This window comes from Brassica napus, chromosome C3 (genome assembly GCF_020379485.1).
Source record: "Brassica napus cultivar Da-Ae chromosome C3, Da-Ae, whole genome shotgun sequence".
In the NCBI taxonomy this organism is placed as follows: Eukaryota; Viridiplantae; Streptophyta; class Magnoliopsida; order Brassicales; family Brassicaceae; genus Brassica; species Brassica napus.
The window spans coordinates 67,582,158-67,692,670 of record NC_063446.1 but is presented as its reverse complement, the minus strand read 5'-3'; the positions used below and the strand labels follow the sequence as shown (position 1 = coordinate 67,692,670).

The window sequence follows — 110,513 nt, the reverse complement described above, 5'->3', positions numbered from 1 at the left end:
ACATAAAACGTTGTCTCTATCAATTTACTCATTCTCACCGTTTCACGTTTATTTTTTCAGATCTATAACCGCAATGACGAGTACTCCAACTCCTTCTGCGACTAATCAGGTCCGCTTTGTACTGGAAGACTTGTAAGTAATTTAAGTCGTCTGGAAAGTCTTCCAACTGGACGACTTAGTAGATGACTTAAATATAAGTCGTCCATTTGGAAGACTTTCCAGACGACTTAAATTTAAGTCATCTGGAAAGTCGTCCAGTTGGACGACTTTCCAGACGACTTAATTATAAGTCGTCTACTAAGTCGTCTGGACTTATATTGTTGTCTTTGATTATTTTGCAGACAAAAAGGATGGATATTCCAGAACTCCCCCGTAGGTTATACACATCAGGGGAAGAGCCAGAAGCCCACAATAGCATTTCGTATCATACGGATAACAGCAAGTTGCATACTGCTCTTAGGGAAGCTCTTACTGATGACGAATTTTAAGAGTTGAAGGAGTCGAGTTTGGGAGTTTTCATCAAGTTCAAGGAGCAGGGATTTGGTTGGGCTTCAAGGCTGGTTCACTACATGCTCAGTTTCAAGCTGGACATTAAGAAGAAGTATGAGATGTGGTCTCTCGTTGGTCCAGAACCTTTGAGGTTTTCACTGTTAGAGTTTGAAAACCTCACTGGTCTAAACTGCGAGTACATCGAGGACCTTGAAACACCAAAATGTGACGTTACCCAAGAGATGGTTTCTTTCTGGGGGATGCTGGGAGTTCATCTGGAAGCCGGGCCAACTACTGATCAGATAATAGCAGCACTGAAGAGATGCGGGGATTGGTCCAGGGAAGATCGCAAGCGGCTCGCGTACCTCTCCATCTTCACTGGATTCATTGAAGGGTGAAAGTTTTCAACCGCTACACGATCTACTCTGGCAAGGCTAGTGATGGATTTAGAACGGTTTGAGAATTATCCATGGGGGAGAGTCGCGTTTAAGGTGCTGATGGACGCTTTGGGGAACAAAGAAATTACTGGCTGTTACACCGTGGATGGGTTTATACAAGTTCTTCAGGTCTGGGCGTACACAGCTATGCCGGAATTGGGTGCTAGTATTGGTGGTCCCAGAGCAGACAGTCCGTCTCCACCGATACTGGCTTACGAGGGCAGCAGAGGCCGCAGATCAATGAAAGCTGCTATCTTGAGTCAGGTATTTACTTCAATCCAAAAGACTGCGCAGACGACTTATAATAAGTCGTCTGGATCTGGACGACTTATCTAACTCGATTCTTCTATTTACTGCAGACCCGCGTGATCAACTTTGTTGAGAAGGACATTAGTGAAATGTGGCCAAAATGGGACTCTGATGTTGAGGACCTGCCCGCGGAGAACATCATTAAAGTCATGTATGAGCGGAGGCCGTGGAAGTGGACCATGGATTGCTGGGAAGTCACTGATACTAAGGTCTATACAAAACCTAAGGTTGTGACTCCATCGAAGAAAGCCAAAGAGATGGTTGTGTTGGAGGAGGAGGAGGAGGAGGAGGAAGACAATCCAAGACCTCGGAAGAAAGCTCGTAAAGAGGCTCCTAAAGTGGCTAGTGAAGAGGCTAGAGAAGAGGCTAGAGGGGTGACCAGAGAGGATTTGGAAATTATGTTCAAGGGCGTAGCTGACTGCATGAAAGAAGGGTTTAAGAAGTGCATGAGGGAGATTAGGAAGTTGTCCGATAGATTGGAAGCTGTGGAGAAGAAGGTTGGTGTCACCAATCAGGCTACCCCTCCACCTCTAACCAATCAGGCTACCCCTCAAGATAAACAGCCTACCCCTCTTGCCAAAGAAACCAGGGGTAGTAACAAACAGGCTACCCCTCATGCCAATGAAACCGTGGTTAGTAACCAGCCTCCTCCTCATCAAACCAAACAGCAGCCTCCTCCTCCTCAAAAGAAACAGCCTCCTCCTCCTCCTCAAAAGAAACAGCCTCCTCCTCAAAAGAAACAGCCTCCTCAAATCAAAGAGGTTAGTATCAAATCCAGGGTTAACTAGTTGTCCAGACGACTGTAAAAGTTGTCTGGACGACTAGTTGACCCTGGAGGACTTAAACGTAAGTTGTCTGAACGACTAGTTGACCACGGAAGACTTAATTTTAAGTCGTCCAGGGTCAACTAGTCGTCCAGACGATTTATATTTAAGTCGTCCAGGGTCAACTAGTCGTCCAGACAACTTTTATTTAAGTCGTCCAGGGTTAACTTGTGTGCAACTTTTATTGCAGAGATGGTTGCCGGAGGATACAGCAACCGAGGCGAACTCGGTATATAAGATCTTGCCGGAGGATAAAGTAGATGGTGTCACCTCCAAAGAGATTGTTGCTGTCACTTCCACCGATCACCAACCGAGCCTCGCTTCCACCGATCAACAACCGAGCCTCGCTTCCACCGAGCCAAGCGATCCAGTTTCAGAACCGAGCCTGGCTGTATTGGACAAGCGTGCAAAGAGTAAACGAGCGAAGAAACCTGCTCCCACTGTGAGATCTCCTTATACGGCAGAGAAAAAAAAAGATAAAGTGGCAGCCTATAATCCATTTCCGCCAGTAAACAAAGATAAGTTGAAGGAACTCGCTGATTGGTTGAAAACTGATCCGTAAGTGATTGCTTTACCCATAATAGCTTGATTTAGTCGTCCAAAACTGATTGCTTTTTTGTTTGCAGTCATTATTCAACTAAGACCGAGGACAAACCACGTACATCACCAACAAGGTGGTACCACTTCCTCCGGACAGCCAGAGAATGGCTGGAAGACTGCGTAAGTCTTCTGCACACGATTTAAGTCGTCTACAAAGTCGTCCAAGTAGACTACTTTCCAGACGACTTAAAGATAAATCGTCTGGAAAGTCGTCTACTTGGACGACCACGTAGACGACTTATATTTAAGTCGTCTGGTAACTTCTAACTTGTTATATTTAATATGCAGCATATAGATGCTTGGATTAATGTGCTAAGGCAGAGGTATCAGGAGAACCCACAAGCTTTCAGGAGCGAGCGAATGTGCTTCCTGGATCACAACTTTTCCCAGTCTTGGAGAGAGCAGTATCAGCTCTTCAAAACATCGGAACCTGATCACAAAGGTTTAGGAAGAGTTCTACCTGGTGGGGCGTCAAATTTTTATGACGGATCAATAACTTCATTTTGCCAATCAAACAAGAAGTGGGGGGAGGACATTGATGATATCTATGCACCAGTGAACTTGAACGACAATCATGGGGTTGCTATTTGGATATCGATCCCTAAGAGGCACATAGTCCTCTGGGACAGCATACCTTCATCTAGTGTACCAGACGCATGGGATGCGATAATGGAGCCTTTTCTCCACATGGTCCCTTATCTGCTTGTTGAGTGCGCAGCCACCGACGAAATACGGGTCAAATACGGGTTGGAGCCATACACATATGAGAGACCACTGAAAGGTGTACCCACGGCCAACAATGGTGATTGTGGTGTGTACGCTGTAAAGTACATTGAATGTCATGCTCTTGGGGTCTCCTTTGACCCTAAAGACTTTGCTAGGTGCAACGCGAAGAAAATGAGGGATAATATGGCGGTGGATATATGGAAGGAGCTTGTTGATCAGCATTTGAAAGAAAATGTGGATGGTGATAAGTTCGTGGGCATGCATGATTAGATTTGTGTTTGTATTTGAACTTGTCTTTGTATTTGAACATGATTTTTTAACGAGCGAAGTATTTGTATTTCAGCTTGTCTTTGTATAGATTTGTAAATATATAAGTTGTCTGGAAGAAATAAGTCGTCTGGAAGGTTTTCCAACTGGACGACTTACAAATAAGTCGTCTAGAAGGTTTGGACGACTTATTATAAGTCGTCTGGAAGGTTTTCCAACTGGACGACTTACAAATAAGTCGTCTAGAAGGTTTGGACGACTTATTATAAGTCGTCTGGAAGGTTTTCCAACTGGACGACTTACTTATTATAAGTCGTCTGGAAGGTTTTCCAACTGGACGACTTATTTGTAAGTCGTCTAGAAGGTTTGGACGACTTATTATAAGTCGTCTGGAAGGTTTTCCAACTGGACGACTTACACTGGACTTCTAAAAATAAAATACACTGGACGACTTAGTAGAAGGTCGTCTAAAAATAAAATACACTGGACGACTAAAAATTTAGTCGTCTGGAAGGGTAATCAAGACTGGACGACTTAAATTTAGGTCGTCTGGACAACTAGTCAACTGATTGTGTACATTGTGGTTTCGTATGGCCAGTTTCCTTGCAGTTTGAGCATCTCCGTGCCCTATGTTTCTTCCTGGGTTTGTGTCCTCTCATCCTAGATAGCTCCAACCAAGATTGCCATCTTGATTTCTTCGGTCTCCCCCGACCACGCTTTAGTTCTGGAGGAAAGCATTCTCGTTCCTCAATATGTTGTGACACGATAGGATATATATTCTCTGAGTATCCTGCATACAGATAATTCTTTGAGTACAGTGGACATACAAGTGTGGAGATATGCAAACCAGCATGTATTCCAGCAGCTATAGCATGAGAGCAAGGTATTTTCTCCACTCCATAGACACCACAATCACACTTTGCATGTTCCAAATCAACCACACAGTCCATTTTGCCACCTTTGACAAAGAAATGCCATCCATCAATTGGTTCGACCGTCATCATACCCGCTATCTCTTCTCGAACAGCAAGCAAGTATTCAACAGCCCGGCTATGTTCAGTTGTGAGACTCAAAGCATCTTGTCTCCTTTTCCAATACCATTTTCCTAACTTCTGCCTTATGAACTCCAGCAGGAACGTAATCGGAAATCCTCTTGCTCGCTTCAGTGCGGAATTAATAGATTCAGCAATGTTGCTTGTTTTTATGTTGAACCTGTTCCCCTTACAATAAACCCTTGACCATAGCCTGACGTCGGCTTTCTCCAAATACGTTGCAAGTTCCGGGTTTGCACTCCGTATCTCAGCCATGTACCGGTCAAAATCGTAAACCGTGTGAGCATAAGCAGCCCCTTTCACCAAGTACATGAGATGTTTCCCTTTAAACTTTTTGACAATGTTATCTTGAAGGTGATAATAACATATTCCTCGGGTTGCCCAAGGAAACACCTTATCACACGCACTTTTAATGGCCTTGTGCCGGTCGGAGACTATCACCAGAGGCTTGTCATGAGATATACAACTAGCCAATTTTGTGAAAAACCATTCCCAAGAAGGTACATCTTCCTCATCCACGATCCCAAAAGCCAATGGGAATATCTAAAAATTGCCATCTTGTGCGGCTGCAACTAACATAGTTCCTCCATACTTTCCACTTAGGTGAGTTCCATCCACCACAATGACCCTTCTCTGATACTTAAAACCTTTGATAGAAGCTCCAAAAGAGAGAAATAGATACTTAAATCTTTTCATAAAATCAAGTTCTATCGCCGTGATAGAATAAGGATTTGCAATGGAGATTTGCTCGAGATATGATGCCAGACGCGAATACCCTTCTTCTGCTGATCCTCTCACCAATCTTTGTGCATATAACAGTGCTCTGTATGAAGTGGTGTAATCAAGCGCCATGCCAAACATGTTCCTCATTGCATCAGTGATATGCTGCGGAGTTATCCCATCAATGATTCCAACACGATCAATGAAAAGACTACCTACATACTTCGGAGTACAGTGTCTCCGCTGAGCGATTCGGTCTCCCACTGAGCATAAATGTTTTTCCACATACTTTGTTACCCAAAACGTGTTTGTCCCATGTTTGACACTCGCTCTGACCTTCCATACACAATAGCTAACCCGACATGTTGCCACAACGAGAGTTTTCGTTGATTTGTATAATCTGAAAGAAAACTTACCCCTCACTGCTGCCAACCGCAGCTCTGAAAGCAGTGCACCCTTGCTAACAAAACTCTAGTTGACATAGATACTGGTACCATTCGATTTTCCTCCTTCAATAGCATTTGTCTTAGCATATGTCTTTTGGATTTCTTCAAAACAAATATTATCATCATCTTCCTCGTCCTCATCTGGAACCTTTCCATAAAGACTGTAATCCCCACCATTCTGATCCGTTTCACCAACAATAGAATTATCAGCATCCTCCTCCCCATTTTCCTCCTCCCCATCTTGATTTTCATCTTCAACAAACTCATTATCACATACATCTTCAAAACATTCATCAGCTTCATCATCATCACCAACATCTTCTTCCCATTCACCAGCTTCATCATCATCACCAACATCTTCTTCCCATTCACCAGCTTCATCATTATCACCAACATCTTTTTCCCATTCACCAGCTTCATCAATATCCCTTTTCTCTGAAACCGTTTCGACCTTGCTGCGGCTTGATACACAAAGACATACTCTATGGGTTTTGAGTATCTCCAGCAAGTTTCGAACTTGTCTATCACTTGTAACATGAATGGGAAGACTGCCTGGAGCCATCATCATTTCTGCTGGTAATGAGTAGCTAATCTCCACACTCACTGTTCTCATGTCCAGGTTATAATCTTCTTGAGCCATTGCAACAAGTTCAGCATGTGTTGAATCTTCATTCAATAAAAACAATCTTGCTCCTTTGAGATCATCAACCACAAAATTTCAACGGAAATCTCTCAACAACCATTCTCCATACACTGCATGTAACTGGAAAATCATCTGCAAATATTCAAAATAAAACACATTAGTAAACATAGAGAAAATGAAGAAGTTCAATAAACATTGCCGCAGACGACTTAGCATTAAGTCGTCCAGAAGACTTAAAGGTAAGTCGTCTAAAGAGGTCACTTTTGCAATTGAAAATTAAAAGGGACGATTTAATTCTAAGTCGTCCGGCTTTGTTTGTTAAAAAAAAAACTTCAGACGACTTATATATAAGTCGTCTACGAGAAACGGGCTAGTTTTGCATTTGACCGAATCGTGTCAGATCTTTGACTATTTCTGGACGACTTATAATTCAGTCGTCTCTGGGAAAGTTAAAATTTCAATATTTTATGAAAACTTGACGACTTACGTGTAAGTCGTCCTAGGTTAGTTTTGTAATTGAAAAATAAAACTTGAAATTTAACTTTCTCCAGACGACTTAGATGAAAGTCGTCCAGCTAAACGACTTAATTTAAGGTCGTCCGGGATAAGCAAGGTTTGACCAGAAAATTGGGAAAAATTCTGGACGACTTTGCTTTCCCCGGACGACTTTAAATTAAGTCTTCTGGAGGGACGACTTTATATTAAGTCTCCAACCACCCAGAACCTCAAACGAAAGCAACCGTAAGTCAAAACGAAAGAAATATGGCTCTGTCAACCATAGCCCATATTTTGAATCAAAAGCTTGAGTTTTTTGGATGAATATAGAGAGAAAGTGAAAGAAATGTTGTTTTTAGTTCATAACAATTGAAACAGAGAGAGTGTAAAGAGATTTACGTGCATTAAAGGGCATTAAAAGCTCCAAACAGTTCGTACAAGGTTGTTGCCACTATTCATTGCAGTGGCAATATTGTAAATACTTGAAGAAGATGAGGTTGAGACAGTAAAGAAGCCATTTTCGAAAAGAAAAAAAAAATGTTAATGGCATTTTCGTAGATAAAATGCAGGTGTGGGGTTAAAATCTCAAAAAAAAGGAGTCAAAAGAAAAGGTTAGTTTTCTGTTTGACTCCAAGTTTTGAGTCACTTTTGCAAAAAACCCTAAAAATAAAGACTAGTACAATAATCGAGAATATTTTGAAAGAAACATTTCAAACTCAGTTGTTGTCTTCATCACGTCCAAATTTACTCCACAAATGTTCAACCAAATCAGCTTTGAGCTGTTGATGCATTTGTCTATCACGAATTCTAGTTCGAACACCCATCATATTAGTGATATTTGAAGGTATATCTGTAGAATACGTGAGATCGACCTGTGAAGTTCTGGTGTCTTGTCCTGGTTGGAACTCTGAAGCATTAAAATGATTATATCCATCTCATTCGTCTTCTACTATCATATTATGGAGTATGATACATGCTCTCATAATCCTCCCAATTTTGTCTTTATCCCAAAAAAGTGCTGGATTTTTAACAATGGCAAAACGAGCTTGGAAGACTCCAAAAGCACGCTCGACATCTTTTCGGACAGCTTCTTGATATTGAGAAAATAAAGTCGCTTTCGGACCTTGTGGTATTGAAATAGATTAGATAAAAGTTGCACATTTCGGATAAATACCATCAGTGAGATAGTAAGCCAAATAATACTCTCTTCCATTGACAGAGTAAGTAACTTGCGGAGCTTGACCTTTTATAATGTCATCAAAAACAGGTGAGTGATCAAGAACATTGATATCATTTAAGGTACCTGGAGGTCCAAAAAACGCATGCCATATCTAAAGATCATACGAAGCGACCGCCTCTAAAACGATTGTGGGTTTTCCCGAACCACGTGAATATTGTCCTTTCCAAGCGGTGGGACAATTAGACGTTGAAGATCAGCCGGTGTTGGTCTTCTTAGATACTCATCGCCGAATAAATTTATTACTCCTTCTACAAAATGTTCCACACATGCTCGAGAGGTAGTTTCACCGAGGCGGATGTATTCTTCAACAGCATCAGCCGCAGAACCATAGGCCAAAACACGAATGGCGGCTGTACACTTTTGAAGTGCAGAGAGACTAAGCCTTCCGAGAGCATATTCCTAGAGCCTTCCGAGAATATCAGAAAGTATTCAACTTCATTGGAGAGTCGATGAACAATACGCATGAACAATGAATTGTTCATTCTAAATCGTCGTTGGAAGAGATTTTCAGGATATGTCGGAGTTTCACTGAAATAATCATTCCATAAACGTACATCGCCTTCTTCACGATTCCGTTCGATATGGACTCATTTTTTTCTTTTTTCTTCCGACTTCTCGATCACACTCAATGGATAAATTTTCAAACGTTTGATCGAAATATTGATCAAACGTTTCATCATCAACTCCCTCTCCCTCAAAAGTGTTATGTGATGAAGAAGCCATATTTGTGATGAAGAGATTGAAAGTTTAAAAAAAAAAAAATTAGTTTCAAGGAGAGACTTTGGGAGAAAAGAACTTAGTAAAGAATGAAACTTTGGGTGAGAAGGAGAAGAAGCAACGATTTATTCTTTTGTAGTTGGTGAGAAGAAGAAAAGAAGAATTTGTGATTCAAATGCTTCGTGAATGAACCGTTTATATAACAAAAGACATAACATATTACACTCGTGACTATAGGAAAACAACAAACTAGAAAAAGCAAAGACAATATTTACATAATGAGACACACTCGTGACTTTGAGAAGCCCACATACACAGCTCGTGACACAAACAAACAAACTTCTCTTCATATCTCTGCATGCTCTTGTGACTGAACGTGCATCTTGTGTCCACTTGTGACACAAACAGACACTCTCTTCATTTCTCTACACAAAGAAATAGAAACACATCACACACAATTATTAAAACGTGAAACAGAAAGACATACAACACATAACATGATACAAAGAACAGAAGAAACTTTTTTATAATTATACAAGAACATAGACTCATACATTTTTCAGCTTAAACTAACATACATAATTAGGGCGACTTAAAGACAACATGAAACCTTGATGACAAACAGAACATGAAACCTAGAAAAACAGAACAAGTGGCACTAATTACTGAGCACCTCCGTTAGTAACTTCTGCTTTAGAGCTTCTTCAGCTTCAGAAAGTGAATCTTTTTTGGAAATGAGACTGTCAAGCAAAGACATCTTCGAAACTCTATCCTTAACCGCCAAATCTTTCTCCTTAACCGCCAAATCTTTCTCCTTAATAGAACACATGGTCTGAAAGTGAGTGACAGCCTGGTGATCCGCTATACTTCTCTTACCAGATGCTCCTTTCGCAGCCTTGACACCAGGAGGACGGTTCGTTGGTTGATCTCCGAGATTGGAAGTTGCTTGAGAGCTTTCAGATTGTGCTCCATCGTCATACTTTCTCTTCTTTCCGCTTCCATCAATCTTGGAACTAGCAATTTCACACCATTTCTGGTCATTCATAAGCTCCTCCCAAGCATGGTGAAGATTAAATTTAATCTTGTGATCATTGTAGAAGATTTTGTGTGCAAGTTTAACAGTATCAGCCTCGTTCTGGCCACTTGTTTTCTGCCTTGTTGCAGCCGCATAAGCTCCACAAAACTTGTACACAAGATCATTCATCTTCTGCCACCTTTGCTTGCACTAAATGGCCTCTCGGGTTTCACCTCTTTCCACCTTCGGACTTGCTGCAAAGTACACTGCAATGCGCTGCCAGAATGCACCTGCTTTCTGCTCATTGCCCACCACAGGGTCTTTGCTCGTGTTTAGCCATGCGCTAATGAGCAAGATCATCAGTGACTGTCCATTTCTTTCTCTACGCTCTATCGTTGAGACTTCACAGAAGCTTGAAGTTTGCCTAGGGAGTTGTGATGATCCATGTGAAAAACTTGCATACTGATAGGTTTCAGGAAAGTCAGTATCTTGTTGACTGTTCAACAGATCAACAAAATTGGATGTCTGACTAAATGGATTACTAGAATCCATATCCTAGTATGTGAGAGAAGAGAGGAAGCAGAAGAAATGGGTTTCAAGATGAAAAGAAAGAGAGAAATGAGCGGTTTAAATACATGAAAAGAGGAGAGGAAAAGAGGAGAGGAAGCAGAAGAAATATGTTTCAAGATGAAAAGAAACAGAGAAACAAGCGGTTTAAATACAGGAGAAGAGAAGAAGATCGTCTTAATACAGGAAAATAGAAGAAGACTTGAGAGCTTTCTTTTTAGTTGAGTAGAGATGATTAGACATGTATCTAACAAATTTATTATCTACCACACAGTCATAACACGCTTTCATCAGAGTTAAACTACCTAACAGAAGCATTCATCACACCCATTAATCGAAAGCATTCATCACAACCATAACCTAACTCTAACCAGCATTTATTATCCTAATAACTATGCAGAGGAAAGCAATTAAGAAAAAAGCAAGAAGCAGCACACTTACCTAACCTAAAGTCTCAAGTAGTCAGATCATTATGATCTTTGCGTCCTCACTCTGATCTTTGCCTCCTCACATGATTCATCTACGCAAACCAAGTCAAACCAAGTAACCAATAAACTGTTAGAACGATACTATAGTCAGAAATCAAATTGTTTGACAAATCAGAAAATGATCTAAAGAGATTTCAGACAACATTACACGACACTTAAGTTCCAGTCTGATCTTCAGTACTAGTTTCAAGATTAACTAACAATCTCATTGTATTCTCATGACTTTTTAACTAAACATTTAAAAATCCTACAAATTTCGATCAAAGGCTAAAGCTTTACAACGATACACAAAACTTATAACCGTAATCACCATTCATTAACTTAACTACTATCACATGCATTCATGAATTGAAACGAGAAGGATGTAAATAGTTGGGAAGTTATCTCCACGTTGAAGAGATCGTTAGCGAGAGCTGAAAGACCGAGGGAGGAGACGCCGTCAACACGGACAGAGTCGTCGACCCTCACATGAAGTAGGAGGAATCTCCGTGAGGAGCCAGAGAGACGTCTTTGGTCTTCGGTTTCGATCCTTGATCTGACGGAGAAGACGAGAGAAGTGCGACTGGACTCCGTGAGGACCAACAGAGTCGTCCTCGGTTTCGATCGTCGGTATTGGTGGAGAAGGCGGAGGAATCTCCGTGACGAGCCAGAGAGATGTCGTCGGTCTTCGGTTTCGATCCTTGATCTGACGGAGAAGACGAGAGAAGTGCGACGAGACTCCGTGAGGACCAACAGAGTTGTCCTCGGTTTCGATCGTCGGTTTCGGCGGAGAAGGCGGAGGAATCTCCGTGAGGAGCCAGAGAGACGTCGTTGGTCTTCGGTTTCGATCCTTGATCTGATGGAGAAGACGAGACAAGTGGGACGAGACTCAACGACGGAGTCAGAGACGTCGTCGGTCTTCGGTTTCGGCCGAGAAGGCGGAGTCGGTCTTCGGTTTCGGCCGAGAAGGCGGAGGAGACGTCTTCGATTTGGGTCTCTCCTCTTGACGAAGAAAACAAAGAACACGAGAAATAATGAGAAAGAGAACAAAAGAAAAAAAAAATAAAAATAAAAATAAAATTTGGTCCTCTTATGTGGTGACACGTGGTTTGAAACCCACCAAATAATCGATCACAAAAAACCTAAGTTAAGGATCGGTAATAACCTTTCTAATTAATTTTGATTTAATTAAATCACTCTTTTTATTTATAAACCCCACTAAATTATGCGATATTGATTGTCTAAGTACAAAAATTCTCTCGAATTCAATACACATGTTTCATATATTTAGCCCTGTTCATTTAATATTACTAGCGCATTTTTAATTTAAAATTTTGTAAACTTTTTTGGTCAAAGAACATTTTTTTAATTAGAGACAGAAATCTAGACTCTTTATTTGGAATAATAGTAATAAAGATATATTAGGCAATGAGTTTATGATGTTATGTTTATATAGTTTATTTCATTTTAAATTGAAAAGCATTATTTTTATCGAAATGAATCTAGTATACAATCAATATTTATGTTTTTTCATCAGATACTTTCCTATTTTTTGGCACCTTTCATCGGACTACTGATTTATTTCAATGTGTATGCATGCATGAGCATGAGTATACACATGTCTTTTAAAATGCATGTAAAGCGTAACGGACCACAAAAGAGGATCCATACAAATACATCTCATCGCTTCCTCTACTATTCTCCGACACACACACTGAGCAATGACGTCCATTAACGTAAAGCTCCTTTACCATTACGTCATAACCAACCTTTTCAACCTTTGTTTCTTTCCATTAACGGCGATCGTCGCCGGAAAAGCCTATCGGCTTACCATAGACGATCTTCACCACTTATACTATTCCTATCTCCAACACAACCTCATAACCATTGCTCCACTCTTTGCCTTCACCGTTTTCGGTTCGGTTCTCTACATCGCAACCCGGCCCAAACCGGTTTACCTCGTTGAGTACTCATGCTACCTTCCACCAACGCATTGTAGATCAAGTATCTCCAAGGTCATGGATATCTTTTACCAAGTAAGAAAAGCTGATCCTTCTCGGAACGGCACGTGCGATGACTCGTCCTGGCTTGACTTCTTGAGGAAGATTCAAGAACGTTCAGGTCTAGGCGATGAAACCCACGGGCCCGAGGGGCTGCTTCAGGTCCCTCCCCGGAAGACTTTTGCGGCGGCGCGTGAAGAGACGGAGCAAGTTATCATTGGTGCGCTAGAAAATCTATTCAAGAACACCAATGTTAACCCTAAAGATATAGGTATACTTGTGGTGAACTCAAGCATGTTTAATCCAACTCCTTCGCTCTCCGCGATGGTCGTTAACACTTTCAAGCTCCGAAGCAACGTAAGAAGCTTTAACCTTGGTGGCATGGGTTGTAGTGCCGGCGTTATAGCCATTGATCTAGCAAAGGACTTGTTGCATGTCCATAAAAATACGTATGCTCTTGTGGTGAGCACAGAGAACATCACTTATAACATTTACGCTGGTGATAATAGGTCCATGATGGTTTCAAATTGCTTGTTCCGTGTTGGTGGGGCCGCTATTTTGCTCTCCAACAAGCCTAGAGATCGTAGACGGTCCAAGTACGAGCTAGTTCACACGGTTCGAACGCATACCGGAGCTGACGACAAGTCTTTTCGTTGCGTGCAACAAGGAGACGATGAGAACGGCAAAACCGGAGTGAGTTTGTCCAAGGACATAACCGATGTTGCTGGTCGAACGGTTAAGAAAAACATAGCAACGCTGGGTCCGTTGATTCTTCCGTTAAGCGAGAAACTTCTTTTTTTCGTTACCTTCATGGGCAAGAAACTTTTCAAAGACAAAATCAAACATTATTACGTCCCGGACTTCAAGCTTGCTATCGACCATTTTTGTATACATGCCGGAGGCAAAGCCGTGATTGATGTGCTAGAGAAGAACCTAGGCCTAGCACCGATCGATGTAGAGGCATCAAGATCAACGTTACATAGATTTGGAAACACTTCATCTAGCTCAATATGGTATGAGTTGGCATACATAGAAGCAAAAGGAAGGATGAAGAAAGGTAATAAAGTTTGGCAGATTGCTTTAGGGTCAGGCTTTAAGTGTAACAGTGCAGTTTGGGTGGCTCTAAACAATGTCAAAGCTTCAACAAATAGTCCTTGGGAACACTGCATCGACAGATACCCGGTTAAAATTGATTCTGATTCAGGTAAGTCAGAGACTCGTGTCCAAAACGGTCGGTCCTAATAAATGATGTTTGCTCTCTTTCGTTTCTTTTTATTGGTTATAATAATTTGATGGCTACGATGTTTCTCTTGTTTGTTATGAATAAAGAATGCAACGGTGTTCTAGTATTTGATTGTTTTACATGTATGTATCTCTTAGACCATCTTTAACCCTAAAACCCTTTTTGAGATCCTTAAGAAAATTTTAATAATAAATTAAACCTTAAGTGGGGTTAAGGATCTCTGTTAAGAAACTTCCATTTTTAGCGATCCAATAGCGGTTTCTTAATTCGAGGTTCTTAAAAAAATTAATAATTTTTTTTAATAAAATTTATTTATTAAATAAAATATATTAAAAGATAACATTTAAAACATAGATTTTAAAAAAACATGAAAATATAGATTAGTACAATAATCGAGAATAATTCGAAAACAAACTTCCGAACTCAGTTGATGTCTTCATTATGTCCAAATTTATGTCATATATGTTCAATCAAATTCGCTTTCAGTTGTTGATGCTTATGTTGATCACGAATTCTACTTCGAGCACCCATCATATTGGCGATATTTGAAGGGATATCCGTTTGAAAATCGAGATCGACATGTGAACTTCCGGGGTCGTCTCCGTGTTGGAACTCCGAAAGATTAGACAGAGTATATCCATCTCGTTCATCTTCCACTATCATATTATGGAGTATGATACATGCTCTCATAATATTCTCAATTTTGCCTTTGTCCCAAAAAAGTGCCAGGTTTTTAACAATTGCAAAGCGAGCTTGCAAGACTCCAAAAGCACGCTCGACATCTTTTCGGATAGCTTCTTGGTGTTTAGCAAATAAAACCGCTTTCGGCCCTTGTGGCTCCCGAATTGATTGGATAAAAGTAGCCCATTTCGGATAAATACCGTCGATGAGATAGTAAGCCAAATGATACTCCCTTCCATTGACATAGTAAGTGACTGCCGGAGCGTGACCTTGTATTATATCATCAAAAACAGGTGAGCGGTCAAGAACATTGATATCATTTAAAGTACCTGGCGGTCCAAAAAACGCATGTCATATCCAGAGATCAAAAGAAGCAACCGCTTCTAAAACAATTGTGGGTTTTCCGGAACCACGTGAATATTGCCCTTTCCAAGCGGTGGGACAATTTTTCCACTCCCAATGCATACAATCGATACTTCCTATCATACCGGGAAATCCACGGAACTCACCAACTTCAAGTAGACGTTGAAGATCAACCGGTGTTGGTCTTCTTAGGTACTCTTCACCGAATAAATTTATTATTTCTTCGACAAAATGTTCCAAACATGAACGAGTAGTTGTTTCACCGAGTCGGAGGTATTCGTCAACAGCATCAGCGGCGTTACCGTATGCCAAGACACGAATGGCTGCTGTACACTTTTGAAGTGGAGAGAGACTAAGCCGGCCGAGAGCATCTTCCTTTTGTCGAAAGAATTCAACTTCATTGGAGAGTCGATCAACAATACGCATGAACAATGGTTTGTTCATTCTGAATCGCCGTCGGAATAGATTAGAAGGATATGTTGGGGTTTCACTGAAATAATCTTCCCATAAACGTACATTGCCTTCTTCACGGTTCCTTTCGATGTGAACTCGTTTTTTCTCTCTTTTTTTTGGACTTCTTGATCACCATGATTAATGGCTAAACTATCGAAAGTTTGATCAAAATATTGATCAACATACCGATCAAAATATTGATCAAAACTTTCACCATCTTCTACATCAAACGTATTATGGGATGAAGATGCCATGTGAATAGTTTTGGTGAGGAGAGTGTGATGGTGAAGAGAAAGAGAGTGTTTTGGTGCGAGAAAAAGAGTCGGTGATCAGATGAAACTTGTTGGTGAAAAAAATACTTCATGTCTCAATACTTTATATAGAGAAGGAGAGAAGCATAAAGTTTCGTGACATATAGATTATATATATAAATCTGCATAAGCAACATAAAAATCTCGTGACTTAAAGTTACATACAGACAAACATAAAGTCCACAAACAGACATATCACAACTGTAATCTCGTGACTTCTCTAGTGGCATTGTGTCTTCTCGTGACATGTTTAACCAAACATCTCGGGACTTCTCTCTGCAATCTTGTGACTTCTCTCTGCAATCTTGTCACTTCTCTTGACTCTCTGTATACAATCAGACAGAAGCATCAAACAAAAACATACAAAAAGAGATGCAATCGTAAATGGAAACAAGAAGTGGTCAAGAGAACTGATACATGAAACTGATACATGAAATCGCAAACAGACAGATACATAAACATCAAACAGAAACTGATACATGAAGCACATACAACAGAACATCAAACCGATACATGAAACAGAAACAAGAAATATGAAACATGAAACAAAAGCATCAAACCGAAACATCCCATTAAGAAACATTTAAACATGCGACAGAACCATCATATTATGGAACATCCAGCATCTCTGTAAGAAGCTTACTCTTCAGTGCTTCTTCTTTTTCAGAAAGTGGTTCTTTATTTGTAATGAGACTGTCAAGCAGTCTCATTTTGGAAACTCTCTCTGTCAAGACAAGGTCTTTCTCTTTAATTGAGCACAACTTGCCAAACTTCTCATCAGCCTCCTTATCTACTATTGGTTTCTTTGCAGAAGCTGCTTTCGCAGCCTTAACACCAGCAGGCCGTTTGGTAGGTAGATCATCGACATTGATAGTAGCTTGAGAGCTTTCTGTTTCTGCTCCATCCTCGCATTTTCTCTTCTTAGCGCTTCCACCAAGCTTACTACTAGCATGCTCACACCATTTCTGGTCATAGCGGAGCTCCTCCCAAGCATGGTGAAGGTTGAATTTAATCTTCTGATCATTGAAGAAAATTTCATGTGCGAGTTTCACAACATCACTCTCACTCTGACCACTTGTTTTCTGTCTTGTCGCAGCCGCATAGGAACCACAGAACTTGCAGAGAAGATCGTTGATCTTCTGCCACCTTTGCTTGCATTGAAGAGCTCCTCGCTTATCTCCACTTTCCACCTTCAGACTAGCTGCATAGTAGGCTGCAATGCGGTTCCAGAATGTGCCTGCTTTCTACTCATTGCTCACGACAGGATCCTTACTGGTGTTTAACCAGGCGCTTATGAGCACAAGATCATCAGAAGGAGTCCATTTCTTTCTTTCTTTGCGCTGTGTAGATGACTCTTCACAGAAACTTGAAGTTTCTGTACATTGAGTGCTGAAGACAGGGACTTGTGATGAGCTCTCCCAAGAAAACGATTGAGGAATGACACTATCTTGTTGACTGGTCAGAAGGTCAACAAAATTCGTGTGATCCATATTGTAATACGGAAGAGCAGAGAGAAGGAAGAAAAAAGAATATGAAAAGAAAGAGCAGAAGCTTTTGTTGGAATATGAAAAGAAAGAGCAGAAGCTTTTGTTGGAATATGAAAAGATAGAACAAAAGATTTATAGATGAAAAGAGAAGATGCGGTTAGATACGAGAGAGTAATTGTCTTTACTCTTTCTCAAGAGAAGATTTGAGCTGAGAAGACATGTAACTACCATATTTATTACCTAACCACATCCTATTACAACACTAAAACAAGCATTCATCACAAAGCATTCATTAAACTAACCACTTGTGGCAAGCATTCATCACTCTACATACTAACCACTAACCCAAGCATTCATCCTAACTCTAACAAGCATTCATCAGTCGCAAGCAAGAAATTAAAGTCGATTTTTGCACACATACCTCACCCACAGTTTGCACTGAACTTCAAAAAAGAACTCCTTCCGGTTGTGACTTCAGTCGGAGGACCTCATGTCCAGAGCTCAAACTCTCTGTCATAATTAACAAGACAATCAACTTAAGATCAAACAATATGATAGTCTAAACCAGTTTGCTAGCTAACAATTAAATTGAAAACACAAGAATGAAGTGAGAAAGTTAGTACATACACGGGAAGTCATGGGTTTGAACCATTCTTCACTCGGAGAAGACGAGAACCGACAGAGCAGATGCGGTGGGCTCCGAGAGAGTAGTCGATTGTGGTGGGTTTCGATCCATCTTCTAACGGAGACAAGTCAGAGGAGTCGCGGTTAGGAGACAAGACGGAGGAGTAAGAGGAGTCGCGGTGAGGAGACAAGATGGAGGAGTCAGAGGAGTCACGGTGAGGAGTCTTCGTGAGGAGACAAGACGGAGGAGTCAAAGGAGTCGAGGTGAGGAGACAAGACGGAGGAGTCGCGGTGAGGAACGAGAGAGGCGTCGCTTGTGATGGATTTTAGACCCTTCTTCCGACGGAGAAAACAAGATAAGATGGAGGAGCCGCGCTGAGGACCGAGAGAGTCGTCGTCCGTGGTGGGTTTCGATCCTTCTAATCACGGCAAAGACGGAGGAGCCGTCGAGTGGACCGACAGAATCGTCGTTTCCATCGTCGGTTTCGATCAGTCTCTTCTCGCGGAGAAAACAAGAACAAAACAAGAACGAAAACAAGAAAGAAAGAAATAAAAGAAAAAGAAAAAAAATACAAATAAATGAGCAGCTGACACGTGTTTTAAAAACCCTTGATATTTTTGGTCACCAAATCAACCCACTAAGGATCGATTATCTAGCATTTATTTGTTTTCCATTTAATTAAATCAACATTAATGCTTAAGGATCTTGTTAAGGACCACAAATATGAAGCGTTAAAGATGGTCTTAGTTACATGAAATTTATAAACGCCTAACAGTATGACGTCATATCCTAAATCAAACAACTAAAACCCCAAGTTCTATCATTTATGTAATTTAAAATTCACACAAAGTTCATTTGAAAATAAGCTACTTCCTGTTGATGACTGTGTAATTGTGTCGTGTCTCTCTCCTTAGTGAGAGAATTTTCTCTCTAATCCTTTAAACTTCTTACCAAATTTCATCTTTCAGAAGGTTAAGAGTTGATTTGTGGGAGAGAGAGTCCGTCGTTTTTGTGTACCGGTTTCGGTGTTCCCGACCGGTCTTGGACTCCGGCGTTGCATCAGCTCCTCCGATGAACGTCTGGCTTTGCCTCTGGGAAGTGGTGGCTTCCATAGCACCGTCTTCGCCGGCTTTTGTCTCCGGAAGGTGATGGTTTCTTCACCATCGCTTTCGTCGGCTCTCTTCTGGGGTTCTCCCGATATCACGATCTACGATTCCGGGCTTTTCTGATTTTTCTGTCTCTCGATCTGATACTCCGATGGTTCCTTCATCCCCACTCGTTTGGGTTGTTGCATCTTCAAGTTTAGATTGATCTATAAAGGTGTTTGTACTTCCATGCAAGTAAGTCGGAGCTTTGAAGATCGATTGTAGGCGGTTAATATCTTCGTCGATTCGTAGATCTGCCACATCTGACTTTGCGGCTCGAGCTTTAGCGTTGACCGTTCTGGTTGAACGGTCCGTCTCGGGTTCGTCTTCGCCGTCGACGGTGATCCGTCGTGTCTCCTTGCTGGCTCCGGGAGAAGATAGAAGGCTCTCGTCAAGACGCGTGTTCATTGGTCGCCGGGCGACCAGACACGTGGTGGGGTGAATTGGATTTCTTCTTCAACGGATTTCCCCTTAGGGCTTACGGCCCAAGGATGTATTGTACAGTGGCCCAGCTGTTTTTTTGGGCTTTCGGTTTTATGTTGTATCGGGCTTTGTCCCTTCTAGACTTTCTCCCAATAATAAAATTACAAGTTGACAAAAAAAAAGGAAAAAAAAACTACTTCCATTTGCATATTTAGTTTTTTTTTTTAATGTTTTGAGACATAAAAGAAGGGAAACCCATTTACCTTAATTGATAGAGCATGATTAACCCCGGTCTCTTAGCGAGAGTTCTTAACTCATGATTTGATATTTTTTTTTTTTTTTTTTTTTTTACACTTTTAGGCTCAGAGACGGCTTTTTAAATAATGAGACATTAAAGATACTTGTCAGAGAATTGAGCATTACCCGAGGAGTATACTTCAGCAAAAAAAGTTTAAAACTATTATATTCATGACTTAAATGCATATTCCCACGTACGTCTATATATTTATGTCCAGATGCAATACACACGTAGTATCTCCAATTCCTCACACCAGAAACAAGTGTCAACATATACGTAATACGTGCATACATGTTATTGTTAACTAGTAGAAATATCTATGCATGTATTTATGCGCATATTTATATAACGGAATGCGGAACCCATACATTAGGTGTGTCCGTGTGCGGCACTATACTTTGAAAGTGTATGCATGAATAGTATGATAGAGAAAAAGACTTCACCTTCTATGGACTTAGTCCAAATTCATAAAAGGAACGACCATTTCTTTCTTTCTTTTTTTTGGTCAAAGCAACGACCATTTCTTTATTAACCAACTTTATGCCCTCTTCCCTTTCCTAATCTAAGCTTAATAAAAAAAAGTTGGAATTAAGAAAAAAATATAGATTTTATTTTAAACTAGAGAAGATATCATGTCATATCTCAATCACATCCAATAAATAAATAAAATTGAAGAAATTAGAAATATTTGACAGAATTAACAACAATTGTCATGCTTTGTTTTTGAGAGGTCTTTTTCTTCGAACTGTTTGCTGACCGATTATCGGTGAAAGTGATAATCTAAAGTTAGCTTGTGAATAATTCATGTGATGGGCCTTGTAAGCTACATGCATAGAAAGAGCATGTCCGTCACGTGGCAAGTCTCTCTTTCACCGTCTCAGTATTAGACAATCACAATACAGCAAACCAATAGAGCATGGCGATCAGATGCATGAGCGATCTGAATAACAAAGATTCAGAGAACCTCTTGTCTCGATAAATTCATGTGAACAGTGTACGTTAATACTCGCAATCTTTTGTCACCATCAAAACAAAGCTCAAGGAATTAAAGAGCATATACCTTTCATTGTGTTATACAACGGCATAACCACTCCCATGTGATGTTCATGTGTTTGTTGGTGAAAGAAACTTTGAGACCTTCCAGCTCGAAAAGAATCTTCTTCACACTCAAATTTTTGTGGAATCACTTTTAGCAATTTCTCATTTCTCCAACTAGGAATGACTGTTCAGATACCCGCAGTTCGGTTTGGGTATTTCAGAACGGTTTAAGAGTCTATTGCCTATGCATTTATATATCATATTAGGTTTGGTTCAGCAAGTTTTGGGCTTGAGTTTTTTCGAATATAACTCAAACTAGACTACGACCCGTGCTTAAAAGTGCAAAAGTATTTTTTAACAAAATCTAATTTACATAATCAATAGATCTTAACATTTTTTGATAAGTATTTTTATTTTAGTGTATTTTAAAAATATATAATTATATTATTTTATATTTATATAAAATAAGAAAATTATCTAAAATATTATTTTTAATTATTTCAACATGTTTCAGTACAAAGTTTTAATAAAAAAATTGTAATGTGTTTAATTAATTTTGTGATATATACTTATTTGATAAAATTTAGTTATAAAATTTATTTGATGTTAATTTATTGACTCTAACATTTTATTTGTGTAAAACTATTTGATGTCAACATAAACCAAACATAATCTCGCATATATAATTATATGTTCTTAAGAATAAAAACAGTTTAAGAATAAAAATCTAATTTTATTAAGTTTAAAGGAATGCAATTTTTTGTTTTATGAAAATACAAACAAAATAATCTATTAATTTAATTAATTTTATATTAAATGATTTTTTGTAGCATCTAAACACACAAATAGTTAAACTTATTTTCAACTTTTTATAAAATATTTGAGTGGTTTTAAATCAAATAATAGAAAAAGATAAATAAAAGGTTATTAAAAAAGTATGACATAATATTTTATATTGTTTGGACACAAGATTGGTTAGTGTGTTGTTTGGAAATACATCCCCTATATATTATTTGAGAAGCATTACAACTTTTTTTTGTAGCCACATGTCATCATTAGGATGATTCTTAGAATCATTAGAGAAATATGTTGGTCCATCTAATTATATAATAAGCTTTTTATTAAACTAACAATAAATTCATCATTAATGTATTTTATTATTTCCTTAAATAAAATTTACGGAATTGCCTAATGTGGCTAAAATATATATATGGCAATTAATAATTTTGAATAATAAAGATTTGATAAAAAAATAGTTTATCTTCTATCATATTTGTTTAATTTTAAACTATTAAATAAATTAAACAACCACAATAACCATATAATAAAAATTTAGATTTTTATGCATATGTTATATTTTGAATTTTTACAAACGGCTATAAATTATTAAAACTGTTAAAAGTCTCACATTCAAATTTTATGATCCATGGTTTAAAAATTTTGTTATGACAAAATACAGATGATTACAAAAATTATATAAGTAAAAAGTCTAATTTAATTAATTATTAATATTAATATATATATCGTTTTAAATTAAACGATAAACCATATAAAATATAATATTTTAGTTTCAAAATTTACTTTGAATAATTTTTTTGATAAAAGTTTTGAACGATCATTGACAACTTATTTTTTTTCATTATAAATTACTAAAATTATTAATCTCACAATAAAAATTTTGTTATCAGTAATTTAAATTTTTTTCTATAAAAGATATAAATGATCAAAATACTATATGAATAGAAATTATCATTTAATAGACATTAATATTAAAAATATACTAAAATATATTATCTATGTTAGTATCATTTAAATTTAATTACATATCCTATCAAATAAAAAAAATATTTGTTGGATTAATAAAATTGATTTATAAGTTCGCACTAATTTAATTATATATTTAATAGTTACTGAACTTTAATTATTTAATATATATTAATTATTTCATAATATGTAAAAATATTTAATACATGAAATAATTTATATATATAATGTTGATCTCGCGCAAATCGCGGGTCTTAACCTAGTTTAGTAGTATAATGTTATTTTCATAATCAGAAAAGTGAATTTAACTATATAGTATAAGAGTGTATTTAATTTAAAAATTTACAAAAAAGTTGGATCCATGAAAATGATTTTTTATTTTAATAAAAGGGGTATCTGAACCTTTTAAAATATTAAATAACATATATAATATCAAGGCATCTTCAGCTTTTTCGTCCGAACTTATTTTTATATCTGAAAATAAGAAAATTTCAAACGACCAAGATTCAACAAAAAATACAAAATGTTTAGGCTTAACAAAAGTATATATATTTGAAGATAACCTTCTATATAATATCGGATATCTTCGGATCAGTTTCAGATATAATATTACCCTTTGAGGTTCGAATATCCAATTTCCTAACTCTCTCTCTGTATCGGGTTTGAGTTCGAGTTTTTGGGATCAGATTTCGGTTCGAATTTCAGGTTTGAATATTATGCCAGCCCTATCTCTAAACATCACAATACTACTACTACAATCATCTACAACTTTCAGATAGTACTGGTCCTACTCATCTAATGCGATGAACTTGGATTAAGTACAAAGCAGATGCTTTTATCTTTTCTTGTATTATAAATATCACTTCCTCTTCTACAGTCACATTTACTCTGTTTCTTTATCACTGCAACCCGAAAAAAGAAGAAGAAGATGATGATGATGATGATGATGAATGGAGCTACAGAAGCTGAGCTTTTACTCAACTGTACCGACATGTCGTTCTTACAGCTCCAAAGGGATCACCTAAGATACCACCACCATCCCGGCTTCTTCTCCAACTCTTCGACTATTAACGGCGGCGAGAGTGACGGCTTTCTGGCGACAACCGGTTTGAATCTTCCGGATATTTACAGGGAGAAGACGACGGAGAGTGATGCCATACTCTCAATGTCGCCGGAAAATATAACAACTTCTGCGACGTTTGTGTCTGAAAATTTCAAGAAAAGGAAGCTTGATGACGTCGTTACAGAGACTAAGGTTCGTTTGTAGCTCTGTTCTACAAGTGAAAAAGGTGATCTTACTTTGAGATTCACTTATCTGTTTCTGGGGTTTAGGTTTGTGATGAGAAGAAGATGATGATGAGGAATAAAGCCAAGAAAGAAGAAAACAATTTCTCTAACGATTCATCAAAAGTGAGGAAGGGATCGCAGAAAAGGGATTATATCCATGTTCGTGCACGTAGAGGACAAGCGACTGATAGCCACAGCATTGCAGAACGAGTGAGAGAGACTCGTTAATTCATATCAACTAAGCTCTTTATAATTATTTTTATAACGTTGTTGAGAATAAGGGTTTGATTATAATAATGTGAAGGCTAGAAGAGAAAAGATCAGTGAGAGAATGAAGTATCTTCAAGCTTTAGTTCCTGGATGTGACAAGTTCACAAACAAAGCAGGGATGCTTGATGAGATCATTAACTATGTTCTGTCTCTTCAGACACAAGTCGAGGTCTGAAAAAATTATCTCCAATATCTTTTACAGACTATAAACTTCATTCATTAGATTCTTTATTTTTTACCTTACTATATGATAATTGTTTGAAACAGTTCTTATCGATGAAACTAGCAGCTCTGAGTTCAAGGTTAGATGAAATGGTTAATTCCGTTTATCCTCATGAAATGGTTAGTACCGGTTATCTTCATTTCAATCCAATGCAACAAGTGATTACCAGTTCTGATCCACCACTGCAATGTTTCAACGTAGGTTATGCTTTATATTTTATCTTCCAGTATGAGCAATCATGTAAAGTTTGGTTTACTAACAATATATATGTTTGATGATGTAACAGAATGGTCAAGCACCTTCGATGTGGGAACCTGATGTGCAGAATCTTTATATAGCACTCTAGGATTTTGATTATAAAAAACAACCTTACCGTTAATGATTACATGGCATATTTTGTGGGTTTATGGTTTAGGACAATTACAAATATATATATCCCATTTGATTCAAAATTTACAGATATAAAGACTTCATTTGCAGGTTCTCTGGACAGAGACAACTTATTTTTCAAGTGGGCATTTTTTTATTAGAGAAGAGTATATAAGATTATTGTGTGTATAGATGCAAAACAGTAATATAATTTATCATAAGGTGCAAGCAATCTTTTAATGAAGCATTCGGCTATTTCATGTGTAAGAGAAATTTGCATCCAAGATCCAACATTAGCAATATTAAAAGGAGCTAGGAGATCTCTAATGAAACACTATTTTTTCTTCTATATTGTTCTTTAGAATAGAGCAATTTTATTGTAGATTTGTTCTAGTGGTATGTTTTTATAATAGAACAAAATATAGATGAATATTACCGTTTTATTCTAAAAAATAGAATAAAATTGTAACATCCCTCTATATTCAACACTGCAGTAGAATAGATTTACACCATTGGAACAAATCCTATATAATAGATGTACACTATTTTAAAAGAAAGTAAAAGAAAAATAGTATTTCATTGGAAATATCCTAAAATACACCACACTATCATATATAAAAGATTTAGGCCACTGTACTTACCAGTTACAACCAATTGATTTTAAGTTGGAAGTATAAGAAACTTATAATACTTCAAATTCAAATCAGACTTCAATAATACATAACAGTAAACTCTCAACAATTTTGCTTACAAAAATAAGTATCTCCAGAAAGGATGATAGTCGGTGCCGGCTTTGGCCATGTGCTGGCATTGCTTTTGCACAGGGCCCCACTTGTTTTTGGTAGATTTTCTTTATAGTTTAGGGTCTTTGAGTTTTGATTTTATACAAAAAGGCCCTAAAATTTTGATTTGTACAGCAAAAAAAAAGTCCTAAAAATTTTGATTCTGCACAGAGCCTATATGCTCACAAAAACAGTGGATTTTGACAGGTAAACAACGAACACAATCATATCTATCCCGTGTAGATCATTATCCTAACGGCCTCACCCAACTGATCTGAGCTTGGACAGTTGCGGATCTGATGTTCTGATGGATGATTGACAGAAGGAAACGTCCAATGAATAATCACCACACCCAAATCAAATATATAAATGACAACAAGTATGATTTGGACTAGTGATAAAAACTTAGTTGAGGATGGCAGATATTTATGAGTTTTTATTGAAGTAAACCTCAACTAGACACGCATGATATGATAGAAAGTCTGACAAGACATTAAAATAAACAATGATAGCAAGCAACATATTTTAAAATATAAATTGCGATCGAAAGAGAGCTGTGAATTCAATTTCGGGTTCTTTTTTTCCAAAACTTTAATACAGTTACCAAAGACTTTGAAGTTTTGAACTGAATACATATTTGGGGAAATAATGAAAGAAAAACAGATATATACCAAGAATCATGACATATAGTTCATAAAAACAAGACAAAATTGAAGTCAGTTTAAAAACCTTATATATATTCCGTACGTTTCAAAATAGATGATGTTTTGGAAAGTTTTTGATCTTTCAAAATAAATAATGTTTTGATATTTTTATATTAATTTTAGTTTTATTAAAATATGTATGACCAATAATGTTTTATACTTATCTTTAAGGATTGACTGAATTAATTTTGGTTTATATTTTTAATATTACCTTTTATCAAAGAGTGTACCTTAGTTCTTGTGGATATACTCTAAACTAGGTGTTTTCCTGCACCATGTGCAGTAAAGAATTTTTTTAAATATAATGTATATTTAAAATAAATTTATTAAATATTAAATATTTTACTATTTTCTTACTAATATTTGATATATATAAATTTGATATATATTAAATCAATTTGCATAAAACTAATAAAAATTGTATAATTATAAAACAATTAGCCTAAACAATATTTATAAAATTTGTAGATATATAAGAAACTAATGATTTTACGGTTAGATATTTAATTTTAAAAAAAATTGTAGAAATTTTTGAAAGCTTTAGTAATACAAATTGTACAATTATAAAAAAATAATAACATTTCGAAATTTGAAATGTTATATATAAATATATTTATTTTATAGATGATGTATGAGCTATTACCATATTTAAAAGAAGTTTACCAAAAAGAAATATCAATATTAAATGTAATATATGAATTATTACTATATTCTAATAAGTTTGCCAAAAATATAAATCAACATTAAATGAAATTATCCATGTCATATTTTTCCAGAAGCCATGTCATCAATTTCAGTAACCATGTCATATTTGTTTTGTGAAATTGATTGTAGAAAGGACATGTGGCAAAATCACTTCGCAAATATAGTCTAATTTTGGTTTATATTTTTAATATTACATTTTATCAAAGAGTGTACCTTAGTTGTTGTGCATATACTCTAAACTATGTGTTTTCCTGCACCATGTGCAGTAAGAAATTTTTTAAATCTAATGTATATTTAAAAATAAATTTATTAAATATTAAATATTTTACTTTTTTTTACTAATATTTAATATAGATTTGATATATATTAAATCAATTTGCATAAAACTAATAAAAATTGTATAATTATCAAAAATTTAGCCTATACAATATTTATAAAATTTGTAGATATATAAGAAACTAATAATTTTACGGTTAGATATTTAATTTTTTTTAAAATTGTAGAAATATTTGAAAGTTTTAGTAATACAAATTGTATAATTATACAAAAATAATAACATTTCGAAATTTGAAATGTTATATATGAATATATTTATTTTATAGCTGATGTATGAGCTATTACCATATTTAAAAGAAGTTTACCAAAACAAATATCAATATTCAATGTAATATATGAATTATTACCATATTCTAATAAGTTTGCCAAAAGTATAAATCAACATTAAATGAAATTATTCATGTCATATTTTTCCAGAAGTCATGTCATCAATTTCAGTAGTCATGTCATATTTGTTTTATGAAATTGATTGTAGAAATGACATATGGCAAAATCACTTCGCAAATATAATCCATGGGATTTTGGTTTATATTTTTAATATTACCTTTTATCAAAGAGTGTACCTTAGTTCTTGTGCATATACTCTAAACTAGGTGTTTTCCTGCACCATGTGCAGTAAGAAATTTTTTAAATCTAATGTATATTTAAAAATAAATTTATTAAATATTAAATATTTTACTATTTTCTTACTAATATTTAATATAGATTTGATATATATTAAATCAATTTGCATAAAACTAATAAAAATTGTATAATTATCAAAAATTTAGCCTAAAAAATATTTATAAATTTTAAGAAACTAATGATTTTATGGTTAGATATTTAAGTTTTTTAAAAATTGTAGAAATTTTTGAAAGCTTTAGTAATACAAATTGTATAATTATACAAAAATAATAACATTTCGAAATTTGAAATGTTATATATGAATATATTTATTTTATAGATGATGTATGAGCTATTACCATATTTAAAAGAAGTTTACCAAAAAGAAATATCAATATTAAATGTAATATATGAATTATTACCATATTCTAATAAATTTGCCAAAAATATAAATCAACATTAAATGAAATTATCCATGTCATATTTTTCCAGAAGTCATGTCATCAATTTCAGTAGCCATGTCATATTTGTTTTGTGAAATTGATTGTAGAAAGGACATGTGGCAAAATCACTTCGCAAATATAGTCTAATTTTGGTTTATATTTTTAATATTACCTTTTATCAAAGAGTGTACCTTAGTTCTTGTGCATATACTCTAAACTATGTGTTTTCCTGCACCATGTGCGGTAAGAAATTTTTTAAATCTAATGTATATTTAAAAATAGATTTATTAAGTATTAAATATTTTACTATTTTCTTACTAATATTTAATATAGATTTGATAAAAGAGATGATGTGTAAGTTTATTATTACTCATGACCAGGGGTCTATATTTATACAAGTATTAGACCGTCTTATTTAGACCGTCATAAGAGAAAAGGAAATCATATTCCTAATAGGAATATGAAATAGTACTTATCCTAAATACATATAGAAAAGGATAAACATCAAGTACAGATAAATGTAAACTCTCATTCGCCAAAGTCATTAGCGAATGGGCCGGATGGATAGCTGATGGGCCGGACGGTTTGGGCCTGATATGGGTTGATCACCACTTGGTTTATAACACTCCCCCTTGATCGACACATCCGGTTCATAGTCTAATTTTGGTTTATATTTTTAATATTACCTTTTATCAAAGAGTGTACCTTAGTTCTTGTGCATATACTCTAAACTAGGTGTGTAAGAAATTTTTTAAATCTAATGTATATTTAAAAATAAATTTATTAAATATTAAATATTTTACTATTTTCTTACTAATATTTAATATATATTTGATATATATTAAATCAGTTTGCATAAAACTAATAAAAATTGTATAATTATCAAAAATTTAGCCTAAACAATATTTATAAAATTTGTAGATATATAAGAAACTAATGATTTTACGGTTAGATATTTAATTTTTTTAAAAATTGTAGAAATTTTTGAAAATTTTAGTAATACAAATTGTATAATTATACAAAATAATAACATTTCGAAATTTGAAATGTTATATATGAATATATTTATTTTATAGATGATGTATGAGCTATTACCATATTTAAAAGAAGTTTACCAAAAAAATATCAATATTAAATGTAATTATCCATATCGTATTTTTCCAGAAGTCATGTCATCAATTTCAGTAGCCATGTCATATTTGTTTTGTGAAATTGATTGTTGAAAGGACATGCGACAAAATCATTTCGCAAATATAGTCTAGGGGATATCAAGTATTTTGGAGAAGAAGGAGTATAAAAAGTATATTTTTTTGCTAAGTATAAATAAAGTATTTGTTTAAGTTTAGTAGGTGTCGTATAGGAAGCTCTTCTTGTCTACTCGTGTAAGAGTTTTGTGTTTTTCTCATGCATAGAATTATATAAAAAATATAATTAAGATTGGAGTTTGGATCTCTTTAGCTGTGACTCTTTTCTTTGATCTAATAAAACTTTTAAGGGGAAAAGTTTCTCTCCCAGAAATAGCAGGTAAGAAGCTTGAACTGGATTACAAATTCGTTGTGCATTTTTTTCTTTCGTATTAGTTTTGAGTTGTAGAAAGGTTGGAACTTCATAAGATTTTAGCAAAAAAAAAAAGAACTTCATAAGAGGAGACAAAAAGAACATATATGGCACACAACGGAACACGTCAAAAACGTAATCATATAAATAATTATAGTTAATGATGTGATTCACAGAGCGTATGCAAAAATACGAGGTTAAGAGAATGGAGTGATCCGAGGACTGTTCCTTCCGACAAGACAACCTTTGTTTCTCTGCCTCTTCTTTTGTCTTTTTATTATTATTATTTTTTCTTAAAAAGAAAAAAGAAAAACACAGCACCAGTTTAAGAGCTCTCTTATCGTTCTCTCCAACCTCCCACACAAAAATATTTACTTGGAAGACTATATTGAGCTTCGTTCCATTAGCCACTGATCAATGTAACATTTCTCTTCTTCCTGCCCTTTTTCAGGCATTTCGACACACTGAATATTTGTGATTACTCTCTTTTTTTGCATCAGTTCTTATGCTTAAATAATGATTAATTATTTTTTTGTTTCTTAAACAATGTACAAAATTTCTTGTGGTCTTGTTGTTCCTTTTCTCTTGGGATCCCTGAATGTAACCGGGGCTGATGGAGAGCTTTGTCTGTGGAGAGCAGTAAATGTTTATTTTTCAGATTTTAAAAATTTTTAAGTTTAAAGTAGACTTTTGTTAGGCGGATAAGTTAGCACGTAATACTCAAATCTTCACACAATGATTTATGTTGATTCGATAATATACCGTCGGTTTGACTAATCGAACCGTTGCAAAAAAAAAAGTATTTCCGAATGATACACATTGGTCGCTGAGCATAAATATACATTATATTGTTGTTGGTGTGTCAGATTTATGTCTCTAATCAAGTCCGATGTCTATTTTTTTATTCCAGAAGTTATCTTTAAAGTACAATGTCTGACCATGTTATGGGAAAGAGTTGTGTTGCTGGGTATGAATCTGTTTGGTTGAGTCGTTGGATTCGGAGAGGTAGTGCATACGGGTTAAAGGCTCATAGTAACCGCGATGCCAAGTGTTCTATGAAGACACACTTGCCAGATGATGATGGTCAGCTATGGAAGGAATCAACAGGTTCCATAAAACTTAAGGCAAAAACGTTGAATAGGTCTCTTGATCTATTTCCTAATCTTGATTTCCACTCAAAGGATAAGGAAGCGGATGAAGATTTCACCAAGAACCAATCATCTACTGAGACTGATTCTTTGCAGACAGATAAACTGCCTCTATCTGGTATTTTGAATTCATAAAAGTTACATATCATAAAATCTTTGATATTCTAGTTTTTACTCCTAAGCAAAATCTTCTGCTGCTTGTTCTAAAAATCAGAACAATCGGTTTAGGCGCTTAGGTGGCAAATCTGTAATACTCGAAACGATTTTTTTAAACTCCGATTTTTTACCATTCAATTCGGTTTAAGCCATTTTAAAATTGCTCAAAGGGTCTAAATCAATCATAATTGGTCTAAATCTATTCAATTGATCAATAATATTAGTGCAAATGCACAAATTTATCTACCTTTTCCCAAATTCATCAGAATAATTTTATACTTAAACATAAAAGTTAAAATATCTAATGTAAATGTAAAATATAAAAAGTAAACCAATAATTTATTAACGTCAATGCCCCATATAATTCGCTTAGTCGCTAGTTAGTTCTCTACAAAATATTTAGTTACTGCCTAGCTATTTTTCGAACATTTATCTGATATGTATTCTGGTTTTCATTTTATTGGCAGGCTCCAATTCTTCAAAGGGCTTGAGAATTTTGCAGGGCAAAGAAAGGGTCGAGATAATACCTGACATTAACAAGGAACCTCTTATAGGTGCGGATGAGGAAGGAGAAACAAGCAGTTCAGCTACTCAAAGAATGGATGTTGAACACTTTGTCAACAACACCAAATTACCTAAAGAGTGCAAGCGTTTACGTTTGAGCCCTGACACCAACTGTAGATCACAAGTCAAACGTCTGAAGACAAACGCCTAGAATGAAACCAATAGCATGATGGTTGTAGAAGAAGGACCATCCGTGGAGAAAATGAACTACTTCTTTCGCAGAATCTTTAAACACGGATCAGGAAGAAATCAAGAATCTTCCACATCACATAACAGGAATCTGACTATGGGAGGAGGAAGAGAAAACGTGAAGGCTCTGCACCCATGGATTCAGAGATGGTGCAAGAAAAAATCTACAGACACTCATGAGAGAAGAGGAGGGCAACAAGTTAACCCAAAGAGCTTTGCGCTACAGAAGCAGTTTCCAAGAATTGCAGCAATGGCATTGATGGGGAAGGCTCTGAGAAGGTTTAAACCCGAGTGGTCTTAGAAAGGCCAACTCCCTGTCATACCAATCTAGCTGGTGTCAGAAACACAATACAAAACCTGAATCTACTTCAAATAAACTCAGGAAGTGTGTCTGGAAAAGCAATAAGTCTCAGCTCTCGTTACTTTCTGTAACACGTAATAGTAAACTTCCATAAGCTTGCTTCGATAAAATTATTCTCCAGCATATTAATCTTTTTTCATGATCTGCCATAACTGATATAAAGGAATTATTCACCTACACTACTCAAGCATCAATCACATCACTTGGCACAGTTTTGATTGGTGACATAGTTACACTTGATTAGTTTTGAGTCAAAAGTATAACTCAAAAATGTTATCAATCATGGTTTAGTTTTATTTTCTTGAATTAATGTTTGACTTATAATGTGTTACTAGGATAAAACATGCGCGATGAATTTATATGAAAATTATTTAAGAAATATCGTATGGAAAATAAAATTTATATTCTTGATCGAATAAATATTTTTGGCCCTTAAAAATCTCAGACCTAATATTTAGTTACAATGAAAATATGAGAGCTCGGTTTTATATCATGATTTAACAATTTAAAAGTTAATTATGGTTATGAGAATTTTACGTTCACGTGCCAATCCCAAATATCTTCAATATTTTTCTCATTTTTGTGTTGTTTTTTTATTTTGGTTATTGCTCGATATAAATATTGATTTTGAGTTTATTCTCATTACGTTATTTCGATAAAATTATTAAAGAAATACATACTAAGGTTAAGATCCGCGCCTTGAGCAGAATAAATATTTTATTACTTATTACGATTTTCTGCATAATATGAAATAATAAAATAATAATTATATATTAAATAACTAAGAAATCAGTTACTATTATGTAATAAATTAGCATGCGCCTATAAATCAAACGATCACTCTTGTTTATTCGCAATCATTTTAGGATAAATAAATCAAAACAATAAATCTTATCTATCGTATATGATATATAATTAAATTATATGATATTAACATATATATATAATAAACTTTTAATATGGATATTTATTAAATGAGGTTTCTACTCATATGATTTTATGATTATTTGCATATTTGTGTAACAAAATTTTACACTAACGATTTTTTTTAAATGTGAAATGTTTAGTGGTTTCAATAATTTATAATCATTTAAAAAAACAATGAAGATTTCAAAATTAAAATATTAACTTTTCAATATATGTTCAACGTAGATATCAAAATGTAAGTATATATTTTCATATGATTTATATAGTTTAATTTAAATGATATATATATATATATATATATATTAACATCAACACCTATTAAAAAAATATTTATTCATATGATTTTATAATAATTGTATCTTATTATAGAAAAAAATTTAAATTTTGATCACAAAAAGTTTATTTGAGACTTTTAACAGTTTAACAATTTATACTCATTTTGAAAAATTCAAAATACAACATATACAAGAAAAATCTAAATTTTTATTATATGATTAATGTAATAATGTAATTTATTTTAATAATAAATAATTAAACAAAAATGATAAAAAATATACAGATTGTTAACAATCTTTATTATTTAAAATCATTAATTGTCATATATATTTTAATCACATTAGGTAATTCCATAGGTTTTATTTAAGGAAAGAATTCAATTTGATAAATGAATGGTCCACAATGGACATACGATATAATATAACATTCCATAACAATTTAATCTTGAACCAACAAAATTCTCAATTGATTCTCAAGCCGTCACGTAAGCAAAATTAACATTCTAATTACGTGACAACTCAGCAGAACACTTTTTTAATTAATACAAACTATTTGTTATAACTTTTTTAATGTTTTTCTATTAATATATAGGAGATTTGATTTACAATTTTGAGTTATCTCTTTGAAAAAAATGACAACTCAAGTGTTAACTCAACATCAAACAAAATTCAATGTGTTAGAACTTGATTTATCATTTTTTGGTTTTTGGACTAGTGTCTTACGTTACTTTTTTATGTTTGTTAACAGCTCTATGAATATGCACGTGCTGTCTTGCGTTTAACTTTGATCAGTTCATAAATAATATTTTAAAAATATATAGCTATTTATTTATTACTCAAAAATATTTATAAAACAACTATTTTAACTTTAATTACTTATTTCAATTCTTAATTATATTTGGTAACTAAAATATATATATATATATATATAAAATTATATGTAAATATAAAGGTATTTTGTTAGAATATATACAAAGTATATATTTTTAATTTAATTTAATTATTTTATAGATATTTAATTAAATTAAAAATAAATATTATTATTGATATTTATATTTAAAAATAATAATAATATATACTGGAATTTATACATCAAAAACGTTATCAGTTAATAATCTTTAACTCATATTTTTACAACGAACTCACTTCATAAATCTATAGTTTTTACCACATAAATTTTACTGCGACTTACATCAACTTATATATTCAACTCTAATTAACCATGTCACCAATCGGAGCCTCGTTCAATCATATCAATGTATCTGACAGATTAATATATTGGGCCAAATGGGGCCTAAATCGGAATAGAATTAGGCATGTTTATTGCTAACAACGGGATTATTAATACTACATATTTTTGGGGTAAATGTTAAAATATTATTACTACTTACTCACTACAAGAAAACAGCGGCATACTGAGGGAAAAAATCGTCGGTATGTCGTCGGAATAACGCTATTCCGACGACATACCGACGAAAAAAGTCCTCGGAAATAACTCCTCGGAAATTCATCTTTCCTCGGAAATCCCTCGGAAATTTCCGACGGAATTCCGAAGAAATGAATTTCCTCAGAATATTCCGAGGACTTTTTTCGTCGGAAATTCCTCGGAATATTCCGAGGAATATGTTGTCGGAATATTCCGAGGGATACACTTCCTCGGAATATTTCCAAAATTCAAAAAAAAAATTATAAATCTATTTTTTTTAAATTGAAATTCAAAAATATAAAATTAAAATTGAAATAGAAAACATATTTAAAATACAAAAAATAATAAAATAGTTTTTATAAATAAAAAAATGTTTTATAAATGCAAAATTTGTTTTAATAAATATAAATATTTTTATAAATATGAAATCATCTTTTTATAAATACAAAATAGTTTTTATAAATACAAAAAATAATAAAATAGTGTTTATAAATAAAAAAATGTTTTATAAATACAAAATTAGTTTTAATAAATATAAATATTTTTATAGATATGAAATCATCTTTTTATAAATACAAAATAGTATTTATAAATACAAAAAATAATAAAATAGTGTTTATAAATCAAAAAATGTTTTATAAATACAAAATTAATTTTAAAATATGAAATCATCTTTTATAAATCCAAAAAACGAATTTATATACAAAGAACGTTTTGAATATTTAAAAATAGTTTTTATAAATAAAAAAATAAAACAAATAGTGTTAATAAATCAAAAAAAATGTTTTATAAATACAAAATTAGTTTTAATAAATATAAATATTTTTATAAATATGAAATCATCTTTTATAAATCCAAAAATCGAATTTATATACAAAAACGTTTTGTAAAATCGAATTTATATAAACGTTTTGTAAATACAAAAATAATAAACAATTTATAAAAAAAATTCTAAACCAATTCAACACAACCAAATCACAATTCTAAACCTATTACACAACAAATCACAATCCTACCCAATCACCCTAACAAAAATCTATCAAAAAACTTCTAAAATCATCAAATCTACTTAAAAACCTAACAAATAAGACCTAAGAGAGTGGGATAAGGTCCTTACATGATTTGTAAAGAAATGGAAAGGATTCGCCGGAGAGATCGTCGCGAGAGAAGGTGGAGAACGCCGGAAGGAGAGAGAGATCGCCGGAGAGGAAGAAGAGAGAAATGGGGAAGAAGATGCGGTTCGAGTTTATAAAACCTTGGGTCTGACGGATATTTTCCGTCGGAATTCCCTCAGTATTTTCAATTTCAATTTTCGCGAAATATTTGGCGGCTTGTTTGCCCGGTTAAATGAAAATATTCCGAGGAAATTCCGACGGCCACTTAAATATCCGTTGGAATTTCCTCGGAATATTTTCATTAATTCGAGGAAAAAGAATATCATGTGCATGTATTTCTATTAATTTATATTGTTTCTCGGAATTTCCTCGGAATATTCCGAGGAAATACCGAGGAACTAGTGTTTGGGGTTTCAAAACATCAATTTTTTTTGCCGTATTTCATTTCTTATACAATTGTAATGCATACCATTGAAGATTCTTTGTATAGATGAGCATAAACCATGAAATAACAAATTTCAAAACGAATTGTAAGTATTCCCTTTACCGTTCATTAAAGTGTATAAGTGTTTCTCTTATGTTGTGGGGATTTCGTTCATACAATCGGAAAAGTGTTTATTATAGGGTAATGAACAAATTTTTGACTTCATAATGAACGTAAGACACTTAATAAGGGTTATATAGGTGTTATTCAAACCGCAAAACGTTGTTTTCGGTTTAAAAACCCTATTTCCTTGGAATTTCCTCGGAATATTCCGAGGGAATTCCGAGGAAACCCTTTTCTTCCTCAGAATTTCCTCGGAATATTCCGAGGAAATTCTGAGGAACTAGTGTTTGGGGTTTCAAAATCTCGAATGTTTTTTATAAACGGATCGATCGATGTATTTATGTCCAAAAACGCATCGATCGATCACTAAGATGGACCAAAGTCGATCACTAAGATGGACCAAAGCGTAACAATGTGATCGATCGATGAGATTATCCCATCGATCGATCAAGGATATCAAGTGTTCCTCGGAATTTCCTCGGAATATTCCGAGGAAATTCTGAGGAACTAGTGTTTGGGGTTTCAAAATCTCGAATGTTTTTTTATAAACGGATCGATCGATGTATTTATGTCCAAAAACGCATCGATCGATCACTATGATGGACCAAAGCGTAACAATGTGATCGATCGATGAGATTATCCCATCGATCGATCAAGGATATCAAGTGTTCCTCGGAATTTCCTCGGAATATTCCGAGGAAATTCTGAGGAACTAGTGTTTGGGGTTTCAAAATCTCGAATGTTTTTTTATAAACGGATCGATCGATGTATTTATGTCCAAAAACGCATCGATCGATCACTATGATGGACCAAAGCGTAACAATGTGATCGATTGATGGGTATATGTCCAAAAATGCATCGATCGATCACTAGTTCGTCGGAATTTCCTCGGAATATTCCGACGGATTGATGTTTCCTCGGAATTCCGTCGGTATATTCCGAGGAAATTCCGAGGAAACCCAAATTTTGGGTTTCCTCGGAATTTCCTAGGAAATTCCTCAGGAAATTCCGAGGATTTCATTTTCCGTCGGAATGTCCGTCAGAATACCGATGTTTTCTTGTAGTGACTACAAACTTTGGCTTGTGGTACAATGAGACCAGCTTTCTCTAAACTTATAACTGTGAATGATATATTTGAACAAAGAAACAACTATGCGATCAGCACCGTCACAATGTGATCATGGGGTATATTATTTACAAATATGAAACTATTTGTATGTGTATTTGCCATCATTTCTTTTAAATAAAAAAGATTCTCTTAATTAATCCTTCTTCTTAGAACACAATTTTGTTTGGTGTTGATATTGTTTCATGTAAACCAAATCCAGTGTATATATTTCATTTGATGAATAATCTTACAACGCTAGACCACTACAAAAATAAATAAAGAACTAATAACATGAGATACTTTGGTTGACATCAAGAGTTTTTTACATTGAAACAATGTTCAAGTAGTGGGCTGCACCTCTTCTATTACAAAGACATGCTTGTCTCTCTTATCTACCATATTTAATTAATTTATTTATCTTCATATTTAATTAATTTAATTGGTTTGCTACTCTATGATTATATTTTTTTTAAAGAGTTAGATTTTTTCTTTAAAGTATATAGATATTATTCAAAAAGCCTAGGACCACATCAATATGTAGATTGATAGAATCAGAACCAAAAGAGTTGTCAGCATGTTATGATTATGAAGTAGTTCAAATGAGCCTCTCCATTATCTACAACCTCCCTTACCCCTCCTCAAACACTCTTGTCGAATAAGGTAAAAAATCAACCTCTCTCAATTCATCTCTTTGGGTTTCTCAACTTTTGGATTGTAAAACACTTTTTGGTTTATAACTCATCTTGACTCTTTTAATTCATATAACAATTCTCAAGACAATTTGATCTAAACTTCCTTTTCAATGAAACTGACAACATTTTATTGGTAGGTAATCAATTGCCGTGTGCAACAGAGAGCTTTAAAACTCATCTATCCATGGCTGAGACCAAATCTGGTTAGTCGTTATTTCATGTTATGCCATAATTCCTGTAATTCTTTCTTAAGACTAATGCAAACTGAACTTGGTAATAGTAGAAATAGAGATGTCGGAGGAGGAGAGGAAGATCGTAAAGATGTGTTCACTGAAGAAGAAAGCCATAAGCGCATCGAACAGGTTCAAAAACTCATTCAAGAAAAAGGGTCGAAGAAGCACTAGCAGAGTCATGTCCGTACCAATTGAGGACGACATCGATGCAGAAGATCTTCAAGCTCTTGATGCTTTTCGTCAAGCTCTTGTCCTTGACGAGCTATTGCCTTCCAAACTCGATGATCTCCATATGATGCTTCGGTATATACTTCTTTCTTCTTTTTATTACCATTTGATCTCTTTTAATTTCTAGCCAATTACGACCAAATCATAAAGACTATTATTGCATTCTAGACCTAATTATTAGGTGACAACATTAAGTTCACCTCGTTGATTATATCAACACGATGAGAGTTGGTCCAAAATGCCCCCAGTTACGACTTTAGATGTCTTATAATTTAAGAAAAATAAAATCTTTGATGCATATTACAAACAAACTTCTAAATCAGATAGCATATGAAAAGAATGAGTTAGTAAATCTTCTATTAAAAATTGATTTAGTGGTTCATGATCCATCTTATTTGATCTTTTGTCATAATTTCAGAAACATGAAATTTCATCCAGAATACTAAATTTTTTTATGTTGAACACAAACAGATTCCTGAGGGCAAGAAAGTTTGACATTGAGAAAGCTAAGCAAATGTGGGCTGACATGATTCAATGGAGAAAAGATTTTGGCGCTGACACAATCATTGAGGTGAATCTCTTTGCTAAAATCTAGGAGCATTTTGGACCAACTCTCATCTCATGTTGGTCAACAAACAAGTTCTATAATGTATCGGTTAGCAAAAAAAAAAAACATTCTATAATATATGTTTCTAATTATAATGAAGGATTTTGAGTTCGAAGAGATCGATGATGTCATGAAGCATTACCCTCAAGGCTATCATGGAGTCGACAAAGAAGGCAGGCCGGTTTACATTGAGAGGTTAGGTCAAATCGATGCTAACAAGTTGCTTCAAGTAACAACGATGGACCGTTACGTGAAATATCATGTTAAAGAGTTCGAGAAAACTTTCAAGATCAAGTTCCCTGCTTGTTCTGTCGCTGCCAATAAGCACATTGATCAGAGCACAACAATCCTTGATGTCCAAGGCGTGGTATGTATACTCGGTAAATCTATCCTTCATGTCTTTGAATAAAAAAGGGTAAGTTTCTTGATTGTCTAAATCTACATGTATGCTTTTCCGAGTGATTAGGGTCTTAAGAACTTCAGCAAGTCCGCGAGAGAGCTTCTTCAAAGGCTTTGCAAGATTGACAATGAAAATTATCCTGAGGTATATAATGTATAATTTATACGTATGTGAACATATATACAAAAGAGCTTTCGCAATTTGAAACCTATATTTTTTATTATTTTTTTCAAGTTGTAAATCTTTTTTTATTTTAAATTAATACTAAATGTAAAAACAAAAACAAACGTAAACAAATCAAGGTCTTAATATTTTTGAGTTTTGGATTTCTTTGTAGACGTTGAACCGAATGTTTATCATCAATGCGGGTTCCGGGTTCCGGCTATTGTGGAGCACAGTTAAGTCGTTTCTTGATCCCAAGACTACGGCAAAGATTCATGTTCTTGGGAACAAATATCATAGCAAACTGCTTGAAGTCATCGATGCTAGGTAAGATCACACGTTACTGGAATCATTAAAAGTAAGTGCTGCTTCGCTATCGAAACTTGAATATTCATTAGATATTTTTGGTATTTGCAAAAAAGTGAGTTGCCAGAGTTCTTTGGAGGCGCTTGCACTTGTGAAGACAAAGGAGGTTGCATGCGCTCGGACAAAGGTCCATGGAATGATCCTGAAGTTCTCAAGGTAATTAACAATCTACATACATACTCCTTAGTTAGACACTAAATTAAATTCAGTTAAACTATGTTCTTGAATCTGATATTGTTGTAAACAAATACTATTCAAACTCGAGGATAACAAAAGAATTTGGAGAATGGATTGAGTCAAAAACCTGATTTACGGTTTATATATTGATTGTGTGTATGAATATTTTACAACCTCTTATATCCGAATTTATACCCAAAAAAGTGAAAAACAACTAATATTTCTTTTACCTTTATGAAAATTTCCTTATCTACAAAAGCGGTTTTCCTAATCGTAAAAATTAATCCAACGAACATTTTATTTTACTGCTACACCTTGATTTAAACCACTTCTACAATCAAACTATATGTATAAAAACATTTTTAAAATGGAAGCAGATGGCTATAAACAAGGAAGCAAAATGCTCACCAATTTCAGAAGATGAACACAAGCATGTTGACCAAGGAAGATCAACTTCAGTTCCGGAAGTAAGTTACAGAACAACAATACATTTCAAATAAGATAAAATACTCGAGGGTAAGCTTTCACCGAGATTCTCCATTAACACCGCAGAGTCTTGAGAGAAACAATAAGAAAAGGGATGAAGACAATGCACATGAGAAGCAAATTGCAACCATTGACAAGTCTATGGATACGGCATGGCCTGTAAAGACTCAGAAATCCGAAAGCTTTAAAGTCTCTAAAGGTATATCACCTCTCATATTTAGCTTAATTTGAAGGAAAAAATGTTTCATCTACACGCACTATAATTAAAGTTCCTGTAGGGCTAGAGGGTTACGTGAGGAAGGGGGCACCGAAGAAAAGGGATGGGTTACTTGTGGGAGGGGTCATGGCCTTTGTGATGGGAATTGTTGCAATGGTTAGACTATCAAAAGACGTTCCACGCAAACTCACTGAGGCTGCTTTATATGGAAACTCAGTTTGTTATGAGGAATCTATGTCTAAGCAAAACAAAGCTCAATTTGCAGCACCAGTCTCAAGCTCTGAGTATATGTTGATGGTGAAACGCATGGCTGAGCTGGAAGACAAGTGCATGTTCCTTGATTTGAAACCGGCTAATGTCGATTCTGAAAAGGAGGAGAAACTTCAGGCTGCGCTTAACCGTGTTCAAGTGCTTGAGCAAGAATTGACTGAGACCAAAAAGGTAACACAATCATAATATCCCACAATATAACTAAATCTGACTCTTAAGTCTTAACCTATTAATCAATAATTGAATTTGGGTTCTTTTCGGTTTAGGCTTTGGAGGAGGCCCTTGTGAGCCAGAAGGAGATTTTGGCATACATTGAGAAAAAGAAAAAGAAGAAGAAGCTGGTAAGGACAAAAAAAAATCATAAACATCTATCATTTAACTTCACACAATTGTTTCTATAGCTTTTTTAAAAAACAATTGTTTCTATTCATAATTATAGTGTTACTTTTTTTCAGTTTTTCGGCTTCTGAATGTGCAAAACGAAAGGAGATGAGATCATGAAACAAGAAGCTGAATCAGAGAGAGTTTGTTTGTGATTTTTTTTTTCAGTTGAGGAATGTATTCATGTTAAAGCATCTGACTTGTACAATTATTTGAAGTGGAATACTATTGTACTTTTTGCTTGTCACATTGTTTGTGTGTGTGTTTTTCAGTTTCTCTATAAAGTATTTGTTTTTTTATCCACGAGTTACATGATAACCTACGTTTGATTGTATATGTATTATAGTAACCGTTTGTATTAACATCTGTGAATTGAAATGATGGAGCTTTGGATTGTTACCTGATTTTTTAAAAATATAAAATTACTAGTGGTATTACTAGTGGTATCGCGCTTCACGCGGGATGTAGTATATTTGGTTAAACATAAATTCGGTTTGTATATACTTATTGGTTTAGTTATTTTATAATTTTGTTGTTTATTTTTTTTAACACTTCTACTGTATATACTATTTATCATTAAGTATAATTTTTGTCTTTTTAGATATGAGCTGAATTGGTCCCAAGCAGTTGAAACTATACATGAATTTTCAGTTCTTGTTTAGTTTTCTCGGTTTTTTGTTTTTTTCGGTTCTAGAAATATATGAACCATTGAATTATTTATGAAACTTTCTTTAGTTTTGGTTTGGTTATTTTGACCTTTGGTTTAGTTCGGGTACCAATCGCAAGAACCAACTAATATCCAATAAGCTTTTGGTTCCAATTCGGTTTTGATTTTTGGTTAATTTTGGATAATTCGCGTAAAAATCAGATCTTTTCAGTTTTGGAATTTAATATCGGATAATCCAGATAAATTTTAATATTGAAACAAAAACTATTTGGATAATTCTGTTATTTCGGATAACTTAAATAATTTTAAATATTTTGGATAAATAAATATTAGGGTATTTCATATTTTAGTAATATTATTTTTTGGTAATTTTAAAACTAAATATAATTTATATTTTAAGTACTCATTCGGTTCTCTGTTCGGTTCTAACACGGTTTTAGTTTTCCAGTTTCAGAAATATATGAACCGCTCGGTTGTTTGTGAAGTTTGTTCAGTTTTAGATTCATTTTTTGTCGGCTTCGATTCGGATTTTTCTTCTTAATTAATATGCCGATGCATAGTTGAAACCATAGTGATAGCGTATGTTTTGTTATTTTTTGTGTGCACATTTTTTTATTGTATTTATTTGTTGCACATGTTCAGTGGTGGCACATTTTTTTTTCTTCATATTTTCGGGTATTTGGCTTATAAATAATATTTTATTTTTTGGTAATTTTTATAACTAAATAGAACTACTATTTTAGGTTCTTATTTGGTTCTATGATATGGTTTCGATTTTTCAGCTTCAAAAATATATAAACCGTTCGATTATTTGTGAATTTCTGTTTAGTTTTGGATTGTCTTTTTTTTGTTGGCTTCAATTCGGTTTTCGGTTCTTAATTTATATGCACGCATAGTTGAAACATAAGTGGTGTCACATATTTTATCATTTTTTGTTTGCACATTTTTTTATTATAATTTTTTATTTGTTGTATAATATTGTTATGGAAATAGTGTGTGTTGAGAAGCACGAAACTTACCCCCATTGTAAATATGTTTTAAGCAATTTTATGTGATTGTGTTTTTTGTGTGTTGTACCCTCATTTTGAGAGTGAATGTTATATTGTGATATCTGGGAAATCGTGTTGTGAAAAGAATTTTATGGGGTTGATGTTATTGCATGTGATACTTCATACTTGCCATGGTCCATGATCCGCGAATTACGAGAGAGCCTCGTGAAATTATCAACCATCCATCTCACCTTCTTTGCGTTTACCTTTCGTCTACCAAGAGCATGTCGACACCCATGAATTCACCTTCTTTCTTCGCATTTCAAGCCTCTCCAACAGGAGCAATAGCAACTCGACTGGTTTAAGACAACGTTCGGCTTTCAATTCAGTTAGAAGTAGGTCAATGTGGCCATTGAAGATAGCTGAACTGCAGAGAGAGAATGTGGAATTTTGTTTTCATTGATAAGAAGAGAGAATGTGAAATGATTTGATGAGATTTGTGATTTTTAGTGAATCCAACTATGGTATTTATAGTTATAGGTGTAGTTTTCAGACGTTTCCATGGTAGTGTGAGTGACCTAATGAATGCGAAAGAGTGGAGGTGGTGATGAGAACGATGTTAATGAGATCATTATAGTGGTCGACTGAATTCAGGGGGAAGGCGTTATGTAAACCAACCGTCTTTGTTGGCTAATTTGTTCCAACCATACATGATCGAAGAAGAAAGACTTTCGGGCCGAGATTCTGGAATAATGATAGGCCCAAACAAATAAATCAAATGCAACATGAAGCTTTCGTAAGTAGACAATCCATTTTTCAGAAACAAATAGTGAGGACACAATGCCACGTGTCACATTTTGGAATAGTGTTCGCTGAGGTGCGCATTGTGGAGCCTTTCTAGTCAACTTTATTAGTATAGATTTCAAATCAAAAACGTTTGTACAATGAATGAGACTTTGTTTGGAATGCTCTTAAGTAAGGCCTAATCTTCTTGATACATATATATGAAAATCTTGAAACTTATCTTGAAGAAAACCACATCGCCATGGTATCCGTATAACGATACTTCCCATGGCCTGAATTGATGTGATTTTGTTTCTGACTTGTTTGCCAATGTCCTTGCTTAGCCGAGATGATGCTCACCATGCCTTTATTCTGAAGGGCACTCACCATGCCTTCACCTGATTATTTACAAAAAAAAAATAATGTAGGGTTTGCCGTTTAGTCATGTGATTTCAAAAGATAGAACACAAATTTGATTTTTGTTTTCCTTTTTTGCATTTTTTTTAAAAAACCCTTTTTTGCATTTGCCTTCATTACTTCCTTTGGTCCTCTCTCTTTCATTGTCTCTTTTGGTAGTCCCCACTCAAAGATTGTATGTACCTTCCATGATAACTACGGATCATATTTTCTTCCAACAATATACTTTTTATTACATCAAAGAAAGCTTCAAGGTAATATTTATACGACCAGCCTGTCAGTACGGAACTGTTCCGTTTTTTGGCTTAGGAGCGGAGTTTTTCAAACCGGTGGTGACACATCTATTCAAGGAATGCATCGAAAGATGAGGAGTGTTGTTCATGTGCCCCAATCTTATCATATAGAGATCAATGCTATGGTTCAATATTGGTCCTTGGATAGTGCTTGTCATCTAAGGGGCATAAAGCTCTCGTCTCGTGGGGTCTAATTAGGTGGTTTAAGAACCGGCTTCTTCTGTGTCTTGGAAGGAGTTTGTGTTCACTAGGGGAAATTACAACAAAGAATTGCATTTGGTAGTGTAGAATCCAAGTAGTGATCTTAGATGTTACTAAATCTCTTTGTTTGTAAGTGAGGTTTTAAACACTTGTGTGGTGTAAAAGCTTTGTACCCTTCTTTGGTGAATATAAAGTTGATGTTGAGTTAAAAAAAAAAAGCACCATGACCCGTCGATATAAATATATGAAATTAGATATCTGAAATCTAAGTTTGTTAATTTGTTGCCAAGCGAACTTGATTTTTAGTGAAACACTAAAAGGAGATAGACGACTACACGTGTCGATTAGATTAGCTTTGTAGCTATCACCAGGCTTTATACATGAATTATTGGGGATTCTGGTTGTTAGAGATAACGAAATTCACAAAGGAGTTAGAGAACACACACACAAAGGATCACATGAATGCTTCAGACCATTTGTTACCTTCAAAAGCCAAAAGATCTTCTACTATGGTCAGTAACCAATGTGAAAAATAATAATTGTATTTTGAGACCAAAATATTCAATCAAGTGAACCGTGAACGTCTAATAAATGGACGCACATATACTTCCTTAGATGATTTCTTATGTTTTCTTGACGAATGTCAAAACTGGAGTTACATCATTACCAATGATAAAAGTTTCAGTTTTAGATACCTTATTTCAAAATCTAATCAGAGTTTTTAAGTATCCCTGATTTTTTAAAGATTCCCCTGATTCGATTTATGGTGTAGATAAATATTTTAATTTATTTATATGTTACTGTTGTAAACTAAAAAGCATGTTGAGTGAATCTATTTTGGTGAATTTCATGCATCGTTTTTGGGAAGTGGGCTGGGTCAGTGGATCTCCTCCACAATTTCCCAAGATATTTTTCTAAAGTAAAGTGAGGGTAATGATTTGATCGTAAAACCGATTTTTTTTGTTAGACAACTTTACAAAACTCTACTCACTAATTTTGTGAGGTAGTTCTCATTTATGATTAAGACGGTGGAAATATATACTAATTATCATATACTAAATCACTATTGTACAAGTATGTAATTTTCACTCCTAATGTTATTCTCCAACACAAAGTAGTTTGTTTCACGTTATAAAATATCGGGAACATGCCATCCTTCAAAACACTAAGGCATCTGAAGAACTATATAATACGTATATTTTTCTTAAAACTCGAGAATAAAAGAAAAGAAAATAAACAGCTGTGTTTGATCCTGGAGACTTCTCTTCCAACCTCACATGTCCCTCTCACTTTTTCTTCTTCCGCTGCCTACTTACACATGTTCTTCCCATTTTCACTCAGCATAGATTCCTTTGTGTTTCTAATATTTTTTAAAATCTTTATTTCAGGCTTTTCATTTGTTTATTTTATATTTTTGTTATTTTACTCAGTGTTGGTGGTGGTGTTTGATTTTTTAAATTAATGGTTCATAGATTTCTAAACAGATTCTGGCTTCAATGGGCTTTAAAAAATATAGTACATACTAAGAATATTATCAATTTTCCTTTCTTTTTGTCGTTACATGAATATGTGATTTACTAAAGAAATTTTAACAAATAACTAAGTTATGCTTTTACATCAACTAAAATTTCACTTCAACTGATACAAAAAAGAAAAGAGGAAAGGTATTCAACTGCATTCTTCTTGAAAAAGATTCTGTATTTTTTTAATTTTCTTTCCTTCTAAGAAATCACTGTTAAGAAATAAATTTAGGCAAGTTTAACTTCTTTTTGACATCACTTAGGCAAGTTTTTTCTTCTTTCAATTAGGCAAGTTTAACTATGTATTTTATTTTTGTGTGAACTTTCTGTCTTTAAGGTATCTACATGTTTATAAATTTTGAAAGTTCAATATGTTTAATTTGGTTTTCTAAAAACTCAAATAAAATCAAACTTTATATGGAAAACTTTCATTTATACCGAAATAATGTTTAAAGCACGGGAGTCTAACCACTTTATATAAAGGGATGTCAATTGGGTTAGCACGACCAAAAATTCGCATAGCCTATAAATATTTGAGTCCAATCCAACCTAAAAATATATAGAGATTATATTTTAAATTCCGACTTTAATAGAATTATAAAGTTTTTTCGGGTTTTTTGGGCTTTTCGAATTACTTTATTTTAACATTTTATTTACCAATCTAATTATTTTTTAAATTATCTAATTTTTCATTTAAAAAATGAATTTCAGTTTTTTGTCTTCAAATATAAGGCCATATTAAAAAAAAATATTTAACAAGAATGTCTTTTCATATGTTTTAAAATTATATTATAAGCAAGTCATATTCAATAAAGTTTAAATAAAGAAATGAAAATTAAAACTTATTATATAAGAGAACAAAATTAATTTTAAACACAGTCAAACATTCTACACTTAGTAAGCTTCAGAATGGGGATAAATTGTTTGATTCTTCCGTTAGAGGTCCCATGTCCACCATGTAGACATTACAAAATGTTCTACCATGTCCACCATGTAGACATTACAAAATGTTCTACCATAGTTTTTTGGGGAAAAAAACAGGTTTTACATAAAGAATAATACTTATTTGTCAATTTATAATATGACTTTTGTAGTGATCAAACATTAAAATACATTCACCAATTTCTTAGCTAAGAGAAAGTTAATATGTAATCCACTTGTTTGTATCTTATTTTTCAAAATATTGATTTTCTTGTTCAATTTTTAAGGGTGGATTTCATGTTATTCAATCTAGTGTGTTCTCTCAGACGCTTGGCACATGTTTTTTTTTTGCAAATTCTCAAGTTTGACTTCAACGTTTGGGAATCAACAATGCGGTAGTAGGTTCATGCCTTATGCATCTACAGAAGAGATAGAGTCAAGCACTGATACCCCTAGGAAGTTACAGTATATATATGCCACAAGGATAAATGTCATGAAGAGATTAAGTGGGAAGACTTCCAGCGAGAAGATAAAGGTACACATAACAAAATCCATTTGTCTAAGTTAGATGCTTGTATCTTATTTTCTAGTTCAACTTTTAGATGGAAAACTTCATGCTGGTTAATCTAATGTGTTCTATTATGCTCCCACAAACCCTTTTGGTCTAACATCTACAAATCCAACAAACACCTTTCAAAGAACAATAGCTTCAAACCCAACTCAGAACAATTTCAGTACATTTTCCATTGGATTTCCGAACATTTATACAAGCTTTATATCTTTAAATACAATATTTATATTTTACCCATATTTGGTATAATATTATTGGAATATTCTATTTATATTTATATTTTAAAAATGTTTATGTTTTCCTTTTTTTTGTCACTAAAATGCTTATGTTTTCCAATATTGATATTTCATCAATATGAATAAATCCCATTCTAAGTTGGTTGATCGAAATACCAACTCTTATACCTTCATAGAATATCTAACTATTTTCATAGTAAAAGTTATTTTATGCGGTTTAAAAAGTCATATGGTATCTAATTACGTATAATAACTGATTATGAACTGGTTATTATAAACTGATATCAGTTAGTAAAAGATATAGATTTTATTACATTTTTATAAAATTACATGGTCTCTAATTATGTATACTAACCTATATTAAACCAGTTATTATAAACCTCTATCGGTTAATAGAGTAAATTACATAGTACATGAGTTGATAAAGTTTAATCATATTGTATGTCTATTACATTTATTCAAAGTACATAAGATTAGGATGTGTTATTATTTATTAGATGTGATTTGATATGTTTTAGGAGTAATATAAAAAGATTTAAATGCCATTAGTTAATTTTCTAGGAGATTTGCCGATTTATTTAGATACTCCTTTGCTAAACCTTTATCAAAGGGCAGGGAAAAAATGTCACTGAAAAGAAGTAAGAAAAATAAAATAAAATAAATAAATAATTTATTTTAAAAAGGCTTAATAAAGAATCTTCTTCACCCGAATAGATTCCAAACAAGTGAATCACTTCTCGTCAAGTTGCACAAACCCTCAAAACGCTTTTCTTGAATTTTCTTCTATAAATTCTATTACCTTAAACCATTCAGACCTCCCCTTCTCTCTTCTCCCTCGTTCAGAGATTTCTCCTTCCTTCTTCTTGTTCTTCTCCTTGTTTAGTTCTTCTAAGATCTCATGCTTTTTGTGAGATTAATTTATCAAAACACATTAGAACAAAACCATTGATGCTTAACCAGCAGTTCTTGGTCATTGAGACACATGTCTCCGATCATACTCAGTGAGATCTTCCTCTCTGGGTTTATGCTAAACTCCACAATCAGGCGCAGGACCCACCTCGTTCAATCTTTCTCTGTTGTCTTCCTTTACTGGCTTTACTACGTCTCTTAGTTTCTCATAATAACTAATCTCCAGCTTTATTCTTCCATTATATATTATATTACTCGTAATCAAAACCCTAGTTTTTAAAGTCTTTCTTTTGTTTCTTGTTCATTACGTCATCGATCTGGGTCCTCTCCTGCTTCATCTCTGTTCCCGTAAAGAAGAAGGGTTTTTTTGTTTGTTTGCTTGTTTGTTTGTTTGTTTGTTTGTGTGTTTACCAAATGGATCCGTCGTCGTCGGGATCGGAGGAGAGTCTCATGGAGCAGAGGAAGAGGAAGAGGATGCTCTCGAACCGTGAATCAGCGAGGAGATCGAGGATGAAGAAACAGAAGCTCCTCGACGATCTAACGGCTCAGGTTAACCGGCTTAAAGAACAGAACAACGAGATCTTGACAAGTGTCAGCATCACGACGCAGCACTACTTAACCGTCGAAGCAGAGAACTCTGTTCTCAAAGCTCAGCTTGATGAACTCAGCCACAGGCTCGAATCTCTCAACGGCATCATCGAGTTCCTCGAGAGCACCAACGGGATTTGTCCGAACCCCCTGACTGGTCCAGAGCCTGATGATTTTCTCGTGAACCAGATGAATATGAACATGTTTTGTATGAACCAGCCTCTCATGGCATCTTCGGATGCGTTACTGTATTAGAAATGTGGTCCAGAAAACCTCGAAATTACAAATGGGGCCCGCTTCTTTTGTCTGATTTTAATATACGTCCAAAGAGAGATATATAAAAAAAATCTATTAGTGGGGTTACGTCGTTTGATTGTGCTTTGTTCCGTCTTTGTCTCTATGTATTAAAAGCATCCTCGTTATGAGTGTTTGTAATAAAGGCTCTGTTGGCATGAGTACAAAGTATTTTCTTAATATTTTAGTATGCTTTTGATATCTTGAGTACCCCCTGTTTTATACTATATAGTTTCTTGAGTGTTAATGGTAAACGACTTCAAATGTCATCATTAAAGTAAAAAAAGATTTTAGTACGTATTGATATAGACCAAAACATCACTTGTATTCTAAGGTCCATAGGCAAATGAACGAACCGCTTAGGATATCATAATTTTAAATGATAATTTAAGCTGTATATAAGACACTACAAAAAAAAGATTACATAAATAATGACACAAAATTTTGGAGCGTACAGCACGCAAAAAAACTGAAAATGTCGGACCGTCTCTGATTCTATATACTCTTGTCAAATAGAATAGCGTATACATGTATTTTCATGTATTTTTAGTTTTACCTTCTTGTCTTCTACAAGACTACAAACTATCAGATTTGAGTTCAAGTTATGAAACGGCAGCGACATTATGATGCATCATTATGCTATAAACCTTTGGTCACATGTATTTTATGTTATACATATCATTTGTAACAGAAAACGACATATTGAATACTATTAATTAACATTCTCTTTTTTTATCGGCCATTACATTTATTATGGGAATTTGCACTCCCTACCCAAAACATTATATCATATTTAGGTGTATACCCTATTTCTCCCCATTTTTTACCCCATTTTTATCCCAAAAACAATGGTATCTCACTTCTTTGTGTATATCTACCTAATCAATACTATTAAAAGGGAAAGAGTTTTAATAAATCTACCTATGAAAGTCATTTTGGACCCTTTCTTTTTTTCATTTTTTTGGTCTTACCTTCTATATTATAACAATATGTGACAAGATGTGTCCGCTTTTTTACTCAAACTACCAGACTGGTTACATTATTATAATTCTAAACCGTTTAATGGATTAGTAAACCATCGTACCAAAACAAAATAAATTATAAGAGCCACACTATTTTTAAACCGTGACATATTATAGTTATGAAACTAACAGTAGACCTTTGTACCAAAACTAACTTCGATTATATGACCCACCAACTATTTCTAAACCTGTAACATATTATACTTATTAAATTAATACGAAAATTACACTTCAAACATGATTTGTATTAAAGACCTAAGACACTATAGGTTATACGATGATACCACATTATTCATCACATCTTTATCCTGCCATCGTGCAACTTTTGTTTGTTAAAATGAAAAACCTTCTTGGATGTTTCACACTGTCTTTACATGTCTTCTCTTCCCGAGTGAAAAATAGTATATATGTCAACACATTATTCAATATTACTTATTAAAATATCAATCATGTCTGTATAAAAAAACTTAAAAACACAATAGCTTATACATACCACAATATTCATCAGATAGTATTTACATAATATATACAATTAACTTCAAATACATCACCATCGTACAATATTTTGTTACCAACGTTGCTAATCACATTTTTAAAGATTAACTTCAATTTACAGTTTTAAACGATAAGCTTTGTTGTTAATCACATATTTAAAATTTAAAATTTAAGTTAACAAACTATGTAAGCCTAAAGAAGATATTGTGAATATGTTAAGTGGATATATTTTTAGATTTTTTTTGTTAATAAATATTACTATTATCTAACCCAAAAACACTTAAAATTCTGATGACTTCCTCTGCAAGTTTATTTAGTACGGCCAATTACATAATTTACCTTAATTCTATCAACCAAAATATCTAATCGATCCTATTTATATTTTTTACCAAGATTTTCGATAACCTACATTGATTACAATATATTCTATCATAACTTATCTTAACCTACATCGACTATAAAACTCTCCTATTATAAATACAAACTACCTCGGAACCCACTGTTTTGAAAACCGACTGGACACTGAACCGGACGACTTACCGGGTCATTGGGTCACTAGATCGACCGCGGATTAATAAATGAATTAATTTTATTATATAATAATATATTAACTATGAAAATAAAAATATACAAACTAAAGTCAATATTTTATAAATGTTTTTAAAACATCAAATAATAGTTTGGATATGTATATTTTATGTTTAAAAACATTTAAAAAATAATTAACTAAGTTTTCATATTTTTATTTTCATTTGACATACAAAATATAAAAAAAATAGTTTAGAATATTTAAAATTATGTAACAAGTTAAGAGTAATGACATCTAAAAAAATGAAAACATTAAATTCATAAATATTTATGTAGAATGTGAATAATAAATTAAAATTCAATCCAAAATAAACCAAAAGTAAAACATCATTGTAATAAATTGCTAATAACAAAGAATGTATAATCAAGCTTGCCATGTTCTTCTTCTTCAACTTTTTAATCAGAAATTTAGAATCTAAAAAATAAAAAATAAAAATTAAACATTAGAATGTATAAGTTATCTATTGGTTCAACCAGTGGTTTAACCGGTACCGGGTTTCGGATTTTAGTGGGTTTTTACGGGTTTTGTGGGTTTTTAAATTTTGAGTTTTTCACAAAACTCTAACCGCATTCATATTGGGTCACCAACTTTACATGTTCAACTGCGGGTCCGGATCGGTTTTCAAAACACTGTCAGAAACCTGTATCCATCAACTCTATCGAAACCAAACACACTACAAAAAAACCAGCAAAGAAACGAAACAAAAAACGTGATTCACATACAAAAAACAATTCTTATGCAAGCCAAATATATATTGATATATCAAAATATCTACAAAAAAATCAAATTTATATTCTTTTCATTGCATTAATAACGGTTTTTTGATTTTAATGTATTTTTACCATATTTGTTTTATTATATCCTAACTTGACTCTATACGAATAACTGGATCTATCGGTTCGACCACAAGTCTGAATCGGATATGAAAACTCAGTGAAAACATTGTATCAGACTGAAAAATAATAATAGAACAACTTTTAAATATTATAGATATCTAATAAATAGATATAAATTCATTTAATATTGGCGTAACGATTAACAAAAAAATATCTGCGCTTCTTAATCGCGGATCAAAATCTAGTTACCTCTTTATAAATCAAGTTCCACGATCATTCAGCTAACTAGTAAAGAGTTATTTTGCTCTGGTTTCTTCTTGTCTGATTTTTATAAATTGCTTTTTAATAATTTATTTGTCAGCACTCTTACATAAAATCTACTACCAAAGCAAAATTTCACAAAGGTAAATCTTCAAAAAGTGCGGATGTCTCCATGATACTAATGTCAACTTATAGATTTGGAGATACTTATAGAAGACTTTCAAAATCTACCTATTTTGAGAATCTAGATGAATTGAGGGTTGTTTGGTTTATGTTGCATATTGATTATTTATAATAATTTTTGGTTATTAAAAAATATTATATATTTTTTGGTGTTGAATATAATTGGTGTGAATACTTTTTTTTAATCAATGAAAAAAATAAAAAATATGTGAAATCCTAAAATCCTGTGTTCCTTGCTTTCTTTTAATTAATTTTCTTATCTCGAATTTTTCTTAATTCTTTTTGGTTTTTAATTTCGAAGATTTATCACCAGTACATCACAAAATAATGGTTACAATACATCGTGACTCACAATGGGGAATCCTATTCTACCCTTTCATGGCAGTATTATACTTTAGATGGATGGTGCGTAGTTTGTTTTATATTCATTGATCACGGATGTTTCATTAATGAATACAAACATATTGATGCCTCTTTTGTTTTATTTTCTTACTAGATGACAATCCGCGCATGCGCGGATAAGTTTTTATAATAATATTTATTTATTAAATAGTTTTAATATTTCGCAACTCTACAATTTTTATCGATTATAAAATGAGGAATATAAATGCTGGTATATTAAATATATCATCGTTGCTGAATAGTTAACGTATTACATTTCATTTTAATTATTTTTAAGACTTTTTATGCACAAAAAGAAATTAAGTTTGCGGCTGACACAAATCATCAAATTCAAACAAACAACATTGATTGTATAATGACGAAAGGGGATTAGGTTTTCTGCTCTCGATTTTCTTACCATTGACTTTCCATAAGTGATTTCATTTTCTGTCTCTACAAAATTGTGTTTTCGTTCTCGTCTTTGTTTCATTGATAAGAGTTAAGTTTCTTTTTTAACTTCTTTTATGAATTCAGTGAATTACATAAGTGTCAATTTTTAAAAAAATAGACATTTGTAAAAATTAGTTTCACTCTAGATACATATCTAAGAATCAAATTTTGAAAAACAATCACCGGCAAACTATATTAACAGGTTAGTGTTCAAATCTAATATATCAAGTTGTTATATAATATAAGTGTTGACTCGAATAAATGTATGTTTAGTATATATTCACCAGCTCGGTCTAAAAATCATCTAATTCAAGAACAACAAAACAAATTACTTATTTCACCAGTTCGGGTAATATCTAAATCCGAACGGATAATATCCAAAAATAACCAAACATAAGTATACTTAACCCTATATTTCTAGTTTCCTTCTCTCATTCTATTCAAAATATTTATATTAATGATGCTTATTGCTCAAAATTAGATAATATACATATAATTATGGACAAAATCATTTGCTACTCACTTAAAATACATATCAAGCTCTTGTTTCTTGCATTAACAAAAGTTGCATCTAAAATTTCAAAACAACAACTAAATTTGTGTCTTTCTAACCGATTAATAGTTTATTCTTTTAAAAATTAGAAAACCAGTTAAATTAAAATATATTTTAAATACAAAAAACTTAAAAATGAATAATTTATTTATTTTTTCTTCAAAATTTAAATATCCGAACCCAACCCAAAATATCTGAACCTAAACATAACATACCCGAACCCGACTCGAAATGTAGAAATACCCGAACGGGTTCTATACCTTTATACTGAAATACCCGATACGAACCCGAACGTGTATCTGAACGTCCACTCCTACGATATCATTTGTATCTTGCTTGAACAAAAGAAAGTTAAACCATTGAATCACAAAATTTTCAATGTGAAACTTTTACCATTAAATATAACATATAAGAAAAAATCTAATTTTTTTTATTATATGCTTAATGTGATTGTTTAATTTCTTTTAATAGTATAAAATTAAACAAAAAAAGAGAGGTTAGAAAAATTGTTATCAAATATGTATTATTAATAATCATTAATTGTCATATATATGTTAACCATATTAGGTAATTCCGTAAATTTTATTTAAGGAAAAAAAAAATTATTTTGTACACTACTAATTAATTTGATAGTTAGTTTAATAAAAAATATAGTATCTGTTTATATGGACCAACTTATTTTTCTAACAATTCTAAGAATAATTCTCATGATAACATGTGGCTACAAAAATATTTTATAATGCTCAACGATCAATATACAGAGGATATAAAGGAGTTTCCTGTTTGATAATTGCAATATTTTCTACCTCTATTTCAAGTTTATTATTCCTCTTGAGAGTATCGTGCATGTGTCGAGACATGAGAAATTAAAAAGGCATCTTATGTATTTTGATCTGGGCTATACAGTAGAACCTCTATAAATTAATATTCGATAAATTAATAATTTCTATAAATTAATAAATTTTGCTAGTCTCAACTTGGGTCAGTTCAAAATTTCACACAAATCGATAAAATAATAAGATAATATTTTTTTAGGAAATTTTATGTAAATATATGGTTCCATTAAAATTATAAATTAATAATTTATATGTATATATATTTTATATAAGTAAGTACCTATTATTATATTGTTTGTTTTATATTCATAACGAAATTATCTTTATAATTTCTTAACACTTAGTATATTTTTGATAAGATTTATTAATATTATATCGAAAATCACATTTAATTTCAAAAAATAACAATTAATATCTATACACTAAAATCAAATGTTTTTATTATCTTAGAATAAATAAATATTAAAATAAAAAATTTAAATAAGAAAACTTTTGTAAATTAATATCTCTATAAATTAATAACATTTTAAAATTCTGACATTATTAATTTATAGAGGTTCTGTTGTATCTTGATATCAGTGACCGTGAAGATGTGTAATTACTGCTTAGTTTTTGTAGGTTGCTGAGACCTATAACGTAAGATAACAAAAAGACATAATTGACATAAGGATTTAACTCCTAACATTATACTCTACATGATTACTCTTCAATCTCCATTTCTGTAAGGAAAAAACGTGAATGGGAAAATAAGAATGTGAAAACGTCATTGGAAGTACCTTTTACCTTTAGACTGCAAAGCTAGAATGATGAATGCAAGTGATGAGAATTAATTAAAAAATTTAACATTTTACCCAAAAAAAAAGAATTAATTAAGAAACCGTAATCAATTATGAGAAATTTGCCATGTGCAGGAAACAATAGTTGCCGGTACTTGACCTAAAACACATGATGACTTAACGATTTTAAGAGTATAGATCTCCTAATTAAGTGATTTTATAATTAGCATTCGTTCTCTTAGATCTACCTGAACAAATTTAATTGATTATTAAATCTTAATTGATATAATAATTTGGTTTATTAATATGTATACAGTAACATGCTATACAGATAACAACTTTATAATATCTAAGGTTATTTGGTTAAATAAAGTAATATGTATATTTATAAATTTGTAGTGTTTCCATCTTTTTGTGGATTTGGAGTCGATGGAATTTGTAGCTCGAAGTTTTATCTTATGAACAACATTATAGCTGCGTCTACACATGTTTTATCTCATCCTTTTGAAATGAAAAAGCATAATCTAAGCACACGTGGGTGGTGTAGTGGTAGGCGAATTCTGGTAAGTTAAGTGACTCGAGTTTGACGTAATTTCACGTCACTAAGCATGTGTAGCCACACAAATATGAGGTTATGCTTTAGGTTTTATTAAAAAACTCGGAGTGTGAGTCTATACGTAGACCGCAACACTCATTTGGAGATTATTCTGAGCCTTTGAATGGATTTTGGATACCCGAAAGTTTTTTTTTAAAAAAATTCACCACATCTTCAATTATTTTAAAGTTGTTGCCAATGACCAAAACAAAATTCAACAAACATTACGCTGGAAAAACATTAAAGACTGATAATGACCTAAAATCAAATAAGTAATAAAAGAGGATATAAGAGCAAGTCCATTGGTTAGAGACCATTATGGGTTCTCATGAATATTTTAGTAGTTAATATTGTGATTTGAAAAGTTTAGAACCCTTGTTAGTCTAATTAAATTTTTCATTGTCCAATGGGAGAACCTCATTGAGGTTCTTAAAAAAAAATTTAAAGCATATTAAAAATACAAATACAGAAAGGTTTTGGTTTGAAAGAGAACATTGAAAAATGTTTGTTGATGTTAGAACAAAAAGTTTTTGGTGTAAAAGTTGAAACTAAGATCTTACAGAGTTTAGTTACCGGGTCATGTGCAAGTCCTTTTGCAATTTTTTCAACATACTCGAGCATTTTGTAATCAGGAACAACTATGACAATGATCTCATCTTCTTCTTCACTGATTTACGGTCACTTAAGCTGCATTACAACATTGAACATGGAACAAAGCTTTAACTCTCCGACAAGAACATTTCAAAAAGCACTATGAGCTATCAAACATCCATCAGAGACTGCATGTAAAGAAGTTTCATAGAACTCACCTCAAAACCAGTTTCCTTAATAAGTGTCTCCAAGAAAACCCTCGAAAGCTCCCAAGAGCTCCACCTGCAAGATTCAAGAGTTAGACTCAGGGAGAATAACTAGTGAATGATGATTACAAAAACCACTAGCCCTTACAATAGCTCTTGTTCCTCCCGAGTTCACAAACGAGGCGCTTGCTTCACCTGACTGCCGAACAGCTCGCAACCAAATCATTAGGCAAACAGCTGAAAAATTAAAACCAATCTATGAGTATTATATCCTTTGAAAGAACATAACTAAAGATCTACATGAACTTGTTCCCATCATTTACTTGCAAAAAGACATAATTTTCAAACCATGTGTTCGCTTGTTGACACACAGAATGACAGAAACATTAAAGAAACAGAGCAGAGTGACCAACTTTGAAGCGAACTCGAGGCTTGTCCTTCACAACAACAGAAGAAGACACAATAGTCATATCAAGTGACCAATGCCACTTCACCCTTCTTCATCTTCATCACAGCTCTATCAAGTTCATCGATCACTTGCTATGTTAAAAGAATACACCAAAATCAATTACAGCGACAAAAGTCGGAACATCCAATAAAAACTTTCAAGGAAATTTTGCAGAAGTGTAGTTACCTTCATCTGTTTTGAACTCAAAGAGTTCTTCACTTTCACCGTGACCTTTCTTTAGGAAAACAGTACAAAGATCTTGTCTTTAAGAACTTGTCTGACCCACCAGATCATAGACAAAGATCTTGTCTTTAAGAACCAAATCTGCACATCAAAAGATGAAAACATAACAGATGTCATTTGTGTTAAAGAGTGTAAAATCAAATAAACAAAGAGATAAGCTTTTGTGTTACCTCCAAGGATTGTTATCCCCTGATTCTGTATCCTCTGGAATCCGAATCATTGTTCCGTCGTGGGTTCGGAGCTTTCACGAGGATGGGCTTCTCGTTTTCCTTGTCGAACGTGAACGGAGATGAGGAAGAAGGTTCCCATGACTGACCATCGGATTCGGGTTTACGAGCAGACAACCATCATCGTAAGAGCCGAAGAGGAAGAGGAAGAGAGAGAGAGAAGAGAAAAAAAATTAGCCAACAATAAAGTTACACGTATGGGGTTTTTAGTGATTCTAAAAGTGTTGGTTTTAGGGGCGGTTCTCTCTCTTTTTCCTTTTTTCCATTTATTTTTTTGGTTTTTTTTTTAAGAACTCCCCTTTCAAACCACCGATGGAGGTGGTCTAAGCCTCAGTTAGGCTGTCCACATATGATAGGAAAATCGTCCAATCAGAAGAGTCATTTTTGACACGTCAGCAAACTCTCTCTCTCTCTCTTCTGTTGGTGGGCCCCACTTACACGGTAAATATTTATTTTACGAACGCGTTTTCGTCTGAATTATTTATTGGGTTAGAAAAATCTTCTTTCTCTCAACTTTTTATCTTCAGTATCCCTTCGGCTTCTTCTCTTTCTCACGGATGAAACATAGACTGCTAGGTTACAGAGAAGTAGATGAAACACAACAAAACAACAGATTTCAAGCAAAAAGATTTGGAACATAGGGAAGTACACGAAGGAGGCTACTCCTCGACCTCCGATAGAGGGTGTTTACCGATATTGAATCTTGCCAGAAATATTTATTTCTTTAGATTTTATCTTTGTTTTCTAATTACTTGCAGCTATGTTTATATTTGAGATCCAATACGAACTAAGATCAAATAACCTACAAAATCTGCAGGAAAACGCAAGTGATCTGACTGTGGTAGGCAAGACTTTTGATCGTCCCGACAATGTTCTTTTGAGGTAAGTAAACACTAAAGACCACTATGCTAAACCAAGGTTTATATTAACTGAAATCAAGATAAAAACTCATGGATCTTATGGGGGAAACTGAAAATAGGTACATAGACCATGGTGTGAATTGTGAGGCATTGAGAAACACATGTCTATAATCTTGCTTAGCAGTTCAAAAGCTTTTGAAAATCATTTTTTGAAAATCATTACGCATCAGCTAATGAGCAGCCTAAACTACAGGTGAATTAAATTTTACCTAGCTAAAACATACCGGTGAATCTTATTGATTTGTTGATGACAGATTAATGATTATCCGACGTCATTGTTCTACTACATATCTGGTGAAAAAGAGAAGCAAGTAATATTCATTGAGCTTCACTAGCTCAAGTCCTTATTGCCTTCATAACAAGATTAATTTGCAGTTAAAGCTATCAACGGAATTGAGTGCCCATGACATGACTTATTCATCAACAAGAGGTAGTAATGCTAAGAATGAAATGTAGTCATATGGAACGTAGACATAAAAAATGACAGAGAAATATCATAATGTTATATTACATGATTATGATACTTACTGTATGTAACTGGAAAAGATAGAAACTCAATTTGTGAGAATCTGTGATTCAAGAAACTGAAGTTGCATTTTAAATTGCATGATAGTAAATCCAATTTGACGAAAGGAAAAAAGAATATTAGTAGTCACTGCAAGAAAGTTTTTTTTTTAAATTAGTATCCACGCCCAAATAATATATGCAGTGTGATGATTTGAGAGATGAATGGAAATGGGAATTCAAGAGGTAATTGTGGTATGAAACCAAATATGCAAATAAATATAAACAATAAAACAATAAGACGCATAATATATATAGCACGCACCATTGATTACAACATAGAAATCGAACACCCTCTATCCCCGCGCTTGCGCGGGGTGAAGACCCCTAGTAACTATGAAAGGTCCTTAGATATGAACTAGAGGCGGCTAAGTTATAAGTCATTTGAAATATATTCTAGTTTACTCGAAGAACTAGGATAAGACTTGCGCTTTGCGCATGGTGAATTTATTTGTATATATTATCGACATTTTTTTTATTTTATATTTGATAATTTTATTTGTACATATACAATATTTTTTGTTGTTATTATATAATTTTTTTCCAATGGAATATATCAATTTTTATTAAAAATTATGGAATTAAACTATAATTAATATATCATGGGTTGCTCGGATTGGACATTAAACAAATTATGACACAAAACCTTATTTTTTCTACTTAACACATTTTTTAAAAAAATTAACATTTCCACAGTTAAACTATTTTGACATTTATCTTCCATATGGTTTTGAAAGGTTTCAGATCAACCATCAAATTGATACACGTCATTTTATTTCATTTAGTCGTATGCTTAAGAAAAACTTACATTTTCGTAATTTAAAGTCGTTTTAAAAAAATTCTAAATATACCATATAAGAAAAAATCTAACACATAAGAAAAATATAACATATAAGGTTTCTTAATTTTTGTAGTTAATTTAAAGTCGTTTTAAAAAATTTAAAATATAACATTTAAGATTTCCTCATTTTTGTAATTTAAAGTTATTTAAAAAAATCAAAATATAACATATAAGAAAAAAATCTAGGTTTTTTTATTATATTGTTAATGTGATTGTTTAATTTTTTTAATAATATAAAATTAAACAAAAATGAAAAAGATGCAAAAATTGTTATCAAATCTTTATTATTCAGTCATTAATTGTCATATATATGTTAACCATATTAGGTAGTTTCTTGGCTTTTATTTAAGGAAAAAATCTATGTTTCTTATATTTTGTGTTAATATAATGTTCCCTATTAATTAGATTTGGACCAACTTTTTTCAATTGATTTTTAAGCTGCCACGTAAGTTAAATTGACATCCTAATTAAGTGACACCTAAGCATCGTCTCTTTTTAATTAGTACAAACTTAAAGTTACAACTTTTTAAATGATCCTCAATTAATATATTGGGGATTGAATTTGTATACTAGGAAGTGTTTCCACGAAAAAAAAAATCCTCTTATATATTAATTGAGAAGTCACTTTAGTGATTTATGCTGACTTCATAAAAAAGTTCTCCAATTAATTGTTATAATTTGATTGGTTGATGATTTTTTATTTTTTATTTTTTAATTAAATTTTTCAAAAGAAAACTATTCATAAAATTAAATAATCTAATCTATGTTTCCAAACATACAATTAAGCATCTTAAATATAAATGAATTAACATAATTTATTTATAGAAATAATTAAATATCTATATTACATTATATAAATTCATAAGATACATATAAATACATATGATACTATAAAAACCATTATAAAAACGGTTTTTATTATGTTTATATTAGTAGTGAATAAAATAAATCATAGATTTTAGAAAACTAATTAATCTAAACTTAATAATATTAATTAAATTCACTCATTTAAATGCATATGATACTATAGAAACAATTATAAAAGGGTTTTTATTATGTTTATATAAGTTGTGAACAAAATAAATCATAGATTTTAGAAAAATAATTAATCTAAACTTAATAATATTAATTAAATTCACTCATTTACTATATATATAGTATAAAAATATGTCAAATGAATCCAAACCAGTCAAATTTATAATTCTAAAAAAATTCCAATCATTTTCCAGTGACAATGTGGTATCATATATGCATTATCACTTTAGAAATGATTAAAATATTTTTATATTTTAAAACATATATTAATCACTTGGTAAACATATATTAATCAAAAAAATTTTATTTAATTTATCTATTAATACAAACAGATGAATTAACATTACTATATGGTAAGTCATTTAAAATTATATTATTTGGTAATTCATTTAATTTATTATATGGTAAGTCATTTAATTATATTAATCAAAGTATTTTTCGCAGGATTTTTCTAGAGTTAATACTCTATTAATATAATTCATATAGCTTGGATTATAATAAAATTAGCATGTTTTTTAAGGGAGATTTGCCAAAAATGACTCAAAACTTGATTCTGAATACAAAAGTGTACCCCAAATTTAATCAAATGCAAAAGTAACCCAAAAACCTAGTTAAATTACAACAGCCCCCTTATGAACAAACAAAAAACATGTATTCAATTTTACCATTATAACCCTCCGTTAGAGAAGACTTCTTTGTAAGTTTTCTCTATGATGACTTCTTTGTAAGTATTCTCGTTCAGTAGATCTTAAAAATAATTTTATAATTTTATAAAAAATATTTTGATGGGTACAAAATTGAAATCATGTAATAATAAATATTTCTCAATGATGTAAATTTAGTTCATCTGAAATTGAATTATTTTCAACATAGATGACTGAATGTATATTGGCTCATGAGTCATTGGTTTAGGGTTTGATAACATATGTTATAGTATTGTATGTATCTTTAGGGTTAGATTCTGAAATTTTACCTTTATTTTTTTCTTTTTCAAATAGACTCATATATGTTTAGTAACTATCTAATAACTTGATTTAAATACTTTCTAAGTTTTTTTTAAGTTTAAGAAAGTGTTTTCTGCATAGTTAATTGATTATAGGGTCTGGAAGACTCACAAAAGACTTAAAAAGAAGTCTTCACACACATCCCGCCTAAATTTTAGTGGAATTTATGGTTTCCGCCTAAATTTTGGAATAATTTAGGTTTTCCGCCTAAATGAAAGTCTTCCATAAGTCTTCCAGAAGTATTCCAGGAGTCTTCCATAAGTCTTACAGGAGTCTTCCAGAGAAAGTCTTCTCAGGGATTAGATCTTAAAAATAATTTAATTTTTTTATAAAAAATATTTTCATGTGTAAAATTTGAAATCATGTAATAATAAACATTTTCCAATGATGTAAATTTAGTTTATCTGAAATAGAATTATTTTCAACATAGATGAGTGAATGTAGATTGGTTCATGAGTCATTGGTTTAGAGTTTGGTAACATATGTTATAGTATTGTTGGTATTTTTAGGGTTAGATTTGAAATCTTATCTTCATTTTTTCCTTTTTCAAATTGACTTATATATGTTTAGTAAGTATCTAATAATTTGATTTAAATACTTTATATGTTTATTTAAGTTTAAAAAGGTTTTTTTGCATAGTTATTTGATTTTGGGGTCAACAAGACTCACAGAAAACTTAAAAAGAAGTCTTCCGACACATCCCACCTAAATTTAAGTAAAATTGAGGGTTCCCGCCTAAATTTTGGAATAATTTAGGTTTCCCGCATAAATCAAAGTCTTCCATGAGTCTTACATAAGTCTTCCATGAGTCTTCCATAAGTCTTCCATGAGTCTTTTGGGTCGAAAGTATTTAACCTAATTGGAATTTTTGTCTCTATATATAAAGAAAATTTACACATTCTCTTTCTTCCTCTCAAATGACTGCAACAAAAATGTAATGTTTCTCACTCTAAAACTCTCCAACCTCTGTTTAATCTCTTTGAACATCAAAACACCAAACTTTATATTCATTTCTCACTTTTTCTTATGTCTTCTCACTAATTTATCTTCTTTTTGCAGGTTTTTCATTACATGATTCTTATATTTCACTCTTTCAAAGGTAGATCTCTAAATTTTGGATATGAATTTATGTGTGTGTTTATATGTTAGATTCTAAAAAGCTATAAATTCAACATAGTGTGACTGTTTTGTTTATTTTGTAAGCATAAAATTTTCATTTTTGAAGTTTTTCTCTGTTTTGAAGTCATTTGAATGTTTTTGAATTTGCAGGTTTTTCCAGATCTGAGAGACTTTGAAAGACTTCTCAGAAGACTCTTACAAGACTCTCGGAAGACTTCTCAAAAGCTTTCTTAGAAAGTCTTCTAATGCATTTATGCTAGAAGACTTCCCACGAAGTCTTCTGCCTAAAGTGGTATAAATTTTGGATATGTATTTTGTGTGTTTTATATATTAGATTCTAAAAAATTATAGATCCAACCTAATGTGACTGTTTTGTTTATTATCTAAAAATTTATTTTTGAAGTCTTCTCTATTTTGAAGTTATTTGAATGCTTTTGAATATGCAGATTTTTCAGATCTGAGACATATTTTGGAAGACTTCTGGGATAATTCTTGGAAGACTCTCTGAAGACTCTATGAAGACTCTCGGAAGACTTCTTGGAAAATCTTCTAATGTATTTTATGCTACAAGACTTCCCACGAAGTCTTCAGAAAGTCTTCTGCTCAAAGTGGTACAAAGAGATGATGTGAAATGGAGTCCAAGTTTATCTATGTTGAGGAACAATATCTAGATGTGTAATAATTTTGTTTATGGTTTTTTAATGATTTGTATGTGTATACTTCTAAACAGGTTATTTTTGAATTTGACCGAAGTTAGTCAGAATTTTGACTTTTTGTAGAAGACTTCTAGGGAAGTCTACCTGGAGAATACTTCAAAAGAAGTCTTCTCTAAGTCTTTCAGATTTCTTCTCAATGTCGTAAGAAGTCTGCTGGGTTACTTTTGCAATTGACTATATTTGACTTTTCAAGAGAAGACTTCTTTTCGTCGGATGACTTCTCTAGAAGTCTTCTCTCGAGGGCAAACGTTTGACCAAAACCCAGAATTAAACTCGAGAAAACTTCTAAAGAAGTCTTCTTAGAAGTCTTCTAAAGAAGTCTTCTTAGAAGTCTTCTTATAGAAGTCTTCTCATTGATATTAAATGTTTTACTATTATTTTTCAATTGCAAAAGTAACCCACGCAGACATCTTCCGGCATTGAGAAGACTTAGGGAAGACTTTCAGAAGACTTCTGTAGAAATTTTCTCTAGTCAAATTTCTGACCAACTTCAGTCAAATTTAAAAGTAACATGTTTATCCGAAAAGACTTCTTTAGAAGTCTTCTCTGGAATTTCGAAATTTTTTTGTTTACAAAAGAAAGTTAGAAGACTTTTAGGGAAGTCTTCTATTAAAAACACAAAAAATGTCAATTGCAAAAGTAACCTATGCATTGACCAGAAGACTTCTTTAGAAGTCTTCTTCGTCGAACAGATCTGAAAAATAAAATGTAGTTCGCGATTTCATACCTTGAATTCGTGAGATGACTTGCATGGTTTCTCCAATCACCCAGAACTTCACCACAACAGCTACCTACTCGTTAATCACCAAGAATCGTGAGCTTATGAACCTTACATAATTTGTATTCAAAATCTTCAGTTTTTTTTTATGAATTTTGAGAGAAAGTGTAAGATATGTGGTTTGTGTGGATAAGAAATGAGAAAGGATGAGAAAAAATCGAAACTTCAGGGCATTAACACTCTCAATTTGGTAGTTCATGGTGGTTGAGGTATTGATGTTAATGGAAAAGTTGTAAATATTTGGTGAAGATGAGGATGGTAAGGTAAAAGCCTTATTTTCGAAAAAAAGAAAAAAAAAAGTAATGACATTTTCGTGAATAACTAGAACTTTTAGGGTGGATAGGACAAAACAAAGTTTCAAAAAAGCATAGGTTATTTTTGTGTTTGACTTGAAATTTTGAGTCATTTTCGAAAGAACCCCTATTTTTAATAGGAAAAAAAAGCAGACATAAATAAAAGAACAAGAAGAAAGAATAATAAAATATGTTTGTTGTGTTCTTGGTATTTTTATATTCTTAGGAATTTAATTTTTATTTGTTTGTCGAGGTACATGTATTTTTTTATGTTACTATAAATGTGAACTAATTAGTTTTATGTGTTTTTAAAATGTGAAGATAAATTTAGTAAGGAAGTTCAATAAAAATGACCATCTCTACAATTGTTAAAGTCAAAGATGGAAAATATAATGTAAGTTGAAAGTAAGAAAAATTATTTAAAAATTAATGAGATGTATTTTTTTACGCTTTAATAAACTTTTAAAATGTACGATAATAAAACTTTGACAAAATTTATACAAATAAAACATTTTATTTCATATAATATTGGATCTTACATTAATATTAAGTATACATGCCTAAAATAACGACATTTGGTTATTTAAAAGTTGAAATATTATATTTTTCTTATTAGTTAATGATATTTAATTAATATATGTATGTTTTAATTTAATTTAAAATAAATTAAAACAATAATTTTAAAAGATATGTAAACTATGATTAGTTTTAATTAAAAACATTTGGTTGAATGAGTTAGTGTTTGATAAAATAGTGTGATAATCAGAGATAATTTAAGGAAGAATTTGTTTGCTTAACTCATTTAAGTTTTATGTTAAACACTAAATTAAAAAAATGAGTGAGAAAGTGTGATTTGGAACAAATTATGAGAAATTTTTTTAAACTACCATTTTCCTAATACATGTTTTTATGTTTACCTTAACCATATCCTACTATATATTAATTGAGAAGCCACTTAATTGACATTTGATTATGTGTCTTTAATAGGTTAAGTTTTAAAAAATAGTTATAATTTGATTGGTTGCTAACATTTATTAGTTATTATTTTAATCAGATCTAAAAATAAAAGGTAACTCTAGAACTAATTAATACAAATTACCAAATAACACAAATGATATTACAAATAATGATTTATGGTAACTAATTGTAGAATTAGAGAAAAAATATATATGTTTTATCAATTTCTTTATTTTTTATCAGTTAGTTATATATAATTAAATAAAATACTTTAGCGTTTTATAGAAATAAATTTAATGGTTATATATTATTATATAAAATAATTATATTTGTAGGTAAGGAATTATTATAATTTTTATGTTTTTAAAGCCCACACAAAACTGTTTACAAAAAATCTTTCCTGATAAAAGCCTCCGATCATTATATTGGTTATATTGGAGTTACATAAAAAAAACACACTCTTTTTTTTTTGCTCTTGAGAGTTATAGTATTTTCGGTTTTTCATGTGTTAAAAATTTGAAATTTGAAATTTCTAATTATTATCCAAATATTTGAAATTAAAAATTAAAATTTTAAATTTCTAATTATTATTCAAAAATTATAACTGCGTAAAAATAATATATATTTCTTTATATAATATAAGCAAAATTGCGGACAAACTCGTAGTTACTGCGAAGTCAAAAGTTAGAGCTGACGATGAATTTTCCCGTACATGTGAGTTTATTCTTCATTGAGCCTACGATCAAAAGATGCTTGGGTTTCAAAGAGCCTATTGGTCACACGATTGTTATACACAAACTTAACTCAACTTAGGATTTAAGAATCATTATTATATTTATAAAATTATGTTACAACTTAAACATACGTTCACCTAAAATTGAGTAGAACCTAAACTGGAATTCTTCTAACTTCTATTTGGGTAAAAACCTACAAGGCTTTGAAACTCTGAAGCTTATGAAACGTAAGTTAAATGAAGCTAATTAATTAAAAGGCCCAAAATCATGTTACAAATAAGGAAACCACAAGTCCACAACAATTATAAAGCCTCAAAAGTCAAAACATAGGGCCGACGTATATGTTAATTATAGACACGATATTATAACTTACTAGTCAAGCTCTTCAATCAGAATAGTGGGAGTCCGGTCATCATCCACTACATCATCTTTACATCCTACTTTAAGTGAAACCATAAGATAATACGTCGAGTTTTAATTATAGTGACCAATCAATTAAGTCCACTAAAGCAAAGTTCAAACAACTTTGTTCTCTTTCAGGATCTCAATTAATCAGCTATTCATATAGGTTATTTATTGTGGCGAATCAGTTCATCAAATCAAAGTTCAACAAAACAACTATCCCTTTTCCATTATCTCAATCAGCAATCCATTGAATTAGCACAATAGTGTATATCATCATATATAATAATTAGTAGAGGATTCATACCATTATATCCATTCAGTTGATTATATCTAGTGATTCCTCTTGATAGGAGGATATAAGACTATTGGGTATCTAAAGGATTCTACCGTTTGATGGTTTCATAATTGGGTTATGAGTGTTGTTTTCTACAAATTAGACCGCGAATCCACTCGTATTAAACATATAAATAAATAATCAAGCTACTAACTTCTTTAGACTTATTGTGACCAACAACAGGAAAGTGGTCTCCTTTCAACTTTTTCCCCAATCCCACCATTTTCATGAAATATAAAACCAAAAGCATTAAGAGACATTTGCATTAATTAAACTAAGAATCCGGATATCCGGGAAATTTAGAGTACCCGGATCCGTGGATTTAATATCCGGATCCGGATTCGTGGTTTCCGGATATCCGGATTTCGGATATCCGTATCGATATTCTATTACACGTGGATATTCGGATCCGGATCCGCAAAAATAATTAATAATAATTTTTTTTTAAAAAAAATACTAATTTTTAATATAATACATAAATTAAATATTTATACAAAATTTATAAATATATTTATAATAATATTGTAAAAAACTAAAATATAATACTACAAGATTAATTCATGTATAAATATTAATATATCAAATATAAATATTAATTAAATTTAAAAATTTAATGTGTTTTAAAAATACGGATCCGGATCTGGATTCGGTTTGGACGGATCCAAGATTTCACTATCCGGATTCGGATTCGGGCACCTCGGATATCCTATTTTCGGAGCGGATTTCGGATCGAATCCGGATCTCGGATAATAAGTCTCATACCTAAATTAAATGGTGGATAAATCAAATTTGTAGTGCTGTTTTTTTTCTTTTTATAATTGGTGCAGCCTCATTATATAAACACACAGACTAATCTCTAAAGGTATGTAAAGCCATTGTTTATTTAAAGCAGAGTTAACCTGTGGTGGTGTTATTTTCTTATAGATTATATATAGTGTGATAAACAAAACGCATGAGGTTCTTTTTTGATATTGTGTATCTAATTCAACAAGATATAGCTCAAGAGCACATAAAAACTTTCATTAACTTGCTTTTCGTAAGAAGAGGAGAAGACGATGGGTTTATTGCCACTGGTGAAGAAACTAGGTTTCGTCTTTCTTCTTGTTTCAGCGTTTGCTCTCTCTTTTGCAGGTTTGTTTCTTACCTCTCTCTCTATATATACAACCTTTATTTGCAGCTTTTCTCAGCAAGTTCATGTGCCTATTACGTGCTGAGTCTTTTAGAAAGTAAGAATTACTTGTGCTGCACATGTGCGTTTCTAAACACTTAGTGGTTAATTTTTAGACATATATAGTACATGTTAGCATTATTTGGAGTAGTTAATCTTGAATATGAAGAACAAAAGAATCTTTCCATTTTTGTTTTGTAGGACGACCATCCATTCTAATTTATATCCAAGACGATACACATCAAGAGGTTAGTCGTTTTAAGTTTTAACCAAAAAAGTTGCCAACTAAACGCCGACATTTATAGTTATTATTTTTAAAAGCAAAATAGTCTGATTTTCAAGAACTAATTAGATGAATTCTAGAATAACAAGAATGATAAGTTGGTGAATAAATATGCTATATATGTGGACAGTTGGTGGAAAGAAGGATACATGAACATGAGAGGATTCTAAGGATGAATTCCAGAGACTATGGTCACTTCAGCCCTAAACATAAGCTCCACAGGCCTCCTTCCAAGCTTATTCCCAACTGATCACAGGACTCATATTAGGGTTCGATTATATATAAATTCCGACTTTATGAGATGTATGATATATATACCATGGCATTGCAATAAGTTTGAATGATGATCCAGTTATCATCATAGTTTCAAGATATGTTATATAGTAAAGGATTATATATATAGTCTTTGCTCATAGGAGTGAGTAATTTATGGAAATGCATGGCACCTTCATCAGTTCAATATATGGATTTGTTACCATGCAATATTGCAATTTATAAGGCATTTATGGTATTCATTTACATCTAAAACAAATCAATATGTATTTGACTATGTTCAACTGTTTTTTGGAAGCTTCCATTAGAGTTCAGTTTCAGTCTCATGCATGATTGTAATGTCAAAACAATAATTAAGGAGAATCTTCTTTCATTTTGATAAACTTATAAATAGACGTCTTGATATAACCATATACCTATCATCAACTTATTTTTAAAAAAAACTATATTCTATAAAATTAGAGATAAAGCTATTTAAACTGATTTTGTTTGACGAAATAATTTTAGATGCATATTGCAATGTATTTATTGATTTTTGGTCGAAAATCACTATTTTAATAGAAATTCAACAGATTGTAAAATGGACACAAACTGTATATCACTACAAGAAAACATAATCTTAACGAGGGTGGTTTTCCTCGTTATTTCATCGTAAAAGAGGCTTTACGACGAATTAGCGAGGAAACGCGTTTGCTCGTTACACGTCCGTCGTAACACATATTTCCTCGCTAATTCGTCGTAACTTAGCGAGGAATATATTTCGTCGTAAAGACAAAGTAGAACGATTCGTCGTAAAGACGTCGCTACAATTCCTCGTAAGGACGTCGCTACAATTCCTCGTAAATAACTCGAAAACAGTTCCTCGTAATCTACACGTAAATACCTTGAAAGATTTTCCTCGCAAAATACACGTAACAACCACGAAATGATTTCCTCGTAAAATGGTCGTAAACATTTCCTCGTTATTTCCTCGTAAATACTTCCTCGTAAAATACTCGTAAACTGTTTCTCGTCATTTCCTCGTAAGATTTCCACGTACAGAGGTCGTACATTAGCTACGAATTTACTTCGTTTTTATTATTTTACAGAATTTTAAAATATAATAAAAAATAATTAAAATTATTTAATTTAATAATAAATTAAAATTCAAAATAAAAATAAATTCATATGAAAATATTTTATAAATAAATAAGTTTTGAATTTATATAATACAACAACAAAAAAAAAACTAAGGGTCGTTCATCGCCCGGTAGAATTCATCACTCCTCCTCGTAACATCCGCCTCGTTATGTACGTCGCCGGATGACTCGCCATGAATGGGATGTTGTTGTCGCATGTTCCTCAACATGGACTCCCATTCCGGATTTGTGGCCGCAATAACGTCTAAGAAGCCCTCGACTCCACCCATACGAGATTTTGTCCCGGTCAACTCGTTACGCAGCTGAGCGGACTCTCTACGCAGCTCCGTGACTTCATCATCCCGTCGCTGACCATAAGACGATGTCGCTCTCGAAACATCGTTGACGGAACCAATACCCAATGTCCGTCCCTTTTTTTTTAGGGACAACCTTAAAAACAAAAAATAAATATTGTAAGTAAATATTTAAAGTTAAATTAAATGAATAATTAAAAATTAATTTTTTTGAAAATTTACCTCCTCGTAAATCTTATCCACTTCAAGTGTGGATAAGGTGACGGGTAATCCGTCGGTAGACTGCTGGGTCAGCTGAGTCTGGCGGTCTTCAACCCGAGCAACTACGTCGTTGTAGATTTGCTCGGACTTGCCATCTACAAATACGCCCGCCTTGTTCTTGTGGGTCCTCTCGTAAAGTTCCATAAGAGACGGGAGATGTCCCGTCTCTTTGGCCTAAAAAACAGTTAAGAAAGTTAGAATAAATTAATATAATTATTAAAAAAATTATTTAATAAAATATTTAATTACCATTTCCAAACGGACACCGGCGTGGGGTTTTTGGCCCGTAGTGTGAAGCATCGGCCCGTTCCCGTGCTCATCGACCGTGTTACGGGAGTTAGAGCAAGCCTGGGCGATTCTAATCGAATCAGGAAGACGCCAATAACGGATGAGGCCATCCCACACGTCCGTGGTGAGCTCAGCGGGTTTGCCACGCTCATACCCCTTCACGATCCAGTCACCCTTCCAGTTGGAGACCGTGTCCAACAAGCGAACTTTCGCTTTCGCGTTAAACTTCTTCCTCACCCTCTCAGTGATCCCCAAAGCCCAATTATATTTTTGCTGTTGGAAAAAATAAATTAACAATTAGTTTTTTAGAAAGTATATATATAAATAATGAAAAAATTAAAAAAATATATAATTAATTAATAGAAACTTACAGCGTAAATTTTGAACCACGTCTTTCTGACGTAGTGAGGCGTCTTACTCCAGTTTGGATGTGCCATGGAGAAGTAACCCTTGATCGTGTCGGTTACGTCCGATGCAAGACATCCGTCAACCCCCCACCTGGAAAATACAAATTTAAAATATAAATTATTTTTTAATGTTATAAAAGATATTTAAACGAATTAAAAAATTAATGCAACATACTACAACGTTCCGTCCGGTCGGTCTGGGTCGATGACTGGTAAACCTTCTCTGCCTGGCAGACTGAGAATGTCCTCTACCGTGTACTGCGAGTAAGGAGCACTCGAGGGCACCATCAGATCAGGATGAATATCAGCGACCATCGGAGGTGCCATCGGAGGAGGCACAGGAGGAGGCATCGGAGGAGGCACATGAGGAGCCGATGGTGCACTAGAAGAAGTAGACCCAGAGACTCTCTGGGTGTATTGAGTCTCGGGGACAGTCTCCTGGCCCGAAGAACTGGGAGCGGAAGAAGAGGCCGGGTCTAAACGACTACCCGGCTCACCGAAGATCTCTCTGTAATGGGCAGTAAGTCTTCCTTTTCGAACCTGGAAAAAAAATGAAATTTTTAAAATTAACATCAACAATATATTTTCCAACATTATCCACCTAATCAACACTAAATAACATAAAATCCGCAAACCTATCTAAATTCCCTATACTAACCACCTAATCTATCCTAAACTAACCAAATTAGAGAGGAATCAGAGAGGCTTACCATTGCTACGAAATGGAGAGGAAGTAGAGAGGAAGTAGAGAGGAAAGAAAGAGTGAGCGGTCGGGTGTATATATAAGATTACATATCGTCGCAAATTCGTCGTAAATTTACGACGAAATAGCGAGCAGTTACAAAGGCCCGTGTTTTTTTTTACGAGGAAATGGCGAGGAATCACAAAGGCCCGTGTTTTTCTTTACGTGTACTTTACGACGATTTTGCTTACGTGGAATTAACGTGATTTATGTTTAAATCTTTTTACGTGGTCTTTACGACGATTTCATCCTACGTGGAATTAACGAGGGTTATGTTTAAATCCCTAGAACCCCAAACCCGAAACCCCAAACCCCAACCCCAAACCCGAAACCCCAAACCCGAAACCCCAACCCCGAAACCCGAAACCCAAAACCCCAAACCCGAAACCCCAAACCCGAAACCCGAAACCCGAAACCCCATATTCCTTATTTTCTACTTCATATATTCCAAACCCCCATCTTTAATTTCTACTTCATATATTCCAAACCCCAAACCCGAAACCCGAAACCCCAAACCCGAAACCCGAAACCTGAAACCCCAAACCCCATATTCCTTATTTTCTACTTCATATATTCCAAACCCCCATCTTTAATTTTCTACTTCATATATTCCAAACCCCAAACCCGAAACCCGAAACCCCAAACCCGAAACCCGAAACCCGAAACTCCAACCCCGAAACCCGAAACCCAAAACCCGAAACCCCAAACCCGAAACCCGAAACTCGAAACCCCAAACCCGAAACCCCAACCCCGAAACCCGAAACCCGAAACCCGAAACTCAAAACCCGAAACCCCAAACTCGGAACCCGAAACCCGAAACCCAAATCTCCATCTTTAATTTTCTACTTCATATATTCCAAACCCCCATCTTTAATTTTCTACTTCATATATTCCAAACCCCCATCTTTAATTTTCTACTTCATATATCCCTAGAACCCCAAACCCGAAACCTGAAACCCGAAACCCCAAACCCCAAACCCGAAACCTGAAACCCGAAACCCGAAACCCCAAACCCCATATTCCTTATTTTCTACTTCATATATTCCAAACCCCCATCTTTAATTTTCTACTTCATAAATTCCAAACCCCATATTTAATTTTAGGTTTCGTCGTTATTTCCTCGTTGTCTTACGTGGACTTTACGACGATTTCATCCTGCGTGGACTTTACGACGATTTCATCTTACGTGGACTTTACAACGATTTCATCCTGCGTGGACTTTACGATGATTTCATCATGCGTGAACTTTACGACGATTTCATCCTGCGTGGACTTTACGACGATTTGTGCTTACGTGGAATTAACGAGTGTTATGTTTAAATCCCTAGAATCAGAAACCCGAAACCCGAAACCCCAACCCCAAACCCCATACCCTAAACCAAAACCCCAAACCCGAAACCCGAAACCCCAAACCCGAAACCCCAAACCCGAAACTCGAAACCCGAAACCCGAAACCCAAACCCCCATCTTTAATTTTCTACTTCATATATTCCAAACCCCCATCTTTAATTTTCTACTTCATATATCCCTAGAACCCCAAACCCCGAAACCCGAAAGCCCAAACCCGAAACCCAAAACACAAAACCCGAAACCAAAAACATGAAACCCCATATTCCTTATTTTCTACTTCATATATTCCAAACTCCATCTTTATTTCCATTCCAAACCATAATATCCCACATTTGCTTATTCATAAAACAAACTCCCAGCATTACCTTATTCATAAAACAAACCCCACATTATCTTATTCATAAAACAAACTCCCTCATCTTATTCATAAAACAAATACATCAATCGGATACATCGACATTCTCGTCATCACTAGAAACATCATCATTTTCATTAAACTCGTCTTCAACAGCTTCGTCTGTGGCATCATCGGTAAGATCTTCGTACTCGTGATTATGCGGATCAATGAGAAGGATGTCATCAATTTCTTGTTCAGGTTCCTCGACTTCATTTATCTGTTCTTCTTGCAATGGTGGTTCTTCTCCACTGATGATTCGTCCTCGAGGTGTAACTTTGATCACTGCTAACCAATTTATACCTGAATCTCTCATCCGAGGGTATGGAAGGAAGCTAACTTGGTCTGCTTGTGAAGCTAAGATGAAAGGCTCGAATTTGTTGTACCTTCGTCCACCGTTGACATCAACTACACCGAATTTGTTAGACCGAACACCTCTGTTGACGACGGGGTCATATATTATTTTGTAAATTATTGTGATATAATACACTACGTACCTGCAAGTGCTTCATGTACGTTTGTTGGAAGTAGCTCCGCAAATGCAAAGGGCAGTAGTCGTTGCATAAATACATGACAATCATGACTCTTCATCCCGGAGAACTTTTGACCCTTTTCAACACATCTAGAGAGATTCGAAACATACCCATCGGGGAACTTCACTTCTGATGCCACCCAGTTGAACAACACCGACTTTTTTTCTGAAGATAATCTGAATATCGGAACGGGAACTTGTCCATTGCTTTTAATATGTAACTCGCTTCTTGAGCAAATATCCGGCAAGTCCAACCTCGATTTTATGTTGTCTTTTGTCTTCCCTGGGACATTCAATATTGTATTCATGATGTTCTCAAAGAAATTCTTCTCTATATGCATCACATCGAGGTTGTGGCGCAGAAGAAGATCCTTCCAATATGGCAACTCCCAAAATATACTCTTCTTGTGCCAGTTGTGATGAACACCGTAAGAATCTGGCATATTACGAGGTACATGCCAATTACCACCCCAACGAACTGTTTCGTTAGCTCCGTAGTAGTCGATTTGCGCTTCAATTTGTTCTCCAGTTAGATATGGAGGAGGAGTGTCTCTCACAACCCTTTTGTGCCTAAACAAATTCTTGTTTCTTCGGTAAGGATGGCCAATGGGAAGAAATCGACGGTGACAATCAAACCAACTTGTCTTCCTACCATTCTTCAGTTGAAACGCATCTGTCGTTCCATTACAATATGGACAAGCTAATCTCCCATGTGTAGTCCATCCAGACAACATCCCATAGGCAGGGAAATCACTTATGGTCCACAAAAGCATCGCTCGCATCGTAAAATTCGTCTTCGTTGAACAGTCATACGTCCTCACCCCTGTTGACCACAAATCCTTCAACTCTTTTATCAGTGGTTGTAGGAAAACATCCAGGGACCTTTTTGGATGGTTCGGACTAGGTATTAATATGGTCAAGAATAGTAACTCCCGTTGCATGCACATCTCCGGTGGCAGGTTGTATGGAGTAAGAAAGACTGTCCACAATGAATATTGTCTCCCTGACATTCCGAACGGACTAAATCCATCTGTGCATAATCTGAGATACACATTCCGGATATTGCTAGCGAAATCTGAATGTACTTTGTTGAAATGTTTCCAGGCTCTTGCATCTGATGGATGAGTCATCTCACCATCCGTCTGAGTATGCTCGGCATGCCATCTCATCTTTCCAGCAGTCTGCTCTGATTGATACAATCTTTTCAATCTGTCTGTAATTGGTAGGTACCACATCCTTTGGTATGGTACCCTATTATGTCCCCGTCCTTGCGGCTTGAATCGTGGCTTCTTGCAGAATCGACATTCTTCTAGCTTCTCATCATCTCCCCAATAGATCATGCAGTTGTCGATGCAAACATCTATCATCTCAGAAGGCAACCCAAGACTATAAACCAGTTTCTGAATCTCATAATAAGAATCAGCAGACACATTGTCTTCCGGCAAATACTCTTTAAACAAGTCCGCCCATTCGTTCATGCAACTTTCAGGTAGATTGTGATCAGTTTTAATATTCATCATTCTAGCAGCTAACGACAATTTAGAGAGACCTTCTCTACAACCACTGTAAAGTGGTTGATTCGCCGCGTTTAACATTTCGTAAAACTTTTTTTGCATCTATATTAGGTTCTTCATCTCCATCATGAGCTACGAATGCATCAGCTACCATATCATGAACCCTATCATAATCTACCATCTCCTCTTGCTGGTAACTATGTTCATTATGCAAATGATGATCAACCGGTTCTTTTTCCTGAAATTTGCTATTACTACTACTAGCTTCATTCTGATCATAATTAAAACCTTCTCCATGTTGAAACCAGATATAGTAATTTGCCGTGAAACCTCTATTTATTAAATGCTTCCAAACATTTTCACGGTTTGCCAGTTTCGAATTGTTGCATTTCCGACAAGGACAGAACATCTTACCACTTTCTTGGGCGAGCGGTGTTGAATCTGCTTGATGCATAAATGTCTCCAGACCCGCAAGGTATTCTTTCGTCACTCTCCCGTTAGCATCTGTATGCATATACATCCACTTCCGCAACTCGTAAATATTCCCGGAGCCAGCCATTTTTTTTTCTTTCACGTTTTTTGTTGTTGGTGTGTTTAAAATGATGTTTAAACATCCATATTTATAGGAAAATTCGAATCTGGTAGTTGTAATTTTGCTATGAATTTACGACGAAAATTAATTAGGTGGGCAAAAAAACGTGTAACACCTATAAAGTTGGTGGATTCAAAAATTTCCTCGCTAAATACACGTAAACTATTCCCTCGTAAATACCACGCAAAGTTTACGTCGTATTTACGAGGAAATAGTTTTTCCTCGTAAAATACTCGTAAAGTTACATCCACTTTACGACGAAACAGTTTTGTCGTTACGTTACGAGGAAATAACGATGATTTTAGTTTTTCACGTAAATTCGTCGTAAACTCGACGCAAATTTACGAGGATTGTTTTTCCTCGTTAATTTTCGTCGTTAAGCATGTGTTTTCTTGTATTGTATGTGCATCCCCTCCGTGCAAAAAACAAAAGAAGTTGGATCCAGATATTGCTCGTGTCTATCTTTAAACGAACATCAATGCGTTGATTACAGGAAACCAGGATTAATGTTCATCTCTTGCAGATTTCAAAATTCAAATCCCATGCTGTGTTTGGTCCCAGTGACCTAAAACCTCACTATATTTTCTTACACAAAAGAATGTGTTCGTTATAAGAAAATATTTCTAAATCTTTTTCTCTGGCCGACTTTCCTCCACTAGAGAATTCAGACTGATCATAACATCACTCACACCTACTCTTTATTCATCTCCATTGCTTTCTTCTTCTTCAAGCTACAAAATCATGTACCGGTTGTGTGAAGAGCTTATCCGGTTCCAGCGGCTCATAGGGTACTTACATACTTAAGTTCACCTCTGGGGATGACATTTCCATATTAAATATCCACCACGGGAAGGCTATTGTACGCCTCACTATTCATATGAACAACATTATCATGTCCATGTGAAGTCCTAGAGTTTAAGACACACCACCACTAGCAAATCTTTGACATCTCCAACATTTTCAACTTTTTCTCAATGCCCCTACGCTCGTTTCAAATTTTATGCCATTATTATTCATGTGAAAACTCTTGAGCTCTATTTTTAATATTCATCAACAGCATGACTAACCTATCTTGGTGATAACCCTAGATTGTTTCCTTTTATTTCAAAATTTCAAAACTGTTTGTTGTTAACCGGTGGAAGTTCCCATTTACAGAATAAGCAAAACCGGAGATAACCACCGTGTGGCGATTAATTGTTCAACTATGGAGGTAACGTTATTAAACCCAGTAATATTTCGCCACGTAATATTTCATTTGCCACGTCAGGGTATGGGCCAGTAAAATTAAAAAAAAAAAAATTACAACTGTAAAACGATCTGGTCCCTTAGTTAAGGATCTTCTCTGAATCTCAGATGGGGTATGGTGGTAGCAGAGAACACAAGTTTAGTTTTGTCTTTTGCATAGTTGTCACCGTGTAGACGACGCCGAGCTCTGTTTCTGATGGGGAGCTTGGGGACGTTTCTGAGATATCCTGATGATGTATATCCTCTCTTGAAGATGAAAAGAGCGATCGAGAAAGCGGAGAAGCAGATCCCTCCCGAGCCACACTGGGGTTTCTGCTATTCAATGCTCCACAAGGTTTCTCGGAGCTTCTCTCTCGTTATTCAGCAACTAGGTACCGACCTCCGTAACGCTGTACGTTCCTCCTTTTCTCCCTCTCTCTCTCAAAAACCATATTCGATACAAGTGTGTTATTGGCATTTTGTGAAGGAATCTAAATATCTGAACTTACATTTATTGTGGGGTTATATAACATTTATTATTTATGTAGAATCGGTGACATTGAATGTATCCTTGTGTGGGGATTATTATTATTATATGTTTATAGTTTGTGTTTCACTTAGTTCTGCCGATTGTTGTAACTTGGTTTTGTCGGATTACAGCCTGTTGTTTCTTAAAATTTCGTTTATACTTTGGTTATTACCGCTTGTGCTCTCATGAGTATTTCTTGGATCATGTAACGCGCAAAAAGGAGGTTTAGATTTTTTCTTAAATTGGTTCCACATTTATTACTTCCTTCACATTGCTTGATCTTGCACTATCTCTTTTTTTTTTTTTTTTTTGTCGTTGTAGGTGTGTGTGTTCTACTTGGTTCTCCGAGCTCTTGATACTGTCGGTTAGTGTCTCTCAACTATATCTTCCAACATTAATATTGATTTAATGATGCTTCTCTAATATCTGCAAGACTGTCATTTGAGATACATCTTCCTTTGCCATGCTCCTGCGGCTAATGTCATTTTGCTTTGGTACTACAGAGGATGACACAAGCATACCAACTGATGAGAAGCTGCCCATCTTGATTGCCTTCCACCGTCACATCTACGATACTGACTGGCACTATTCATGCAAGTCTGAAGAGTCTTTTAATCTTTTTGATCTTTCACATCCTTTGGTATCTTACTGTGTGACTTACAGATTTTACTCAATCCAACTTTAGGTGGCACGAAGGAGTACAAGGTTCTGATGGACCAATTTCACCATGTTGCTGCAGCTTTTCTGGAACTTGAAAAAGGGTTAGTCCTATTATATGCTCCTCCTATTCACTTCTGTTGTGTTTTAGAATTTTTCTGCTCACGTTTATTGATTGAGTTAATTTGTTGAAATTCTCTAATCTGCTTACTGGCAATACTAATAATTGTTATGTTCAACTTGAACTTTGGTATATGAAGGTATCAAGAGGCTATCGAGGAATTACTAAAAGAATGGGTGCAGGGATGGCCAAGTTTATCTGCCAAGAGGTCTGTGGTTTTTTTTTGGTTTCTGTTTCATTTAAAATCTTGAAATTTTCTAAACCCATTAGGCTGTTTCATGAAGAACTCAAATTATTTGTGTATTTATCTAGTAATCCCTGCAATACGCAGGTAGAAACTGTTGATGACTACGATGAGTACTGCCACTATGTTGCTGGACTTGTGGGTTTAGGTCTCTCTAAACTCTTCCTCGCTTCCGGATCAGAAGTTTTGTTGCCAGATTGGGAGCAGATTTCCAATTCAATGGGTTTATTTCTTCAGGTACAACAACAGTGTATTATGACGTGTAGAATGTTTGTTCCTCAAATATCTCTGATTAATTCAAATAACATTTGGTCATATTTGCAGAAAACAAACATTATCAGAGATTATCTTGAGGACATTAATGAAATACCAAAGTCCCGCATGTTTTGGCCTCGCAAGATTTGGGGCAAGTATGCTGACAAGCTTGAGGTGCATTAATATACCCATTCTCAATCTCTCATCTTAGTACTGATGTTACCCATATTGACTATTTGCTAACAATGCTAATGTAGGACTTGAAATACGAGGAGAATTCGACGAAAGCGGTGCATTGCTTGAATGAAATGGTCACCAATGCATTGACGCATATTGAAGATTGCCTCAAGTACATGGCTGCCTTGCGTGATCCTTCTATATTTCGGTTCTGTGCTATCCCTCAGGTCAGAGAAATTAATATAATATGATTACATCTTCTTTAACTGCGTCTGCATAGATATATATGTCTTGGAAGCTAATATTCGATTTTGCTTGGATGTGTTTCTTTGATAAGATCATGGCGATTGGAACACTTGCATTGTGCTATAACAATGTACAAGTATTTAGAGGCGTGGTGAAACTGAGGCGAGGTAAGATGTTTATCTTGAGTTTGGTTTGCACTCCTTCTAACACCAGCTTACCATTTAGATCCCAAGCTTTAAGTTTTTATCAACAACAATCTTGAGAACGTGTTACAAGCATTTTTTTTTATAAGTTTCTATTGTTCAGGTCTAACTGCCAAAGTCATTGATCGGACAAAGACAATGGCTGATGTCTATGGTGCTTTCCATGATTTTTCTTGCATGCTAAAAACAAAGGTATGCCATCACATCCTCTTTAGTTATTTGGTTGTTCACTCGGTTATGTTTAGAACGTGTATTATATGTACATAGGTTGACAAGAACGATCCGAATGCCAGTATGACGCTAAACCGGCTTGAAGCAGTTCAGAAAGTCTGCAGAGACACTGGAGTCCTTCATAAGAGGTACAAAATATTTGTCTTTTTTTCTTCTGCTTTTGCGTTTGAAATTCAAAAGATGTCTCACTAAGAAACTAGTCCAGAAGAGGATAGAATTATCTTTATTTTTTGGTTTTGGGTTTCTGATGAATCTTTGCCTCTCTTCCTCACAGAAAATCTTATATTAATGACAAAGGACGATCATACAATGTCTATGTAAGTCTTACATATTCCTCTTTTTCCATAGAAGTATATCTCTCTTTGTTTTAGTAGATACATTACTTATCATCATCATCCTCTTTTTCTCTATCCGGAAAATTGCAGATTGTAATGCTTGTGATTCTACTTGCCATAGTCTTTGCATATCTCAGAGCAAACTGAGTGACCAGTGATGGACAGTGCGATTCCTAGGTTCATTCTTGTTGGTGCCACTCTCTTTTCTTAGAACTAAATTCCTATTCAAGATTATTTCCAGAACAAAGAGAGTTTATACTTGGTTTGGTCTAAACCCATGTACTTTCAATAATCATACCTTACCTTTCTTCATGTCATGTATCTCCCTTGTTTATGTTCAGGTAAAAAATATATATACTGCCAATGATTTTTTGTTTTCCGGAATTCATAGTGGAAACTAAACTTTGGTTTTGAGTTGCACGTAGATAAATGTACAAGCACCAGATTCCAACATGAACATTTGCGTAAAACTGAACAAACACTGCCATGTACACGCACATTTGTACGACCAAAGTCTGAATAAATGAATCAATATGATGAAACAATATGTGAAAGTAATTGGACAAAAGTCTACACTTAAAACTCAAAAAGGATCTCTATTCACATGAGAAGATGATAGATACATAAAGGATTCAAATACAATATTGATATGATACCCAAAGATTGACAACCTCTTATTCAAGGAATCCGCATCAACGCTTAACCTCATGAACATGGACTTCTGTTTAGCCGCTGAATCTTTTCTCTCTACAGTACAGAACACACACAATTCTTCTACAGAACCATAACCAACAAAGAGAACCACAATGTTACCTTCAATTTTTTTAAGTCTCAAAAGACTTCAGAGACTTTGCTAGCAAGAACTCGTTCCCGTCTTTCAATGTACTCATAAGGGAACCAACCCGCTTTGCCTTTGCATTCACCTTCTGCCCATCCGCTGCCTGTTACCTGACAGTGACCAACAGACAAATGTGTTATCACACAATTATGTGAAAATAAAAGAGACATTGTTGGTTTACTATCAAACCTTTCTAACAACAACGTGTTCACCAGTTGATAAGCTTAGCTCGACATTTGTCACACCGTGATATGGGAACAAGACCTGAAAATGTTAATAATATGTTACAGTGAACCAATATAAATCTAGATGTAGTTTCTCTTTCGCTTCTCCAATCAGAAACAGTTTATAACATTTGATTAATAAAATTCTAATCCCTATATTTATTTGAAACTTTTACTATCAGTAAGTACACAAAGTTTTAACTCGCAAAGGAAGGTATCGGACATTTGTGAGAGAAAAAAACAAAAGCCGTAGATGACATTAAACGCTGAGTAGCATACCTCTCCTAAGAAGTAACTCATGCTATCTGTTGGCGTGGCATGCATGTGAGATGATGCAAACACTCCATTCGCTTCCTCATATGATGGTGGCGGCGGCATATTGTCTGTACTCGAGGGAGTAGTGGGGGCTTCAATACGTTGCCTCTCAGATACCATCTGTACATTCAAAGAATGTTCAATTATTTTTTTCCCTTAGTTGACTCATATAATGATGAATTGACTGTTCAACAATACTACTATCACTGTGACAGGAAGTTGAAAGCTGTAAAACTAATGAACACCAACCTCTCCTTCTAGCTGATCAAGTATTTGGAGGACTCTTTGATGGTAGCCACGTTCGGATTCAACCTTGAGATAAGAATGAACAATATAGTTGTTTTCGGAGAAGAAGCGCATATGGGTAAGGAAATCAATGTTGACATAAAAACGGAGCTTATAAACCAATCACGCTACCATTGAAATAAGTCGTTCAAGAGTCAGTTTTTGTTGTTGATCTTCAACGGAAGATAAAGCAGAAGCGGCTTCCTTCCCCAATATACTCATATTTGACTTCAGGTCTTGAAGTTTTGCATCAGCAGATTCAAGTTTCATGAATATGTCAGGATTGCCTTGAGACTCTCTCGCCTTTGCTTGGCGTCTGGCAACTTCTGTAGCCTGCTTAGATTTAAAACGGGCAGATGATGCTAGTGATAACAAATGTCAAGTTCTAGAAAGAGGAAAACACTCATATTTCTTCTATGAAAGATAATCAAATTGCTTCATGGTATTATCTTTCTGTGGTACCTGAGCTTCAGCTTCTTGGCGCATTCTGTCATAACGTTGAGCAAGATGTCTAGCATCTTCCAGTGGAGCTCCCAAGACCATTGCCCGTAATGGCTCAGCAACCTAACAGTTTCAGGTTAAATATTACAGATTGACAACATGTGAATGTGATTGTACGATGTCAAGAAGTTCTTTGTGTACAAATGTTTAGCACTTTGATGGAAGATGAGAAAGACAAACCTGTGTACCAAGAGCCTTCAATATATTTCCACGCTCCTGCTCCATTTGCGCCCGAGCACGTCCGTAGCTCAGTGCAGCCCTTGTTAATACGTTACCATTTGTACATGTGTTCTCTGAACCATACTTCCTGCTATCCTCAGAGAGCTTCGTCCCTGAGGAACAATGAAAGGCAGGCATGTGAGCAAATTTAAGCCTATAACAGATAAAATAAGATTCCATAAATCAACACTCAGACTCAAGGGTCAATAAATCACCAATTTCAACTTGTTTTGAACCGGTGACTATATAACCTTCCACGCCACGAACAATATCTCTTTGGTAATGCTGGAAATGCAGAATGTAAATAAGTCCAAATCGATAGTATACAACAAAACCTCAAAAAGTCAAAAGTCAGTTTTTTCAAGTAAAAACCTTGGCAGCACGGGTGGATATGTAAAGCTTTTCTAGTTTCTGATGCTGATGGAGTTCGGCATCATCCGATAAACCAGAGCCATGTCCTCCTCCTCCAAATTGCTTGAAGACAGCCTTAACCATTTTCCACCACAAAAGTTAAGTCAGCTAACTACTTAAACCTCAAACACCCTATCTCATGGTCATTTGTAACAAGCAAACAAGACATGAGCAACCCTAATCGCCAAATCAGAATATTCAGATCCACCAAAGTACACAGTAAGTCGAAAGTCATCGATCTTGAAAGGTGTCCCCTTTTATTAATTGATTCACCAGAAACCCAACAAATCAAAACCAAAATCACAAACCAAAATAGGAAGCTTTTTCACCTGTCTTGCGACTTGTTCCCTGATCCTGCTGGCTTGTTTTCTTAATGCATCCATTGCTCAACCTCAGAATCACAACCTCTTCCTTTTTGTATCCAACTTCCACCTTCGAGTCACCCAATGAGAAGAGCTCGCTTGGCAAAGAAGAGATTCAAAATCGTCAAATGTCGTTTGAACAACACGATGAGATCAAAGGTAGAGAGAGTCTCCAAAAGTTGGTGTATTTGGGCTCTTAAGGCCCATTGGGCTCTAGAAAGCTTTTCCAGTATTTTAACAAGCAGCTGAAAAGGGTCGGATATTTATTTTGGATCCGAACGTATTTGATATTTTACTTAATTAGATTTGAAAACTCATTTTGAATACTAAGGCGTTGATTGGTTTTTGGTTTTTTTTTTTTCAAAAACAACATTTTGTCCAATCAAGATTTCTAAAAAAATGATTCCCTACAATTTAAGAAAACTAAAACTAATATTATTGCCAGTCAAGATTTTAAACAAAGAGATTTCCTATAAAATAGAGAAACTAGATTTTAGATGTATAACCAATTTTTCAATGGAAAACCAAAATCCATGTTTTGTTGGTTTTTAAAGATATGCACGACCAGTTTTTTGTAAATATATAAATTCAGTATATTAACACTGCTTAAATGTATATGTTTATTAAACTCTAAACTCTTTACTTACGTATTTTTCTTTTATTATTTATATATTAAAAATTTTAATCCGTAGGAAAATATATTTTTGACAAAAAATTCAGTAATTGAAAAACAAGTTAATTTTTATTTTTCAAATAACAAACATAATGTTTTAATACATTTTAATAATAAAATATAAACTTATACATATTTTATTTGTGATTTATTTTATTGCTATTAAATTAATAAAACTGAAAAATAATTCTAAGAAAAATTAAAAAAATTTAAACATAAGTATAAAAAACTTAAATTAAAAATAAAATAAAAAAATCTAAAAACCATTTTGTGTTGATTTTTAGATTTTTTCAATCATAATATTTTGGTATATTTTAATGATAATTTTCAAAATTCATTGATAATTTGCTACATTTTACTGGAAAATATAAATTTCAATAAATGTTATCAGTATTTTGTTGTATTTTCTTAAAATAAATCATCCAATTCTGTAAAAAGGAAATAGTAATTTTGAAAAAGAAATTTCAAACTAAAATATACAAATTAAAAACCAAAAACTAAAACAAAAAATTTAAAACGAAAAATCTTAAATTAATAAGGCATTGCGCAACCGGATCACTTCCCTCCACTATAAGGCCGATCATAAGCTTGGAGGGTTGATTCAAAGATGGTTTGTCGTCACAGCCGATACATAGCAGAAATAAGAATCATACTAATTGCCTTGTAAAAAAAATTGAGCAAATTGGGTCAAAACCCATGGAAAAAGCCCAAATTAAGTGTTTACCAAGAACAGTAGGAGATGGGAAAAGTTCGCGAGAGAAATATACGGTTGATGACCCAATTGCCCTCACCTCTTAATGTTTCGACTTCCCCGGGTTGAGGTACGTAGGGTTTTGTAGGTGTATGACAGAGTTATTTAGATTTTGCTTAGATTATGTTTAGATATTGTGTAGATATTAGAAGATATTATTAGATTACATCGGTAAAGAAAACTGAAACAGTGGGAGTGCTGATAACTTACCGTCCACACAAATTCTGACGCAACCGGCGCATGCCAAAAACGAATCGACCAAAAGATTTTCGTCCTCTACTTAACCGTGAAAAAATAAACCCTAAACCCACAAAATAAACCCTAAACCCTAAACCGTAAACCCTAAACCCTTCCCTTTTTTAGTAAACCTAAACCCTAAACCCGAACCCTAAAAACTAAACCTAAAGCCTAAAGCCTAAATCTAAACCCTAAACCCGAACCCTAAAAACTAAACCTAAACCCTAAACCCGAATCCTAAACCCTTAACCCTAGACCCCAAACCCCAAACCCATAACAATAAACCCTAAACCCTTAACATTTAACCCAAACACTAAACCCTAACCACTACACCTTTCTTCAGTAAACCTAAATCCTAAACCCAAAACCCTAAAGTCTAAAGCGTAGACCGTTACCCCTAATCCCTAAACCCTTCCCCTTTTTTTAGTAAACCTAAACCCAAACACTGAAAACTAAACAGAATACTACCACCCACGAATTAACGGAACATACTAAAGTTAAAAAATTTATATAGCCAACCCTTACTGAAAAGGTTACCACAACGATTATCCATCCCGACTTACACCGGTAAAATGCATCCAATACAATGGATATATCGCTAACATTGCAAAACATAAAGATATGAAATCAAATATCTGGCTAGTTCTCTTTTTATACATGTAAACTTCGTAGTAGCTTGATAATTCCATGACTCAGTGAGCATGTTCATTCTAAGCCGTAAACCTTTAACTTAAACAATAAACCCTAAACCGTAAATCCTAAACCCCAAACCCATACCAATACACCCTAAACTGGAAACCCTTAACCGCGAAAAAATAAACCCTAAACCCACAAAATAAACCCTAAACCCTAAACCGTAAACCGTAAACCCTAAACCCTTCCCTTTTTTTAGTAAACCTAAACCCTAAACCCGAACCCTAAAAACTAAACCAAAAGCCTAAACCCTAAACCTAAACCCTAAACCCGAACCCTAAAAACTAAACCTAAACCCTAAACCCGAATCCTAAACCCTTAACCCTAGACCCCAAACCCATAACAATAAGCCCTAAACACTTAACATTTAACCCAAACACTAAACCCTAACCACTACACCTTTCTTCAGTAAACCTAAACCCTAAACCCAAAACCCTAAAGTCTAAAGCCTAGATCGTTACCCCTAATCCCTAAACCCTTCCCCTTTTTTTAGTAAACCTAAACCCAAACACTGAAAACTAAACAGAATACTACCACCCACGAATTAACGGAACATACTAAAGTTAAAAATTTATATAGCCAACCCTTACTGAAAAGGTTACCACAACGATTATCCATCCCGACTTGCACCGGTGAAAATGCATCCAATACAATGGATATATCGCTAACATTGCAAAACATAAGGATATGAAATCAAATATCCGGCTAGGGTTTTTGATTTGCAATTGAGATTTGTGCTTTTCGGAAAGAGATATGGAGAGATACAAGCCTACTTTGTGTATTAGATTGAGAAAATAATTGTTTCTCTGACACGAGGATATTAGCAAATTTTTGAACAGGAAATATAAGATCTTTTGGAATCCACGTAAAAGATTTCGCAATGTCCCTATCAGATTTTTGCTACTGAACAGTGGTCTTTACGTTACACTCCTATAGGGGTATGAAGGTCATAAGCAATTTCGCATCGTCTCCAAACAGTGCGATTTGGTAATCCGTTAATTACGTAATAGTTTGTTGGTGCAGCCCCTAATTTCTCAAAAAAATTTAGGCTTTCTAGCATTCTGTAAATGTTTATTCCTTACTTTGATCAATAAATTTCACATTTTATCAAAAAAAAATCTAAAATTAAATTTTAAAAACTAAAATCAAAATCTAAAATCATAAACCAAAATCTATAAGCTAGAAACTGGAACCAAAAACTACTAAAACAATCATCACCTAATTCAAATTCTTCGGATTGATTTTTGAGCTTTTGAGATATATGTTCGGGTGGAAAAAATGTCATTTCATACCCAACATATCGCAATATGTTCAAATCATACCCGACATATACTACCGTGCAAAAACATACCTAAACTTTCAAAAATTTAAAATGACATACATCTTGTTTATTATTTTGGCGAAATCATACACTGGTCGCCACATCAGCTGCCACGTCATCGAATTTTGATGACATGGATGCAAAGTCATTGGGTTTGGATCAGTTTTTATCACATCCTAGAAACCATAAAATGACCATATATCATTCGGATTTGGGTTATATTGAATCAGTTTGGATAACCCGAAATGAAATCTAAAATTTCTAAGAAAATCATAAAAAAATATACACTTATGAAGAACCAATAGCATTGCATTTGAATCATTACAACACATATATAAATCTTATAAAAACAGTATTGTGATAGGATCAAAAAGTTTATAAATATATCGCTTCTATAAGATTAATATTTTATTATTTTTTGTTAATCGAAGTAAATAATATAAATTTATAAAATTTTAAATTTTCTAAAAAAATGTTTTTTTATAAAATGACTATTTTTTTTTAATTAAAAAACTGTAAACGTGACATTCTCGTTGGCAAAATTAGATGACGTGACAGTTAATGTGTCGACTGGTGTATGATTTCGCCAAAAAAGATAAACAACATGTATGTTATTTGAAATTTCAGAAAGCTCAGGTATATTTTCGCACGATGGTATAAGTTGGGTATAAATTGAACATATTGCGGTACGTGGGATATGAAATGGCAGTGTTTTCCGGTTCGGGTCTACAAAATCAGTTCGGATTGCATACTTTTTTGGATAATGGGCTGATAAGGCCCATTGGGCTTGATATTAAACCCTAGAGGTATATAAATAAGAAGCCACAAATATCATTAGGTCTTCCTCACAGTTGTTGAAGCCGCTTCGTCACACTCTCTAAACCATGGCTGTCGGGTAAACTCTTTACATCTCTCATGGCGATAGCATACATTATTATAATCTTCTTATCTACGAATATTCGGGTTTGTACAGGAAGAACAAGAGGATCTCCAAGGGTCGTAAAGGAGGCAAGAAGAAGATGTAAGTAGCGTCATTTTACCAAGATTTGAGTTTCAGATTTCGATTATTCAATCTGTATACTGAGTACAAAGTCGTTGTTTTTTCTTCTTTTAAATTTAGTGTTGATCCTTTCTCCAAGAAGGATTGGTATGATATCAAGGCTCCCTCTAACTTCACTCACAGAAATGTCGGAAAGACGCTTGTTTCCAGAACTCAGGGTACCAAGGTAATAATGTCTACCTCTGTTACTACACTTTCTTGAGAGAGATTAGGTTTCTTGTTCTGTAGGTTTTAGAGGTAGAGCTTTTGATTGGTTTCATTACAGGAACTGCTTTGTGTCGGAATATTCTATTGTTTTGTTTTGTCAAAATCTTAACTTTTACTTCTGGATTGGCTCAAAATGTATGAATAGATTGCCTCCGAGGGATTGAAACACAGGGTTTTTGAGGTTTCTCTTGCTGATCTTCAAAGCGATGAGGATCATGCTTACAGGAAGATCCGTCTCAGAGCTGAAGATGTTCAGGGCAGGAATGTGTTGACCCAGTTCTGGGTAAGTTTAAATCTTTAAACTTTTATATGCTTTTAGAAATTAGGTAAGACAATGAACTGTTCTGCCAGGGTATGGACTTCACAACCGACAAGCTGAGGTCGTTGGTGAAGAAGTGGCAGACTTTGATTGAAGCCCATGTCGATGTGAAGACCACAGACAGCTACACCTTGAGGATGTTCTGCATTGGTTTCACCAAAAGGCGGGCTAACCAGGTGAAGCGTACTTGCTATGCTCAGTCCAGCCAAGTCCGCCAGGTAATAGCCACCACAACATAGCATGTGTGTGTTCTTTTGGATTGACATTGCGTTTTAATGTTTTGTTGGATCATTGTAGATTCGCAGAAAGATGAGTGAGATTATGGTGAAGGAGGCTTCATCATGTGACCTTAAGGAGCTTGTGGCCAAGTTCATCCCGGAGGCCATTGGAAAGGAGATTGAGAAGGCAACGCAGAACATCTACCCATTGCAGAATGTGTTCATCCGTAAAGTCAAGATCCTCAAGGCTCCTAAGTTTGACCTTGGAAAGCTCATGGAGGCGAGTTGAGACTAATTGTTGTCACCAACATCTTATCTTGGTTTGGAGCCAATAATCGAATCTAACTTTGTTATGCTTTTTCTCGTTAGGTTCATGGTGACTACACGGCAGAGGATGTTGGTGTGAAGGTAGACAGGCCAGATGATGAGACAGCTGAGGAACCAACTGAAATCATCGGAGCTTAGAAAACTAGTGTTAGGTCGCCATTGTTGTGGAGTTTTTGTTGAGAGAGCTTCTACTTCTTTTTGTACTTCTTTTTGATGGATTATTACTCTTGTTTATCGTAATTTTTATATTATTTTCATTCCTGGATTTTCTTAAAATATTAAGAAGAAAGTTTATATTTAAGTAATAGAATTATAATTAATTTTACAATTTACATTTGAAATTCTGAATTTGCTATTGTATTACAATTAGCTAAATCTTAGTTTGTGATGCCCAACTTGTATTTTTTTTTTGTTTCTTCCTCCTTGAATTATTGAGACGGAGTCATCTCTGTTTCACAGTTCTTATATCTTTTTTTACCTTTGTCTTTGATTTGAGGAATGATATTATGTCTCCTTTGCTAAGATATCTTTTTGACTATAGTTTCTGACGAATGATTACATTGTTTGTCGACATTCAGTTATTCAAATGAGTTGTGTTTAGTTAAAACTCAAATGATTATGTTTTATGACTTTTGTATTGTCTTTCTTTTCCAGTTTGGTCTTGTGTTTTGTCTGATAATTATTTTTGGGTGTAAAAAGGAAGACCCAAATGTTTTAGTTACATCACTTACATGCCAATGGCTTACAAGTAAGAGTGACTGTTTTTTATCTCTACTTTGCGATTTACTGTCGTTGTATTTATTAAAAACTTATAATTAAGTCGAATTTTATATTAAAAAAAAAGAGAGTAGAATTTACCTAGGTCAGACAGACTTAGGTAGATTGGGTACTGTGTAGCAAAATTTCTCCATGTTACTGATGTCGACCGGTATTGTGTGAACACAAGAATACAAGGCTCATTAACTCGAGAAACAAGTTGCATTGATTACATCATTTCAAGCTAGCTGTTCCATCTCCTTCACCTTAAAAAAAATAACAAATTGAAAAAGGAGAAAAAGTGATGAGAGCTAATCGTATCGAGCAGTAAGAGGAAAATGCGACACGTTCTCCTTTTTCCCCCATTCCACTCTCGTCACTCCTCACCTTACTAGCCTACTCCCTTCTTTTATTAATCTTTTCACACAAAAGAAGAATATATACACCAAAATACCAAAAAAGGTTGGCCTAGAAAAATCACTACCAGACTAAGTGATCGTAGCGACTCCTTAAAAAAAAACACAAACCTTAATTTTTCCTCAAGATGGTTTCACCTTTTGCTGCGGGGAACCCAATCAATGTAATTTATGTAAATAGTCATTTCCAACGAAAATTGAATCGAAGTAGTGGACCGCCTACCAGATACTCATTTACCACTCTTGTTGGTTCCCCAAGATCAGTTACGCCTCTTTTATCATGGCAAACTATGTGTATTAATTTTATCAAGGTTTGAAGTAGTATGTCATTCCATCCCCTATCATTCCACAATTTTTGACACACTTTTTTATCATAACTGGTTGGGCTATGGTATCGTTTATTGCCTTACTTCAGAACTGATTTTGTATATGAATAACTACTTTTTGCACAATATCAAGTTTAAGTTTGAATTCCAAGATTCATAATCCAATTTCACAATAATTGGTAATACATTTACATCTGGCAAAGGAAGTTTCCTGATCAGGACTCTTTAGTTTAGAAGCAGCAATATATATAGATTTTATAATATCCCCCAAGCTAATAGTAGTTGTTGATTTTAATTTGAATCAAACTATATAAGGAACCATGGCATAACTAGAAATTAAAATAATTTATTGTGATACTGATCTTTTTATTTTAATCCTTAGAAGGATTTGGCTATAGTGGTTGCTTTGGTGAACTCCACTCCAACGGTGGTTTGCATCTTCTCCATTTCCATCACTACCAAAACCCACGCTTCTCTCTTCTTGTTTGGCAGTGATACGTAAATTGCTTTTTAGGTTTCGTATTGTGAACTTTATTTTTGCTGCTTTGTGTATAGATATTAAGTCTTTGTATCGAATTTGAATTTGTTTATTTTATTTGAATTTATATATTTTTAAGTATGTAGCAATAAATCGAGGATGGGTTATCGCCTTTAACCACCCTTTAGGGACTGCATGGGAGTGTTCTTCGTAGTAACGCAAAAGGAGTTGTTATTGTTATATATTTTGATTGATTTAGAAATCTATATAGTATTTATAAATCCAAGTAAAATACGCAAATCTAGAGGTTTTTCCACGGATTTGAGTCTTTATATTTTTAACTAAAAAATTCAAACAAATCCATTTAAATCCATTATAAAATCAAATATATTAATAAATCTGTACGATTGAATAACACTTGATTTGATACATAATTTATAAATCATTAAACCAATAACACATGATTTTAATACAGATTTGAAAATCATAGAACCAATAACACTAGATTTAGTTCGGATTTTCAAATCCATTAAAATACAACAACCAATAACCCCTACTTAATTTGTCACTACAAATTGTAAAATACGATTTTTTTTCTACATTTTCTTTGCTAAATAAAAAGAGTAAGTTACAACTAACATTGCTAGAGGAGATATTGAAGATGCAAGATGTCTGCCCTGAAATAGTCGTTGAAGTAGTTGCTGACGCAGACGACATGTTGAATGGTGAAGACCATGTGGAGTCAAGATGCTGAGCTGGAGTCGTGGAGACTTGGAGAGCAAAGGAGTATCTTGGAGAAAAGACAAGAGGAATAAACTTGGGGAGCAAGTTTATGACTTAAAAAAAGAGGAATAAGTGCATTCCAAGAAAATGAAAGTTGCACTTAATGTTATGGAAGATGTCCATATCCATGTTGCCTTGGAGACTAGGGTTTCAAGAACATGAAGTTAATGATAAAATAGCTCTAAGGGTCGTCGGGAAAAAGATACAGACATAGAGGCTGATTTTATAGAGAGAGAGAAAAGCTCTTGAGTGTGGTCTTGGTCGTGCTGAAGCAAGTGCTGAAGTACTGACGGAAGAGAGAGATAAGCTTTGTAGCTTAGGAATCGTTCAGTAGCGTGTATTAGGGTGCTAAACTAGACGTGTAAAAGCTGAATTAAGCAGATCTTGTAATAGATTGTTTAAAAGAGATTCTAATAAAGCATAAGTATTTGTTTGTAGTGTTTTGCCTCTCGATTTACTTTCTGCAGTACTACTGTGGTGTCTCCTTTACGTCAACAAGTGGTATCAGAGCGGGTCACCTAAGTTACTGGTGTGATCCTGAAGGCAAGAGGAAAGAAAGTAATGCAGAGTACATCAGGAAGTATGGTGTCTGAGTTTATGCTTGATCCTGAACAATATGGGCATTGGAAAGTGAAGATGAAGGCAAGCTTACAAAGTGTTGATATGGATATTTGGGCATCAGTGGAAGATGGCTATGAAGTTCCCAAAGTAGTAGATAAAGATGGTGTTGTGGTCAACAAACCATTGGCTAAATGGACAAAGCGTGAGAAGGAGATGTCAAAGTATAATGCAAAAGCTTTATGTGGTATTTTTACATCAGTAAAAAAGAAGCAACTCGATCTGATTCAAGGATGCAAGAATGCAAAAGAGGCATGGGATATTCTGCAATTACACTTTGAAGGAACTGAGAAGGTTAAGAGTTCAAGGATAAACTTTTTCAAATCAAAATTTGAGAACTTGAAGATGGAAGAACATGAATCTATATCAGATTTTAATTCTCAACTCAGTGCGTTAGCACAAGAGGCTCGTGTTCTGGGCATGGACTACAAGGATAAGAAACTGGTGAAGAAGTTTTTAAAGTGTCTGCCAGAAAGATTTACAGCTTATAAGGCAGCAATGTTTGTGTCTCTTGACATAGATAAATTCAGCTTTCATGAAGTTGTGGGTATGTTAAAAGCTCATGAGATGGAGCTTGATGGCGTGGGGAATCATAGTGAAGTTAACCTGGCAGTTGCTGAAACAACAAGTCAAAAATCAGAGGATGAAGAGGAGATGGTTAAGATGATTCGCATGCTTCACCAAGTACTACGGGAAGTGATACAGTGGCAAGGACATGAAGAAGTTACTGTGAGAAAAAAAAGGCAAGAAGATAGCGAGCCATGCAGTAATAAAGATGTGCAGTGTTATAAATGCAGAGGATTTGGACACTTTAAATGGGAATGTCCAATGGCCAAGAGAAGAAGATTCAAAGGCTTTAAGTGGAGAAAAATTAGACACGGTGAGATACAGAAGAAAGAGAGATCCTTCATAAGGGAAGATGATAATGAATCAGAAAAAAACGAAGTGTTCAACCTTGTTGCTTTTGGTGCACACAAAGATGAAGCAAGTACATCATCTGAATCAGATTCTAAATCTGAGGAGGGAAAATATGATGAAGGACTAGATGATGGTCTTAGGGAGTGCTACAAACAAGTGTGTGGAACGTTAGTAAATCTTGGAATGGAGAATATGGTGCTAGTAAAAGAACAGAGACGTCTTGAAGCACTTATTGAAGTTCTACAGAAGGACCTGCAAGTAGAGAAAGAAGAAACAAGACAAGCTCGTGTTAAACCTGGTGAAACACAAAAAGGAAAAACAGAGACTGTATCCATGTCTGCAATGAAGCCAGTAGTTAAGAAGTATGCAAGGACTACTTCATATTGAAAGACTGCAGTGAAGACTGCAACTGCAACGAGAACTGCTTCATCATCTGCTACAAGGAAAATTTCAGAGGTAAAGAGTGTATCTCAGCGACCTTTCATACCTATGTGTCATCATTGTGGAGTTGTTGGGCATATTAAGCCAAAGTGTCTCAGGCTATTGAGGGAGAAGCAACATATTGAGAGAGTATATGATATGGGATTCATGTTCCAACATGTTATTCTTGTGGAGTTCAAGGGCATATTCGACGTGATTATTTCAAATTGGTTGATCAAAGAGGCACATCAAAAAGTGGAGCCAAAGAAGCTTGTCAGGTAGTACGTCGGGACGTGCGACAAGGAGTATGACATAAAGTTCTACATCACGTAGCTGTGAGTAACAAGCCGAAGGTTGTACATCAGTGCACCAACATGAAGGTCAGGCAGGAGGTTCTGAAACATGGTTGTGCAGCTGGTACAAGGAAGGAGACTGATCGGTGCATCAGCAGCTGTGTCAGGCCAAGCAAGAAGCAACATCAGATGTGCTGTTGGTTCTGTGGAAATGTTGGACATAAGAAGGTGGAGTGTTTTGCTCGTGAGAAGAGCAGAAACATGGCCAAAAAGGTGAACAAAACGTTCACTAAACCCAAGAGGGTTGAAGAGGTGTCATTAGCCAAGAGTGGCTTACTTGATGAGATCAAGGAAGAGACATCAGAAGTAGGATGCAGCTCTGGTAGGAGTGATCTTGAGGTTGATCAAGGAGCATCAAGTCTGGAGCCAGGACACGAGGTTGTTTGTGGCACAAAGGGGAAGTAGATCGAAGTGCGTCAGGAAGTGATGCAAGGTGATCTTCAGGAGTGTGATAGCGAAATCACTCCAAGACAATAGCAACGAGTGCAGATTGCACTCGGTGTGGATGAGGAGGGGCTCATGGTCAAGGAGACGACACATGAAGGTAACCAGGTCCTCAATAGAAGTGGGTCGAGAGATAGCTCGACAGGTGCGTCAGATCGTGATGCAGTACTTGTTATTCCGCTGCAGTAGGGACTGTATCATGATTACTATGATGGAATGGTTGACATCTAAGCATTTATGTTTTAGCTTAGTATGCAATCAAGCAGGGGGAGAAGTGGTGACGTTCTGGTCCAAGGAATGCATATCTCATGGGGGAGAAGAGCATGGTGATGGACATCCTGAAGTAAATCGTGCTTATCTCATGGGGGAGAAAAGTACATTTGGTGTGCAAGTTTCCAGGTGAGGAACGTGGTTATTGAACCAGAAACATGTTGTGCTTGATCGGCATACAAAGCTAAAAGGGGGAGATTGAAGATGCAAGATGTCTGCACTGAAGTAGTCGTTGAAGTAGTTGCTGACGCAGACGACATGTTGAATGGTGAAGACCATGTGGAGTCAAGATGCTGAGCTGGAGTCGTGGAGACTTGGAGAGCAAAGGAGTATCTTGGAGAAAATGCAAGAGGAATAAACTTGGGGAGCAAGTTTATGACTTAAAAAAAGAGGAATAAGTGCATTCCAAGAAAAGAAAAGTTGCACTTAATGCTATGGAAGATGTCAATATCCATGTTGCCTTGGAGACTAGGGCTTCAAGAACATGGAGTTAATGATAAAATTGCTCTAAGGGTCATCGGGAAAAAGATACAGACATAGAGGCTGATTTTATAGAGAGAGAGAAAGGCTCTTGAGTCGTGCTGAAGCAAGTGCTGAAGTACTGACGGAAGAGAGACATAAGCTTTGTAGCTTATGAATCGTTCAGTAGCGTGTGTTAGGGTGTTAACACTAGACGTGTAAAAGCTGAATTAAACAGATCTTGTAATAGATTGTTTAAAAGAGATTCTAATAAAGCATAAGTATTTGCTTGTAGTGTTTTGCCTCTCGATTTACTTTCTGCAGTACTACTGTGGTGTCTCCTTTACATCAACAAGTGGTATCAGAGCGGGTCACCTAAGTTACTGGTGTGATCCTGAAGGCAAGATGAAAGAAAGGAATGCAGAGTACATCAGGAAGTATGGTGTCTGAGTTTATGCTTGATCTTGAACGATATGGGCATTGGAAAGTGAAGATGAAGGCAAGCTTACAAAGTGTTGATATGGATGTTTGGGCATCAGTGGAAGATGGCTATGAAGTTCCCAAAGCAGTAGATAAAGATGGTGTTGTGGTCAACAAACCATTGGCTTTAACCCTTTAGGGACTGCATGGGAGTGTTCTTCGTAGTAACGCAAACTTAATTTGTCACTACAAATTGTAAAATAAGATTTTTTTTCTACTTTTTCTTTGCTAAATAAAAAGAGGAAGTTACAACTAACATTGCTAGAGGAGATATTGAAGATGCAAGATGTCTGCCCTGAAATAGTCGTTGAAGTAGTTGCTGACGCAGACGACATGTTGAATGGTGAAGACCATGTGGAGTCAAGATGCTGAGCTGGAGTCGTGGAGACTTGGAGAGCAAATGAGTATCTTGGAGAAAAGACAAGAGGAATAAACTTGGGGAGCAAGTTTATGACTTAAAAAAAGAGGAATAAGTGCATTCCAAGAAAATGAAAGTTGCACTTAATGTTATGGAAGATGTCCATATCCATGTTGCCTTGGAGACTAGGGTTTCAAGAACATGGAGTTAATGATAAAATAGCTCTAAGGGTCGTCGGGAAAAAGATACAGACATAGAGGCTGATTTTATAGAGGGAGAGAAAAGCTCTTGAGTGTGGTCTTGGTCGTGCTGAAGTACTGACGGAAGAGCGACATTAGCTTTATAGCTTAGGAATCGTTCAGTAGCGTGTGTTAGGGTGTTAACACTAGACGTGTAAAAGCTGAATTAAGCATACCTTATAATAGATTGTTTAAAAGAGATTCTAATAAAACATAAGTATTTGCTTGTAGTGTTTTGCTTCTCGATTTACTTTCTGCAGTACTATTGTGGTGTCTCATTTACATCATCATTTACATCAACAGATGCTTCCCAGGCAAAAAATAAATAAAAACAAGGAAGCGCTAAATCGTTTTTTTGTGATTAATAAAATCTAAGAGGTTTTTGAACTCTCTGTCTCTTCCTTCTCACGAAGAATCTGTTGCGAACTTTTCTGTTAATAATTTTGAATGTAGTTCTCGCCTGTAATAAGATGTGGTTGTGAATCACATTATTCCTCTGGCGCCAATTAATGTTGTAGAGGACGAACTGAGCAACCACCTTGCGGAGCAATGTAATCACATTTTTTTTCTACTTCTTAGAGTAAAATGTTAGCATAATAACTTATTTGGAATGAATGCATTTAGATAACTTAAAAATGTTACTAATGGCAGTAGATGGAGCCACCATGACCTTCTCATATTGATCTCGGGCACAAATGACTGAGAGAGCACGGTAAACATAACCAGTATGTTTTGCTAATACTAGTAGGGAATGGCAAAATTTATTGTAAAATTGTTCAGCATTTCGTAAGAAGAAAAACCCTTTTGGCAAGGCAAGCTATTTAGGCATCGACAAGAAGCATGATTAACCTCTTCACAACAATTAAGAAAACAAAAAAAATATATTATAAAAATCAATCAAATTGCATTGAATAATGTGAAATAGACCTAACTTATCAATTTGCGACGAAGGATAAGCACCACATACACGTAGCGAACTCTTTGATTAGGCCCAAAGAAAAAAAAAATGAAGGCAACAAAGAGAAAAATCTTGACGTATGGGCTTTTTAAAAAGTAAAACATTGCTTTCTGTTCGGCTTTACAAAAAAAATATCTGATAACTAAATTTAACAATTTGCCTGTAGATGATAAAAGGAAAGTTAAGCAGCCACAAAAATGCAAGCACAAACAATCGTGAGGTCACACATAACAACATAGCATGATTTGAGCCTCGTGAGGTCCCACAAAGACAAGATCTCTTCTATATTCAACGGTATAAATCCATACAAGAATAGAAAAAACAGTTTTCAAAGAAGAAAAAATAAACTAAATACAATATAACCATTGGGAATAGCTAGATTAGCAAAACCAACGAACGACTTTTGGGCCCTAATATATTGCGATGATCAGTCCAGTCTGGTTCGTACTGATTCGACAAGGTGATTCCAATCACCATTTAACCGTGCGAGTTTTCTGCTAGGCGGATGCGTTTTTGAACATGGGATTGGACTTGACTTTTTGCTAAATGTGAAGCTAAAGCTCGCGGACCAATTTGCCAAAACGACACATCATTTTACACCAACATGTGGAGGCAAATAAACAAGGCGTAAAAGCATTGATTCTGAAACACTAATCTTAGGATCATTCATGAAAGAAGATTTTGTAATATTCCACAAATTAGAAACTTAAGAATACAAAATAAATTAGGGGGAAATAAAAAAAAACTAATAGGAAAAAAGAGCTTTAACTTTTGGAAATGGAAGCACAAACACAAAACGCAAAGTCTATTTTACCTTTTAACCCATTCAAGAATCCTCCTTTAGTTTCAGACTTTCAGTGCCCTCTTAATTTGCCTATCTCCCTACTCCTGTGTTTCTTCGCCTGCTCTCAGCCTTTCTTCTTCTATCAGGTAAAGAATTACTAAGCATGTCCCTCAAAGACCTCTCTACTTTTCCCCATCTTTCTAATTTCTCGCAAGCTTGCATGCGCAGACGGTTTATCTATTTTTTCTTGTTTAATTATGTGTATGGTTGTAATAGTGAGAACTAAAATATGTCAAGTGATAACTGAAACTTAAAAGATTTTATATGTATGTGTATGAAAGAAAGAGTGAATGGAGCTGTGGACAGAAGCTAGAGCCCTAAAAGCAAGTCTAAGAGGAGAAGCTATAAAGCATCAAGTGATTGTGGCTGAGGAACTAAGCCGAACTTCTTCTGCTGAAGATTTCTCCGTTGAGTGTTTCCTTGATTTCTCAGAAGTAGGTCAAGAAAGAGACGAAGAACAACTTGTCTCCGTTTGTTCTTCACAAGAAGAACAAGAACAAAATTATTGTATCTTTAGTTCACAACCTTGCATCTTTGATCAACTTCCTTCTTTGCCGGTATATTTATTTTTCTTATAATTAAAAGAAACTTTGTTGATTTTTCTGATTTTTAAAATTTATTTTCTGATTTTTAGGATGAAGATGTGGAAGAGCTTGAATGGGTATCTCGTGTTGTGGATGATTGTTCATCACCAGAAGTCTCACTTCTCTTCACACAAACCCTCAAAACCAAACCAAGCTTCTCATCTTCAGTTCCGGTTAAAACAAGAACCAAACGGTCTCGGAACAGCTTAACCGGTGACCGGGTGTGGCCACTAGTTTCAACCAATCAACATGCAACAGGAGAGCAGTGTAAGAAGAAGAAACAAGAAACGGCCGTTTTGTTTCAAAGAAGATGCAGTCATTGTGGCACAAACACCACACCTCAGTGGAGAACCGGTCCGGCCGGTCCAAAAACCTTATGTAATGCATGTGGAGTCCGGTTTAAGTCCGGTAGGCTCTGCCCAGAGTACAGACCGGCGGATAGTCCGACGTTCTCAAATGAGATCCACTCAAATCTTCATAGGAAGGTTATGGAACTGAGAAAGAGTAAAGATTTAGGTGAAGAAAGAGGAGAAGCTACTAATAAGTCAGACCAAGTCAAATTTGGCAGCTAAGTGGTAGAGAAGACTTAGGTAAAATGAAAACCTACCTGTTTTAGCCTTATCTCTAGTTTTGTATAATTTAACAACTTGTTCCAAAACATGTTGAGCTGTTTTGGAATTAGTGTCCTGAAAATGTTGTTTTGTATAAACAAGATTATATATTTCTAATAATGTTAGACCACCACCACTACTACTTCGAATGATTTTGGTCCATGTGAAGTGCTATAGACTTTTTGAAGTATTTAGCAAACTATAAAAGTTAACACTCTGACAAAATAAATGCAAAATTAATGTACTATTCGAAATATTCCACAACAATTTTCTTGTAATACAAAACAAATAATAGTTCTATTTTGCATATTCACTGTGTGGCCATAGGTTTTCTGCCTCATGTAAACAGTAAATTATTTCTCCTTTGCAAGAATTAAAGAATAGTTAGGAGTCATAACTTTACTACAAAGCAACACTAACACAAATCCCTTTTGTAAGCATAAAATCTTAAAGTTTAGACTGTGGTGACAACATGATTATAAAGACAATAAAATAGCACATAACATTTACCGACTTAAATCTTCTAGCTACAAGTTCTTAATTATGTATATCATCAACTGCCACATACAAAAAGACTAACACTAGAAGGACTATACAGTTCCATGGACCCATTGGTCAGTAGTTTCACAAATATATTTTTTTATAAACTAGACTCAAGTGAATCTCAATATCAAACGTCAATGTCGTTCCATGTAAAAATGGAGAAGAAAACCACTGAATTCTACAAATTGGTGCTGTCTAGCTTCTTTCAAGTGAATTCTTCTCACAAAACATGGTCTTATGTTTGCAAACGTTGTTAATACTAAACAGGTGTGCGTAAACAATCTCCACACCAAAAAAATGAGTTATTACAAGAATGAAGGGGAGAGAGTAAGCAAAAGTGAATTACAAAGTCAAAATCAAGCCTCTCATAGTCACAATAGTGAGTTCAGAATAAAATTTGGTAGTTTCTAAAGATTCATTGGACAAGTAGGTAAAGTTTATGACTAAGTCAACAATCCGTTGTAGTCTAGCTGGTCAGGATACTCGGCTCTCACCCGAGAGACCCGGGTTCGAGTCCCGGCAACGGAGTACTATTTTTTGTCTCCTCCTTTTTCAGTTTACTTGTGTATGTTAGGTTCTAAAAAGAACATGGTTTTGGTTTGGTTCAGTTCAACTGTTAAAACCCTATCTTATAGGTTCTAAAAGGACCGAGTTCTTCCGTCTCTTTCAGATGGGCTGATTTATTTTTGTAAATAAGGCTCGAACAAGAGGCCCATCAATAAACTCCAATATCGGTCCCTCTGCACCAAACGGAAGGTTTCTCACTAGTTGAAAATCAGAAATTAGATAGAGGAGGAGAGTGGAAAGATGAGCGGAGTATCAACGGCGGCGTATTTCGCGCGGAGAGCGGCGCAAAAGGAGAGGGTTCGAATCCTCTATCGCCGTGCCCTCAAGGATACTCTGAACTGGGCTGTTCATCGCCACATTTTCTACCGAGACGTATGTTTCTTCTCCGAATAGGATTGGGATTTGGTTTTCTCACTCTGTTTTTTTCGCGTTTTGGGTTTTTTTTTTTTGAATTCATTGGTATTCGTTCCTTTTCAGGCTTGTGATCTGCGCGAGAAGTTCAATGCCAACCAAGATGTGGTTTGTGTCTCTTTTTCATTTCACACTCTGTTTTCATCTCTTGCCGTTTCTTTGCTCGATTGTTCATTGAACTGATCGGGAATGCAAGTATATTATTGTATGTTGTTTGATCGAATTTGGTAAAGAGAGAGACTTTAGAGTTTAGAGAAATGATTATAGTTTTTTTTTTTTTTGTTGAAACAGAGAAATGATTATAGCTTATGTTAGTGTGTTTGGACGTTAAACATGATAAAGCTTGCTTTTCTTCTTTTTTCTTTTTTCTTTTTTCTTTTTTCTTTTTTCTTTTTTCTTTTTTTCTTGTGTTGAGTTGGTATCTCCAATTCATTGCTGTGTAGACTGAACTCTGCTTTTGCAATCCATTAGCTTATCACTAAATGTTTCTGTGTCATCTGCTTAAGCTTATAGTGAAACTCTTCTTCTTCTTCCAACTCCTGACTAAATGATTGCGAATTTACCTTCTGATTCTCATTGTCTTTGTTTCTCACTGTGTATCCCTTGATTGAGGGTGTATGTTGTAGGAGGATGTTGACAGAATCGACAAACTGATTGCTCATGGTGAAGCAGAATACGACAAATGGCGACACCCTGATCCTTATATCGGTAAGCATCTCAAACCATGATAGGAAGATAGGTTTGTACAAGTTCCTCTCAAGGTGGATTCTAAATGACCCACTTACTTTTATTTTTATTTTGTAGTCCCATGGGCTCCTGGTGGCTCAAAGTTCTGTAGAAACCCTACTCCGCCTGCTGAGGTAATCTTTCTTCTCAACACTTATTGCTTCTATGGTCTCATGATCTCACTTTCATATTCTCAAAGTACTCATCTTCTTTTTGTCACTGGTGCAGATCGAGATTTTGTACAACTATGGTCACGAAGACAACCCATAAATCTATTTTTTTTCATACCCATCAATAAAGTAAGTTGGATGATTATCAGATGCTCTCATTGTTACCTTCTCAACTAGTTTCTCGTTTCAGTCTCATAAATGTCCCCCTTTCAATGGAACCTCTACGCATGTTAAGTTTCAATGGTGTTTGTTATCTACTGCAGAATTGAAGCATCTTGTGGCTATGGTTCAGAATATAAACTGAAGGCTTTCAAGGTTGGAACTTTGACTTTGAGGGACCATTTCTAATTTTTCGTTCACTATTGTTCCAACTTGTTAGTCAATGGATGTTCTGGCTTTCAAACCCTATGAGGAAAACAGGAAATTGCGTGTTTTTTTTTTCTCTGTCTAGTTTGACCACATATCTATCAGCGTTTTATACCGGTTTACACTGAACATTGTTTGTGCTGGAGTCACAAAAAAGGCAAGGACCATGGTTTAGAAGATAAATGTGTCCTTTTGCTAACAAAAATGCCGATTCCTAACCCAAAAGAGCAAGTGAATTCGATGTGTTTTATTCATATCCGAAAAAAAGAATAAATGTGAATTCATAGTTGAACTGTAAAATTATTTGAATTTTATACCTAAATGTCAGGACATAATAAAGCAGTTGCATCTGTTTATATATTCTTAGACGATTTATATATGGCAGTTGAATCTCTTATAATCGTAAAACACTAGAAAAAAATCAAAAACTCAAAAACTCAAAAGCCGTCCTTTCAAAATATAATGATTTTTGTTTGTGTCAACTGTTACAGTGCCTTGAGTTGCATTTGTGCACAATTGATGAAAAAAAAAGGGAATTAGGGCCTATTTGGCTGGCTTATATAAGGTTCTTACACAAGCTATTCCACAGCCATGTGGTCTTTGCAGAAGCAACAAATGAGTCTGAAGCATTTGGAGGATGTGCTAGAAGAACATTTTTGTTTCGATCCATTTGCCATTCGCTAAGATAAGAAGAGAAAGATTCGTCACGGGAGATGAACATTAAATTAGATGTGTCTGGATTATATGCCCAATCCAATAATTTGTCGAAAATATGTAAACTAGAACTTCCTGTATCAGAACATAAAAAGACGTTAGATAAAGTTGATACACAAAAATCAAGATATGATCCAAATTTTAATGAAAAAGAGATGATAATTAAGAAGATTAACTGGAGTTCACATGAACGTGATTAAGAACAACTCCAGTGGAAGAGAGAGCTTTTTTGACTGAAGGAGGAATGTGATTCATGTTTCCATACGCAGAGATAGAGATTGGACCACGGTAGTTCAACTTACTCAAAGCCGAGCTTATCTTCTGAGAGATCTCTTCAGCTTTGCAGCCATTGGGAATCGGACAGTTCTCAATGTCCCAACAAACCCACGTTGCAGCCTCCTCAAATTTAGCCTCCGCCATCTCCATTTCTTTCGTACTAGTGAATACTTTAAACATAAAAATAAAAAGTCAATCATAAGTGAATAAATTAGGAAATCAAAAATGTTTAGGGAAAATAACCAATTAAGCAAATGATCGCGAATTAAAACACGGATAACATGGATAAGAGATAAACATAAGTCCTCAATGTTTCTTGTATGATAAGAACATAGAAACCTTAACCCTAAGTTATGAAATCCATCAAAACCCTCCTATAACAGTATTGAAACATGAGGAGAGATCAGTGACCAGAAGATAACTCACAGTATTGAGGCCTGCACAAGGACGAGAAGTTGACGTAAGTCCTCAATGTTTCGAAGGGTTTAAGGTTTTTTATTTCCATGTTTTAGGGTTTTTGTGAGTGAAATAATTGAAAGTATTCGCACCGCCACATGTTTTTCCATAAGTATAGTCGGTGGTGAAGCCTGGCCTGGCCCTTCTTTTAAAATGGGCCACCCAAACTAGAACCATAGGATCGCTTGTGGAATCCTAAGTGGCCGAAACCCTAACCTTAAACAGTTAAACTTCAAGTTATGGGGGTTGAGCGTTTTTAATATATGTTGCTGTGTTAAAAAAAAAAAAAAAAACAGTTATACGTATCTCTCTCTCTCTCTCAGCCAGATCCGCAGAATTCAAACGATCATGAACGGAAGAAAAAATTATGATTCCATCCCGACTGATCTCATTCCAGAGATACTCTTAAGATTGCCTGGAAAGTCAATAGCAAGGTTTCGTTGCGTGTCAAAGCTATGGCTATCCATACTTACCCGTCCACGTCTTTTAGTCGCACTCGAACGAGCCAACGAGGAGATGCTCTTCTTCTCCTCGCCTCATCCTCAGAATCCATATGACAATCCATATGACAAGCCTTCTCCTGTGGTAGCTGCTGATTTTCTCATGAAGTTCGTATGCCCAGAACTTCGAGCGTTTACTTCTGGTTTGATCTATTTATGCTCTAATGAGCGTGTGATTTACAATTTAAGCACAGGAGAGTATGTGAATTTACCTGACCTGAAGAGATACAGAAAGTCCAATAGCTTTTTAGGGTATGATCCACTTAACAAGCAATTCAAAGTATTGTTCATGGCTTATTTAAGTGGTCCTGATGATCATAGAATTCTGACGTTAGGACCAAGTAAAAAGAAGAAGTGGAGGAAGATCAAATGTCGGTTAATACATCAGCCTTTGTATGATCGGGTACGCATCAATGGGATATGCATCAATGGGGTTTTGTATTACATAGGTAAAGCCGATGGTTACACAGCTGAGGAGAGGCCTTACATGATAATTTGCTTTGATGTTAGGTCTGAGAAGTTCAAGTTTGTTAAAGCAGAATGCTTTGGTGATCCAAAAGCTACTAAACTGATTAACTATAAGGGTAAATTAGGTGGGATAGACTTGACATATAATGACTCTGATGCCATTGAGTTGTGTATGTGGATTCTAGAGGATGTTGAGAGAAAAGAATGGTCGAAATATGTCTACACTTTGCCTCTGAACAATATCCGCAATGTTTTTGTTGTTGGGGTGATTACTACAGGTGAGATTGTTCTTTCAGGGAAGGTTACATCTACACCGTTTTGTGTTTTCTACTTCAGTCCCGAAAGAAACACTCTCCAAAGAGTTGAAATCCGAGGTGTTGGAGAATACCATGAAGCTTTTGAGACTGAATGCACAGTTCGAGCATTTGTAGACTATGTAGTTGATTCTAAGTTTATAACATAAGAGTCTAGCTAGTTATGGCTATGAATGTGTCTTCTCAATCACAGGTTCCGTGTGAGTTTTATCACTTTGTTGGCTTTTCATTTTTTGTTTACTGGTTTATACCACCTTATTTGAGAACTATTGATGTTTTAATAATAAAGTTTAAATGTTTGGGTTTGGCGTTTTGCTTTAACCGTTCGTTAGAAAATACACTCATGCACACACATTTTAATAATAAATCACTAGATTCAAAACATTAAGAACTGATTGTTAAGAGACAAGTAATGTGTATTTTGTGTCTCACACACACATGTCCCTCTCTCTTCTTTTGAAAGATGAGGAGAGAAATATGAAGATTAACAATGAACACAATGCATGCTTACGACGAGCTGCAAGTCATCAAGAAACTCACTTCAGCAGGAAAGAGGAGTGCTTACGGTATTACCACTCTCAACTGTTTTTCCCAGTCTGTTCACCGAGTGGATCTTTCCAAAGCATATCTGAATCATCAATCATCATCATTGGTTTTATTTAGAAAAATTATAAGAACAGAGATAGATCATGAGATGCTGAAATGGAAACCATATAAAATTACTTGAGATAACTAAGCAACTTGTGTTTTAGAGAAATACTTCAAACTCAATATATGATGTTTAATTACAAGAGTTTTGCTTTCTATTTCATCTGGAGGACTAAATGCCAAAACTGCCTCTTATTGTTATCAATAAACCTTGAAATGTCAACGAGTCTCTTGAGAGAAATTATCAGAACAGAGGTATGGTCATGAAATACTGTTGACATGGAAACTATATAAAATTACGAATTACTTAAGATAACTAAGCATCTTGGCTTTTACTTGTGGAGAAATACTTCAACTCTCAAATAATGTTTATTTGCATTCTTTTTCATCAGCCTTGCAGAAAAGTAAATGTGATATTAGTGTGGACTATGTTGAAAAGTAAACTTGATTTGAGTCATATAGACTAACAAATCACTAATCATATTGGTTCAAACTTAATCCGAATTTTGGATCTTTAAAATAAAAATCTATATAATTTCATAGAATTGTCTGGATAACTAAGATAACATAATCAAATATTTTAATAGAATTCTCTAGACTAAGAATTAAAATATTTGAGATAATTTGTACTTTGAAAGCTATAAATATTTTCACTCTCTTTTTATTTTGAGTCATCCAAATTATAAAATATCCTTTTAAAATGATAAAAAAAAACTTATGACATGCTAAATATGTAATCTGAATTTCACATAACGATTACAATATCAGTTAAAAATTAAATTAAGGAAATCAAAATTTTGTTAACAAAAACAGGAAAAACCAAGAGGAGATTAGAGTTAATTTCAGAGAATAATAAACCAGCTTCATTCTGCAAAACAATTACCGAAAAAATTAGCCAGAAAACAAGAAATATGTCGGAGAAAACATATATTTGCTAAATATTGGAGAATAAAGATATATCTAGAAAATTCGCCCAAGAAAATACATATTTTTTGTAGGAGGCATGGTTAATTGAACGGCAATTTTGGATTATACATTTTGTAAACCTCACGGCTCGACATATTGCAGTTGATCCCCGATGTAAGCGTTGTGAGGAACTTGAATCTAGTTATCATCTTCTCTTCCAATGTAGCTTTGCACAGCAAATCTGGAGCTCAGCTCCGTTTGTAAGAACCATTAATGTAAGCGGATCCCTAGATTTGAGGACAACTTGGAACAGTCTGCATGAGAACATTGTCCTGCCCCCATTGGAACATGAATACGGCTCTCGTGAGATCTGATTCAGCTTGGAATGCTTCGACGCGTCGAGCGGGACTGGGTTGGACAACTCGAACCAGAAACCAGAGGACCTCATCTACGGACACAGTAGACCATGTTAGCTCACCACTTCTGGCGGAAAGCCTCGCGCTCCGTGCTGCATTGACTGAATGCCGAGAGATGCATGTGAGGGATTTGAGATGTGAAGCGTATTCTTCCCAACTCATCAGAGCAGTAACTTCGAACTCCAAGTCTAAAGAGATTTACGGCATTGTAGCCGATATTAAGAGCTTGGCTCTTTCTTTTGTTGTAATTTCTTTCTGTTGGATCCCTAGACAAATGAACAGTGAGGCTGATCTCTTGGCAAAGCAGAGTTTATCTGCTAACCAAGTTAATAGGGTCATAACTACTGCCAACCAACTTTATGATGATTAATGAATGTGGTTTGGTGTTAAAAAAAAAACACAAAGTGTGTCTTTTCTTGAAAAAAAGTTGTTCAATGTGCCTTAAAAAGTCGTAAACGACTTAAAAAATCAACAAGCCCACTCCTGCCAAGCTAGAGATGGCAATTTCAACCGTTCCCCAAAGCCTAATGAATAAAGAAGTGAGTCAATAACAACACATATGTCAGAGTCTAGCAGCACATGTAACTTGCGATTGTTGTCACGTTCTCTCATTACTCACAACCACATCACCTCGTCCGTTCTATTCTTCAAGATGCGGACAAACCTAAGCTCTAAGACAATGGACTACTTGTTTATTTATTAAATTCTTATAGAGTGAAAAGAACTCGTAGCACTACGTATATAAAAATGGTCTTTTTAAATAAAATGAAGATACAAAGATCCAAATTTCAGAATAGTGATTTCATCATTCGGATCCTCAAATTAAAACCTTAAACAACGATGGATCTCTCACCATATGATTATTATTTATTAAAAGAAACTAAGAACTCGTACAATGACGATATTACGATAACAAAAATGCAACAACAAACCACACGACTACCTTTGTCACCCGGAAAGGTAGTCGAAGCCGTCTTCGTCGCTGTAATAAAAGCCGAGGTTACTAATCGCAGCTGAAAGAGAGTTATTCATAGATGCATGCTTCGTCGCCAGATACGGCATGTTGTTGAAGGAACAATCAAGACAAGTCACAACATTGTTCAATTCCTCATCATTTTCATCTTCACCACCACCTTTGGTATGCATCACTTTCTCAGCTCGGTGCTAAAGACTCTGAAACATTTCTGAGACACCTTGGGCCAGCTGATACGTCCTAAATTAGGGAAGGATCGCTCAATCGGACTAAAAGGATATGAACTCGCCAAAAGGGAGAACTGATGGATTGAACGGTGACACAATGGGTTGCGGATGGCCCAATGATATTACCAGACTTCAGTTGGTACTTGATATGACTCACA

The 110,513-nt window shown here is 34.4% G+C and overlaps 14 protein-coding genes, 2 long non-coding RNA genes, 1 other non-coding gene and 1 pseudogene across 28 annotated transcripts in view; 14 read left to right on the top strand and 4 right to left on the bottom strand.

Moving 5' to 3' along the window:
* Positions 1-9,623: 9,623 nt before the first annotated feature.
* On the bottom strand, positions 9,624-10,169 carry LOC106434459 (glutathione S-transferase T3-like). Its single transcript, XM_013875331.1, has one exon. It carries the CDS (start codon positions 10,167-10,169, stop codon positions 9,624-9,626), a length of 546 nt encoding a protein of 181 aa, XP_013730785.1.
* A 2,490-nt stretch (positions 10,170-12,659) lies between these two features.
* Positions 12,660-14,363, top strand: LOC106371260 (3-ketoacyl-CoA synthase 18-like). Its single transcript, XM_048750382.1, has one exon. It carries the CDS (start codon positions 12,736-12,738, stop codon positions 14,254-14,256), a length of 1,521 nt encoding a protein of 506 aa, XP_048606339.1. The 5' UTR covers positions 12,660-12,735; the 3' UTR covers positions 14,257-14,363.
* Positions 14,364-16,673: 2,310 nt separating this feature from the next.
* On the bottom strand, positions 16,674-17,555 carry LOC106369534 (glutathione S-transferase T3-like). Its single transcript, XM_013809678.2, has 2 exons — positions 17,339-17,555; positions 16,674-17,278 (listed from the first exon to the last, which is right to left on the bottom strand). Exons 1-2 carry the CDS (start codon positions 17,553-17,555, stop codon positions 16,674-16,676), a joined length of 822 nt encoding a protein of 273 aa, XP_013665132.2.
* A 5,838-nt stretch (positions 17,556-23,393) lies between these two features.
* LOC106370220 (transcription factor bHLH63) lies at positions 23,394-25,249 on the top strand. Of its 2 annotated transcripts, XM_013810272.3 has the most exons (6): positions 23,394-23,550; positions 23,765-24,100; positions 24,178-24,342; positions 24,437-24,571; positions 24,670-24,822; positions 24,912-25,249. In XM_013810272.3, exons 2-6 carry the CDS (start codon positions 23,774-23,776, stop codon positions 24,969-24,971), a joined length of 840 nt encoding a protein of 279 aa, XP_013665726.1. In that variant the 5' UTR covers positions 23,394-23,550; positions 23,765-23,773; the 3' UTR covers positions 24,972-25,249. The 2 variants fall into 2 exon arrangements, with proteins under 2 accessions (XP_013665726.1, XP_048606338.1); XM_048750381.1 differs by having other exon boundaries at positions 23,418-24,100.
* Positions 25,250-30,551: 5,302 nt separating this feature from the next.
* LOC106369535 lies at positions 30,552-32,669 on the top strand (annotated as a pseudogene).
* Positions 32,670-38,500: 5,831 nt separating this feature from the next.
* LOC106371262 (phosphatidylinositol/phosphatidylcholine transfer protein SFH1-like) lies at positions 38,501-42,458 on the top strand. Of its 6 annotated transcripts, none has more exons than XM_013811305.3 (13): positions 38,501-38,600; positions 38,770-38,835; positions 38,916-39,168; positions 39,565-39,664; positions 39,801-40,067; positions 40,167-40,244; positions 40,438-40,589; positions 40,685-40,784; positions 41,183-41,272; positions 41,358-41,490; positions 41,561-41,949; positions 42,045-42,119; positions 42,234-42,458. In XM_013811305.3, exons 2-13 carry the CDS (start codon positions 38,817-38,819, stop codon positions 42,246-42,248), a joined length of 1,671 nt encoding a protein of 556 aa, XP_013666759.1. In that variant the 5' UTR covers positions 38,501-38,600; positions 38,770-38,816; the 3' UTR covers positions 42,249-42,458. The 6 variants fall into 6 exon arrangements, with proteins under 6 accessions (XP_013666759.1, XP_013666761.1, XP_013666758.1 ...); XM_013811307.3 differs by having other exon boundaries at positions 38,502-38,600; positions 41,570-41,949; XM_013811304.3 differs by having other exon boundaries at positions 38,504-38,600; positions 38,913-39,168.
* A 7,008-nt stretch (positions 42,459-49,466) lies between these two features.
* LOC125583443 (bZIP transcription factor 11-like) lies at positions 49,467-50,749 on the top strand. Its single transcript, XM_048750380.1, has one exon. The coding sequence runs from the start codon at positions 50,081-50,083 to the stop codon at positions 50,507-50,509; it is 429 nt and encodes a 142-aa protein (XP_048606337.1). The 5' UTR covers positions 49,467-50,080; the 3' UTR covers positions 50,510-50,749.
* Positions 50,750-57,958: 7,209 nt separating this feature from the next.
* LOC106411608 lies at positions 57,959-59,491 on the bottom strand. Its single transcript, XR_001282403.3, has 6 exons — positions 59,184-59,491; positions 58,957-59,094; positions 58,736-58,862; positions 58,471-58,559; positions 58,335-58,398; positions 57,959-58,212 (listed from the first exon to the last, which is right to left on the bottom strand). It is a non-coding gene; the product is annotated as an uncharacterized LOC106411608 (long non-coding RNA).
* A 170-nt stretch (positions 59,492-59,661) lies between these two features.
* Positions 59,662-65,483, top strand: LOC106370223. 5 transcript variants are annotated; one of them, XR_001274229.3, is made up of 6 exons: positions 59,662-59,923; positions 60,058-60,122; positions 60,415-60,590; positions 64,664-64,703; positions 64,874-65,015; positions 65,170-65,483. It is a non-coding gene; the product is annotated as an uncharacterized LOC106370223 (long non-coding RNA). The 5 variants fall into 5 exon arrangements; XR_007320438.1 differs by having other exon boundaries at positions 59,662-60,353; XR_007320437.1 differs by lacking the exons at positions 64,664-64,703; positions 64,874-65,015; positions 65,170-65,483 and adding an exon at positions 60,220-60,353 and having other exon boundaries at positions 60,415-60,744.
* A 4,317-nt stretch (positions 65,484-69,800) lies between these two features.
* On the top strand, positions 69,801-70,869 carry BNAC03G65920D (protein CASPARIAN STRIP INTEGRITY FACTOR 2). Its single transcript, XM_013810274.3, has 3 exons — positions 69,801-70,071; positions 70,310-70,356; positions 70,522-70,869. The coding sequence occupies exons 1-3, from the start codon at positions 69,996-69,998 to the stop codon at positions 70,639-70,641; spliced, it is 243 nt and encodes an 80-aa protein (XP_013665728.1). The 5' UTR covers positions 69,801-69,995; the 3' UTR covers positions 70,642-70,869.
* Positions 70,870-79,509: 8,640 nt separating this feature from the next.
* LOC106371265 (squalene synthase 1) lies at positions 79,510-82,818 on the top strand. The gene is given in 14 exon segments (XM_013811310.3): positions 79,510-79,812; positions 80,251-80,293; positions 80,433-80,522; positions 80,615-80,690; positions 80,847-80,866; positions 80,869-80,915; positions 81,039-81,188; positions 81,276-81,380; positions 81,464-81,610; positions 81,721-81,796; positions 81,936-82,024; positions 82,100-82,191; positions 82,338-82,380; positions 82,489-82,818. Coding segments are annotated over 14 exon segments (1,230 nt in total). The 5' UTR covers positions 79,510-79,617; the 3' UTR covers positions 82,546-82,818.
* Positions 82,819-82,897: 79 nt separating this feature from the next.
* On the bottom strand, positions 82,898-85,725 carry LOC106371267 (SH3 domain-containing protein 2). The gene is made up of 10 exons (XM_013811311.3): positions 85,521-85,725; positions 85,153-85,266; positions 84,996-85,065; positions 84,742-84,893; positions 84,523-84,624; positions 84,193-84,393; positions 84,025-84,087; positions 83,740-83,895; positions 83,426-83,500; positions 82,898-83,346 (listed from the first exon to the last, which is right to left on the bottom strand). The coding sequence occupies exons 1-10, from the start codon at positions 85,572-85,574 to the stop codon at positions 83,230-83,232; spliced, it is 1,104 nt and encodes a 367-aa protein (XP_013666765.1). The 5' UTR covers positions 85,575-85,725; the 3' UTR covers positions 82,898-83,229.
* Positions 85,726-90,022: 4,297 nt separating this feature from the next.
* LOC106371268 (40S ribosomal protein S3a-2) lies at positions 90,023-91,660 on the top strand. The gene is made up of 7 exons (XM_013811313.3): positions 90,023-90,123; positions 90,202-90,249; positions 90,349-90,454; positions 90,641-90,778; positions 90,847-91,032; positions 91,112-91,312; positions 91,402-91,660. The coding sequence occupies exons 1-7, from the start codon at positions 90,113-90,115 to the stop codon at positions 91,495-91,497; spliced, it is 786 nt and encodes a 261-aa protein (XP_013666767.1). The 5' UTR covers positions 90,023-90,112; the 3' UTR covers positions 91,498-91,660.
* Positions 91,661-100,322: 8,662 nt separating this feature from the next.
* LOC106371269 (GATA transcription factor 3) lies at positions 100,323-101,810 on the top strand. Of its 2 annotated transcripts, none has more exons than XM_013811315.3 (3): positions 100,323-100,565; positions 100,761-101,036; positions 101,114-101,810. In XM_013811315.3, the coding sequence occupies exons 2-3, from the start codon at positions 100,770-100,772 to the stop codon at positions 101,633-101,635; spliced, it is 789 nt and encodes a 262-aa protein (XP_013666769.1). In that variant the 5' UTR covers positions 100,323-100,565; positions 100,761-100,769; the 3' UTR covers positions 101,636-101,810. The 2 variants fall into 2 exon arrangements, with proteins under 2 accessions (XP_013666769.1, XP_013666770.1); XM_013811316.3 differs by having other exon boundaries at positions 100,399-100,565; positions 100,765-101,036.
* Positions 101,811-102,672: 862 nt separating this feature from the next.
* Positions 102,673-102,745, top strand: TRNAE-CUC. The gene has a single exon. It is a non-coding gene; the product is annotated as a tRNA-Glu (tRNA).
* Positions 102,746-102,954: 209 nt separating this feature from the next.
* On the top strand, positions 102,955-104,579 carry LOC106371270 (NADH dehydrogenase [ubiquinone] 1 beta subcomplex subunit 9). Its single transcript, XM_013811317.3, has 6 exons — positions 102,955-103,156; positions 103,262-103,303; positions 103,822-103,903; positions 104,000-104,055; positions 104,150-104,220; positions 104,355-104,579. The coding sequence occupies exons 1-5, from the start codon at positions 103,025-103,027 to the stop codon at positions 104,189-104,191; spliced, it is 354 nt and encodes a 117-aa protein (XP_013666771.1). The 5' UTR covers positions 102,955-103,024; the 3' UTR covers positions 104,192-104,220; positions 104,355-104,579.
* A 1,457-nt stretch (positions 104,580-106,036) lies between these two features.
* The window catches only part of LOC106369537 (putative F-box protein At1g30925), a 5,771-nt gene continuing 1,294 nt past the window's right edge, over positions 106,037-110,513 (top strand). Inside the window, exon 1 of the mRNA XM_022712115.2 lies at positions 106,037-110,513. This exon is cut by the window's right edge and continues 1,294 nt beyond it. Within this exon, the coding sequence (XP_022567836.1) occupies positions 106,252-107,334 (1,083 nt within the window). The 5' untranslated portion in view covers positions 106,037-106,251 and the 3' untranslated portion in view covers positions 107,335-110,513.
* LOC125583292 lies at positions 109,088-109,525 on the top strand. The gene has a single exon (XM_048749934.1). It carries the CDS (start codon positions 109,088-109,090, stop codon positions 109,523-109,525), a length of 438 nt encoding a protein of 145 aa, XP_048605891.1.

Coding starts and splice junctions, on each gene's coding strand:
- LOC106371260 (XM_048750382.1), top strand. CDS start 12,736: ATGACGTCCATTAACGTAAAGCTCCTTTACCATTACGTCATAACCAAC.
- LOC106371268 (XM_013811313.3), top strand. Junction 90,455..90,640: donor CCAGAACTCAGGGTACCAAG/GTAATAATGTCT, acceptor ATGTATGAATAG/ATTGCCTCCGAGGGATTGAA. Junction 90,779..90,846: donor ATGTGTTGACCCAGTTCTGG/GTAAGTTTAAAT, acceptor CTGTTCTGCCAG/GGTATGGACTTCACAACCGA.
- LOC106371262 (XM_013811304.3), top strand. Junction 40,068..40,166: donor TCCTTGATGTCCAAGGCGTG/GTATGTATACTC, acceptor CCGAGTGATTAG/GGTCTTAAGAACTTCAGCAA. Junction 40,785..41,182: donor ATGATCCTGAAGTTCTCAAG/GTAATTAACAAT, acceptor AAATGGAAGCAG/ATGGCTATAAACAAGGAAGC.
- LOC125583443 (XM_048750380.1), top strand. CDS start 50,081: ATGGATCCGTCGTCGTCGGGATCGGAGGAGAGTCTCATGGAGCAGAGG.
- LOC106369534 (XM_013809678.2), bottom strand. CDS start 17,555: ATGGATCACACGAATTTTGTTGACCTTCTGACCAGTCAACAAGATAGT. Junction 17,279..17,338: donor AAGCGCCTGGTTAAACACCA/GTAAGGATCCTG, acceptor ACCGCATTGCAG/CCTACTATGCAGCTAGTCTG.
- LOC125583292 (XM_048749934.1), top strand. CDS start 109,088: ATGAATACGGCTCTCGTGAGATCTGATTCAGCTTGGAATGCTTCGACG.
- BNAC03G65920D (XM_013810274.3), top strand. CDS start 69,996: ATGGGTTTATTGCCACTGGTGAAGAAACTAGGTTTCGTCTTTCTTCTT. Junction 70,072..70,309: donor GTTTGCTCTCTCTTTTGCAG/GTTTGTTTCTTA, acceptor TTTGTTTTGTAG/GACGACCATCCATTCTAATT. Junction 70,357..70,521: donor AAGACGATACACATCAAGAG/GTTAGTCGTTTT, acceptor ATATGTGGACAG/TTGGTGGAAAGAAGGATACA.
- LOC106371269 (XM_013811315.3), top strand. CDS start 100,770: ATGGAGCTGTGGACAGAAGCTAGAGCCCTAAAAGCAAGTCTAAGAGGA. Junction 101,037..101,113: donor ATCAACTTCCTTCTTTGCCG/GTATATTTATTT, acceptor TCTGATTTTTAG/GATGAAGATGTGGAAGAGCT.
- LOC106434459 (XM_013875331.1), bottom strand. CDS start 10,169: ATGAATGATCTTGTGTACAAGTTTTGTGGAGCTTATGCGGCTGCAACA.
- LOC106371267 (XM_013811311.3), bottom strand. CDS start 85,574: ATGGATGCATTAAGAAAACAAGCCAGCAGGATCAGGGAACAAGTCGCA. Junction 84,894..84,995: donor TTCAAAACAAGTTGAAATTG/GTGATTTATTGA, acceptor ATTGTTCCTCAG/GGACGAAGCTCTCTGAGGAT. Junction 83,347..83,425: donor AACACGTTGTTGTTAGAAAG/GTTTGATAGTAA, acceptor GGTCACTGTCAG/GTAACAGGCAGCGGATGGGC.
- LOC106371270 (XM_013811317.3), top strand. CDS start 103,025: ATGAGCGGAGTATCAACGGCGGCGTATTTCGCGCGGAGAGCGGCGCAA. Junction 103,304..103,821: donor TCAATGCCAACCAAGATGTG/GTTTGTGTCTCT, acceptor TGTATGTTGTAG/GAGGATGTTGACAGAATCGA. Junction 104,056..104,149: donor ACCCTACTCCGCCTGCTGAG/GTAATCTTTCTT, acceptor TCACTGGTGCAG/ATCGAGATTTTGTACAACTA.
- LOC106370220 (XM_013810272.3), top strand. CDS start 23,774: ATGATGATGATGATGATGATGAATGGAGCTACAGAAGCTGAGCTTTTA. Junction 24,101..24,177: donor ACGTCGTTACAGAGACTAAG/GTTCGTTTGTAG, acceptor TCTGGGGTTTAG/GTTTGTGATGAGAAGAAGAT. Junction 24,343..24,436: donor GCCACAGCATTGCAGAACGA/GTGAGAGAGACT, acceptor AATAATGTGAAG/GCTAGAAGAGAAAAGATCAG.